This window comes from Argiope bruennichi, chromosome X1 (genome assembly GCF_947563725.1).
Source record: "Argiope bruennichi chromosome X1, qqArgBrue1.1, whole genome shotgun sequence".
Classification (NCBI taxonomy): Eukaryota; Metazoa; Arthropoda; class Arachnida; order Araneae; family Araneidae; genus Argiope; species Argiope bruennichi.
This window is the reverse complement of record NC_079162.1, coordinates 89,152,743-89,296,921: the sequence shown is the minus strand read 5'-3', so window position 1 is coordinate 89,296,921 and position 144,179 is coordinate 89,152,743. Positions and strand designations below refer to the sequence as shown.

Sequence of the window (144,179 nt, the reverse complement as noted above, 5' to 3'; positions counted from 1 at the left end):
AGCTTAATTTAAATTCCCATTTCTGTGTCATTGTTAATTTTTTCTTCTTTTCTTTCTTTTCTAGGTGGCAGTTGGGATTTTATAATGTAAGTACTATTGTTTCATATAGACTTCAAACAACTTTATCTGCCATGAAAAGTGTTAAGTTTGCAAGACATAACAAATGTTTGGTTTTCCATAATGATGGCAGTCTCTAGTTAAAGTTTAAATATATGGGTTTTGCTATTGAACAAAATGTTAAATATGTCTAATTTCTGGAAATTCCAGTCACATTTCACTTTCCTGTATGTAAGTATTATTTAATTTGAGAAGAAATCCAACGGAGGCATGGTTTTTCAAGTGTATAAAAAATTGTGTAAAAGGCAAACTTAAATATATAGAATAGATGCAGTTGTTTAATAGATATATTAGAAATAAATCTTAATGAAGCAATTTTCTTGAATCGGGTATTTGAATTTTGAAATTGAAAATTTTGATAAATTTTCTAGGGTAGTTACTATAGAAGTATTAAGATAAATTAAGAAAATATGAGTTGTATAAGTGGGAAGTGCGAGTTATTTATCTTATAACTTAATTGTCATACATATGTTTAGTTACTGTACTAAACTTATCATTTTAAGCAAGTATTTTGAATAACAAACTAAATTATAAATGCTTGCAGTATTATTTAATGGTTTATATTATAACTTTCTCCCTCCTCATTATCCTTATAAAAATAATTATTCAAAAATTGGTCATTGTTCAATATTACGAAATGCTAATATTTGGGATATTGAATTGGAAATATTCAAATGGCTCTTACACATTTGTTTTGCATTCCATGCTTATTGCAAAGTGTTGATAGGAATGGAGTTTTGAATGTGAATGCATCAAACTTGAATATTGCTGATATCATGGTTTTTATTTCCTCTTATTTTGAATAAAAATGCTGAAAGTAGTTTATTTTAATTCAGATTTTATACCGTAAGCACTGCAATTATCACATGCAACTTAACAAATGAATTTTGTGTATTATTGTTTTAAATTTGTGGAGAGCAGTGGTTATTTGATTAGTAAACAATATTTAAGTATATTTTGTGTTCAGATTTTTGCAACTTCTCAAATATCTGGTAATGAGGTTTCAATAATATATAAAGGTTTTAGCCAATCACTTGTTGTTAAAAAAAAATTGTTCATTTAGATATGCTTCTATTATTTATCAGCAATATTTTTTGGCATGAGCTTTCTGCACTTATAAAAATATTTTTTTTAAAAAAAGCATACAATTTTGCAGAAACTGCATTTTTATAACTGTAGTGAGAGACATTCTTCAGTTCTATCAATGAACTTACACTATATCAAAAGCTTTTTTGGAATGAGATTCAAGTGATTCAACTTATTACAATTTTTGTTCTGTTTATCTTCATTATTCATCAAGTTCTAATAAGTATGATCAGTATAAAGAATTTCCTTAACTCTGTATATTGCAGAATTATTGTAGACTTTTAGTTTATATCACCATGAACTTAGTATATGTGATTTTTGTGCTACTCATTATTTTATCTGACAGTTACACAGGATCTGACCTCATGTCAGATTTTATAATATTCTTAAGTAAAACTTTTCTCTTTCTGTCAAAAACTGTGTTGATAGATCTATCACATGTTTAGATGAACTCCTACAGGGTTCATACTCCAAAGCAATTTAAACAGTACATACTTGCTTTCTTAGGTATAGTCAATAAAGAAGTTTGACTGTGATGGTGTCGATTTTTAATAGATATTTTAATTTTTGGAATTTATCTTGTTGAAAGGTAATTTATAATATATAGACAAAGTATATTTACATTGCAAATTGACCAGATTTTTACATTTTGCCGCTTCAGGGAAAGTTTGGAAATGTGCAAGAAATGAAATGCTGAATAAGTTTCTGCTTGCTAAATGTAATTTCATTTGGGTGTTGTAAAAAGTTCTGATTTTGAGCTTCTGTGCAGACAGTTTATTTAGAATTCTGAGAACCAAGTGAAAGTCTGAGCTGATAAAGAACATTCAATTTCTTTCAATTTTAAATATGTGTAACTATATTAAGTTAAAGATCCAGTTAAATAGTTTTGATTCAGATATAAACAAATATTGCTGAAAATATATATAATTTCTTCATTATAATATAAATTACATTATTACTTGCAATCCTATGATAAGAGATTTAATTCAAAATCTGAGATATTGAGTTGCTGCTTTCAACTTAATAAGAGCTGTTAACAACTTAACAAGAACTTGATTTCATATCGCCTATTTAAAAATATACATATATATTTATTCTTTATAGGACCAGGGACAAAGTTTCTGGGGATGGGAAGACGAAAGAATTGGATCCTCCTGATCAAGAAATGATTTTCATAGACCGTACTGAGACTATAGATGATTCTGAAAGTTCAGAAAAGGATGACGAAGATATTGGGCATAGCAGGGAGAAACGTGGCAGGGACAGAGAAAGGAAAAGGAGAGATTCCTCTGTTGAATATAGTTCAGAGTAGGCTTAATCATTTTTATTATATCTACTGTAAATTTAGTTAAGTATTTGCATATTTAATTAGGTAAATATTTATAAAAGGCTTATATTATTTTATTCATATCCTTAATAATTAACTATACTATTAAAAAACATTTATGGTTGTACTGGGATGAATTTGCGCATTTTGCTGATTAGACAGTGCATATTATAGGATTTATTTTTTAATGACTTGTCAATAAATAATTGGAAATGGAATTTATCTGGAAATGTTTTAGAAAATCATTAAAGTAATAAAATTCTTAAAAAAATATCCATGATTGTTTGTTAATGGTTTTCTTAACCAGATGTAAAGGCATTTTATTATTGTTATAATATGTAACAAAATAATAAATTTCAAACTATGTAACTTTCAAATTATTATTTTGCAGGAACTGTCAAGTTGAAAATAAGGTAGACAGTTAAACGAATAATTTAAATTCCAATATATTATAAATATGCCATTATTTTTGCTTTAATTTGTTTAATAAAGATTGTAATAATGTAATATAATTACAGTAATATTCTATAAATTATAGAATTTGTATACAAAGTTATTTGACAGAAAAATTAATAACAAATTTGTTAACTTGATGATCTATCTTAAATTATTTGTTTGTATACTGTGGGATGACATTGTATGGGCATCTCTAATCTACATCTTTGAAATGATGAGATTTCAAGTTGATGCTTATTTTGAATTCAAGCATCTGAATAAAAGTAAACAAAGACTGCTAGACCAAAAATAAAGTAACTGATAATAACTTCATTTTCAAATTATCAATTTTACTTTCAATGTTTGATTCCCCATTTCAGACACCATTACTAAATGATAGTTTAAATTAATTAAAAATGTAATCTTTTTCAAATTTTCATGTCCATGCTCAGCCTAATTAATCATGTTAAAAAGCTTAATATTCCCCAAAACAAGATTCTGGCTCTAATCGCATATGCTTGAGATTCATTCTCAACAAATGCAAAACTGCGATTTTTCCTTTTTTTTTTAGATCAATTTTCGTGACAAACTTTTATTCATTTTTCAGCTCCATTCTATGGCCTTTTGCCAGCACAGTCATGCTCTTAAACAGATTATTTCATTTTCTGATCTTGTGCGAATTTTCTAAAAGTTTGCGAGGTAGAAAGAATTTGTAAAGAAGTTTGTCTTTTACATCTGTTCTTCATAACAAAACATAGGAAGCTCAAATGTGAATAAATAATTAGAAGAAATTGATTGAATCAATATATCATGCAAATTGCATCATACCCTTATCAAATTTCTTAATGTGTTTTTATCCCTCCTCTGTCTCCCCACCACCACCTGCTTGGGGGAAAGTGTACTTAATGATTCATATACATCTCACTGGTGAATTTTTTTTTCTTATTTAATTATTTTTCCTATTTTGAGCATTAAACTGCAAACATATGTTTTACTAGTGAAAATCATATATTGAAAAGCACAGATCTCATTATTTGTGATATTTTTGTTTATCAGAAGGTTGAATCTTTTTCATTGACAGAGCTGAAAAGTTTTATCTTGTGTAGCTCCAGTGGTGTTTTCAATTGGTTGAGATTATTTACATCTAAAAAAAAAACCAGGGATGAAAAACTTTGAATTGAATTGAAAGAAAAAAAACTTTGTATTGTGTATGTCTATGCTCTCGTTGCTCTAAGGACCAAAGTCTCGGATTAGTTGAAGTGCTTGGTCTGTCCACTCACTTCTCTAGTTTCAATGTCTTCCTCAATCCTTAGTAGAAATTTTAAAACATTTTTCGCCTTAATATTAACAGAAAATATTTATAAAACAAGAAATCTTCAAGACAGCAGACTCGAAAAAAATCGCATAGAAACGTGTAATTTGAATGTGTGTTACTGATTATTATTACAAACAACAAAAGTGTTTCATTACAAAGACACTTTTGTTGTTCTGAGGTGTTCGTTATAGAATTCTTCTGCCTTTGGGTGGAATTTCAAAAACTGCAGCTTTATTTTACACAAGAATTACTTTTATTATTTTGCATTATATAAACTTGCTGTCTTAATCTACCATGGGCTTTTATAAGGTGGAGGACATAACTTTGAACTGCATTCAGATATACATGCAATCGCTTTCCAAATTATGAGGTCATTTGCGGATTTAGGCATTTTAGCTTATACTAAGAAAACCTCATGTATGATTACTTATGAATTTCTGTTGCTGTGAAGAAGATAACTCGAGGTTTCTTCCCAAGCTAATTAAACATCGCGACTTCCTCTGCAGATGTACAAATGAGTCACTTTCTAGCATTTGAGGTACTATTAAATCAGTTAAACTAAATAGAAAATTGTTTGCCATGTATCTTTATGTATTATAAGTTTTCTGTTATTGTTGTGTATTAATTTGTTTCCAAAATTTTATTCACTCATCCTATTGTTTACTTATTGTGATATCTAGTGGGTGTTTTGAAATCCCCCCCCCTTTTTCATCTAACTGATTTGTATCTAGTTTATGCATGCACTTGGGCAATAGGTATTCAAACTTTCTTTTAAAAATTTTTAAAAATGGCAAATTATAAAAAAATGACTTATCCCATCTTGTGGCCATTAAGTAATAGTTTAGTATTTTTCTTGAGTTAATGTAAGCTTGTGTTCTGAAAGATTGTAAGCCTTGCTGAAATTTCTGTCTAACATGGTTTGGGTTTCAAAGAAAACTTTCTAATAATCATGTTGGAGTCTGGTATTTTAGTTTTGATAGTTACTAATATGTATCTTCATTATTCAAAATTGGCAATTGTATTTGTATTTTTTCCCCTTTAAAAGAAGTCATGTTGGTTCCAGTATAAGTAATTTAATTGCCTTTAAAATGAACTATTAATTGCATTAAGTTTATTTTCTGTGAAATATTTTCAGTCTTGAAATGATATGAAAAATCCATCAAAAATAGGTGATCTGTGTAAAACTCTGTTCCTCACTGTTTTTTTTCTGGTTATTTTTCTTTTATAGAAGTGGATCAACACCTAGAAGATCTAGAAATTCAGCTGTCTGGAAAGAAGAAAGATCCAGAAAGATAGAGACTTACAGGAAAAATGATCGTGAATCTAAATATGAAAGCCACAGAAGGCGTGGTCGCAACAAAAATAGAAGGTTGCAGGTTTCATCTCGGAGCTCATCGAGTTCATGGTAAATGATTCATATTGCTTTTTGAATTATTTTTCATATATGGAGGTTTTGCACTTATTCAGATAATGCATTAATATTTTAGTCTTTGGATTGCTTATACTTTTTTGTGCTTTTATTTCCTGCATTTAATTTGGCTTTTCCCCATTAAAACATATTTTCTTCAAACCAGAATTATTATGTTAACATAAAGAACATATTGCGCTTTCCAATAAGGTTTAAAAATATAGACCTCTATATAAACTAGTTTGCATTTTTTTTTTTTTTAATCATGCCGCTTCTCTATTTTATTTCTTCATGCATATTTCATATCCTTAGAGTGTCACTAATACTTTAAAAATTAATGTTTTTAACTTATTTTGTCTTACAGTATGGTTTTTTTAGGTATGGCCATGATTTTTTTACTATTAATTTATATATCATTGAAAATTCTTAATGAATATATATGTTTAAGATGATGAAATAAAATTAGAGAATGGATTAAAAATATGCTCTTTTTTCAAAAATGGATGAAAACATAAGTGTTTCTTGACAGGGAGAGAGAGAGGAAGCATAGTTACGTCCTGAAATGAAGTTCTTGCTCTGATATTGATTTTCAATTATGAAAAATAATGCACAATATAGTTTTACTATATTAGCTTTATTTGGATATGTTTCTTAATTTCAGTCTTTTGGTCACAATAGGTTTAAATGAGTGTAAAAATTTTAAATTATAAAACCATGAAATGCATGCACTAATTTTTCTTAATCTTCCTTATATTTCTTATCCTAGTACCTCATGGTTATTCCATTTCTTTTTCTTCTTTTTAGTTGTACTGGGTATTTTAGACTGAAAATTTTTACTTATGAATTTTAAAAAAATGCAATGTGTAACCATTATAAACCTGATATTTTTGTGAGGCATGAAAGTAATATACTTTGAGCATGAGAAGAGTGATTGTTTTTAACATTTTTAGTGGAAATGTAAATTTAAGGTTCCTCGTCTACTTCTCTAAGAATGCAAATTTAAGCTAGATCATATAATTCGTTATTGAATTTTCTGTTAAAATTGATTTACATTTGAAAGTGATGATACTTTTTGAAATTTATGAACTCCATCTCTACTTAGGTCTAGTGAAAAGGAGTCTCCTAGTACCTACTGGGATGATAAGAAATACAAATCGAGAATGGAAGAAACAACTACTGTTAAAGGTTGGCCGTCTAGATCTAAAAGTGCCATAAGATCTAGATCTCAGAGAAATTATCGAAATAAACGCAGTAAAAAACGTTTCAGGGGTTCTTCTGATAACAGCTCTAGTTCTGAGTAAGTATGATTAAAGCAAAGTTCTGTGTATGTGTCCTATCTCAGTTTATTTCTGTCTTGAAGTGGTTATGATTCCACTTTGCTTATTTCAATTAATCAAGATTTTAATGCATCACTGCAAATATAAAAGAATTAGAAATGAGTAAATAAATACTATTGTGGCCGTTGCAGTGTCTAAATCTAAATCAAACAAAATCTAAAATTTGTCTTCAAAGCTAGATGATTCGGATTGGTTAGAACTCCAGTGTCTCCTAGTTTCTACTTTTATTACATAGTTAATAAATCACGTTTTCATCTGCATGAAAAGTCATAGAAATTATTTCTGTGATGGGTATAAGAAATTTTGTTTCTAAACTTTCAGTTGCTAAATTTGATTTTAAATCATTATTGAACAGGGTGGTTATAATTAAACTCCTCCTATAAACAGCACCCTACAACGCAAACGGGTGAACGGATTGCAACGAAATTTGGTATATAGACTATACACGAAATGCGCTCTCGAAGTTTCGAAAAAAAAAGTTCCAAAATGTCCACCAGAGGGCGCCTTTTCAGGAAAAAAGTAAGTTTATACAGTAAACGACCAAAACGAAATACAGAAACAATATTAGCAATCCAGAACAAGAATTATGAGTAATAAAACGTAAAACCGGAAAAGCTGTCAGTTTAGGAAAAGAATATCGAGATTTGCATGCTTGTGTAGAAGAGGAAGCTTTATGTAAAACCGGTTAGTGTATGAAACGTTTGCAGATGTTATCATGTTTTATGTCGATGTTTAAGGTTGTAATGATGACGGTATCATTAGTTGGACGTGCGATATTGGTGAAGTTTTTTTACGAAAGCAAGAAGAATGCTTCTGCTGTAGTTCGTGAATTTCGTTGTGTGAAAAACCTACGGTGTGGACCAGTGTGCTAAAGGAATCCGGGCCATGATTAAGAGATTTGAAGCGACGGAGACATTAAGACTTCAACCTGGAAGAGACCGTAAACCTGTCACACCGGTACTTTTTGATGCCGTCAAGACAGTTGTTGCCTCACAGACAGAGACATCGGAGTTGGGGGCAGTAGCGCACGTGCAGTTTCTCGACAGGCAGGCTATTCTTACAGAACCGTCCGAAAAATGATTAGAAACATAATACACCACTTCCCATACAAGATCCACTATATCCAAGAGCTGCTTGATAGGGACAAGCCACAACGTCTCTCATTCGCAGTTTTCTCAACAGAATGACTGTTGATCTGCCATGGCCTTGGAATATTATGTGGAGCGACGAGGCTCATTTCTACCTCAATGGGATAGTCAGAACACAGAATTGCCGCATTTGGACTATGGAAAGTCCACTGATGCACACTGATTTTCCCCTACATTCTCCAAAGGTGACTGACTGTCTGTTGTGGATTCACGGTGACATTCATCTTTGGGCCATTCTTTTTTGAGGAAAAAGCTGCACGCGGTCCTGTCACATGTTACGTTCCGGGCCGTCGGTACCATGGTATGCTGCAGACGTTTGTTGTGCCGCAACTACAGCAAAGGCAGGTCCTTACATCGACCATTTTCATGCAGGATGGTGCGCCCCTTCATATCCATGAGTCTGTTGAAGGGGCTATTTCTCCAACACTTCACAGACGAACGTGTTATTAGTCACTTCTTTCGTAATCCATGGTGACCACGTTCGTCGGATCTAAATCCGTGTGATTTCTTATGGGGTCACTTAAAAGGTGGTGTGTCGTGGAGGTGTTAAGATGTTGAATGACTTAAAGAACTCCATAAATCTCCATGTGCCAAGCGTCACAACTGATCAGTTACGAGCTGCTGTTGAACACACTATCTATCGACTTGAAATTCTGCAGGTGAATGAGAGTTGCAGGTTTCGCATGAAGCTTCTTTCCTTACATCGTTCTGGACTGGATGAACAACTGCTCCTCTTGAGCAATTTCGTCCTAATCTGTTCTTATTTCTGCAAACTGAACTCCCTCCCCCCCCCCAAACAGCGTACTGTTATTTTTTCTTACCTTTACTTAATGTAGTAACAAGGGTATCAAAAACTAGTCAATAATTGTTAATATTGTTTCTGTATTCCGTTTTGGTCGTTTATTGCGTTAAATTTAATGTTTTCCGGAAAAGGCGCCCTCTGGAAGGCATTTTGAAACTTTTTTGAAATTTCATCGGCGCATCTCGTTTATAGTGTAAGTACCAAATTTCATTGCAATCCGTTCACCCATTTAAGTTGTAGGAGGCTGTTTATAGGGGAATTGTAATGATAACCACCCTGTATTTTAAAATAGTGTCCTTTAAGCTAAAACGGAGCATTTTAGCCTAAAGGATGCTTGATTTATCCTTTATAGTTGTTTACTCTGCGTGTTTCCATAGTGAAAAAGTTTATGAAAATAAAGGTTTGCATCAAAATTAAATCAGAGTACTATTTAAAGTTATTACTTGATATGTTAGAATATTAGACTGAAATGTGATTTTATATAAATGCTTATGATTTACAAAAAAAATATTGTTTTTGTGCACAATTTCTTCCAAGTCCAACATTGTGATTTCACTCAAATTATCAGCATGATTTTCAAGCCTATTCTCTATATGTATGTTTATAAAATAATTTTAACATTATTTCTTGATACCTATGTTTATTATTTTCATGTCATGACTTATCTTTGAGTCTCCTATACTTATTTCTGCTGAGTATAATTTTACTAGGAATAAAATACAAAAACTATCGACTATTTAGCTCGCCTGCCTGTGACGTTAATAAAAGTATTCACCAAACAGTGAGTTTATTCACTTGTCAATTGTTATTTAAATGCTATTCTACCATGCAAATTCTGCATCCCAGTCTTGAATCAAGTATTTCTGCACCATCGATTGCGATTTTATTTGGTCCAAATATATCGTATGATTTGCTGTATACATGATTACATCCATTTATGTCACATTTTGAGCCTCATTGTTCTATATTTGTTGCTTTTACTTTTGTCTTGTTTGGTTATTTTTTCCTCAATATAGAGTGCTTGAAGTCAAATTTCATAGTAAAATAACTCTGATTTTTGATATTAATTTGACTGTAACTCAAAACACCACAAGTCATGGGGGCGGGGCATTTTTTACTTAGAAATTTTTTGATCAATGTTTATGCTTTGAATAATTTTTCAAATACAAGTTTTAGCAAAGATCACATGGCAGTTTATTTCTGAAAGAAATTCAGAGTAGCAAACTTAGTTCATTATCTTATGACAAATGAAAATTAAGTCCATTAATTATCAAAGTAATTAACTCGTTTATATGTTATTATTAGGATATATAGATTTAAAATAATGCCATTAAGAAGCCGCAATTTGTTAAAAATATAATAAAAACAAGGCAAAACTAATTCTAAAAAATAACAGAAGTTTTATGTAAGTTAATACTTATTTACAAAAAGACATGTCGTCCATTTGTAATTCATATAATATTATTGAATTTTATTGTACAGAAGAGAAAGAATGTTTTGACAATACTTCTTTCTTTATAATTTTATCAGCTTTATACTATTAGTTAATTTGCAACACATATTTAGAATTTCCGATGTGAATGAGTTAGCAGTCGTTAACTTTTGACTTGAGGACATATACATCATTATTCCAACAATCTGAATAAGAATAATATGATTAATTATTGGTGTTATTTTTGGATGTTTTTAAATTAATAATATCTTTACTTGTAGTGCATGTTCGATTCATTAATTTTAAGCTTTAAAAATTATACCAAAGATATAGTATATGGTCCAAGACTAGATTACATGATTTAAAATTTAATTTATTTTACTTCATGAAATTTATCTCTTCATATACCTATATATGCAAAGTGTCCCAAGAAGATTGAAACATGGTTTAATTCTTTATCTAACATGGTTTAATTCTTTATCCATTAGAGATATGTGGTCAATGTAAATATTGAAAAGTACTTCAAAGTAAAGTATGAAATAAGACCATGTAAACAAAACCCATTAATTTTTAAAATGTTACAATTTTTAAATTTTTATTCGACCACTTTAGAGAAATTTAGTCAGTTAGAAAGCTTTCATTTTTTATACAACAACGTCATTACAAAAAAACTGCATGCCCATATCTTTAAAACTGATTGAATTATACTTAACTGAAAATTGAATGTGCTGCATAGGGACCATACATCAATATAGGAATAATACATGTTATAAAAAGATGTAACATATGATAATATTTACATTAAAGTAACTTTTTGTCTGTTTAGAACAGATTCGTGACATGTTTATGTAGTCTTAAGGTTTTATTTATATGTATATATAATATATTCAAGATGCCTTCTTTATTATTTGTAAAAATTAAGATACGAAATAAATACATGGAAATAATTTATTGTCAAATTTTTCGTAATTTTTCAAAATGACATTATAACCAATTAACTCGCAGATTTATTTTCTTTCATTCAACTGTAATTTGGCTGTTTCATATATTATTAAATATAAATAAATAAATAATAATAAAGAACTGGACAGTGAAATGCAGAGATTTCTTTTTCAATTTGCTTATTTGTTCTCATAATTATTTCTTTTCAGGGAAACTCAAATTTTTCTTGTGCATAACCAACATATCAAAATAAAGATTGGAAATCATTCAGCAATGTTTTGTTTTATTTTGTTAAATTAAGAACATAACAAAATTAGTTCTGTATTATGGAATTTATAAAAAATGACGAGCTATTTGAATTTGCAACAATCTATTCTGTATAAAATAAAAATAATGCAGAATTTTCTGAACAATTTAGTTTATGAAATCTGAATTTGCCTGAAATTTCGCGCACATTTGTTTATCGGATGTTGAGATGATTAAGAACTACCTTTTATTTCATCCGAAACCTGACCCTGCGAGAAATCGATTGTACACTGAAGACGAAGAAATTAACATTGATACATATTTTTCTGCCAACCCACAGACGAACGTTCGGAAAGTAATCGAAATTACAGGACTATCTAGAATCTCAATTGATAGAATACTTGAAAAACATAATTAGCATCCATTTTACATTTATAGATTTCAAGCACTCCATCCATCAGATTTTTTTTTCATCCAAAATGACATAAACTTTCTTAAGAACTTTATGTGGACTTATGAATGTTTGTTGACGGAAAATGGGGAAATAAATACACGCAACGATCATCATAGGGATAATACTAAATCATTTTTTGTCCAATAAAAACTTCAGAAAATTTTTTGTGTTCAAGTGGGGTGGAATTTGGGATGAAAAACTGATCGTTCCTTTGTTTTATAAAGGTGCGCTTACAGTTCCAAAATATGTGCAGCTTATTTTAAATGTTATAGTGGCAATTTTTGAAGAGTATACCATTATCATTAATAAAAAGCATTTATTTTCAACAAGATGGAGCGCCTGCACACTAGGCTATGTGACAAACTGGCTCAATAAAAACTTTGATAAACGATGGATTGGTTTGAAAAGAACTGCAGAATAAACCCCCAAATCTCTTCATCTAAAGCCACTTGGTTTTTTTTTTTTTTTTTTTTTTTTTTCCCGAGGTTGGTTTTGAATCCTTGTTTATAATACCCGCTCCCTAAACGCATCTTACCTTAAACGAAAGATAATTGATGCTTTCATCAATATTACTGGAGAGCTCAAAAATATTTACAGAAGGAAACATTATTTTTACATCATTAAAAGAGTTCAAATATGTATTGGAGCTGAATGGGAAAAATTTTGAGAATGTTTTGTAAACTGCATTTTTCATTTATTTTTTTAATATTTTGAAGAAAAAAAAATGCCCAGTTATATCAATGTTACTCTTACTAAAAGTTCTTTAAGTTCCAAATCTCAGTATAGAAGTTATAATCCACCTCACGATTGTTGGCGTTCGTCTTCGGACGAGTCCACTTCAAAACCTGTTGGAAACAAGAGGAGACAAGGTTGCTATAATCATGCGTTGGCAAAAGAAGTTTCCTTCGTGAAGCGTCATTATTTGTTAACGACTTTGCGAGTGGCTTGCGTTTATTGTTGCTTTTCCGACTTCTTATATTTCTAATCTAAATTCATTTAAATATCAGTGCCATAATGCCCGGGAATCACATCGCTTCCAAAGAAAGGAAAACAGTTATGAATGTTTTGAGGTTTTTTGAAAATGAATGTTCTCAAAACCAATTAAGTATCCCACTTTCCCAACCGATCAAAAGAGCTGCGAAAGCGACCGTATAAAGCGGGAAGTAAAAATTACTGGCAATGTAAAGTCTCCCTCAAAACGAAGACGCATCGGAAAATTAATTTGCTCTTCTACCAGTTTGGATGATTTTGACTTTTGTGTTATAAGACAAACTGTCAGGGAATTTTATGCCAGAAATGAAGTGCCTTCTCTACGAACTCTTCTGCCAACTGTCAAGGAAAAGATCAATTTTCCCTTGAAAATGGAAACACTAAGACGTGTTCTACAGAAAATTGGATTTAAATGGAAATGATCTGTAGATAAAAGTAAAATTGTCATGGAAAGGTCTTACTTCGTACAATGGAGGTACAGGTATTTAAGAGATATTAAAAAATACAAGGATAGTAAACGAGTTATCTATTTAGATGAAACTTGGATAGATAGCAACTTGTCATGTGGGAAGTGTTGGAAGCTCGAAAAGATTGGAGCTGTCACCAAACAAACTGCTGGGAAACGCTTGATTGCTATTCATGCAGGAAACTAGGAGGGTTTTATAGAAGGAGCAAGCTTAGTTTTTCTGTCCAGAACAGCCAAAGGAGATTATCCTGGCCAAATGAACTATGATAACTTTTCCAAGTGGCTGCAAGAAAAACTTCTTCCTAATATTCCTCCACATTGTGTGATTTGCATGGACAAAGTTTCTTATCACACAAAAGTGTTAAATCCTGTACCTTCAAAATATTCCACAAAGAAAAAGTTATCAGAATGGTTAGAAGAACATTTGATGTTAATATGCGTAACCCTGACTTATATGATTTAGTTGTATCCCACGCCCCTCTATCCAAGAGGTTTTGTGTGGATGAAATTTTAAAAGCAAATGGTCATGATGTCTTAAGAATTCCGCCATATCATTGTGATTTAAATGCTATCGAAATGGCATGGGCATCCACAAAAAGGTATGTGCGGGGTAGAAATGTTAATGGCGAACTCAATATAACAACGCTAAGAGATCTGACCATAAATGGACTTTTAAATGTGACAAAAAATTAACGGAAGAGTTTTTGTGACCATGTTAAAAAGGTTGAAAAGAAATATTGGGAGATTGACAATCTAGTTGAACAAACTATCGACGAGATTAATTTCGTTGTAGAGGACGATTCAGAAGCAACTGTCTCTGCCGTATCTGATTTCGAATATGACAGCGAGTCCACCTTAAGCGACACTGAAATAATATTCTAGACGCAATTTCTTTTAGCGCTTCGGTAATCTTGTCGGTAAAAAATCCGACAAGTCATGAATTCCATAAATTCTTCAGAGATTTTCATTTTATGTTCAATTCATAACTCCTGCATTAATGTTAATTTTTTATATTAGCATTAAATTCACATGTTTTTAATACTTTTTGTAATAAAATTGGACATTCATCAGCTTTGTGGCTTTTTTTTTCTACATGATTTGTATCCTGGTTTTTCAGAATATATAACTTTCTCTATTAATGGTTCTTATGATGCTTAAAATATTTTTGATGCTTCAATATTATAGATTGTTAATATTCAAGTTAGAAATTCTTTATTTTTGATAGAATTAAGACAAAAATATCTCTGAAAAAATTATTTGATTTTGAAAGCCAATGAGTAATAACATGAAATTTCACCTGGCTAATACAAAAATTTGGTTAAATAATATTGAATTTTATTATATAAGGAAATAAAAAATTGTCTTATAACTTTTGCTCTATGAATCTGAATGTGTGAATTTTAGTATGTGGTCTTAATATTAAATTTGCAGATTTATAACAACTCTGAATTAATTCCCATTCCCAGGAAGTCCAAAAATTGAAGGTGTAGAGAAAAAAAAGTTTTGGAATTTTGCATTGCTGAAGATTTGTTCTCGCTAACCGCTTGTAAAGCGTTCTTCGAACTTTTGAATGAAATTAGCACTTTTTTAAGTTATTGTGTTAAAATCATTAAGGACTCAGAGATTGGATATATTTAAATAATAAAAACAATTCAGAAGTGAATACAAGTTTTAATCTATACATCGAAAACCCAAAATATATTCGAACTATAGGCGATATATTGACATTATTTTAAAAGGATAAAGAGAAAAAAAAATTGAATTACCAATTAATTTAATTAGCTAAATGTCACTGTAAATTAAATGCTTGGAAAATTTAAGAAAACTGAAAAATACACGAGTAATTTTTACAATCTAAGGGATATGATATAGTATTGAATTTTTTTTAATGGCATGACAATAAATAATAAGTAAGCATTTCCCATTCCATAACAGGTTTCAGGAACACGATCTTCCCTCTTAATTTCAGAATTAACATTTCATTTCACTCGTAACTTGCATTGAATCAGCGCAGATAATATTTGTATTATTATCTAGCCGACATTTAGTAATCGAAAATTTGTCCAATTTCTCTTATTTTGATGCATCAATTAACCTTATACAAATCGAACATTTGTATAGTTTAAAGACAATAGAAACGACATTTATGTACTAAAAATTAGGGAAACAATAGCTTTTTCTTTCGATTAAATTATTTCAATAAAGTTGCAACACATATTTAAAAAAAAAAAAAAAAAAAAAACACCTTGAATTACTTTTCGGAAGGAAGTACTTGAGTATTTTATTGTTTTCTCTTAACAATGTAATCGTATTTATCCAAATGTCATCGATATGCAGAATAAAATATAACGTTCGAGTTCCTTTCAAATATTACCAATTTGAAAACAAATTTAAGGGGAGCGGTGTCACCCTTACATCCCCTCCTCTCACTAAGTTCCTGGGGATATATATAAAGTCTGAAACTGTATATGCAAATACCAGCTATCTTGATTCATTATAGTAATGTTAAATTAATTTAATCACATGATAAATAATTCATTGAATCATAAAATAAATGATTGATTCAGCCAATTAACTGTAGTATTATTACATTCGCCACGGCTTTTTATTTTCTTAAATATCGTATCATACATGCTGCAAAAAGAATTTAACTGAATGCTCGAGACAAATTCCCCCGCTAATGCGCCAACTATGGAAAACTTGATTTGCCGCTTTCTTTTATGGCCCTCCCCATTTCCTGCTAATTCGATGTTTTCGACTCTATCGTCGAGCGCCAACAATAGTTTTTTTATAACTCGAGAATCACTCTGAAATGTTTGCAGACATATGTCAAAATATTATTATAAACTATAGCTACGTAAAATGTATAATAAATGTTGAAACATTATTATTAATTTTTAAACGATGTTATTGTTTTAGTCTTACATGAATTTACTGATAATTTACTAATTGTAATTTTAATTAACAGTGAATTCTTTAATAAATGTAAACACTGGTAATATGATAAGGCATAATTATGAGAAAATAAAACTTACATAACATTATTAACGAGATCTGCAGATTTCCATTTGTCCTGTTATTATTTAACATAAACTTGTTGGACTAGAAAGTTTCAAATTGCTTTTCACACAGATGCTGAATTCGAAACATATTCTAAGTTCTAAATATATATTCTGTATTACTTTCCGTTAACATTTTTATGTGTACCAGGTTTTAAAAAACAATCACAAGATCTTTCTAAAATATACTTTTTATAAAATGTCATATCTATTTGTATGCACGATTTTTTTTTTTTTTTATTTATTATGTGCGTCATCTGCGAGACTGTATATAATGAAATTGAGGATCGCATGAGTCCCGTTGCTCGCATAGGCAGACCACTATTTATTTCTATGTATTAAAGCTTTATTTAATTAGCTTTATTGCATTCGGGATTTTTTTGATTCATGCAATCGCATTTTTGATCTAAAAAATTCCTAACATCAATTTGTATATGGCCCCTATTTTTACCTGACAGCGTTTTAAGTTATACAAAAAAAGGGCATAGGTCTTCCCCCCCCGTATCATAATTCATTTGGCTTTAACGATACAGTTATAAAAATATGCGATTTTCCTAATGATCTTCTTGCATGGGGGGGAGGACCTACCAATTGACCAAATCTATAAGAGGGTCGCATAAAAATTTAAAAGGTGTAACTTTTTATAAATTAACAGGAAAATATTTTTATTCAAGCATCTTATTTTGAACTACTTTGTAATTTACATTCCCACTTTTCTCTAACAAATAAAGAATTAAATCTCGTTTCTTTCTCTGGGACACCATGTATCGTTTTATATTATAGCAATTTTGTAAGCCTTCCTGTTGGAGGCACTAACCGATTTATATTGAATCAAAAACAAAATCTTCCATTTTTTCATTTATTAATCGGGAACTATTTGTGATAATTAAGATTGTCGAGAAAATGAGATATATTTAATTGTTTTAACCTGTTTATTTATCTGAAAAGTAGGGTTTTTTCCCCCCAACCTTTGATATTTCAAAACAAAATAATTTTTTAAAAATAATCCTTAGCATTAAAATTTTATTAGTACTTGTACAATAATTGCTGCTGCTTCATACCATTATCAAACAATGTTTATATTTGTTCATATTCGAAAATTCTTTATACAGTTTATTTTATTAATACTTAAATTAATAAATATTATAATCTCTGAATTAATAAAATAAAGCATTTTTTTTTTTTTTGCTCAACACATATTTAAAATAATAATTAAATTAAAATTCGTGAATAAAATATAACTTGCCTGTTTTAGTGAGTGAGTAAACGAACCAATCTTGCAAAATTCTACTCACAGTTGTTTCAGTATTGAGAATAAGTGGATGGGTTACTCGTGTTGGTGAATACTGCCGTTTTTGCCTACTAAGTGAGGTTTGGTAATTTTTTTCCTCATTTTATTTTTAATTCCTGCATCTTGAAAATATTGTGATGTTACAAAGTACTATTTAGAAGTTAGAAGCTGAGGAATGCTTAATAAGCAAGTAAATAACCATTACTTTTTTAATATTTTATTTAACTTTTCAAACAAAATCGCCTTGTGAGTTAAATTTGTGATCATCATAGCTTTTATTCGTTTTTCTTAATTTAAATAACACATTTGTATTAAAAAGAAAAAAAAATTGAAATTTTTGTTTTGTTAATGTTTTACTTTTGTTTTAAGGAAGCCCTAACAATTTATTATACATCTGAAAGTGAAACACATTTCACATGTGTTACCAGATTTCTGAAAGTAAATTGGCATAGCATTGAAATATTTCAAAATGTGTGTAATGATATTTTTAAGTCTAAATTACATCTTAATTAATTTTCTGATTCAGCCCACTATTTATTTTTAACACACACTCTAGAAAACTGATAAATACTGATGACTTCAGCATTGTTTTGATTTCCAAGCAAAGGGATAAAAATTCCTAATGAATAAAACATTCATTTAAAGATACCTTTCTTAAGTCTACAAATGTGAAAGAAATCCCTATCAAGATCACATGGTAAAATCACGAAAGGAAAAAAATTCTGTCACTTTGCTCTTGTATCACGATGCAAGCAGACGTCAATTTATCATCGCTTCTCTCTTGTGCATAATATGCCTCCTGTGGGGAAATAAATCTAAGTTACAATTTCAAAAGTTTCTTCTTTTCGGTCACGCAGCAGGAAAATTATATATTCGCGCTTTTCGATAAAATCTGAGTATGTCGCTAAGACCTAGTGAATGTGTCTTTGGCTACGGATTATATCAGGTCATCAGTTCGAGCCCTAGCGGAGGCTTTTGCTTTTTTGTACTATTTATATTTACTTTCCAATATATGTAAATTTATGGAATTGCAGATTAACATAATTTGAATATTTCATTCTTAAGTTGTATATAAGGAACTGTTAATCAAGTTGATGACAGTTCAATTATCTGAATACTTACTGCTCGCATCTTGTGAATAAAGATTTCTTCCTTCACCACTCTGACTGTGCATTTATGCGGCAATTATTATCTCCCACCCACTGCATCCAATGAAATTTCATCAACAGTTTGAAAAATTAAAAATATTTTAAGCTTGGATTTATGCTCTAGAGTAAAAAGGTTTTGTTAAAAAAAAATACAGAAATAGAATTAAAATACAAAAAAAGCTATAAATTTAACATATTTCTATAACTGACATCCTCACGTTTATATTACTTTATTTTACAGATCCGAATTTAGGTATCATAGTAACTGGCAGTCAAAGAAAGCTGATCAGAATGCGGAATCAAGAACAATTTATGAAAGAAGGCAGTATGCAAGAGATATGGAAATGTCTCCATTACGATTTCCACGGCGAAGATCAAGAACGCCTGAAAGGAGGCATAGACACAGCTCCTCACCTTCGAACAGCAGTTACTATTCAGAGTATGTAACAGAGATTAACATTTCTTTAAGTATTATATTTTGCAAAAAAAAAAAAAAAATGCAATATTTTGTTACGCTGAATAAGTATGATGCATAAGGGACAGTCCAAGTAGCAGTTTTATCGTTCAAAATAATTATTTCATTCAGTTACTACGTATGATTATATGTACCATATATTTCCGAATATGCCCGAAGAGAGCGATTTTTCTTTAAAAATTTACTCAAAATTCGAAATCAGTATATAAACCGAAATAAATTAAAAGAAAAAATTCTGTGATGTAGAAATATGTCACCATAAGGTTGAAAATATTGCAAAGTAGGTAAAATAAGTAAAATATTTTTCAGTTAAGTCTCTGTAAAATAAAATGTCAGATGCCAAAGACGATAATATTAACTTTGATAACCCTATTTTCCCAATCAAGTCTCAGTAAAGTAAGATATCAGATGCCAACTGTGATGTTTTGAGTTTGATAACCCTATTGAAGCTTGCACATTTTTTCCATTAATTTGCTGTTTTGTGTATGATGTGATTATCTAGTCATTTTATTTGGTTATAATTATTACACCGCTTTAAAGCAATACTATGGCTATTTCGAGGTAAACCTCGTAATTTTGAACTGCGATCAGATGACGAGACGAAACTTGAGCTGACAACCCATTCTCCAAACTTCTCCACCATAGCTGAGGAAGGACATTTTACCTCAACGGTTTTATCGTGCACTGGAACCGTTTACTCTTCAGTGAAGTAAGATATCAGACTTGGAATCCTCTGGTCTTGAAGCTGAGACCTTGCCTCCGGCCAGAGCGTCTTATTTGAAAGATGAGCAGGAAGTGACATTCCAATGCAGTAAATTTCAAGCTACAGGTCTTTCAAAAATAAAATAGATCTTATTCACGAACAGACTAACTGCAGCAAAACAAATAACTGATTTCTTTTAAAATGACTTTTTCCTTAAAATTAATTAAAATAAACTGTGGAAATAAAAAGTCCTATGTTTGATGATACTTAATGATTTATTATTTGCACTCATCTACCTACTAGGAAAACTACCTACGTTTTTTGGAAGATTAGTGGATCCGTACATAAGCCAACCTCCGTAGTTTAGCTTTAGAAAAAGTTTTTAAAAAATTTCATCTTCTAATGTGAAATATCTGGTATATACCATGGAAGGCAATGCTGAAAAGGTTAAAATAAATGCAATTATAGTCATATACGGTGAGATTTTAACTTGTTCCGATTCAAATCAATGCAATTTTAAAACAAAATTTTTCTCTCCATCTCAGGTTTTCACAGGATTTGGCCTAGGTGTGCTGTTTATGTAGATTTGGCAAAATATCAAATTTTTTCAATATGTGTGTGTTTACTCGGTTTTGAAATGCAGCTCTGGTAAATTGTAAATTTGTCTGGAGACTATTTGCCGAAATTTTTCAGATCGCTCAAGAAGCTCTTACTGAGCTGGGAGATGTGTCAATTCGTAGCATTTTTATTCTCCGTCTTGTGCTGTCTTTTCCAAAAGATCGCATATTTCTTTGAAAATTCTTCTCTGGCCATAATTATGAAATTTTTTTCCTTCCGTTTCTACCAAACTGTGATTTAAGTATAGAAAAGCAGGAAACATTATCTGAATAGAGGGGATTGGGATCATTTTAATGCTAGTTTTAAACTAGCCATTATTTTTCCCCCTTAATTTTAATAATTTAAAATATATATAAGATTATTGTCTGCATTTTCAATTTTGTGTTTAGATTCAAACCATATCATTGTTTTTCATCCATTATTGAAAACTGTGGTATTGAAATGTTTGTTTTTGTATAATGTTATTTGCTTGTATAGTGCCTTAAGATGAAATCTTATTGAGAAATATATATTCTGCTCTATTTAATTTATCTTCTTTAGGAGCAAATGAATGTTCTTGAAACAATTATTTATGCTTTCTTTTATTTAAAACGCATGCAAGTATTTAAAAGGGGGAAAGAAAATAAGAAAAGCGGTTATTTTGAATGTGCCTGAAAATTAAGTTGAGAAAAAAAGAAGCAAACTCAAATAAAATATTTAATTTTACAGGCATAAAAGTGAATATCAATTTTAATCTTATCAAATTCTTGAAAAAGTTAAAATTGTGCTGTTGTGCCGATAGAGAAAAGTGGGTAGGGCACCCACCATGCAGGCTAGGATCAAATATACAATCTTCAGGTCCGAAAATGCGTTCTTTGACACCCTTGGCATTGATAGGAAATTGTACATGGCTATTGAGTTCCTTCTTTGTTCTCTCACATTTGTTAGAGTTATTAAAGATTTTCAATTCTTCTGTGAAAATATTACATTTTGTCGATGAACCTGTAAGCAAATTTAAGCTATTGACATCAGATTTCTGACAGGTGCACAGAGTTGTTTAAAATATTACTATACAGCTTTTGGATTTATGAAACTTACCAGGTTAAGAAATGTGATTTTTATGAATAACCTACTGAGACATGTCATCTTATCCTTGAGATATTCAATTGATATCTTTGTCAAATTAAATGATTTGGAAGCCAGTAATCACTATTATAGCAAAATAGAAACTAAAGCTTTGCATACCTCCTTAGGAACCCTGAAGATTCTTGCTAGAAATATTGTAATTTCTTTTCTTAATCTGATAAGCTTTTCTCTTTTGCACAAAGCACATCAACGTTACTGCAGAAACAGTATTAATTTGATAAATATTTGCAACTAACATTTTGATCCATGCATACAGTACCTCCAAATTTTATTCATAGGTACAGTATGTGTTAATAATTACTTCCATTTTTTGTGTATGAGAGTCTTGGTAAAGGATTAAACCTTTAATATTTTAACCTTATTTCATCTGCCAACTATTACTACATCTCATTAACCATAATGCTAAAACACTTGTTTACAAGAATGTTACACTGTTGATATTTGTTTTAACGACTATGGTTTGTTCTTCGTATCAGTATATTTACAGTATTTAAATTTTACTGAACTCAAAAAAAAATTTTAGCATGTATTGTTTCTAAGTTTGATATACTTTACTACTATGTAATAATTCAGAAAATTTAATATTTTTTTAGTGGAGGAAGTGATAGTGCTGACAAAGAAGAAAAAAGCTATAGAAATGTAGAAAGAGACGAGAGAAGAGATTGGAAATTGGAAAAGGAAGAGCGAAGAAGAGGTAGAGAAGTGGGAAAAGAAGAGAGAAGAGGTAGAGAGATGGAAAAAGAAGAGATAAGAAGAGGTAGAGAGATAGAAAGGGATACAGAGGTAGAAAGGGAGGAGAGAAGAAGGGATGCAGAGGCAGAAAAAGAGAGAAGGGATAGAGAGTTAGAAAAGGAAAGAAGGGATAGAGAAGTAGAAAAGGAAAGAAGGGATAGAGAGGTAGAAAAGGAGAGAAGGGATAGAGAGGTAGAAAAGGAGAGAAGGGATAGGGATTCAGAAAAGGAGAGAAGGGATAGGGATTCAGAAAAGGAGAGAAGGGATAGGGATTCAGAAAAGGAGAGAAGGGATAGGGAGGCAGAAAAGGAGAGAAGGGATAGGGAGGCAGAAAAAGTGAGGAGAGATAGAAAGGCAGATAAAGAGAGGAGAGATAGAGAGTTTGAAAAAGAGAGGAGAGAAAGGGAGTTAGAAAAGGAGAGAAGAGAAAGGGAGTTAGAAAGGGAGAGGAGACAAAGGGAGTTAGAAAAGGAAAGGAGACAGAGGGAGTTAGAAAAGGAAAGGAGACAGAGGGAGTTAGAAAAGGAGAGGAGACATAGGGAGTTAGAAAAGGACAGGAGACAGAGGGAGTTAGAAAAAGAGAGGAGACAGAGGGAATTAGAAAAGGAGAGGAGAGAGAGGGAGTTAGAAAAGGAGAGGAGAGAAAGAGAATTAGAAAAAGAGAGGAGGGAGAGGGAGTTAGAAAAAGATAGGAGGGAGAGGGAGTTAGAAAAAGAGAGGGAGTTAGAAAAAGTGAGGAGAGAGAGAGAAGTAGAAACCAAAGATTATCAGAATGAAATGTATGAAAGAACACTGGAAGAAACAAGTATAATTTCATTTAATAACACAAGAATTCTTGACGATAGATATTATCAGCAGGCAGAAGAAGCAAGGCAAAGTTCATCTGAAAGTAGCTCAGAGTATGTCTATTTTATTTATCTTTAATGCTGAATTAATTTTGATGAATGTCTACTCATTATCTGTTTCATTTTTTCTATGAAATCAGAAATTTTTTATAGCTTTTTTCTGTAATGAATTTTTTTATCCCTTTTTTTTAAATTGGGATTTTTTTTTTTTTTGACATCTGGTTTTACAACTTCTCACAAAAAATTCAATAATAGAAAATAAAACATTGTTTTTTGAAATTTGATTGGCAAACTCATGCTTTCCAAAACATTTAAGATAAGAAATTTACTTGTTCCATTATCTAAATGAATAATGCTACTGCCCTCCCTGCTCTGTGATATTTATATTGTATAGTGGGATATAATACTGTACCACTTTCACTGAATATTTGATTGAAATGAACTGAATGAAGTTAGTTTTTCGGTCATCTGGAGTAATATTGCATTTTTTCTCTCACAGTAATCAAGATTGATATTTGAATGTTATATAAAGCAGTTATAAAAGATTGCAGGCCATCAGTTTACACAGAAACTGACTTTCACACATATCTAAATGGCAGACAAATGTGTTTATATATATATATATATATATATATATATATATATATATATATATATATATATATATATATATATATATATATATATATATATATATATATATATAATATAAATCTCGCATGAAAACGTGTCTATCACCTTATATTATTATTTATATTTCCTTTCATTAACTCTTTGGAGAGACTGCAATGAATGGCTGATATTATTCTTACTATTAAGATTAGCAACTTTTAATGAATTATTTTGAGAATGTCTACTGCAATTAATCATTTCCAGTGATTTTTAATTTTTTTTTTTTTTTTTTTTTTTTTTTTTTGCTATTAACTGGTATCTTAGTTTCAGATCAATTTCTTAATTCAGATCAATTAATTGATAGTCTCACCTATAAATTATCTTTATAGAGGGTGTTTATAATTAAAGCTGCCCTTTCGAAAGGCTGAAAAAAAATTAACCACTGGCCAGAATGACCTGCTGTTTCATCTGAGTACACATGAAGCTGTGGGAATTTGTTTTGGAAAAAAAAAGGTTTAAAAGTTGACCGATAGATGGTGCTGTATTCGTCATAAAATGCTAATTAAAAGGCCGGATATGTTGTGCTCTTTGTTCAAAGCCCATTCACCATGACAAGCTGGTGTTACCATAGTGGACAGGTAAAAAACAGGTTTTTAACGGTCCGTAGACCGAAAACCGTACTAAAAGCAAAAGCTGATGAAAAACCATCAAGAAAGGAAGTCATCGCTGACTTGCTTTAGAAATGCTGATTATGCTGTCCACCATTTACTCCTACGAGCTGAAAGCCCAAAACAGTATGTTCTATTCTATTCTATATCAAGGAATGTTTGAGTGGGGATATTGTGAATGCATTGCGTAATGCCTGTTTTTAGTTCGCAGTTGGACCCCTGTGCGCAACATCTTTTAGTAACCCCACAACCAGAAGTCGCAAGGGTTCCAGTCAGTTGATCGTTGTGGCCAGGCTATTGGGAAATGGTGACTGATAATTCTGTCATTTCCAAAATATGGTTTCAGTTGTAATGTACTGAAGAGTGCCATCTTGCGTAAGAACTCTTCTATACACACATCTACAGTGCTGGGATGAGCAGGTTGAACAAAAGATATTCATAGCGTGTCCCATTGACTGTACAGATAATAGGACCCGATGGATCAATCTCCTCGAAAAAGAAAGGGCCAGTGATAAATGGTGCCGTAAACCCGCACTCAATGCAGTGAACTTTTGAGAATGAAGAGGCAATAGTTGCTGTATTCCATATTCTGCAATTTGGAACGAATTCTTTCTTGCCTGCCCATATTCTGCAATTTTGAGTATTGACGGAGCCTTGAAGATGGAAATATGCTTCATCTGTCCGCAAAAAGTTTGGGAAATTCTCCATGCACTGGAAGTTCCCGAAGCACTGCTTGATGCTTCCTGCAATGCTGTGGCCACATCCAACTCTGACGTTGAAACAATTGCTTTCTTCCTTTTTCCACATTTCACGTCAAATGAGTCCGTCGCTTCGAATTCATCAATCATCTTCTTCAGACCAAATGCAGACAGCGGACCAGAGCCGCTTCTTAAACCCTTTAATGGCAGAAATTTCTCCAATGCAGTTGCCATTCTTGTAAAAAATCAGCAGCAGGATGAGCAGAACCAGATCCTTTAATGATATAGTTAGGACTAACTTTTTAAACGCAGAATAACAGGAACTGCACTTTCTTCACCTTTTTATCACGTGTAATGTGCGGTGCGCATGTAAAATCTTTTAATTAGCATATTAAAATTAACATGTATTTTAAAGCAATCGTTTTTTATCATCTTATAACGAGTACATTGCCTTGTATCGATCAACCTTTGATTCTCCCATCCCCCCTCCCCCCCCCCCAAAAAAAAAAATTCCATTGCTTCATGTATACTCAGGTGAAATATCTGATCATTCTGACTAGTGGTTATTTTGTGCAGCCTTTTGAGAATGCAGTTAATTATAATCACCCTGTGCTTTGGAAACAACAAAACTAAATGTTGATTTGCAAATAGTAAGTCCATTCTAATTTAATGCATATGAGTTATGTTGCATTTTTTCATTCACAAAACAAAAAAAAACATGAATTTTACTTTGTTATGGCTTTGAATGCATAAATCTTTTAAAATATAAAAGGAGTAAAATTTTGAGTGGAAGTTCCATGAATTTTTAATTTTCAATATGTAATTGCTTCAAAAAAGATTGTAAATTTAATTTAGTAAAATATTTGTTCACAAATTTACTTGTATAATTTTTTTCGGTAATTTAGCTTATTGCCTTCCGTGTAGGATATTCTTTATAGTTACTTAATTCTTGTTACTTAAAATATATTGATTTCTAAATGTGGCTTTGATGGATTTTGATCTACTTATTTTGTTCAACAGAAAATTAATTTCACATTTCCAAGAACATATATTTTTTGTGCAGATATTATGTATTGAATTTTTTTTAAAAACTGTCATTTGCATAAATTGAAGCCTGGTATTGGAGGATGATTCTTTGCTTCATGCTGCTCTTTTTGGCTAGTGCGACAATTTTACCTAATTATTTTAAACCTACTATTTTTTCTCAGCAGTAAAGGGAAGTGCTATAAATAGACTGCGTATTCTGCTTTCCTGGAACAAAATCTTGTAAAGCGCTTCTTCCCTGGGTCATCTTCCTCTTATATGAAGGGGTTCAGAAGTGAAGTGCTGCAAATCTGTTACAGAAGGAGATAAAAATAATTTTGAATGCTGCTGAAGTTTTACATGATGAAAAGTCTTTGAAAAAGCTCAGCTAATAAATAAAAAGTCGTCTAGCACTACAAGTTTTTTTCTAAGACTACATACACTCCAACATCGAACCAAATTTCCACTCAAGCCCCAGACTTCATCCACTCCAGCGAATCTACCAACCCAGAACTTACCATCACTGAATCGTGGGTAACAGCGCATAGCGCTGTGGATACCACAGTATCTTTCGTTTACGTCTACAAGTTTTTAAATTAAAAAAAAATGTGATGGTAGTATGATTTAGCATGACATTTGAAAAATCATGTCTTTAACACTTTCATTGCCAAACTGAAAATTGGAATTCCGTATGGTGAGAACTCGCCATCACGCGATTTCGCGTAATTGGCAATTAATGTGTTAATGCATACTAAGTTACAAAGCAAACTTTTATATATGCAACTGGGCATTTTCTTTTTTATAAAGTTTTATGTTTAAAAATTTTGTTTTACAAATTATGAAAATTCAATAAATTTTAATTTCTGTTTTATTTTTGTTGTTGTTGTTTCTCTTTATTGTTTTCAGCTAACCTTCTGCTGTTCATGTTTTCTGGCCATATATTTCATAAGTTCTACTCCAATAAATTTCGACATTGCGTCGTTAAAATCCCCCCCCCCCAAGCATTTTTGCATCGTAGCATTTTTCGTCCCAAAATAAATTTAAGATACTACTTAACATGTTAATGCTTGAAGAAACTTAAAATAAGTAAATAAAAGAAAAACTGGAAATACGAAAAAACTATTCATTTTACGTTTTGTTTGTTTGTTAGAAGTATTCGAAAATCTAAAGTTTGGTTTTCCATTTCATTATGTAGTATGATTTTTACTTTTTTTTTCTGCTTTTATTTGAATTCTTTCTTTACTTATAGTTTTACATTTGAAGAATTTTTTAAAGTTTCATTTAAATATTTTATTCTAATAATAAAGCATACAATATGTTGTTTGAATTTGCATTATTATATCAACTGCACTTTTGAATAAGTATCCTACTCTATGTTTTTGGCTTGATTATTTTGTGTTCAATAATGTTTTAAAATTTGGTGGCGTATCTAATTTCTTATGGTTATAGTCATTTGAACCGGAGAGAAAACTTTTGCTTTATGGTGTTTTTTATTAATTTGAACTTTCATCTGGCAAATTATTGACGTACTGATATAGGCAGCATTTTCCTGCAGAGGCTGTTTACCAATGAAGTTTTGCGCCCCGACAAATAAAATTGAATTGTGTTGAAAATTGTAGTACAACTGATTGGTTGTTCGACGATTATGTGAAATACTGCAGCTTTTAAATTATCCGTTTTATAAACATATTTCTGAATGCAAATCTTCTCTTATGCATAATTGCTAAATATTTTCATTTTACTGAAGAATATTTGAGTAGAAAGTTAAAAATATGTTAATTTTCGAAAATGCCCTTATTGTAAAGCATCTTATTGATATTCTTATTTGTCTTATAAATTGAGGGATTTTTTCATAATAGAAAACTAAATATGAGAAACATAATTTTTAAAATGTTTCAATATTTCATCTTAGTATAACAAATTGTGTCAGGAAGAAAAATTATTTTATCAGAAAATGTAATGAATAAAGTCTAACAGTTCTTCTGAAATTATCATTTCTCTCTGCTCTTAGCTCATGATATTTTCTGTGTTTATGTGTTACTATGCAAGTAAAATTAACATGGAACTGTGAAAATATTAATATAGACATACACTTTAAACAATATCTCTGGTTGTCTTGTCTACTAGAATCACATTTCTCTTGAGTAGTTTCAAGCAGTGCTTTTTCCCTCGTGTATACATACTGTTATATCTGTCTTGCAAATTGATTGAAATTTCAATTCCTGAACTGTGAATGAATTTTGACTTTCATTTGAGAATAGAAACATGACAAATTTTATGGTAGTAGCTCAGTTATTTTAGGTTCTGAGCTATCCAGACTATTTTTATAAGGATCAAGAATTCTTGTTTAAATAAATTTGAATTTCAAAACGCTATTTAAAAATTGAGAGTTTGTTTTCACTAAGCAATTGAAATATTTTTTAGAACAAACTTTATTCTGAATGGCAATAAATTTTTCAATCAAAATAAAATGTTTTTTTACACATGTCTTTTACAATATTCTTTCCCATTTTTTATATTATAGTTTAGTTTTCCTTTGATACATATATTATGATTACCTAGTAGTTAAATATTTTTGAGAACTTGCCTTTCTTGATTGTTACAAATGTCACAATAATGAACTATAATGGCCACTCTCCTTTAAGTACTTCTTAAATTACAATTAGAATAGTTCTCAGTTCTAAGAGTACTGTTATTAGTGTTTAACATCATTATGTCAAAACATTCTAATTTGAAATAGAATCACAGTAAATTCATAAAGACATCAGTTGTAATACTATAAAATTTCATGATTTTAATATTGGTAGCATGTTAGCATGTTCTTGAATTTTATATGGATTCCTGGACTGTTATTGGAATGAAGTTTTTAAACTGTTTCCTACTTTTGTCTTATTTATTGTACTTAAGGCGAGAAAAAATACATTTGTACAAATTTTTCTAGTAATTTTATGACCCCTTGACAATTTGTCACATCACCATTTATCAAGCTTTCTTTGTATACACATCTTTATTATTAAGAACATTACTTATCAGCCTTAGTGAGAAGACAGTCTTTCAGCAAAAAATGAGCCTGAGTTTATGAACTTTTTCGTTCTATGCTTGCAAGAAAATTGTTTATTTCAATAAATCTTTTTATTTTTCACATTGATGGTTAAAACAAAATAGGCAAGTGACTGATAGAGGTTGTTATTTGAAGTGCATTTTTGTGTGAAGAGAGGCAAGGAGTGTCGCAAGCAGCATTTTCATTTTGTCTTAGAATAGTAAAATTAGGACATTTTTCACATATTTAATTCATAATAACATAGTAACATATATAACATTTATAATAATATATAATATAATAACATATAATAATAATATATAGTATAATAACATATAATAATAAATATATAAAAACATATATTAACATATATAATATAATGTAACATTCATAATAACATATTTAATTCATCATAACATTTTCACATATTTAATTCATATTAACATAGAAAATTCTTTATAATTTCTGCTGTATTTTATTAAAATGACGGTTTCGACAAATCACGACAGCAAAATTTTGAACATTGTCAAAATCAAACTTTTCAGATTTTAGTTGTGTCCTAAAGGGTGATGTGATCTTCTGTTTCGTAAATCAACTCAAACATTCATAGTTTGACTGGTAGAGGGCAACTTCTTATTGCATAACTTTGCATGATACAGAATATGTATTAATGTGGTAGGATTACATTCTTCAAGCTTTGTAATACCTTATAGAATTGGTTAAATATGGCTTTGTTTTACTAAGAAAAAGGTCCTATTTATTACGAAAGTGATCATAAAATAATTAGCTTGAGTGTATTCAATTTCTTTAACAAACATACTTTATGGGTACATGAGAAATCATTTCTTTAAATCAAATATTTCTAATGGTGGTAAGGTGGCTTTGGGACTGGGGGTTTCCAGGTTCCACACCTGTTTCCATCAAAAAAACGTTCTATGAGTGGTTTGGTGCACATTTAATTCGTTAGGACCAAATGCTTCTTCCGCTGTTTTAGCGCGGAAGTTTTGAGTAGAGGTTGACATCTCAGGTGTCCTTTCATCTGACCACGGTTAAAAATTACGACATTTGTCCCAAAATCGCCTTTGTGTTCTCTTAAAATATAACTTTAATAGTTTTAGGTCTAATAATTTTTTTCCCGTCATTCTAATTCATTTGTCCTGTTTCCACTGTTAATTTTGCTTTCCTGTAAGAATAATCCTTCTAATCGTATGTTTAAAAAAGTGACCAAACCACAAAAATGGTAATTTTCAGTTGTAAAAAGGTCTATTCAAAATTAAAAAAAAAAAAAAAAAAAGTTTTTTTTTTTTTTTTTTTTTTTTTTTTTTTAGTAGAGGAAGATTTCGGTTTAAGAAAGGTATCTACACAATTTCTTTTTGTTTTGTATGGAATAACACTTTAAAGTTCTGTAAAATTCTCAATTGTCTGCAATCTTAAACCCTACCTTTCTATTAAGTCACCAAGTATGACAATTCTGATATATGTTGAATTGTCTGCAAATAATTTGAACGGCTTATCTTACATAAATGGCTGCTGATATAAATGAATAAAGCAATATAGGAGCATTGGCTTTAAAACGCCTTTTTATTAAAAGCGTTTTGCTGCTCATTCTAAAATTACTTTTTTTTTTAATTTTGAAACAAACATTAATAAATGTGAAATGTTTCAAACTCATAGAATAATTTTTCATAAGAGACTGCAATAGTATTAAAGATTTTCTGAAGTTTTAACCAGTATCCTTATAATTCTGGAAGATTTTCTAAAAAAATAACTGATAATGTACCTTTAGAAAATTGTTTAAAAATTACTTAAATATTTTTTATCCCATTCATGGATTTTTTTTCTTTGTTTCTTGTCTATTTAATGAATCTAATCTTCGACCTTCCCCCAAATGTACAGTGATTTGGTATTAATTTTATAATAGAAAGTAGTGACTGCTTAGAAACATAAATAGTCGTCTCTTTATAATCTAAATGTATTTTGTTGTAATTTGTACAAATCTTCGAAATGGGATTTATCAAAATCATTAACATGGTACATGTTTGTTTTATGGATTTCATAAATAGTACATACTTTTAAAATTAATTAGTCGGTTTTAATTTTTCTTCATTTTATATTTACTAAAAAATAATTTGTTACTTGGAACATTTTAAAATGTACAAGTGGAAAAAAAAAAAAAAAAAAAACTCTAGTTTTCATAAGGGTCGTTATATGGAACATTAGTTTTCATTTTTATTATAGCAGCTTCGTGATTTATTTCGTGCCAAAATTTGGCCTTTGAGATATAAATTATCGAAAATACTTCGATGCAATTCTCAAACCAAAAACATATTAGAAGATGCAATCATTGAATTTTCTCACCAAGTAACCTTTATCCTGCAATATTTTTAATTAGTTCTCATTTCCAAACAGTATCATTTAATGCATTGTAGTATTTTAACTAAGCAGCCCGATTCTATTAAAAGTTTGTTTGAAACTTTTTATGTAGTATCTGTATATAGACACTTTTGCCTCTCTTCTGAGTTAAATCTTCCAGCTTAATTTATATGCCGCTACAGAACATTAAAACATCTGCTTTCTTTCAGCATTTTTAAAAAGTAACAATGCAAATGAAATGAAAATGAAGTTGAAACTGACATTAACTGCTGTGGATATGTTTGCATTTCCGTAAAACGCAGCATAATATGCTATTAATTCTTTCAGTTATATTTTTAATATCAATGGCAAAATTTATTAATCAAACTGGACTTTCAAAAGTCTAAACTACTATTTATATATATAAAAAAATGGAGCATTAATGGAAACGACTGGTGTTAATTATTAATTAGATTTGTATCTTAAGCTTGCATTCTGATCATAAAATTTTATTTAACATGGAATGACAATCGATATATTTCATTGTGAATTGAGTTGAATAAAACTTATTTATCCGGTTAACATAAATGTGATAAAATGATATTAGCTGAAATTGTCAAAAAAGTACTTTTTAAAACTGATAGTAGAATTCATCATATTCAAATAAAGCTAGTTTTGGATAATTATATTTTACTTGTATATCTGAAATGTTATTTAAGTTAATCATTTTTTTAATTAATCTAATGGAATATGATTCTTCCAATTATTGTATTTTAGTAAATTAGTATTTAATTGATTGCAATTTCTTTCATTTTCTTCAGAAAAAAGTTATTCCTTTCGAAAAGATTAAATTAATTCTTTTAAATTTTCTTTTCATATAACTTTGGAAGGAAGTTACTTTATATCCTTCTTTTACTGATGTAGTTGAGTAACATTATTAAGAAAATGCTGCTAAGAAATCTTTAAATAAATAGCAATGAAATTTGGTTAAAAATTCTACTGCTTGGCAGTCAATTTATTAACAAATTTGATTATCAAAATCTAATGGTAGAGTAGGAAAGTTTTGATATGAAAATTTAGTCTTTAATTTTATTACAAGCATGTTTTAATTGTGATGTTATTATATATGTGATTGGCGAGATGAAAATTTGGACTTTTTGTTTGTTTTAAATTGTGACTCTGTATTCTTTTCAATTATTAGAACTCATTTCTTTAATAATGGTAATTGTTTAAATAAGGAAAAAGTGCCTTTTAAGATTATATTTATATTGCTGTAAAAATATTCTTTGGATTATTACTAATTGTGTGTAATCATTTATTAATCACTTGTTTGCATAAATATAATGTTCTACAAAGATCCCCTATTATTACTAAAAACTCTTAAAGGTTTTTAGGTATTGTCAATCATTCATTAAAATTCTAGAGCATCATATGTTTTACTAAAAATGTATAAAATTCTTTTATAAATATTGAAGTCTCATTTTAAACTGCCATTTCTAAGAATTTTAATTAGATTACTCATGGTGCTTTGTAAATACATGGCATGATCTAACTGCTAAAACATTTTATTAATTTTGAAACATTTTCGAATATATTCATTTTTAATATTGCAAGGGCTCTTATAATACAACTTCAGAAAAAATGTTTCATGTCTTCTTAGATCATGAATTACTGAAAATAAAACCAGCTCCTAATTTTTTTTATAAATATGTATATAAAGCTCTGCTCAAATTATTTTGTATAGACAAAAATTAGAGTAATTTTCATTAGGTTTGAATCAGTGCATGATAATTCATTTGCAAGGAAGGTGAATCTATTGGTCAAGCTCTAAGCTGAGTGAAATTCCCACTCACTGTATGATAGCTAAATAACTTTGAAAGCTCATTTTGACCTTTAGAATTTTTACATGTGATTAATCAATAAAAGTTTGTGTAGAAAGATAAAAATATATTCAAATGTTATAATATATTCTTAATTAGTCATTTAAAATATTTTTGTTGTGTGATTAGTTTTATTTAAACATATTGTTTTGAAACAAAATAAACAATTTTTGTACCTTTTTTGGTAGATACATGATTGAAGAAGCATCCCATGATGAATTATCATACGAGGAAGATGAAGAAGAGCTATCTAAAGATCATCAGAATGCATCAAAAAAAGATGATGATTTATCTAAATCAGGTGATGATTATATTCGAAAAGACCTTGAAGCAAGTAGAAATAGGATGTATTCTCCTGACAGTGTCACTAGTGATAGGTAAAAAATTTAGATAAAGTTATATCATGGAGTATGAATTGGTGTGCTGTTTTAGAATGTAACTTTTTCTCCCCGATTTTTCTGAGTGGTGTAAATAGAAAGAGTTATTTTGCAGTTTGTTTCGGTCTAGAAGGATTGCAATATTGTATCAAGTTTTAATTTGTTTAAATCAATGCTGTTGCATATTTGTAGTAAATAATATGATAGAGTTGCATGTGAAATAATCTTTATCTGACAATGCCACAGATTTCAATACAATTCAAACATATTATTTGTTTATTAAAAAGCGCCCCATTTGTTTATATTAGAACCATTAATAGACTTATTAATGTCTAATCGATATAATTAATCATAATATTAATTAATTTGAATTTTTGTGAATTATTTTTAAAATATAGAATGCTGATTGGGTACAAAATAGATTTGCTATCAAAGAAACATCGGCTGTTGTTGCAGTTCATGTCTGCATTGATTTTTACTTCAGGATTTTATTTTTTATTTAGTACTTTTAAATTAGTATTTTTATTAAAATGGCTCTTTACAAAATTAACTTTAACAACAGTTTGGATATTAGAAAGGCATGAAAGTCAGATGTTAATCTCAATTATTTAACCATGGTTCTGTCTTATGAGATCTGCCTGGAGATGCCCGTTTATAGTTTTAGAATGAAACTATGATCTACCATCTTTATGCTTATTGCTTTTTGTTTTTAGACTTCAGCTATATAAATTGCTGCTATTATGATACAGTTATGATTTTGATATCTGTACTTTGCATTGAATTATTTATATTGCAGCATTTTATTGTTTGAATCATTTTATAGGTCTCCAAGTACTTATCAGCAGTCATATAAGAAAAATGATAATGCCAGTGATAAAAATGCTCTGGATTCTGCCAAAATTGAAACTGAATCTAAAGAGTTACAATCGGAATCCAAACCTGGAAACATTCCAGATGTACAAAAGGACGCTGCTGAAGAAGAGGAAAACGAAAAGAATGATCTTTCAAAGACTAGAAGTCCTAGGTAAAAAAACTTTCATTTTGTCTACGTTATGTTTGTTATAAGGCCATCCAAAATATTTGTTCTGAGAAATAAATAAATAAAAAAATGATTGTTGGAGATTCTTAAGAAATCTTGATCTCTCATCTTAAAACTTAAGGCATTTTGTAATAAAATTTTCACTTTCTGGTTGATTCAGAGTAGCATAATTTCTGAAATATGTCTTGGTTAATTGCTTAAATAGCGGATATTGCATCCCGCCTTGCTTTTTCAGATTTCAATATTCTACAGAGATTCATTCAGTGCAATATCCTAGTCAGTCAGCGTCTGCAGAGACTCGAATGTTGCCTGTTAGAAATAATACCGATGAGCAGGAAGAAAACACTAAATCAGAAATTCATATTAAACCTGACCGAGAAAGTGACAAAAAAGCTAATCGAGAAAGAAATCGAGATTCCTCTTCTTGCAGCAGCAGCAGCAGTTCGAGGTAAGTTTTGAAGTCAAGTAGATAAATTGTTTCTATGTGGATTAAGTTATAAAGTTAAATGGATATCATTCTGCAAGGATATTATCTAAAACTGAAATATTCAGTTTGGCAATTTTATCATGTGCTTTCAAGTACAGTAGTACCCAATGAAAATGCACTTTTATAGATTTTGTGAGGGCCTAGATTTTTATAATGGATATCTGTATTGGGACAGCTGAAATAAGGAAGTTATAATGACATATACAAAAATTCTCTTTTATGGTAGTTATTACTTATTTATGTAATCTTTAGCTTCAGTTACGAATTTGCGACTTCTTCCCATGGAGTTCACCAATGCTTTTTGTTTTTTAGCTGTTATAACGTGATATCATGATTGAGTTATGGCTCGCGGTGACCTGGTGGTAAGGTCGTGGCTTTGGAACTGGAGGGTTTCAGGTTCGAGACTTGATTCCACCGAAGAACCTTCGTGTAAGCGGGTCTGGTGCACTTTAAATCCGTCGGGGCCAAACGTTCTCCCGCTGGTGTGGTGTGGAAGTTTAGAGAGAGGGTGCCTGCTCAGGTGTCGTCCTCGTCATTTGACCGCGGTTCAGAATTACGAGGTCCGTCCCAAAATAGCCCTAGTATTGCTTTAAAGCGGAACGTTAATATAACTAGGCTAAGTTCTAGATTTCATGATATTCATGAGGTTTTAAAAAATATTTATTTTTTAATCTTAAATGTTTTTTATTCTTGAACATTATTTTAAAGTACTGCTTTACAACTTGTAAACATAAACTTCGGAATAAAGTAACAGAACAATGAATAAAAAATATACCAAAATAAACTTAATGCACTGACTTTATTCCTTCTAATATTGCGTAGGAAATAAGGCATTAAAAAATGACAATTTATTGCAATCACAAAGAAGGGGCATTCTCGATACTTCATAGCATCACCCTTTGTTTGAATTACTGTGATATATCCTCTGGGTATACTACCAATTAGTGATTTTGTAATATCAAAAGTGAGATTTTTTGATGCAACATATGAATTATGACCTCCTGCCATTCCTCTTTTACCTTTAATAGTTCCTTGTCTATTGTTCTCTAAATAGAAAAATCAGGAGTGATCCATAAAATTTTTTATCAAGTCTGTCATCGGGCCTTTAATAAAGGCATTTGATATTTCCCTTAGCATGTAACGTATGCATAATTTTAATCTGAGTATGTTTAAATGGAACATTTCAAAGATAAAACGAATTTTGTGAAATACATTTTACTATTTTAGCTTGGTGGCATTGTATGGAATTGTTCTAAAAGATACACTGTATCAAACTGATTGTGTATAGCACGAAGCTGATCCTTGAGAATCTCATTATGTCCCTTACTTTTCAGAGTATCAGTAAGATAGTGTAAATTGTCAATTTCTTGGCTGGAAATGCACTCCTGCAGCATTGGGAGTGTAACAGTTTTCTGTATTCAGATCACATGAAAAGCATCCGCCAATATGTACAGGGTGTCCTGAAATAGACTGACGATTTTTAAAAATGCATAACATGAAAACGGTTAAGGTTTAAAAAACAATTCTTGCAGCAAATTCATGTGACAGAGCTTAAATTTTTCCTCCGTTGTTTTTAGTTGTAGTTCAAAACGTTGTCGAAAGATGGCGCTGCAGGTAGTAAACAGATATTTGAAAATCACATAACAGTTTTCGAAATATTTTAATAAATGAAGATCGCGGTACAGTATTCATGATTTTCAAAATATTCCTCTAAAGAATGGAAAACATCAGCAGTACTGTGAGGCCTTGTGCCATCTTGTATAAAGCAGGATGTTGCGGATTATTCGATTACAACCTTTTCAATTGGCCACAAAATCATGCAAAATTTGAATATATCGCTTTCAAGTTAATTATATCATGTAAGAAATGTATTAAAAAAAAGGGTCCAATCTACCTCAACTGGAAACAGCGGCCCGTACTGTCGCTCTTTGAGAATAGTGATTTTGAAACACATACATGATAGTTCTCGGTTCCCCAATTCGCCAATTTTGCTTATTGATGATTTCATCGAGATGGAAGTGTATTTCGTCTGAAAACCATAGAGTTCACATCAATATTACCAACATCAATCAGGTTTAGCAATTCATTCGCAAACAGGCTCCGTTTCTCTACGGGTATGGTATGAAACCTGTATGAATTTTGTACAGGAACAAGGCTAAGCATTCAAGCATTATGTTATGCAGAATCGTTTTGCTCACGTGACATGTAGTTGCAGTTTTCCGGATTGATTTTTAGGGAAGCATGCAATTGTTTCCTTAACGGCCTGTACATTTACTTCTGTAATAACGTAGTCGTTCAACAGTTCCGCCTTTCTCATTCACAGTACTACCTGTTCGTCTGAATTTCTCGTACAATTGCTTTAATGTATTCAGATGCGAATCCTTAGCGACTTGGAAATTGCATTGAAAATTTCTTATTGGACTAATACGCAATCGATGAAATTCCAATACAAGAAATATCCTTTCTTCCAACAAATACGTCATTTTCAAAACTCCTAGAGAATCTGCTGTTCAGCCTTCTACTGCTCGTCCAGTCATAGAACAATCCATTTAAAAGTCGAAACAGTAACCCCTTCTGAGAGTGCGTATCGATGTTTTCCGTGTGTGGGTGTGTGTGGGGGGGGAATAAAGGGACTTGAAGTGCAATCTCAGGCTGGGCGATAACCAAACTTCATCATCGCGATACACACATAGCACATATCGATTAAAAACTCATTATATAAACAGTTAAAAGATTGAAAAATCACTATTAAAATATTTTTACATTAAAAACAGAAAAATAATAATTTCACAAAAAAATTCTTAAATTAGTTGAATGCAGGAATTTTTAAATTAATTTAAAATAATCTGTATTTGAAAATAAAAAAAGAACATAAAAAACTCTTTTAAACAGCTTGAAAATTTCAAGAAAGCACAGTAGATGATCCAATCACATAAAGTGAAATAAATTGGCGTAGTAAAATTTATCTATTAAAAATAATCTTAAATAAAAAAATATATATATTGTAATAAAAAATATGTAATGAAATTGAAAAAGAGCATTTTTAAAGATATGAAACAAGAAAAATTATACACTTTTCGAAATATTAAAGCGCATACTACAGAAAAGCATGCGGATTAAAAAGAAGAGAAGAACAAAACTTATTTTCCATCGATATGCAAAACAATGCCTTAAAATCCCCCCCCCCAAAAAAAAAATGTAAAACATTGCCTGGATTGATTCTCGATAGTCAGGCAAATTTGATCATTATCGAAATCTCGAAATTATTCAAAGTTCAATAAGTATCGGAAATCCGATATGTATTGAAAACTCGATAAATATCGGCAATTCGATATGCATTTAAAAATTCGATAAGTATCGGAAGTTCGATCAAGACAGATCGAGCACTCAAACTTGTTTTGAAATAGTTCAGCAAGCAATTCAGCCGCCAGGCGAAACGGGAGGTATAACGGAACATTTTTTTTATGCGAGTATACTGCAGTGTGAAAATGCGAGCTGCGAATAAAATTGTGTATTTAATCTGATTTGGTCCTTTTTGCTTTTATTTCCGAAGATGAATATTTAGCAATTAAACAAAGGACAGTTCAACAGCCTTCTGATAAGCAATTATTTTTCCATAATGGTATCATTCAGTTAGGGAACAGAAAAAAATTCATTCCCAAATGACATCCTTAAAACAAGTATTTTTATGGGTTAGAACATGACAGCATGAATAGAAATATTAACAAAAATTCTGTATGAAGGGGAAAAAGAATGAAGAACAAGAAAAATAAACAATAACCAAATCAAAATCGCAAATTGTTAATCTCTATTTATTGTATCGCGATTCGTCGTGAACTATTATTCATGAGCATAATTTCGATCGATCGATATTTTTCGAAAACTGGCATTAAAAAATCGGTTTTTCAAAAATATCGATTTTTTTCGATAAATCGAAAATCGGCGCAGCCTGGTATCATCCATCGACAACTTTTTGAAGTAAAATCAAAATCTGTGGGAGGAAAAATTTAGACCCTGTCACATGAATTTGCTGCAAGAATTGTTTTTTTAACCTTAACCGTTTTCTTTTTATCATTTTTGGAAAATCGTAAGTCTATTTCAGGACACCTTGTAAGTGGCATATTACATTCTTTCACATGTGTTGAAGCTATATGTAGTCTCATCTGAAATCAATTTGGTTCCATTTATCTGCTGTACAACGATGATCCATTTTGTTCTCTGAACTCGATGCTCATTCTTTTAGACAAGAGACGATTTTCTATGGGTAAGAAGAACGGGCCATATTTAGACAGCCAACCATCTTTTAATTGTTTATCTGCATCAGAGTCGATTTCTCAATTCCGTTTCAACTCATCAAAATTGCCTTACACCCTCTTTCTTGCTTTGAGAAACCTTCTTCAAATTCATGCCATGTCGTCTTATTGATGAGATTCATTTATTTCCACTCCTGAGTTTTTACTTCATATCTCTAGTTTCATGCTGTTTTTTTAGTTATCAAAAAGCGGTAATATGATAGTTATTTGAATCAGTTTCATGTGCCAAATATTCCACTTGATGTTGCATAACTACTACATTATTCTTACGTTACATTAAATTTGATTATATCACATTATTTTTTGTACACTAAGACTATGCAATAGAAAAATGTTGATACAAGCATGCATTACTATTACGAATCAATCGGCGGGCCGTGATAGCCTGATTGGTAGGGCATCGGATTCGCGTCCCTTGGGTTGTGAGTTCGAACCCCGCCGACCGAAGACTCCCCGTGGGTGTGTGTTGACTGGCGCACGTGTAAATTCATCGTGGTCACAAAGTCCTCCATGTCGAGAGTAATACCATTGGGGGTACTGGATCAGGGGTGATCGTTCTCTGATTCAGGTCTAAATTACGATCTGTGGATGAGTGAAGGAAATGCATGAATGAAGTCCGACTAGTAAAATGGGTTGTGACGTGTGTGTAGCTAAGTCGTACTCTTGGCCCTAGATGGTGCTACTAAAAAAAACAAGAGACACGCCCTTGGCTTAAAATCACTGACTTCTAAAATCAATGGGCTTGTGTATGACAGGTGCCATTAAAAATAACAACAACAACAAATCAATCGAAATTCAATCGAATCAACAGAATCAATTGCCCAAAATTAAATTTATAATACTATACTCATGAGAAATGAAATTGGTACATTTTCATTAGTCACTATTGTATATAATTATCTAGATTGAATTTTGAAAGCGTTTCATAGTAAGGACTAAATTATCTATCTTTACTAAATTACCCTAGCTTTAAATTTTTTAATTCACTTAGTGATTATCATTTTTTTTAAAAGTATTGCTTATACATTGAATTAAAAATTGGGATTGTTCGTGTTTCTTTTTCAAACTCCTAATCCCCCCCCCCAAAAAAAAAACAATATTAAAGAATTAAGTTACTGGTTTTAAGATAAAGTGCACGAATTTCTTTTTAAATTTAAACTTTGATGTTTTTTGAAAGATAACAATTTTGTTATAGGAAGAAGAATAAATTTGTAACATGAGTTTCAGAAATTATATAAATGAATCAGTTTTATATGCGAGTGACATTTTGGGATATTTATATGCATAAGAAAATGTTTCTACAATAGAAGTGTTGAAAAAGTGTCACAAAACATTGTAAATAAATATGTTATCTGTACAGACAAGTAGATTATGTATGTGTTTCAGTGTCCCTGAGAAACAGCAATTCAAATCAAGAAGTAATGCTAATGTCTCAAGATTGGCGAATTCTTTATCCAAGAGAAGATCAAAAGACAACGATTCTAAATCGAAAAGTACTCGCAAAAACATGGAAGTTCAAAGTAAAAAGGGAAATAAAGACAGCGTTTCATCCAGTAGCAGTGCCAGTAGCTCTGGGTAAGAGAACTCACCTTTTCAATCTTATTTATTAAATCATTTAAACCAAAACATTTAGCATAGAAAAATTGTATTAATTTTTTAAAGAATATTAGATTGATTTGGAGTATTGAACGATGCATCTAAATAATCGCTTTTCATTCAGAAATTGTATTCAAATATTAATTTAGTACTTGGTGATTATAATTAGAGCCCTCTTCACCAAGTTGAAAAAAGGTTTAAGAAATACAGGAGTAATTTGTTATATTTATTTGGCTCTAGCTTGCCCCTCTTTCTTGCATCCTCATCTTATATCTTGGAGTTATTTTTATTTGAACAAAAATATTTATTTGGTGTAATTTTTCAGCACATCAGTAAGTAAATCTGAATCCTCCAGCATTTCAACCTCTTCTGGTACTAGTTGTTCAAGCAAAAATTCTTCTAATACTTCACTCACGGGAGGTCGTTCCTCATCGGCCTCCTCATCCAGTTCTTCATCTTCTGCAAAAAAATCTAAACGTTCAGCTAAAGCCAAAGAACATGTTAGAAACCGATCAAGGCAAGTATTAAATTTAACAACAAAGTTTCAAAATATCGTTTGTTTGAAAATGATTTATTTTAATTTTATTATTTTTAATAAAATATGCATAAGCATTTTGTTATAATATTTTCAGATGAGTTCATGCATTTGTTATTTGTTCTGATTTTATATGTCTTATCTTATTTCAGATCATCTTTCACAAGACGAAAGAGGAGTAAATCTCCGCGTACAAGCAAAGTTCATGTTGCATCCTTGTCTAGAAATATTAACAGGGAACATTTGTTTGAAATATTTGGCTTCTATGGAATTGTTGTAAACGTAGAAATACCTGTTGATCGAATAAATGGCAATATGTCAAGAGGATTTGCATATGTTGAATATGCAACTGTCGAACAAGCTGATAAAGCTGTTACCCATATGAATGGAGGTAAATCATATCAGACGAATGTACATTATAAGTTTTATGACCACTTTTCTTTTTGTATTCTCAAATTTAGTTTGTTTCCATAATAGGATATTACATTATGCAGATCTGTAGTTGTATTTTTTAATTCTGTCATCTCTTTTTTATTGTATCTGCAACAGTTTTTCATTTTGTTCTTCTTTTTTTTTTTCACTACAATTTGAAGTTTGAAAAGAAATTTTACTAAGCATGTAATAGGACTAGATAATCTACACCACATCAATTAATGAGTCTCCAAATATATACAGTGTCAGCACTTCCATTTTGTGAGTTTTTCCCCCCTCAAATTTAGACATACCCTTTAGAAGAGATAACAGCCCATTATATTTTCTGTTATTATTAAATTACCTTGTAGGGATTATTGTGGAAAGTATTTACAGAGCATTCTATTATCAGTATTATCGCAGATCATAAATGTTGCTTATTTTTAATATCCATCTAATTTTTATATTTCAGTTTTAAAAATGCATCCTTATTAAGAGGAGAATGAATATTTTTTTTATCTAAGTTCATGCATGTATACTATAACTTAGTTATAAACTACAAAAAAATGAAAGAGGGTGACTTCTTGACTGCTAAGAGCAGAACAGCTGTACTAGAAAGATTTTAAATAATAACAAGGGTATGTTGAGGAGATTACTTCAAGGAATTATAATTTTAACTCCCTGACAATCTTTAGCATATCTTTTTTATATATTTATTCTCTTGAGGTCATGCATATATACCCATGAAAATTAGTTCGATCAAAAGGAAGTAAAAATGAGATTAGTCAAATATACCCATGAAAATTAACTCGATTAAAAGGAAGTAAAAATGAGATTAGTCGATGATTTTCATAATTGATTTACTTTTGATTATGTATTACGATTTTTCTTGTTAATACTTCAGAAGAAATGAGTTTCGCAGATTAAATCAACGGACTTCTCACTTATTTTCTTCCCTTAATTCTTATAAATATTGTAAACCTTGGAACTTATATCTTATTCATTTTTCTTCATTTCAATTGATGTAGCAATAAACATGCTATGAAATTTTGTGTCCAAGATTCCAGTTACTGTTAAGCAGCATCTACATAGATTCTGCTAGTATTAAAAAAAAGCCTTTCTTTATTTTAATGCCCTCTTATAGTCTGCTTGTGACATCAAAATAATACTCAAGAAATTCCATATCAGAAAAAAATGCTATAACACTTTTGCTGTTGATGCATCAGAGTGCTATCTATGTCATATCATTAATAGAATCATGCAGGTTCATTGTGTGTATGAAAGAGGAAGGTACTGTTTATGTGCATTTTGCTGTGGTATGAGAAGTGCCATTTGGAATACTATGGCAACAAAATTCTTCTGTAACTTCAAACATATTTGTGTAATTAAGTAACAAATGTTTTACAGACATGTTAACGACATGATTTGTATTTCATTTTTTTAAAAATCTTTAGTGCAAAAATGTAAGCTTATTTCTTACATTTGACATGAAACAGCCACACAGAGTTTTAGAAGAAATTTTCCCATTTAGTATTTAGTAGTAATATTTTTTCTTTTAGCTTATATAAACCCATTATGTCACATTTTTATGGACAATCTTCAAAACTGGGAAATGCATAAAAATTGAGAAATTATCAAGGCAACACTATCATAAATATGAGTTTATAACTTAACAGATCAATCTCAGCTTATTTAAATGAATTCAAGTATTGAAATTTTGAATATTATTAAAATTGTTCTTGGTGATTTTTATTTTTGGCTGATATTAGCTAAATTTTTTACCCAGTCTGATCCACATCAAAACTTTTTGACCTTCAAATTAATTTAGCCAAATTCATATAAAGCATTACAAAAAAGTACAAACATTGAAGCAAAATTTCGTATCAAAAGACCGTAATTATTTTCCCTTTCAATATTTTTAAATTACTGATCCTTTATTGATTGTATGCTTTTAAAGTTAGTTATGTATTTAGTTGGTGTATATTTCTTGCACCAGACTTTTATATTAATTTAAACTATTATGTATTATGTTTAAAGTAAAATTCTTGGATATGTATGAAAACTAACCTAGTATTTGCATGATATGATTCGTAAGCATTTAATTCATAAGTCATTAGCTACATGATTTGAAGCTCATTTCATTTCATTTGATGCAATATCCGATGTATTAGAAAAATCAAATACCTGCAATAATTAGATTTTTTATTTTATTTAGTTCTTATGTAAAACAAGAAATATTCTACTCATTTTTCAGATTAACAAGGTTAATAGAAATTTTCTTTAAAGTGTCGTATATTTTTGTATACAAATTTCATATTAAGAATCACCATTAACTATTACATAACAATAGTTATTTTTAGACTTAGTTGCTAACGCTTGCTTTAATTTGGTGTTAGTAATAAACAAACTGTCTTAATTCTTTTCTTTAACCCTCTAGGCATTGTTGATGGCCAGAAAATTATTGTTACCCCTGTATTAGCCCCCAAAGAAAGGAAAGTACCAGCAAGACGTTCTCCTGCTAGACGTCCTTACATGTCCAGACGTCCTTCTCCACCATATCGTAATAGAGGTGGTAGAGATCGTAAAGACCGTAGGAGACCTCCTCGGTATTTACTAGCTTTGTTACTTATTTTTACAGTTTAATTAATGATTATTTAATAAATGAAATTATATACTGAATATAATCGGTATTGAATCTTGTTTAATTTTATTGAAACAGGGTTTCCACGCCACCGGGAGAACTTGGAAAACACAGAGAATTTAAAAAAGTGGGAAAATGCAGGGAAATTTGAAAATTTTCATAGAAACCGGAAAAGTGCAGGGAATTTTTAAGTTCCTTAATTTTTTTTCCCATCTAAAAAATGCTGGTCTCTAAAGATTGCAAGAATAATAGATCGAAGTCATAGCTTCCAAAAACGGAACAATACCATTCGTGATTATGTAATGTGGAAACTCAAGCCTTTGCTACTCTTTCCCCTTTTTTTCTTTATAGTTCAGTCCAAATTCGATTTGCGAGACAGGTATTCTTTTGCCATGAGATTCCCGAATTTCATCTAATGAGCATGCGCGACACTTCTGTGACTGAATGAAAGAATAGAATACATTTCTCTTGTAGGAACATTCAATCTGCGGAAGCAGCGTGGTGATGTTTTGTCTACCATACTAGAGTTTATTGAACGGTTCGTTTATTCATAGTAGATAATGAGTTGCTTAAAATCCGTATAAAAGATGACATGTCAAATCCGAAAACCTCTGATTTAATGTCCGAAAATAAACCGCTTTCGATGATTTTTCTTTTCTTTCTTTCTTTTTTTTTTTTTTTTTTTTTTTTTTTTTAAAGCTTAGAAACAATCACTTAAAGCTGAATTTTTATGGGTATTAAAGTTTGCTGCGTCACAGTCGTCCTTTAATGCATTCAATGATGTATCGCAAATGTTTTCACATATGTTCACAGAAAGTGAAATAGCTAAAAAATGTACATTAGGTTGTCCAAATATGTCGTACCTTATTTGTTAAGGGCGTTTTTTTAAAAAAAATTAAATGATTTGTATCGTGATAGCAAAAATATTTTGTGATTTATTTCTCTTGGTTCCTTAATTTGTATGACTTACAGTTAAAGAGCATGAGTGGTAATATATCCCCTCTTAATATATAAATTTTGTCTTACTGAATACTAGATAGTATATAAAAAGAATCTTTTGTATGTAAATATAAATCTTTTAATATACTATTACTTCGAATATCGTTAAATTGTTGTTCCTTTTCCTTGCTTTATCCACGCCTTAAAATCATAATGCATTATAATAAGCACATGAGTGCTGTTCACGCATTTCCTTGTATCTTGAATATACGTAGAAGGAAAACACAAGAATTTTTTTTTTCCAAATTTGAGTGGTAACCGTGTTGAAATCTTTTCGTAATAAAACGTGAAAAGCTGAAGAGCTAAATGAAATGAGTAATGAAAAATTACTTCTGAGAAATTCTGCAAAAGGAGCAGAAGAATAATTTAGATGGCAACTTTATTTTTCGTCATGATTAAGAAAAAATCATTATTAGCTGCTTTTAAAATTTCTTTAAAAATCCAGTACTTGAGCACGACACTCAGGAGAGCAAGACAGGGGGGGGGAAGCTTATTTTGAGCTTATGTACCGTTATTTAGGATTTATTGAATTTTAACTGAGCAAGTATTTATTATAGTAGTATGAGTTTTATTTAATATTACTGCTTAAAAGTTACCGAATTTAGGTGGTGAAAAAACTAGAACTGTGTGCAGCTCAGAAGTGAAAGTGAAATTTGAATTTTAGCTGTTAGAAAATATTTAATTTTAAGAATGCATATATAAATAATTTCTGTTGAAGCATTTTTGTAAGTAGTATCCAAAAATATATTTAGGAACTTTAGTCTGCTTACTATAATTAGTTGATTTCTCAAAAATCAAATTCGTTTTTAGATCATAGGTTGTGTTTGAAAGCTCTATATTAAATCTATATGGTAGCTCCTAGATATTTTTATTATGATAAAAGGTTTTAGCTCAGCAGCAGAATTATTTTTCCATTTTGTTTTAGGGCACCTTACCGCCGTCGATCGCCGAGACGCCGCAGCCGGTCGAAATCGATTTCATGGTCAAGATCGTGGACGAGGTCGAGATCAAGGTCACCCCGTAGATGGCGTACACGTAGGGGATCGAGTGGATCTCGTTAATACTTCAGTACCACATAAAATCTGTATAAACTCCCAATCATGTTCATCACTTTTTTTACTTATTTTTATCGCAGCTGTCTGGTTAATTTGAAGGGAAGATAAAAATTTAAAATGCATCAATTTTCCATATGAGATATTCTTTTTTTAAAAAGCTTCCACTAAACTTTTTATAACTACTTGCAGTTTGTGTACTGAATTGGAAGGCGTCAAATTGTCATAAAAAGTACAATATATTTAACTACTGTTTCTATTTTAAATAGATACTAGTTTCAAAACGAGAAACTGTAAAATAGAAAGAGAAGATACGGTAACGTATTTCTAAAAATATACTTACTGCTTTTTTCCCTGGTAATTCCACAGTTTTTTGTTCATTACATATTTATTTAAAAGCATTATCTTCTTCGTTTGTGAACAATAGAATTTCTCTCCACATAACTACCATATTGTATTCCGAAAATTTATGCACAATATTATCACTGAACATCATAATTATATGTGCTTATTTGAAATATTCGACAATATCTTTTTTCCGTAACAAGTATGGAAACTGTCAGTTTACATTTTTAAACAGTAATGTTTTATTTAAAACTAGTCTTCAATATATTTGTGTTTTTATTTTTGGAAGAAATTTTATTTCTTCAATATTCCAATTTCTTGTTTTGTGCAAGGGAGTGATATATCGTGTTCCATCAAAAGAGATCTCATGTCTGTTTGTGAGTTTAGTAGTATTAGTAATTCATACCAAATGGTATTTCTTCATTCTGAAATATGTGTGCTGTATCAAGTTGTTATATGTAGTACATAAATAAAATGCATGTCAATGTGTCTCTGTTCGTCAAAGTAATTCTACTTTTTCTTATAATATGATGGAAATAAAAACATTAATACTTATTTGCCGTTTGCATGATGGATATAAATACTTCAAATGAAACAAATTAATATATATTAAACAATGTATATATGTTTGCAACTGCATTTGTACGATTATAAAACATAATTTTGTAAGTTATGCTAATATTTTAAGTTCTTTTAACAATTTAATTATTCACTTCGATGAAAGAAATTATGCTTGCTTTGATGTCAACTATAATCAATATACCAAGATATCTTTTTTTTTAATTTAAAATAGATATTACTTTTAAAATAAGCAACGATTTAATAGAATGAGAAGATATGTGGACATATCTTTAAAATACACTAGGTGCTTTGTTCCTCTGTTAAATTCCTTGACTTTTTGGTCATTACGAATTTACTTAATAGCGTACTTTTCTGTGTTTGTGAACACTGGAATTTCTTTCAGTATAGCTATCGTAAAGAAATACAAAAATAATAATTCATAATACTTAAATACATGTGAAGTCGCATATACATAATATTGTTGCCAAACATCGTAATTATATACATTTATGTAAGTATGCACTAGTATGGAAACTGCTTGTTTCCATTTTCAAACAATAATAAATGTTAAATGTATCCCAAAGTGAGCAAAAATACTCGATTTAAGACTAGTCAATTATTTTTGTGTTGATACTTCTGAAAGAAATTTCACGTGTAGAATATTCCAATTTCTTTTGGCGGGTGGGTTTGACATATCATGTATTTCATCGGAAAAGATCTCATAGCCATTTTCAGTTCATCATATCTGTGTACTTTCATCCAAGCATAAAAGAAAATGATGTCAAGAATATAGCATTTTCATTGTAAACTTTCTTATTAGTGGCATATGTAAAGATCTAAAATCATTGGAGAATTATGGCTAATAATTTATGTGTCTGTGAATTCATATTAATGTGTATATGTTTGTTATTGATAGTCATGATTAAAATAGTATATTCTTTCAATATATTTTAACATTTTTTATTAAAATTCAGAACAGTGTTTCAAATTTTCTTTAACCCTTTCAAGCTGGGGCTTCCTTTTGAATTTTGAATCATGGTTTCTTCAAAAAAATACTTAACAAAATCTGCATTTGAATCTTTTTTTAATTGATCATATCTTTTTTGACATTCTGTTGTATTTATCTAAAGGTGAATTTAATTACTCTTGAAAGATTACATAACATTAACGTTTTAAAAAATATCGTCATCGATTATGTTGCACTTTTTAAATTTTATAAATATGTAAGAAAAAACATCAACTTTTTAACTGTTTTCATAAAAAACAAGTGTTGAGTTAATATTTTATGTCTTATCACTAAATACTCATCTTTAAATTGAACATACTCATGTAATTTTGAAACTGCATGATAAATTTGTAAGTATGTGTATTTTGTCGTTAAATAAAGTTGTGAAATATATTTCGTAGCGAATTATTTCGTGGCTTTTTACTGTAGATTTTTGAATAAATAAAGTAGAATCTAGGAAATATCTCATATTTTGTACTGTATTGTGTAGTTATATTTTACTATTATCAGATTATTTTTTCTTCTACTAATATAATTAATTCTACACGCTGAGTACCAAAACAATGCTAATCGCTGACATTAGATTTTTTTGGTAATGCTGCAGTTTAAATGCCATCATTGATATTTTACTACTGGAGACATTTTGATATATAAGTAATGTCAATACCCTACACTTGTTCAAAAGATTTCTCTAAGTAAATGGTTCCCACTGGTGAATTTTGCATAGACCCTTTAGTGAAATACTTTAGCATCACTTTTCTGCAGTTTGAGGGACTTCGGTGAAATGAATCTTAAGGACATTTGCATGAATGAATTTTAGGGAAATGAATCTTATTGTGTAATATTTTGTACATTACTCCTAAAATAAACCATTCCATGAATGTGTCCACTTCTTTTACTCTGGAATACTTGGTCATTTGTTATACTGAAAAAAAAATGTATATTCTTGAGGATAATGTGTAAATTTAAAAGAAAACAGTTAAATGTTTGGAGTGATTGAGCAGTCTAACGTTTTTCTGAACTGTTATTTTTATTGATTATTTGTAAAATTTTTATAGCTATCTCTGTTCGAAATCTAAAAACTTTTATTATTTACTAGCTGGTACTCGGCGCGTTGCTGCTGCAGAAGAAATAATTTAGGAAATATCTTTTGAAAATTGAAATAGCAATCTTGTATTATTAGGAATGATAGAAAAAATGATTTTTATTTTCTCGTCAACAATGAATCCATTCAATGAAATTGAATAGCATGAAAAGGAGAAATATAAATAATATTTGTTTATTTATTTATTTTGCTTTATAATTCAAGCATAATTTAAGGTAGATAATATTTTTTTGTCTTTCCGTCTTCAGCAAAAACAAATAAATTTCGTAGCCGTCCAACATGTGAGCATCCAACTTAGAACTGGCCATGTGAAAAACATGGATTTTTCTAGGTTCAAAGCAATAAGTAGGCAAAGTTTTATCCCAATCGGATGAACAGTACGTCAGCGCACAGAATACGAACAAATAAAAATTCATTTTTATATATTAGATGATCTGTTAAAAATTCTTTCTTGTGCAGTAATTGAAGTATAAATCGGAAGTATATAAAAAGTACATTAATTATCCCAAATTCAATAAATCTGCATGTTTTAGGAATCGATCTAGAATTAATGAATTAACTTCTTTTTAATTATTTTAATCAAAGTGTTTACTGATATTCTGATTGTCAAATTCGTCAAAAAATATGTCAGTTTTGAAAAGAAAATAGGTGAATACCTGAAGAAATAGTTATGCGAGAGTGGTTTTGCTCCAGATCCCCCCCCCCGGAAATCCAGGTGTGTGTGTGTGTGTTTTTCGTTTATATTTATTATTTTTTCCCAACTATCTGATTCAGCTTATAATATGAACGTCAAAGTAGAATTTTTTTTAATTCCAAGCCATAACTTGCCAAATGTGACTATCCAGAACATTTCATTTACAAGTCAAAACTGAACGTTTCTCAAGCGAAAATTTCGTTTTTGCCTCTAAGATTAATTTTATTTTGCAATTGTTTCGTCAGTTCAAAGAGACATACATTAAATGTGCTGTTTGCAGGTGTAAAAATGTTACCTTGAATTTAACTTCAAATTTAAGGGTTTCGATCCTTCTCTAAATGCTGGAACAAATACTTTTTTTGTTGTTGAAATTTGGAGGTAAATTGTCAAACATAATTTTAAATTATGAAAAATTTGTTTAAACAACGAATTAGAAACTGTCAAATCCATTTTACTTTTCTTCATGTACCAGTTTTTGGAAAGTATTAATTTATATGGATAATACAACAGACAAACATCTGTGAGCATTCATAGCATGTATGCTTGCTGACTGTAAAATATTTATTTTTTAAACCAAAATGTATGTGAAGTTTTAGATAATCCATTAGTAAATATTTTTTGGTCAATTTATTGATTAGTTGGACAGATTACCAAATTTTTTTACTTTCCATAAAATTTTTCTGCCTGATTGCAATTCCTCTTCAACGCCCACCTCTGGGATTCCAGTTCTTTAGGTGGCGTGGATTTTCTGGGGGATATCAACTTTCTATAAATTTACCCTAACTAATGCCTTCTGCTTTCCGCATCCTCCTTCCTTCGACGACAAGCGAGGTAGCTTTTCATGAGAAGCTGTTGCTGCTCTATTTGCCTCATGTTTCTCATAGATAACATGATATACTAGCCGTGCTTGGCGCTCTATTAGTCCGGTGCCCCCCGATGTAACTATTTGGCCGATGTGTAGCCCCTGAATGGTTAGTTTATGAGCGATCAATCGAAGGGCTCATTTCTTGGACTTATAATCACTGCTAGGGGGAAGGGCTTTCCTGGGTATAGATTCTATATGGCACTAAGATGAATGCCAAAGCTAAAAATAAACAAAGTCAGTAATTACCTTCCTGTGATGGTCGGTGCCGTCAGGCCTATCTACTATTCGATATATATGTAAAACTAAATCGCTCTTCAATGAGCACCACAAACTTATCCTTAAACGAAATTTTTGAATCTTTTATATATATATATATATATATATATATATATATATATATATATATATATATATATATATATATATATATATAATGAAACACTTGCCAGTACAAAGAAAAAATTTCATACTGTTTCGCTATTTTCAGGTGAAAAGGACATCAATAGCAATAATGGGGACATAATGTCCTTCGAGGAACTTCTTTCCGGAGACTTGTTTAAAGATGGTTTTGTTTTTTTTCCTTCGTAAGCAATCCCAGTGAATTGAAAAATCTTTCAAATATACCACTTAATGTCGGTGCGCATTCTACACTGAACACCTGAAAAGGCGACGTTTCTTATAGTAAACTTCTTCTTACCTGAACAGAAAAAATAACTCTGGATTTAAATTACAAGAAGTATATGCCCGTCGTATTAACAGGGGAAGGGAGGGAAATACTTTGACACATGCATGCAGTCCTAGCATTCCATTCTTCAAAACTATTTCAGTCCATTAACGCAAGCTACAGATGATTATCAAAATAATGGAAAAACCTCAAACTAATATGAGAATCTTTATTAATAAGACATAGGGCCATCTGTGGCATATAATACAGCTTGAATTTGCCTGGGAATTCAATCATACTGAATAGTGTTTATAGGAATATTGTACCATTCTTCATGGAGATATTGTGAAAGTTCTGGAAGAGATACCAGTGCAGGATATCGATTCCGGAATGAGCACTAAAATAGATCATAGTGGTGCTATTAAGATTGGGGAACTGTGCGAACCAAAGTAAATGCTTCACTTCATGCTCGTGTTCATCAAACCACTATTGGACAAGTCCCGCTGCATGAATTGGAGCATTATCATCCTGGAAAATTTCATCTCCTTCTGGAAATAAAATTTGCTTCATAGGTTGAACTTGGTCAGTGCATGAATAGGAGCATTATCATCCTGGAAAATTTCATCTCCGTCTGGAAATAAAATTTGCTTCATAGGTTGAACTTGGTCAGCTAAAACTTCTCTATACTCCCTTATGATCTTTCCTTTCAGGGTTACGATTGGATCAGCAGAAAACTGCAACATGGTTGCCCATGTCATGACTGATCCACCTCCTATGCCTGACAGCTGGAAGGAGACAAGCACGATCATTTGCTTGTGTAGGTGTCTTCCAAACATGTACCCTCTTTGTTGTGAGGAAACGCATATAAGATAATTTTGTCTGACCATATAACTATCCTCCACTTATCTATCGGCCAGGTTTGGTGGCTAAGACACCACTGTAGACGACGTTTGGCATCAACATCTGTGACAGTTGGCTTGGGAATTTTTGCTCCACCGTCAATGTTCTGTTTATGAAGGTACTTCCTAACTGTAATTATTTACACTGGAGAATTCAGATGATTGGGCACTGTCGCCATTTTGACTGCTATTTTTAGACATTACAATCTACTTCAATACCCGTCGGTCTCTTTCACTAAGTTTCTCCTTTCATCCACTATTTTGTTTTATCGAGCTTGTCTTGTCGCGCTGTGTTTACGCTGTTATCATTTCAGACACCATCTAAATGCTGAGAAAAGCCTAAAAGCTGGGATGTTTCAGGTCACATTTTCTCCAGCTATTATTGCTTCTACAATTTGGTCTCTTTAAAAGTCTGTGTGATCTGACATCTTATGCGTTTAGCAAAAATCTGAGACGTATGTATACAATTTCACTAAAGCTACTTCATACTGTCGTGATATATTTGTATTTAAAAAAACATGGTAGCCAGGATTATATTTTAATGTTCACGAAGCGTATTCTTAAATGTCACTTTTATTCACAGGTGTTTCCATTATTTTGATAACAACCAGTATATGAAATTAACTGTAAAATATTACATTCCAAACCTACTTCGTTTTTTTTAATTACCAGCATTTTGAACATTCAAAAACTACTTGCCGCAGCGTCAGATTTTGTTTCAAAGCTTGTGACTGTTGTTGTGAAATAGTCCATGATGCATAACAGTGTAATGTACAGAAAAAGCGCGTTAACTATGAGAAAAAACATACCATCTTTTTCGGCTGTTGTTCATCCTGGCAATTTAAAAAGCAAGTTATAGCTGCCAAAACGAAACAACAGATTTCCTATCCTAAAAATAAAAAAGTATTCGCAGCTGAAACACATATATCTGGAAATAGCTATGCATTTTTACGACCATTCTTTAGCACAAAGCATATGAGATTCCTAATTCAAAAGAAAAAAAATCTTATTCTTAAAAATAATCATTCTGTTTGTGTTACTGCTCATTTAGATCACATACTATTTAAACTAAGCAATATTATTTTGTTCTAAACTCTGAATGAGCTTCAAGTTTATATTCTTTGTCTGATTTTCAAACAGTTGCAAAGACAAAGAAACCTAGGAACCAAACTAAATCCATATATGATATCCAAAGTCTTATAAATGCTTGAAAAACCTTCAAGTTTTGTACGACCTTGCCTTTAAGAGGCTTCAGCTTCTGTTACTATGCACATAAATTAAATATCTCTATTCAACAAATGTAGCAGATTCCGATATTAATATTCAGATCAAACCATTATCTGCTTACTGGCTTCGAGTCAGTGTCAGCCAATAATTTTTCCATTCACAAAACTAGCAGCGAAATCGAGGCCAATGATGAAACTCCACATCCATCTACAAATCCTGTCTCTTCTAATAAATCTATTTCGAAATAAAAATTAAAAAATAGCCCATTCCGATGAGTTGATTTTAAAACTTTTCATAACTCAACTTTAAGTATCCCTTTTGTACTTTGATCTGCGGATTCTGTTTCGTCATCTTTTATGTATATAAATTAAATAATTTAACTTGGTTTGTCCTAATGACGATTAAACGTATCCTAATAATGACGAATTTATTTTAAATAATTATAGTAATTAAAATGAAATTATAGTAAATTTTAAACGCCGTTCGGCTTCAGCCCTATCAGCCATTCAATAAACGGGTCCTGAGTTTGTATGTAGATGAGTACCTTATAAAAAATGCAGCAATTTAAAATTTTATAAAACATATTTAACACTGATATTATTTTAATTAGTCTTTTTTTAATTTTAATTTCACTTGTAGCATTTTTAATCACATACAAATATAGTATTAATATGAGATATTTTAAATATAACATTCTTATAAAACAAAAAAAATTGCTTCATTTTAGTAGAAAAAAGCGAAGCATTGATTTGTTTAATTCCATGCCTTCAAAAGTAGACATTTTAAAAAAATTAATTGAAAATTTGGCATACATTTTCTATCCGGAGTGTCAGAAGCCTTATGAGTATTCATGCACAAATGAATATCAAAGAAATATCTCTTTTAAACATGGTATAGGGAAAAAGTGAAAGGATATATTTCCTTAAATGTTGTACCTACTATTCATTCTCGGATTCGAAAACCCACCGCGCTTTTGCGCATGTGTCTGGATGCGTTTATTTAATCAAAATAGGGGTAAGAGGACAGATAAAAGAAGATGTTTACATTAAACAATAAGGGGAACACTCAGATTATAAGGAGACATAAGGGGCATAAAAACTGCGAATAACTCGTAATATAATCGGAAAAAAGACTCTAATTCACACACAAAAAAAAAGGTTTTGGAACACTTTTTATTTATTGTAAGGGCCCTCCTACACATCAAATTTTGATAAATAAAAATTTCAAAATTAACTTTTTTACAAAATAATAATTTTTATGTTAAATCATTTTCAATCAATTAAACATAATCAATTAATTCAATCAATAAAACATACAAATAATAATTTTTATGTTTTATGATATTGCATGTGTTGCACTGTGAATTTGTGATTCTCTCTTCCCCCAAAGGTTAACCTTGTGCTTGTGTGAATTCCCACTGACATGAAATGTTGGTTCGTCGATGAAAACTAAGTCATAGACAAAATCATCATTTTCAAAACGAAGTTACATATCGGCGCAAAATTCAAGGAGCTTTTGATTGTCAAAATCATTCAGATTTTGCAACACCTACATTTCGTATGGAATCATTTTCAACTTCTTTCTCAAAATTCTCCAGACGGTGGATGAGAAATCTGCACTTCACCCTCTGCGTTGGTTTTTCTGGGATTTGTTGAATGACAACATCTTGCGATACAGTCAGTCATCCAGGACTTATACCTTTTAGCAAACAGCCCGTTGTTTTAAATTTTTCATGCCATTGATAGATAGATTTTCTAATTGGAATTTCTTTCCTGAATTGTGATTGAAAATGCCATTGCGCAACGGTTGTGGATTCCGTTTTGCTAAATTGAAGAACACGCACACACACAAAAAAAAAGCCTTCTCCACTGCAGACGCCACCATTTCGACTGACTAGTCACATGTTACTACCTATGTGACTTTTGTCAAGAGCGAGACACAAACTTTAAGAGTACATCTGCTTTAAAATCCACTAAGGTAGTTCGTGTTTTTGACTATTACTATTTTACAGCATCTGGAATATGTATACTTCTTTATGAATCACCCGGTATATTGATAGCTATTTATTTTTACAGGTAGAAGTTGATGGGTTTCATTTGTAAAGATAATAAATATCTCCCCATTGGTTGATAAAAAAAAAACCCCGAAATTTGAATACATTTCAGCTATTTTGTTAATATTAAATGGATGCAAAAGTATGTAATGGTATTATATTCCTCACCTTGTAGAGTAAACAAAATAGTCCTAATAATTTTTTTCGGATTTCCAATTTTGGCGATCAGGTTGAATCTCAACTTAGTTGTTGGAGTGTCTAGTGTTCGAGCTCCGAAATCCACCATCTTTGCTGGCTTGGTGCCCATTAAATCAACCACGTGTCAAACGTCCTCGCATTGATGTGGAGTGAAAGCATCACGGGTAGGATATTTTTCTTTCATTCGATAATGACCTGAAATTACGAGTTCTATGAGTCATATTTAGTAATGTAATAGCAGTCAACGTATTCATTCTTCACGTAACTTCAACCAGCCATTTACAGAGAGACAAAAAAGTGTAAAAAATATAAGAAAATAAGAAAAAAATATATTCTTTTAACACAATAACGTAACATCAAAGATTAATACCAGGGGTGGTCAATATATAATCAGCTGAGCTATGTTTCAAGACCTTGATGCATCGGTCATGCAAAGAATGCAGTGAAAGTAATAATGATTCCAGAAAAATACTCAAACATGAACGTCAGATACCATGAGAATTCACGTATTCGACTAACTTAAGTAAAAGACGGTTATCAACACCTTCTAAGTTAATCATTATGCTTTGGTGAGTTTGGAATAACATGTTGCATTGCAGCAGAAAATCAAATGGAAACGACCTTGAAGTCTGCTTCATGACAATGTTCGTCTTCACAAGGACATTTCCAGTGAAATGTCCTCAGTTATTTCCTTACATTTCGAACCTTTAACCTTGTGATTTCAATGCATGGTTGAACTGAAGAAAGCTTTGAGAGAACAACTATTCTAATCGGATGATGATACGAAAGAGGTGGTCCACGAATGGTTCTTAGAACACCCCCTGGATTTTCAAGAGAAAAATCCGGTCGATTTCCTACAGGGATAAATATTTCAAAAATAACAATAAAAATCTTCGAGCTGCATTAGATCATCACTATGCGATGTCCATTGGCACATTATTTATTGAACCGGATTAATGGATATAGATGAATAATATGAAAGATGTTTTGAGATTAAATATTCAAAAAAATAAACATTCATTGAAAACGAGGCAAGATCAAACAAATATAGTAGGATGAAGATACAATTTAATATGATATGGAAAGTTGGGTTACAGATTTTGAAAGGTACTGTGAATTAATTTTGTTGTTACTTTTCAATAAATCTCAGCATGGTTCTTGAAGACAGCACATTTATTAGACATAGAAAACGAAAAGAAGCGAACACAGGTATTGACAATTACGCACACAGCATTATGTTAAAACAGTTCGTTTCTTTTCTTTTTCTATGTCTAATAAATGTGCTGTCTTCAAGAACCATGCTGAGATTTATTGAAAAGTAACAACAAATTGGTAGCAGAGCATGGTTCTGGTTCGCGGAAAACTAAGCATGGTTATGTTTCGTTAAAATTTCTAAGTGAACTGTGTGACTAAAAGGAAACTGTTGTGGTGAATAGCACATAAGCCAGTAACAGCTCTTCGACCCGAGCAGCTGTTTTAGTAAAATGGTTTAGTTACTGGACTGCTAACCACAACGTCCCAGGTTCTATCCTCCGCGCATCGCCGATCCTAACGCAACGCATAACGCCTCACTGTCAAAAACGAAACTGCCAGCATGGATAAATTAAATGTCCCTGAGATGAATGCAACTAATTATTTTATTTGGGCATTGAAAATTCAGGCAGCACTGAGTTTGAAAAGATTGGACTCTGTGATATCCGCGGTGAAACCAGTTAATCCAAGTGAAAAAGATGCAGCAGAATGGAACCAGAAAAATTCTGACGCCGTTGCTTATATTAAGTTATCATTGTCAGACGAACAGGCCCTACAGTTCGCAGCAGAGGAAAATGCAAAGATTCTTTGGGATAAAATAAAGTCAACATTCACGGGTCAAGCAGAAGACCGCAAAATAGATGCCGGCAATGAATTGAAAAATCTTCAAATGAAAAACATAATGAATCAGCAAACGATTATGTTGCAAGAGCAAGAGGAATTGCTACATTCTTTAGGGCTGGATGTCACACCTAGGGAGGTTGTTTACTATACAGTGCGCGGACTGAAAGGAAAATTCTCTAAAGTACTAGAAATTCTCAAAACCCAACGTGACAAGTCAATAGACGAAATATTAGAAATTTTACGTGAAGAAGAAAATACCTGTTAATCGTCGACGAGTACTCGTGCTGAAGGAATCAATGCGGAAGTGTTTTATTCTAGAAAAAACAAAAGTTCTGGTGTAAGGCTCTGTTACATCTGTAGATGTCCAAATCATATAGCCAAGGACTGTTTTTGCAGGAATACAAATACTAGTCGAAGTGCTCCACGTAATGAAAATAATCAAAGGCGAAATACGCAACATCGTGCCAACCAGTCAACAAAACGACGAAGTATTAATGATAATGTGTTCACTACTTCTCATCAAGAAGAAAGCCTAAGTGATAAAATATGGTTGCTGGACTGTGGAGCTTCTTGTCATATGGCCAAAGACAGTATGTGGTTTGAAGAAATAATCCCTGAAACAAGAGATGTTTATTTAGCAGGTAAAGACTAAAATTTTGTGTGAGGGAGTCGGAACAGTTAAAACAAAAACTGTAAGTAATAATCCTACAAATTTAACAATTACTAATGTTAGCTATGTTCCTGAACTAAGATATAATTTATTGTCAGTAACTTGTTTGATGGATAAGGGTTGTAAAATTAAATCGAATAATAATTGTATGTTGATTTTTGATAAAGATAATAATTTAGTTACTAAAGCATTTAAAAATAACAATATATTAGAATTATATTATGAACCATTGTATAATTCAGAGTGTTATTTTTCTAAGCAATCCGCTAGTAATTATGAGATTTGGCATTACAGATTGTGATTTAAATCCTAAGTATATGCTTAAAATGAAAGATTATATTGATATTAATGATATATATGATTTTAGATGTGAAACTTGTGATATAAGTAAGATAACCAGAAAAACTCGTACTAATATTGACGCAAATGAAAGTTCTGAAATTCTTGAGTTGATTCATGCTGATCTGTGTGGTCCTATTCAACCTGAATCATTTGGTGGCGCAAAATATTTCATGATATTGGTGGATGATTTTTCTGGCATGTATTTTACTTATTTCTTAAAAAATAAAAATGAAGTGTTTAATATATTTTCACAATTTAAAGCCAAATATGAAAATTTAACTGACAAAAGAATTAAAAAATTAAGAACTGACAATGGCTTGGAATTTGCAAACGAACAACTTGATACTTATCTTGCTAATTCAGGAATATTTCATGAAAAAACTATTCCATACAATAGTGAAAGCAACGGTAAATCTGAAAGAGCGAACCGCATTCTTTTAGAAAGGGCTAGAGCTTTGTTATATGAAAGTGAGCTTTCATTAAAATTTTGGGCCGAAGCCATTAATTGTAGCACTCAAGTGTCTAATGTAACCCCACGTAAAGGAAAAGAAAAAATACCCCTTGAAATTTGGACAGGTAGAAAACCGAAATTAAATTATCTTTAAAAATTCGGCTGTGTGGCCTATTTTCACGTTTCGAAAGTAATGAAAAATAAATTTGAAGTTCCAGGAAAACGTGGTATAATGCTAGGATACGCTAGAGAAAGAAAGGGTTATCGAATTTATGACATTAAAAGCCGAAAAATAATAGAAGATCAGAAGAAAAATAATAGAAGATAATAGAGATCAGTTAAATTCAATGAATCTTTAAAAGGTAGTACTTATTCGGGGAAAACGAAAGCTGAAACTTGAGATATTAATACACTGCTTGAAACTTCTCCAACGGCATGTAACATAAATCAAAAAACAAAAGTGAAATATCTAGTTTAGTAATTCCTGACGAATCGGCAGAGGATGAGAATAGTGATTCATCTATTCTATGCCATAGTAGAACTTCGCGTCAGACAGACGCCGCTATGGGGGATGAAAACGATACACCAGATGTTGAATCAAGTAGTAATAATATCGTAAATCAGATTCCAGTCAGACGTTCGGATAGTCTCAAATCTAAACAAACGTCAGCTAATGTAGTTTATAACATTCCGAATACATACTTAGAGGCAAAAAATAGTGCTGATTGGAAGAACTGGGAAAGAGCAATGAAAAATGAATTGGATTCGCTAAATAAACACGAAGTTTGGGAAATAGTAAATAAGCCTGCAAAAACAAAATTAATAAAAAGCAAATGGGTATATTCTTTAAAACAAGATAACTCCCGTGAAACAAAATATAAAGCGAGACTTGTAGCAGCAGGTTTTAATCAAATAAAAAATAAAGATTATTCCAAGTCTTATTCACCTGTTGTGAATATTGAATCTTTCAGAATATTAATAGCACTTGCATCTAAATTAAATTTATTTTTTAAGTTCTTTGATGTTAAAACTGCATATTTATATAGTAATATTGAAGAAACTGTTTAAATGTTACCTCCACCTGGTTATGAAAAATTAATTTGTGATGGTAAAGTTTGTAAGTTGTAAAAGAGTATCTATGGCTTACCACAATCTGGTAGAAACTGGTATATGACTATAAAAGGTGAATTAGAAAAATTAGGATTGATGCAACTGGCCTCTGACAATTGTGTGTTCATTAAAACTGTTGGTAAAAATATTTTTATATTATGTATGTATGTAGATGATTTAGCAATTTTTTCTAATAATCATGAAATGTATCAAGAGATTGTAAATAGCATCAAAAGCATATTTGAATTACATGAGAACAAAACCGGTAAATTTTTTGGCATAGAAATTGTAAAACATGAAAATGGTATTAGTCTGTGTCAATCTGAATATATTGAATCATTATTGGTTAAACATAATCTAGAAAAATGAGAAAGTGTTAAAACTCCAATTGTAAAAGGAGAAGATAAGAGTTTCCCTTCCACAAATGAACTGGTTGACATCACAATGTTTCAAGAATTAATTGGTGAACTTTTATATTTAGCTAATAGAGCGCGGCCTGATTTATCATTTGTAACAACAAATTTGTCTCAGAAAAACAGCTATTAAATACATACTGATAAGGAAACCTCCATTTCCCTTTACTTTTATATTCAAGTCTGTATTTTGAGAGCTTCTTAGGTAATTATTGCTCGACATTGTCACAAATACAATATTCTATTGTGTTTTTTTGTGGCTTCTTTCGAAATAAATAATAAAATTCTATCTATTTTAAGTCTAAAAGATAAGCCCAGAAAACAATGTATGATGAAATCCATTTCTTATTTCAATTAAAAAAAAGACGTGTTATTTCCATAGGAAAAGTTATGTGATATGGATGATATGCTTCGAACGCAGCAACAAAATTAATATTTTTGTTACCTGTTGCCTTTCAGACAAGTGTGAAATTTATCTAAATTCCGTTTTTGTTAGCTGATAAAAAGCTTTCTTCTCAAAACAGTGCGTTTTGTGATAGAAACTTTACCTCTGTATCGAACTGTTATCTTGTAGTCATACGAATTTCAATATCAACAATGGGATCTTCTATACATGTAACTACTGTGAATTGTGTCTATATATTTTTACAAATATGAATTCTTATTTTCGTCTTTATTTATCAATTTTAGGGATTTTAATATTTATTACAGGGAGAACGCAATGTGTATTTTGTAAGTACGTAGATATTTCTTATTATTTTTTTATATATATTTCTTATCATATTCTTATCGATTAGAGAATTAATATTTTATAATATTTATACCGTCTGTATATACAGTGACTGAATTTCGTCTTTTTCGCATTGAATTTCTATTATTTATAACTTTTGAACGTTCAAAATGTATTGGTAGTTTCAGAATACTGTATTTTTTTTATATATGAAGAGTAAAGTTCTTCATTTTAGATAAGTTGTTTTGTTGAAAGATTTAATTTTAGCTATGTTGTTTTGTTAAAAAGCTTAATTTCAGCTATGTTGCTTTGTTAAAAAGGTTTATTTAAGCTATGTTGCTTTGTTAAAAAGGTTAATTTTAGTTAATAAAAATAGTTAATTTTGACTAGATTATTTGCTATTTTTAAACGATTAATTTTTAGCTGAAAATCCCTAGTATTCGTTAAATATTCTCTTTGCTATAAGATTAAAGCTTCTTATTTTGAGATAATTTTTTTAATTTGTATGTAAATATATCTCGCTATTAACTTTACCTTTTTAAAATAAATAAATTTTCCATCTGAAATTAAAGCATTTATTGCTTTAAAAGTAATAATTTTGCTTCATAATATGTTTAATTGTCTTTTAATTTCGTTACGTGCAAGCTTTATAAGTTACCCACTTCTTAAGGAGCAGTTTTTACTAGAATTGGTACATTAAAAATTGTATGTATCTCTAAGCCATAAGGTTCTATAAGAAATTATTACGAATGTCATAGGCTATTAACCCTTTCTAGGCCGTGGGAAGTATGCTTCCCACCAAATTTATCAATCTTTGTATGAAATTATGTAGGTTGGCATAAGTTCTGACAAAATTTTTTAGTAAGACAGAAACTTAGATGCTTCAGTTCTTTATCTTACACAAAATGATGTGTCTTAATTTGTTACTTGATTATTAATTAACCAAATTAATTAATTAATCAAATTAAATTTATCTAATAAGCTAAATGAATCCCTTTTCTTATTCAAATTTCCAGCCTAAAAATATTTAAACATAATATGACTAGAAAAAAATGGCCCTTTAAAGGGTTAAATGACGCTATGGGTACTAAGTAGTAACATAAAACTGCCATCCTTCAAATAAACGTCTAATGCAAATAATTTTATTCATCTTAATGGAAATTGTTAATAAGATTGAAAATCATGAAATTAAGTTATAAACTTCTCACCCCCCCCCGCCATTTATTTATTAATAAAGAATTATGAGACGATAGTATTTCGTCTGTAGCTTTAGATGAAAATATTTTTGTTTTTGAATAAAAGAAAATCCTAATTTATAAGATTATTAAATTTATGTGAAGTTAAAAAGATTTTCTTTTTTATGTACAAATAAGTGACGATAATTTACAATGAAATAGTTTTAAAACCGCTGTGGTTATATTTTAAAAAAAAAAAGATACATTTAAATTTTTTTTCATTAAAGTGTGTGATAAATGTATTCTAGATTTGAAAATCATATTGAAATAATACATAAATAATCAAACTTTTATTTTGGAAAATGTCATTTACGATGGAGTAGATCCTTCTTGAATTCAACATATGAAAAGATTAGAAAATGGTTATTCAATGCAGTGCAAGCTAATACATAGCATATAACAAATATAATAAATTTAATTAGTAACATACTTTTATTAATGTCCTCATCAGGAAAATTTTTTTATTCAATTATTTTTACTTGAGACCCACTGTTTCTGAAACTCAATACTAGATGGCACCACTAATGCGCTATCTAAATTTTATTTATTTAATAACTTATGAAAAATATTAAATAAACAAAATATATAATAACATTGTTATCGATAATACTCAAAAGTAAAAGATTAAAAACCTTTAGCACATCAGGAAATGGGAGAAAAATTGATTATAAAAGGGAAATGCGCAGCTGAAATGAAAATGAATTTGAATAAAATTGTAAGTTGAATAAAAATGTTTAGTTAAAAACAACCAAGAGAGGCAGGTAGACTCTAAAATTGCAGTTTATTCCAGTGTTTTATTAAGCTTGTTGTATATATGCTTATTGAAGGTAAAGTTTGGAAAAAATTAAGGAATGAAATAATAAGGTGCATAACACCGTACCGAAAAAGTAAAGAAAATTTCTGAAATGATAAAAATTTTAAATACGAACTAGTAATTTACAGTCTGGAATGGATCCAGTAATTTATATGTTCTAAAACTGAAACAAGGAGCTGCCATATGATGTTGAAATGCAATGATTCAAAAAAGGATTTATCTTTAGATTATGCTATCACATCAATTTACTGGTGGAGACAAATAATCACTTTGTAGGGGAATAAACTGTAAAAAAGACTTATCAATTGGGGAATAAACTGTAAAAAAGACATCAATTGGGGAATAAACTGTAAAAAAGACTTATGAATTGAAACTGATTAACTTTTCTCAAATATTTTTTTACTGCATATTTCATAGTTTTCAGTCTTTCATCATGATTTTTGGTTATTTTTAATCCAGAAGGAAAAGTTTGCTGTTTTTAGAGTAGTTGTTAATTATAAATTTTTGATTTGTAACCATTCGTTTAGTTTTAGATATTTTAATTTTAAGACAGTTTCATGATTTTTTAATTCAGCTTTTATTACCATTAAATAGTAGCTATAGCTCTTTTTAACCCCAACAACAACAACAACAACAAAAAAAAAAAAAAAAAAAAGGGAATAATATTCTCGAAGAACTAAAGAGGGGAAAATGCTCAGTTTGATTTTTAACTGTATTTGAAATTATATAACATCTAGTTTTGTCATTTTTCAGTTAATTTCATCATCTATCAGAAATTAAATATTATTCATATCACCGACCTTCGTTCGGCAGTATTTTTTTAAAGAAAATATTTAGATACGAATCACATACTAATTACATATAAATATTTTTCAATCTTACCTACATATGAACTGGTCATTTAAATAAAAATAAATCATGAATGCACTTAATTTAACATGTTATTTCGAATTGGTTAACAAAATAATTGCTTTGTTGCAACTAGATGTGAGCCGAATGTATTCGTATAACGTCATATAGCGCCATCTCACAAAATTTTGAGGTACCAGCAGGTTCATCAACAACCTATGACAACAATGCAAGCAACACAAATTTTACGTGATGGCACTATATGACTTTGTCAGCTTGCTATAAAAAAATGCCTATTTTGCAATAAAATCGTGTTTTTTTCAAGAAGGACACCTATATAGATAAACTTAAGATAAGATTAAGATTATCGATAAACCTTATCTAAATATAAAATTTGATCCAAATCGTTAAAGCCGTTTCCGAGATGCAAGAAATAAATTTATATATATACAAGAATTGCTCGTTTAAAGTTATCCGATTCGTTTCCTTAGATTAGGGATTCATTAGCAAACTTATTTCTCAGCGTTGTAAAGTACGAAACAGTAATAAATGAGGGATAAACGAATCACTGTAAACCAATTTGGTTAAGTATTAGTATAATCAGGTTATTTCCTTTTGAACGGAAAGAACCATGTATCCATGACTCATGAAAATTCATTCAGTGTCTTTTAACTTCAAGGACTAGATTGGTGAAAAATTAATAAGGCGCCTAGAAGCGACATGGATAAATCATATACTGTTATCCAAAATTAAAGTCACAAACACATTTTTGACAAGGAATCTCTGACACTACAGGAATTCCTTGACAGTTATTTAAGTAAAAGAAAATGATAAAGCAGAAAAAAAATGGAGGACATATATTTAGTGGCAAATCTACAATCTATTTCTAGGCACAATAACCTATTTCCATGAATGACAACATGAAATGCAGTGGCGTCATAAATCACTTTTCATCTGCAAATAAAGACAAAGTGGCTAATGAATCCTAGATATTCGCCAAAACATAGGCAGGAATTTAAAAAAAAAAAAAAAAAAAAAAAAAAAAATCTGTGACTACTTTGCTCTCGAGGAACCAACCATATATTCCCCATATTCTCAGCTGGATATCTTTTCAACCTCGGTACCAGTTCATTTCGCACATCTATGAAAGGAGCGATCAATAAAAAGAATCGATTAAGATTTACGGCACGTGCGACAGCTGCCGGTGACAGATCGATTTTCCTCCTTTCTTTTCCGCCCTTTTAAAGAGGGATTGGGGGGAAAATGGAGGGTGTGCTATCGATCGATCTACTGAAGGTGGTGTGGCTACAGCGGACGTGGCTATAGCGAACATATAAGATTTCGTGGTTAGAGCGGACACTCCGAAACTCATCGTGGTTAGAGCGGATACATTTTTTCCCCATCTTAGAACAGATAAAGGGTGCAGATAAATAATTAAATAAATACTTTTAAAAATCACAAATATAATTTAAAACCGTATTTTAGGTGGCAAATCTCTTTCACGTGGGATAACGTTTTTTTTTTTATACCGAAGTTTTCTGTTTTTGCACTCGATTATCGAATTATAAGGATAAATACATTTTTGCCAATTAAATTTAATTATTTACATTATATTATAGTGCGAATGCATTTTAAACATAGCGAAATGTAATAAAAATAAAAACTTTTAAAAATTAATAGTAAGTAAAAGTATAATGAAGGGTATGAACGAATTTCAGGGATTTTGTGGAAAAATGTATTTTAGAGTCAAATATTAGAACAGGGGCAATTGCCATAAAATTAATTAGTTTCATTAATGTAAGTAAAAATAAATACTAGAAGTAAAATATATAAAACAGATATAAATAAATAAAAGAAAAATAAAAACAAGTAAATAAATATTAACTAACTTTTATTATAAAGGCATAAATATCATTTACCATAGAATTTAATCCAACCTAGTTACAAAACTTAAAGATTTTAGACATTTTTCTAAATTGTTTGATGTTTCGAATTCTTTTAAGATGTTTCCAATTCTTTCATCCAATTTTACATATGCTTTTCCTTTTTATTCCAGGGTCGCCTAACTCTCTGGATTTCAAATTAAAAGCCATTTTTGTGTTTCTTCTTTTAGTATTTTAACTAAAATGTAGACATTAGGCTGGTTTCTGCTAGTGATTGCATTTAATTTGGAATTCCGCCCTTCAACAGAATTATTTGTCCTATGACGCTGTCCATATACATTTCGCATTTTAATGGGCATTAATAATATGTTGGGCATATTTGGAGATAGGCCTTCTCTCTCAAAAATATCGGCTTATCTCTACAGCAGGTGCAAAGTTCGAAACTACACTATAGATGACATATGACTGATTAGGGATACAACACAATAGGTGCAAAAATGTCCGCTCTGCCCACCCAGCTCCTCTTACGTGTCCGCTGTAGCCACTGTCCGCTCTAGCCACGTGACCCTGCTGAAAATCCAAAGAGCTATTTTCTCGCACATTTATGATAAATGAAAGGGCTTAAGTAGTGTTCTGTACGAATATTGAATTTTTAGCAATAGATTTCATTCATTATTGAGCGAACAATTCAAAAAAACCCCTATTTTTAGTGGAGAGAGATGTTTTATCTTTGTAGACCTTGCAAATACAGGGTGCTCCTAAAATCGTGGAACAGATTTTAAAGGTATATTAAGCATACAGAAACAAGTCACTTTTCCAACCGAACATCAGGTAGGAAATGCAAAGGGCTGTTTGTCAGTAAGTAATAATAATCAGTAAGAATTAAGTAAAAGAAATACATGCACCAGATAAAATGTGCAAAATAAATTTAATGTAAAACAAATTTACCACAGTATAAAAACCAAATGCCTGAATAAAAATATACGATGCTTGTACCATTGCAGGGAGCAGGTCCTTTGAAATTTACTTTTAAATACTCCAAATATTTCTTGTTGGTACTGAGTCTTATTTACCATGATGGTATCCATCATGCTGCCATGATACTATTATACATGTAAATGGATTGTTGCGATGCTGTGAATTTGTTTCCAATAAATTTGCGTTATGGATTTTATCTGATGTATCCTTTTCTTTTCCTTAATTCTCTAACAAACAGACCAAGTAGAGCCCCTCCGCGCCTTTGCTTTTCAAATTCTATGTTCCATTGAGAAAAAAATGACTTGTTTTTATGCCCTTCATGTTTGTAAATGATCTTTCAGCATACTCTGTATATTATTTGATATAAAAGCTTATAAACTTCTTTACAGTGACAGTTTTTAGACAATCCTTGATGGCTTCATAATTTCTTGTGATTATTTCTTCAAGCTTTATTTAGAACGTAAAAAATCTTTCGTTATCATCTTGCTACTTTCTGTTCATTTCAGATGCAGAAGATTTTTGCACTCCTGACGATTCGAAATTCTTTGAAATCACAGTTGTTAAGCCTTATGAGAATGAAATTTCATTTACTGAGAACCTCAAAGCCACAAGAGCATACGCATATTCCACGGGTGTAAACTGTACATTACGTATAAATGGCATTCCTTCGTACGACATCATTCTAAGCGTTATGTACATTAGATTTCGACCTGGATGTGGAGATTATCTTCTAGTAAGTGAGCCCAGATTAGTAAAATTCTCTACTAAAATACATTTTCTTTCTTTCAGATTCTAATAATAATTACGATTAAAGGGTTTTCTCTTAAATTACTCATTTTTCTATTTCAGATTTCATTATTGAATATATTCATTATTAAGAAACAAGATAGACTTTCAAATGTTTTATTTGATAAAATTTGTTTTGTGATAATTTGCTTTGAACACTAAAAATATAGATTGACTGATAGACGACTGAAAAGGAAGGAGAAGGAGATAAATGGAATGATGTCAACTTGCTCAAGTGTTTATAACTGTTATTATAACGCAATTAAATGAATAATCGTACATTTAGATTAAATTAGAAATAAATATTAAGTTGAAATGCAAAAAATGAATTAAATGGAACAAAAAAGAAGGAAATGATGAATATGGCCTGAAGACTTTATTAAAGGTCACCCTCAGTCAGGGATTCAAACCAGGGATTTTTCTGTGAGAGGTCTGACTTTCGTCCAAATATTGACCCCTCATGACTCGAAAATCCCAAGAAAGTGAGATCTTATGAAGACAAAAATTAATATCAATAAAGCAATGACATTAAAATTAGACAATAACGATAAATAAAATATTATTTCCAAATTTAAATCTAAGTAAGACCACACCAAAATTGAATCAAACCAAACCACTATAAGACCATTATCAAACTATAAAAATCAATAAACATCAAAGAACATACCAGTTGAATGTAAATATACTCCAAAAATTAATTGGAGCATATTTGATAAAATTTGTTACTATTGTAATAATTTGCTTTGAACACGAAAAATATAGATTGATTGATGGACGACTTGAAAGGAAGTAGAAAAAAATAAACAGATGATGTTAACTTATTCAAGTGTTTATAACTGTCAATATAATAGAATGAAATGAATGCATTAAAATGTAATTACATTACATTTTAATGTAATGTAATTACATTAAAATGTAATGTGCATGTAATTAGATGCACATTAAAATGTAATAAATGTGAAATGTTAAAAATAAATCAGATTGTTAGCGCCGAGAATAAGGAGTTAATTCAGAATCACTTTTGATACGTATCAAATTTAGGAGCCAAAATTTTCCGCTAGACAATGGACTGTTACTAACATTTTCTAGCAAAAGCCATGAATGTTCTTACCGTTCGAATCAATAAAATGTGCCGTTGACTGATCTTCTATGAAACCAAAGACAATATCTCTAAATCGAGCCATTATTCAATACAAATATAATGGTTTCAATTGATAATCTAACTGGAAAAAATCAAGGTAACCAACCAAAATATTTATCATTTTTATATATTTTTTTAAAACTTGCTCTGCCTCATGTTTGTAAAAATTTAATTTTGTTATGGATCAAATTGATATCGATTTTTTTTTATTAAACTGTAATCCCTTTTTTTCTGATGTTCTAAAAAAATAAAATTTTGCAAACTTATATATTCTCGAAAAAATTATTCTGTTTTAATGGTTTCAAAACTTAATTATCTGTTACTTATTAATTAAATTTTCGGTACCTATGACACCACAAGTGAGAAATAATAAACCTCAAGATTAAAAAACATAAAACAATTAAAATGAAATAATACTTTGCTACTTATTGCACTAATAAACATGCATTTTTTAAAAAGATATTAAATAAATTTACTTATTTCTAACTTTGAAAACCTCTCATGGTTATTTGTTTCGTAATGTAACAAAGCTTTTGTTGTTTATTATTTATTTAAATTACCAAAGATTTTATAAATCATATATACCTTTGGGATTTCAGCATGTTAATAATTCAGTAAATTCACTTTAACTGTAATCTAGCAGTCTCTTAATTTCTCTTAGCTTTATTCAATGTTTCACCTTGATTATTGAATACACTGATGCGTTTTTACTGTATATTATCTAGGTATGTCAATAGTAAATTAAATTACGCTCTACGGCTAATAAATCTACTTAACGCTCATTCTGAATTAAGTTTGCTTTATCCTTTCAATCAATAAAGTTTCCTATATATTCTAACTTTCTTATTATCAATTTAATGTTTGAATAAAGAATGTTTATTTAATTTCATCCAAAATAAGTTTTTGATTTCATATTCCTAGATTTCTGATGGAAACAAGCAAGTTGGTTTGTGTGGTTCAAAGAACGAGCGGGATTCCAATATGCAGTTTTATGGGAAAGAAATTCAGATTCATTACTTCACCGAGCAAAAAGGTCGACAGCCATTAGATATGAATGGATTTACTCTTTCGATAACACTGAGTAAAAAAAGTAAAAATCTTTATTACTCACTTATTATTCTTATATTTCTTAAAAACGTTTTATGTTAATTAAAAAACATTGCTCTTCTATGATGAAAAACACCTGCGACGACATTTGAGAAAACATCTGTCTTAATTATTTAATAAAATAGTTTCGTAAAAAAATACTCTTTGTAAATTATATTATTTGAGCATTAAATGTATCGTTATATGCGCTACATAAAATTTCGTCTGCTTAATTTGGTAATATCAACCTCCAGTTTCAAAGCAACACAAAGGATATTTTTGACTCCATTTTGAATTAGATAATGACACTTAAACCAATATTTTCCCTTCAAATTTCAATGTCACATCAGCGGGAGTAGGTTTAACATTCAACATCAGATTTAACGTATCGTCGCTTGACCAGATTTAACATTAACACAGATCTGCATACAAAGTATATCTTTGATGGAATAGGGTTTCGAACCTGAAACTTTAAACCCCGGAGATGAGACTTTTCCCAATACCATCTTTACTATTGTACTATAGTCGCCCTTTACCCGCTTAAGTAACGAGTAAAGGCAAGCAATATAATGCTCATAACTGATGCTCTGTATTTTTTTTATCAATTATCAGTAAATAAAAATATATTTTCCTGGTAGGTTGAAAAAAGAACAAATTATTTTTTAAACATTGCGCGAACAAGGAAAGTAATAACTTTTCAGCTGGTTGGTGGTAAACGGCAACATCAGTGTCCCATTTCTTTTTAATGGGTTTGTGTATGGGCTGCTCATAATGGGAGCTATTTTCCATTGATCACGGCATCCGCACAATTACCTGGGGCTGTGTTGTCAATCAATAGGTATTGGATGACGTAATGCAAGGGTGGGGGATTCCCTCCTCATTATTTTCCCAGGATAAAGCCGGGGTATCCCCCTCCCTTCTCTATTATCTCAGGATATCGAACAATGTCATTATGATGTTGTGGGATATACTGAATGTCGCACAATATTTCTAGGATATGCGGGGTGTCATATAAAGTGAAAAAGCATTTATTTTCCTAAATAGTACACAAAGTTATATTAAACATGGTAGAAAATCGTATAAATACACATTGAAATCTGTCAAGGGTGATTATAAAAAGTCAAATAAAAAATGTTTATTCGAGTCCCATTAAGTAAAAATGCCAATTATTAAAATATTTCTTTAGTACTCTTCTATGCATACGCAAAGTTTAACACTTCTATCTATAGTATTTCCAGAGGTATACTTAATTTTAAATTTATAGGGACCTGTTACAAAATTGGATGGAAACATTTATTTTAGAAATGCAAATTTATTTCGATATATAAAAACTGTCATAAACAAATATTTGTCAAATAGTACATTATTCAATCATCATGACTTGAAAGAAATTTAATAAGAGATAATAAATTCATTATTAATTGTTACGTCATGGCATGCAAGAGCGCCACCTATAACAATTATGATCTTATACATTTGAATGCTGTAACCCGTTGGGAGCAGTTGCACAAAATAAAGCCTTAATAACTATAACGTCATCCGTATTTTCTTCTATTATACATCCATTTATAATCGACGATAACATTGGTCAAAAGCGAGCCGGAGCAAATACCGTGGATAAAAAGGTTGAAAAAAGCGATGACCAAGATGCGATTTCAGAAAAGAAACTAAATAAACTGAAAGGCCCGATAAAAACTAGTCTCAAAAGAATCGAAACTTTTAGTGCCGAAAAGTCAGCTTCCAAGGACATTAACGCAATGGAATTAGAAGGGAAATTAAAGAAACTTGGGCAATTGCAAGCACAGTTGGACAAGAAATCCGAACAATATTGTGGTATTGAAACATCGGAAGATATAGAAAGCATCCTAGAAGGTATTGAACAAATAAATATACGGATTGAAGAAACAGAGGTAGATCTGAAAATACTATTCAATGAAAAATGAATTGAAAATAAACTCTATTTCAAAGGATAATGTAGTAACTAAAATCCGACTTCCGGAAATTCCATTACCAGAATTTTCTGGAAATATAGCTGATTTTGTTAATTTAATTAGCAACAATGAGAAATTAAATGATTCTCAAAGGCTGTATTATCTCCGTGCATGTTTAAGAGGAGAAGCTAAATTATTAGAATAATCTAGTGATTCCTTTCACTCACTCTTTAAAGCATTATCAGATCGTTATGAAAATCAACGTCAAATGATACTCTCATACACTAGAAATAATAAATTTTGAGAAAAATCGTAGCGAATCTGCTAAAGAACTATGCGCTTTAATGGACCGCATTAATAAAAACATCAGAGCTTTAAAGGTTCTTAAAATCGAACAAAATAAGCTATCTGATTTAATGCTAGTAAACATCATTCTACAGAAAATAGACAATGAAGCAATTCGAGCTTTTTCTAAATACGGCAGAAATTCCTACATTTGAAAATTTGATGAAATTTCTAGAAAAGCGAAGTTCTTTGTCAGAAAGTATTAATCGTATTCCGAGTAAATACGAACGTCCACAAAATACGAGCATATTTAAAAGAGCGAAAACACTTATAGTTAATAATAAAAATTCCAATGCTAAAGCTCGTATTTTATGCAAAAACTATCACGTACTATTTAGATGCGTTACTATTCAAAATATGTCTATCGAAGACAGAAAGAACTTTGTTAGGAATAACAAATTATACATTAACTGTCTTAAACCTCATCCGAGGATATGTAAATCAAAATATTCTTGCAACATTCTAAGTTGCGGTAAAAGGCATAACTCACTCATACATGATGAGTCAGCTGAAATTCACGCTATCACATCAGATTCAAGGGCACGGGCGAGCGAAAACAGATGCTGAAACGAAACCGAAACTAAACGTAGTAACCGAAGTATCTGCTTTGACATTGAATCCGAGAGAGACTAAACAGGCGATAGAAGGGAATAAATCGGTTATATTAAACACTCTTCTTATTTATGTGAAAACTGCAGATGGTCGCAGAATTCAATTAAGAGGGCTCTTAGACAATGCTTCGACTTTATGCATTTATTCTACGAGAAGATGTAGCTAGAAAATTAGGAATCAAACTAAAATCAATAAAACAAGGTGTAAATGGTATAAATGGAATTACGCAGTTTATTAAACACGCTGCTAACATTGAAGTATCAAATCGAGATTATTCATTTTCACACATGGTGAAATGTTCTATTCTTCCTAAAATAACCGATGAAATTCCTGTTTCGAAATTAAATATATCTGCATTAAATATTCCCTCTTCAATTGAACTAACTGATTTCAATTTCCACACACCAGGTTAAATTGATATACTAATAGGAAGTGAGCTATTTTTTGAGATTTTAAGACCTGAGCAACTTCGTCTGCAAAATGGGGAAGTAATATTACAAAATGCAAAGTTTGGTTATTTAGTTACAGGCATTCTTCCTCAGTTACCTCAACAAGCCAGTTGTTATCTCGTAAGTGAACCAAATTTAGATGCAGCAGTTAAACAATTTTTTGAATTAGAACCATTGCCTACTAATGCTAAAGAAGTAACAAAGAGTGAAGAAGAAATTTATGGTGAGGAACATTTTGTTAAAACTTATAAAAGAGATAAAACGGTAAGATTTATAGTTCAGCTACCCATAAAAGAAAATGCCGCATTATTGTCAGGAAATTCAAAAGAAAATGCAAGCAAGCGCCTAAATGGTATCTGGAATAAATTAAACAAAAATAATACTATGGATACCTTATATAAGGAATTTATGCGAGAATATGAGAGTTTAGAACACATGGAGGAGATTAAAATTGAAGCTGATAGCAATGTGAACTATTACATTCCCTACCATGCGATATATAAATCTGAGAAAACGTCAACTCTCTTAAGAATGGTTTTTGATGCTAATTGAAAAAGAACAAGCGGATATTCTCTGAATTCCATTTTACTAAATGGAGGTAATATTCAGCAAGATCTTTTTTTCATAGTAAGCAGATTCAGAAAGCACAGAGCCGCATTTAGTGCAGATATTAAAAAAATGTACAGACAAATACTTTTCGATCCCACTCAGAGACCTACAGCGTATTGTCTGAAAAACAAGTGTTGATGCTCCAGTGAAGATTTACAAACTGTCTACAGTAATCTATGGAACATTTTCTGCACTATTTTTGGCTACCAGGACCTTCAGGGCTTTGGCAGATGAGGAGAAAAAGGACTTTCCTAAGTCTGGAGATGTGATTTGTTCTGATTTCTACATGGATGACATTCTGTCAGGTGATGCAACGCTAGAAGGTACTAAAAATCTTCAAACAGAGGTTTCTGAACTCCTCAGAAGAGCTGGATTTGAGCTTCACAAATGGGTCGCTTATAACTCTAATTTACTACAATCCTGCTACCACATCCTATTCATTTCCGAAAGAACAAGGTGTTAGTTCTGTAAAGACATTAGGTACATTTTGGGATAGAAAAGATAATCGCTTTACATATAAAGTGAAGATGAAGCCTAAGGACTCTTTTTCAAAAAGGGAAGTGCTGTCAGAAATAGCGAGTCTTTATGGTGCACTTGAACTTTTAGGCCCTCTCATTACCAAGGCAAAAATATTTATCCAAGGAATTTTGAAGATAAAATTGGACTGGAATGAAAAATAACCATCTGATGCAATGACAGAAATGAAAAGGTTCTACATAAAACTCGCGGAAGTAAACAACTTCAGAATTCAAAGGTATATTCTACTTCCTAATGCAGTTCGCATTGAGAATCATGGATTTTCTGACCATCAGAACGTGCTTATGCTGCTGTTGTCTATTTAAAGTGTTTCACCCAATCTGGACAGTTTAAAATTAGTCTAGTGTGCAGCAAATCCAGAGTGACTTCATTAAAGTTACTTACCATTCCCCGAATTGAACTGTGTGCAGCGTTGCTGTTTTCCAGATTAATAAAAAAGATAGTTCCAATTCTGCAATTACCCGTTGATGTGATCTCATTGTGGACGGAATCCACTATTGTTTTGGTGTGGATCAAGACAGAGCCCTATAAGCTAAAAACAATTGTCAGCAATAGGGTTGCGGAGATCCAAACACTCACATCAGATAACCATTGGAAACATGTAAGTAGCAAAAACAATTCTACTGACATTATTTCTAAAGCATGCAGTGCAGATGAACTCATAAAGAATAAAATGTGGTTTTCTGTTCCAGATGAACTTGCTGATGAACCAGTAGGCAATCCATGCAGGATTTTGCCTTTGCTGTTGAACTAAAATGTGTTGTGACTCTGAACATTAATGACTTTCATTCAATTTTTTTATGATGAACTCTTTAATCTTACAAATAATTTCATAAAATTAATTAGAATAGTTAGCTTTTTTTTCAGGTTTTTTAATAACACTAAAGCTAAAGAGTGTCTTAATAAGGTAAATAAATAAATATTTAACTACTGAGGATCTGCAAAGAAGTACTGAATATTTAGCTAGTGTAACTCGGTCGAGGGAATTTAAATCAGAAATAGATGCACTAAATAAAGGTAAAAATATTTCAAAAACCAGTAAGTTAAGATCTTTAGATCCATTCTTAGATGAAAAAGGATTACTTAGAATTGGCGGTAGACTTAAAATTTCTGACTTGCCATTTGAATCTAAACATCAAATAGTTTTACCCAGTAAGAATACATTCACTAAGTTACTTTTTGAGCATGTACATAAAAAATGTCTACATATTGGTGCAGAAGGTTTGTTACATCAAATTACATTACAGTACTGGCCCTTAAATGGTAAAGGTATTTCTAGGAAAATTGTCCATGATTGTATATTAGATATTTTAGGCAAAGGCCTAGGGTGTTAGAACAGTTAATGGGAAATTTACTTTCATAGAGAGTAACTTCAAGTTCTTCATTTTTAAATTCTGGGGTAGATTTTTGTGGCCCTTTTCAAATAAAGTTTAAAAACCAAAGAAAGGAATATATTCAAAGGTTTATGTAGTGATTTTTGTATATTTGTCAACTAAAGCTATTCACCTAGAAACGGTAACAGATTTGACCACTGAAGCTTTCATTGCATCTTTAAAGAGACTCAGCGCCCGTAGAGGCCGCATTGCAACGTTGATGTCAGATAATGCATCTAATTTCAAGGGTGCAGCTTCAGAATTCAATCGCTTAAAAAAACTAATTTGGCAGACTGAGACTTTAGCCAATTACCTATCTGCAGAAACAATCCAATGGATTATTATCCCCCCTCGTTCCCCCAATTTCGGAGGTTTATGGGTGGCAGGAATAAAATCATTTAAACACCATCTTTACAGAACTTTAGCTAATAGTAGTAAAATAACTGTTGAAGAATTTGAAACAATAGTAATTCAGATTGAAGGTATACTTAATTCATGTCCCTTAATTCCATTATCAGATAATATTAATGAATATGAAGTTTTAACTCCTGGACACTTTATCATTGGACGCCCAATTACTTCAATACCTGAACCGGAAATTGTAGATATTTCTGATAACATGTTGCCGCGCTGGCAATATACTACCAAATGTGTTCAAACAATTCGGAAACGCTGGAAAATTGACTATTTGAACCACTTACAGCAAAGAAATAAGTGGTAATTAAAAAAAAATAACGTTAAGGTCGGATGTTTAGTATTGTTAAAGGAAAATGATTCGTCTCCTTGCAAATGGGCAGCTAGATTTTAGAGATAATTTATGGAAATGAGGGCAGAGTAAGAGTTGCTAAATTAAAAACTAACACAGGTATTTTTACACGCCCTATTTCAAAAATGTCTCTTACCAATAAAGAATAACTTTGAAAATTAAATTAGTTTGGAAAGATAGTTGTATATATTGTATATACTAACCTATTGTATTTATATGATATTTAGTATACAATTTGTATATATTTTACAATTTCGATGTTCATTTGTAAATATTTCGTCTGAATAGTTTTATTTATTTGGTTTAAGTAAATGTAAGCTAAATGTATAATTAAATGTGTTTTGAAATCTTGCATATTTCAACGCCGGGCGGAATGTTACGTCATGGTATACAAAAGCGCCACCTATAATAATTATGATCTTGCACATTCGAATCTGTAACCCGTTGGGAGCAGTTGCTCAAAATAAAGCCTTAATAACTATAATGTAATCAGTATTTTCTACTACTATACATCCATTTATAATCGACGATAACATTAATTTTTTTTATTTCATCCTTTTAATAATGTATTGTGATATGCATATAATCTCTAAAATGTTCGTTCATTCGTTCATTCATCATGACTTGAAAGAAATTTGTTACTCACGCAAATTGTTGTTCATTTTTGCTGACTGACAGTTATAATTTTGACTTAGTGAAGAACAGAAAATTGAATTGAACATTTCAGGTGTTTTAGCGAGGTAATACAATTCCGAACAAAAAAAAAATCTATGCTCTAAAATCTAAAAATCTATGCTAAAAAAATCTAAAAAAATATGCGGGATATTAAATTTTTTAAAAAATAACGTCTTTCCGAAACGAATAACAGTTTGAAATTCTGATTATTTAACTTCTTGCCATCGTAATGCAGATGTACGTGTATGCAAATGTTGTTAAAAGAATGCAACTTTCCATGGATATCTAAAATGAACAAGTTTTGTAAGCTGTTTAATTGATATATTATTTAACTATTTCTTGAAATTTAATAAGTGATAATAAATACATTATTTTTTATTTCATCCTTTTAACAACGTATTGTGATATTTATATTATCCCTGAAATATCCCCCCCCCCCAAAAAAAAACTAGTTCAGATATCACAGATTTTTGAAAACTGATCTAAATCAATACATTTGCCTTTTTCTTTGCAAAAATTTTGTAAATAGAAGCGTAAAACTTTGTATGGGCATAAATGAATGTAAAAAAAAAAAAAAAAGTGTCTTACGAATTGACAATTTTACACTCCATGGGTTACATAAAAAAGTTTTTATTTTTTTATAATCAATCACCAGAGATTTCTAAGTATCTTCATATAATTCCCTATCTCATTTAATAATACTTTGTAATTGGAAATGCAATATTTAAAGAAATAAATGCTTTTTCTTTTTTGGGGTGGGGGACATCCTGTATATCTATCCGGCATCTAGTATTAGATGTAATGATCTTGTGCGCTAATAGGGTTGCGATTGTATTTATTTGAAAAACTTTTTAAGCATTATAAGAATTTTTTTATTACAACTTTTTTAATCTGCTCTCATGAGGAAAATAATAACACTCTTTTTGCATAGTTTTGGTGCTAATTTATTACCTCAAGATATTTATTACATTTTCTTTTAACTTCAGGTAATCAATGCTACGATTTTCGATGTGAAAATAATTATTGTATCAATGCTCGCTATGTCTGCGATGGAATTAACAACTGTGGTGATTTTAGTGACGAAATCGATTGTCAGCAGATAGGTAATTACAATAGTAAATTTTATTTTAGAAGCTAAAAATGAGATTATTTTTTAGCATCCATAGTATATTTAGAAACTGTATTTTAAATCCTATTATTTATCATAATGACGCTAAAAAATTTATTTAACTGCATCAGTATCTTCCGTCAGTATTTACTTTTATTAAATAAACAAGGATGTGTAAAAAAAATTAGTGGATCAATATAACCTAATTAGAAATAAACATTTATCTTCAGCTTAAATTAAAAAAAAACAAACAGTAAAAAAGGAAATGATGATTTCACCCTGAAGACTTTACCAAGGGTCACCTTCAAACAGGGATTCAAAAAAGAGATTTTTTCTGTAAGGGGTTGATTTTCATCTAATTATTGACACCTCGTAAAACTAAAATTCCAAGAAATTGAGGTAATAGTATATATAAAACAATGACATTAAAATCGGACATTAAGAAACAAGAAAACTAATTTAGTAAATGAATTATTTCAAAAAAATCAAATCCAAATCTAAACATACAAAACTGTACACAACCACAGCAAAATACTATAAGACTATATTGATACTTTATTCTTGTTTATTTATCTTACAAACTAGAGACTATATTGATGCTATTTATTGTCTCTTTGTCTTGTAGTATTTTGCTATGGTTATATTCAATTTTGTATGTTTAGATTCGAGTTTAATATTTTGAAATAATTTATTTACTAAGTTAGTATTTTTGTTTTTCAATGTCTGATTTTAATGCCATTGTTTTATATTACTAATTCTTGTCTTCTAAATACCTCACTTTCTTGGGATTTTCAAATCACAACGGGTCAATAATTGGACTAAAGACTAAAAACAGACCTCCCACAGAAAAAAAAAATCCGTGGTTTGAATCCTGCTTGAAGGTGGCCCTTGGTAAAGTCTTCAGGCTGGATTCATCATTTTTTTTTCTTGTTTTTTTTCATTTTATGTAACTTTAGCTTAATGTTTATTTCTGATTAGGCTAATTTTATTTGTTTTAGATGTAGCAGTCTTTTCGCGCTCTAAATGCAATTACTATTAACGCTTCTGCTTCAAAAAATATTTTCTTTATAAGTTAATTTCATAAGAAAAAAATTTTTAACTTTATAATTTGTATTTTCTTGTGTTAACCCTTTAAAGGGCCATTTTTTTCTAGTCATATTATGTTAAAATATTTTTAGGCTTGAAATTAGAATGAGAAAAGATTCATTTAGCTTATTAGATAAATTTAATTTGACTAATTAATTAATTTGGTTAATTAATAATTAAGTAACAAATCAAGACACATCATTTTGTGTGAGATAAAAAAACGGAAGCATCTTAGTTTCTGTTTTACTAAAAAAATTTGTCAGAACTTCTACCAACCTACATAATTTCATACAAAGATTGATAAATTTGGTGGGAAGCATACTTCCCACGGCCCTAGAAAGGGTTAATATAATTTATTATAAAAATAAATGAAAATTTAGAAAAAATGCTATTAAAAAATCCCTTATACTCATACTTATTTTTCCGAGTGCAAAGAGTTAATATTTGCGATGGGTCGGTTAAAAGGACTTCTTCGGCTTCTAATTTGGCGACCACTACTATGCAACTACTAATATGAATGTTTATTTATAATTTCATCATGATTCCTATAATGTCAATGTGTGTCAGATTTTGTAAAATAGTGTGTGCTCTTCTGTATTTCGTTCTTCTGTCTATACCTTTTAGTATTAATAGTCTTATTAATACGCGTACGCGTACGTATTAATAGTCTTATTAAATACGCAATTTGCATTGCTTAAGAAAGAAAGTAGACACACAAACATATGCAAATCAAGTGAGGTAACATGACTACTTTCTCTTATAATTGACCTTTGTCTTTGTTCAAAGAGCACAATCCAATGGCAAAGGTTTCTTTTATCAAAATTACCATTCTATCAATGGTTACCATTGGTAGAATGGTAATCTTTCTTTGAACAATTAGAATTTCACATTACTGGAATGGTAACCTTTCTTTCTCCAATTATGAACCCACAATGATTGAACAAATATCTTTCTTTGAGCATGAAAACCTTTACCAGGCATTGTACTTATTATTGACATGTTTCTTGTTAGCGTAAGGGAACTTGTATGTGAGAATTTCACATTGATGGAATGGCAATCATTTATTAATCAATTATGAACCCACATTGATTCAGCGAATATCTTTTTTCAGCACGAAAACCTTTTCCGGGCACTGTAGTAGTTATTGCCATGTTTCTTGTGAGTGTCATGGGACTTGTATGTGGTTTTTGCATTTCTATCTGTATGAGAGCAGTATGGAGAGATCTTGTCAGAATATATCTTCTTAGAGATAATCGTACGTCTTTGTTCTGTTGTAGTCGTAAGTATCAGTTATTTCTTTATACTTCACTAGAAAAAAAATGGAAATTTAATTTTTTAGACTAGAACATTAAAAAAAATAAAACGCAGAAAATTCGCCTTTTAAGACTGATCTCTACCAATAATAATAATAAAAAAAAAAATGTGAATTTCTCTTTCTGTCTATGTGTTGTCGCTTTATAAGTCAGACCATTTGACTTATAGCTACCAAATTAGGCACAAATAAACTTCAAAAGGTAAGAAAGTGTACTTCTGAGTGAGTTCATCGAAATTTTAAAATAAAATATTAACGTTTTTGCTTGATAATTCCCATGAATCTTATTGCAGACGAAATAATACCGTTTTAAAATTCCAAAAATTGTCCTTTTAATGACACAAATTTATTGATAATACAATTTTTTTCTGAATCTTACAATTTTTTCATAAATATATCTTTTATATGGTCTTCAACAATACATTTCATTGTTGCAAATCAAATTGTTTCCATTGTTCCATAAAATATTTAAAGCCCTGATAATCTTCCATTGCTGAAAGCTGAGGGTTAACAATTCAGTACATACAAAGTAAAATGGAAAGACAACATGAAATTAGAAAATGATTATCCGGGGAAATACCCGTTTAATGACCTTATGACTTTATTGTACTCGACACTATTAGGAATGTTAATGTACACAATAGACAAAGTAAGTATAAGGCTATTAAAGTAATACGGCTTTAATGTCTATCACAATTTGATGCTTAAAATATTCTGTTGAGGGAATCGTGAACATCAAGTTATGAATTAGAAATTTGTTTGAAATTAAACACAATTAACATTCTCATTTGAAGCGTTTGAAATTAAACACATCCTCCTTACTACAGGCTCGGCTGCGGTGACCTGATGGTAAGGTCTCGACTTCGAAACTGGTTGGTTACAGGTTCGAGACCCGATGCCACCAAAGAACCGTCATGTAAGAGGATTGTGTGTACGTTACATCCGTCGGAGCAAAACGTCCTCTCGCTGTTGTGGTGCGAACGTTAGAAGAAGGGTTCCCAGCTCAGGTGTCGTTCTAGCCATCTGACCGCGGCTCAGAATTAGAATTACGAAGTCCGTCCCAAAATAGCCCTAGTATTGCTTTAAAACGGGACGTTAATGTAAGTGAACTGAACAGAACATGGATTGATTTTCAAAGAAATGTCATTTGTAAATTTCTAATTGGTAATAATGCTTCAATTAAAAGCGAAACGTTTTTCCGTAGTAGGAACAAAAACTTGTCTCTCTTTGTTAACAATCCTACTTGCTTTTATCCGTTGAAACAAAGCACACAAATATCTTTATAATCTGTATAGTTTATGACGCATAATAATCTCAGTAACTGAAACATAAACAGTTGAAAATATTATCCAATTAAAAATGGAAATTAGCTTGACGAGGCGTATTCTGTTTGAAAATTATTTAATACAATTCGAAAACGGAGATAGTTAGGAAAGATTCAAATAATGGGGATTTTATTTTATATTTATTTAAAGTAAGAATGTACTAATTACTGAATCATTATTTTCTACATAATGATTTAGTAATTAGTATTTAATTCTACATAATGATTAATTGTGAATCTTTATGCGCCTTGCCTCAAATAACAAATAGTAGAAAAAGAAATATTTACGATAATAATATGATTATTGCGATTTTATTTTTCTGATATTTTATACTTGATTATTTATTGAGATGTTTTGTTTATTTTTTGCAGGTTTTCGCTCTCGTTTGTGTTCATCTTGTAATTAAATTTAGAAATTCCGCCAAGCTGTTGAATTTTACTGATGCGTTGTAACATTGCCATTTTGAAGATTGATATTTATTGAACAAATTGTAAATTGAGTTTTCCATGTATTTAAATCTATTAAAACTGAAAAAAACTATGAGTTACTTATGAACTATTAGTAACTATGAGCTACTTTTCGCCAAAGATGGGAACTAAATGGTGGTAAATTTATGTATCAGAAACCAATATCATTGATTAGACATTATTATATAACTATTAAATGACTTTTGTTGATGTGAATAAATTTTTTTTTCACACTGGTGATATAAAACTTAAGTAGCTGCTGAAATTTTCTCTAAAAGCTTTTGAAGAAACTTTTATACCATAGCTTGAAATCTAAAAAGAATGAGATAAGTCTATGTAAACTCTTACATGAGGTTTCTACAAATATATTTTCCGTTTTGGTATTGGGGGAAAAACTTTCCTATTTGTTTTGCTAAATCTAATCTCTCGGCCCTTTTATAATTTACAGTATCAATTGGAGTTTCTGTTGATTTTGAAGCAGTATTGCCAGATTTACATTGCAGAACCAGAAAAACTGGTACATCTACCAAATATTGCTTACAGCCCCCACGAGCAAGTACAAGTGCATGGACTCGATGAGCGTCTGAAAGTATACTGGAAGCAATTCACATCATGAGTTCTACAGGACAATCCACAATTCTACAAAAGTACCATGTGGCAGAATTTCTTCAATAATGTTCTAATCTTGGGATTTAGTTGATTCATTGAAGTGACTTAAGTCGAAAGGGAGTTCTTGGAGCCACTCGGTGACGTGGGGTGTCTCATTGTTCAGCTGGAATTGTCGAAATTTGTCGGAATGCACAATGGACACGAATAGGTGTAAGTGAATGGACTGGGTGTTTATGCATTTATCACTTGTCAGATTAATCTCTTGACATATCTAGGATTCCATATCATGCTTACTGCACACACCTCATATCATCTCAGAGGGTATACCAGATTGAACAGCCCTCAATTGACATGTAAAGTCCATAAATTCATGAGATTGTCTCTATACCCATACAAGTTCATAGGCCCGATACAAATGGAAATCACATTCCTCAGACAAGACAGTGTGTTTCTAGTCATCAGCACTCTAATAGCGGTGTGAAATCCATGGCAGAAAAAGCATAGTTTTATGCGGGGCAATCAAAATGGTACACAAATGGGCTTTCGGCTACAGAAATGTAGGTCAATGATGGTCCGTCGAATAGTTCTCACACTGATACTTGTCGATGCCACAGCACTGAAATCCATGGCAATTTGAGGAAGTGCTGCACGTCTATATAGTGTAAAGATTCTGCTGTCGATGTTGATATTCTTTCAAAGTCTTTTCCTTCAGCACCGATGTCGGATGTTTGATGTTCCGCCAGATATTTAATATTCACAGTACACTCTTGAAATTGTCGTACTCGAAATTCAAATTTTCCCATTATCTCCAATATGCTTTGTTCTATTTCTAGTGTGTCGACTTTAAGGCCTCGTCCAAAATCACTTAAATCTTTGTAACCCGCCACTGTAGCAACAAAAACCGATCTAACAGCCTTGCCAGACACCTATTGTCTTTTTCTAGGCCACATGATATTATGCTGATTGGTTGCATAGCTCCTTTATTCGGACATACATGTCTGTACCAATTTTTCTGGCTCTTCATGGTATTGTGTGGTGTTTTTTTTTAAATAGAGAACATTGTTAAATAAAATCTGTAACATAAATCAGACCCAATATGGAGCAAAATAATTCTATTTTGACAACAAAATATGTTTTGTAGTGAGAGAAGTTTTAAACAATTGCACCATGAAATACAAACATAAATCTTTGTTACAGTCAAAGTATTCAGGAAATAAGATGGAATTTTTGTTACCTTTCACTTGGATTTTCATCATAAAAATAAAAAATTTTTTTGTATCAATTGGATTATTGACGTTATCTTAAAACTATATAATGTTTTAATTTGGGATTAAGGAAAATCAGTGTTCTTAACAATATATTCTCTAGTTACTCGAGTGTTTTCTATGGCTATAACGCTATATAGGCGGATTGAAAGCTTCATAAACATTTATAGTAGTATTCTTTTATTTCCGAAATCATAATCAGAAACATGGTAGGCATATTATTTAATTTTTACAAGAGCAATAAAAACTGTTAGAAAAAGATAACAATAGAGAGTACTAGCTGACAGTCGTAGGAAAATAAGATTTTTTGTTAATAGTTCTGACATTTTAATACTGAGTACTACAATATGAGTATAATGTTTCATAAAATTAAAATTAACAAATTACTTTCATGAACGGTAACATTTTGAAATAATTAAAACACATATACGAATTTTGTACAGTTAAAATTAAAAACAACTATAAACTAAGCATAAAAAGTAATAATTGATATAAATTACCAAAACTAAAGCTGACAAAATACCAACAGAAATATATAAATTCGATATCACGCTTTTGTGTTATTGATGAAAGTTGATTTACTCTCGGTAAAGAACAGTATACAATAGGAAAAAAACCTCTAAATATTTTAAAGCTTCAGTTGTACGTCAGATACATGTACTTAATTATTATACTTTTGGGTCCTCAAGATAAAATTGTGTATAAGATCTGTTAATTTAGAACATAAAAGTTAACTTATAGAAGTTTTTTAACTGCTGGCGGTTTTTAATCAGAACAAAACAAACATATCATCAAATCAATACAGAAAATTCATATTATAAGGAGTCTGATATTTTACAATTTGAATCATTACTAAATATTTTCATTATTTTTTCTTAGAAAAATAATATGAATAAAGCATTTTGTATATTCTGTCACAAACGTTCTCTAATTAAACTCCTTCACATGGTTTAAATGAAACGGGAGGAAACATACTTTCTGTATCTGTAATATATTGGTACTATTTACTATTGTTTTAAAGTTTTTCAATATTATTTATTATATTTTCATTATATGTCTTATAATGAAGCAACCGAAATGGACTAGAAAATTTATAATTTCTAGAGAATAATCTAAGATAAAGTGTCATTTGGTATGTAGGCATATCAAAAAGCCAAACTATTTAGAAAGACATCGAAAAACATGGGAAGGGTAATGAGAATGTGCATTTATTTACAGTGAATTATTGATTGAATATGCTTTGAAGTTGAGGTAGAATCCAAAAGTACTTCCTGTTGTAAAATATTTCATCATGAAATTTTCTCGAAATAATAAATACACATTTACTAATCTTCTGTTTAAAAAAAAAATCATTATATATTTTAAAACACTCCTTTAATGCATTTTTATCCTTCACAAATGCAATTTTGATTCCATTTTTCTTCATTTGAAGAGAATTAGAAACGACTAGATTATCCGATTAATGCACTTTACAGACATTGCAAAATAATCTGGAAGTTTGAAAAGGAATTATGCGGGGTTTTTTTATGAAATATTGAAGTCACATTTATAAACAGATCAATTTAGAAATTGTGAATGCGGAAACGACACACACATAAAGAAACAAACATGAATATGCATAATTTCACAAACATACAAAAAAGCTACGATCGTTGAACATAAAATAATGTTTTTAAATGCCACTGACAAACAACGTTAACACTAATTCAGAGATATTTTACGACAATTGTAATTCTTAAAAGACTTCATCGCATTCAGATATTTCAAGCTCTGTATGGAGGAGGTCTGTCGTATCTAATTTCAACTTTTTGTTGAACATACGGAATCCCAGGATGCATTGTATAGCTGGGGCAGATGTTTTGGTTCTCTGGAGCAGATGCTTGTGCATTCGGAGAATGAACTGGTTGTAGTGGTGCAGACATTGGACTCATCGAGCCGTATGTGTAGCCTGGAAGAGGGGTATATCCTGGAAGTGGGGTATATGGGGCATTGGGTCTGTATGGGAAATCTTCGACTAAAGGAAGTTTCGCTACTTTGTCCGATTCCGAACGACAGCAGCAAATACACATGACGACAAGAATAGCAATAAAGCTTGTGATCCCAAGAACAACTGCAGTGATAGCAACAGGTGTTACATCAGCTATAAAAAAAAGTAAAAAAGTTTTATTTACGATATATATCTGAGATCAATTAGCTTACTAAAGAACCATCACATTCTCATAATTTGAAAGCAATGATTTCTTCTACTCATTTACTGTTCTTTGACGAGTCTGATTTATAATCAGAATTTCAAACCCAACTTGAATATTACGAGTCTGACTCCTCAATAGCTCTCAACGGATTCATTAGCTTTGTTTTGTAAGATTTTCATTGAGTCACTTGGGCTCTGATTATTTGATCCTAAATAATATGATGAGATATTTATTACTAGTGTTAATTTAACAATAAATGTATTGATTATACAAAATCTTAAAATCTACAATCAGAGTTTTTAAAAGAAAATGATACCATTATTTTTAAATGGTACCTGGTGTCTGTTGTTAAACAATTTTTTAAATCATGTTCATGGTAAAAAAAATTTAAGAGACAAGAAATTTGTTTAATAGATTATTGTGAGAATTAACTAATTTGCAGCCTTCCATACTTATTGGCAAAAGCAACAAAGGAAGACAAAAAGAAATTCGAGATTTTCTTAATCCGCTATCATACGTTTACATGATTGATTCCCATTAATAAATACCTCGTATTTGTATATACGTTTAGGAAAAATCAAATTATTTTTTTATAAGCAATATTCAAAAGAAACTTAAAATATTTTTGATATACAACCAAGAAATCCAATAATACCTTTCGCATACTATGCATAGCTGGAATATTTTAGTTTTTCAATTTAAATGCAGTTTAAATTGCGAGTTTATTTGTATTTTAAACTGAGAGTTTATTTGTATTTTAAATTGCGAATTTATGTGTATGTTACTTCTTGAGTCTACGTTTGTTGTCGGTAGATGAATGTTTGTTCTGATGATTTACCTAATCTAAATAAGAAGTTCTTGTAAATCTGTTGGTACGTACGACAGTGAGGGTGCTCAGCCGAAGTCTCATCACTGCCATCTCCACAATTATTAATTCCGTCACATGTCACTCCAGACCAGATGCAGCGAGTATTGTCACACTTGAATTGCTCAGGTGCTGTACATGCATTTGGCTCTGTATCTGCAAAAAGAAGACAAAAGCACAACTTCAGTTATTATGTCGGTGGTTCAAAAAGTAAAGCAACAAAAGCTTTCATGTATGCGGAAATTCTTTTTGAGAATTAAATTCTATGACTTGAGAGAACAGTACTCAAAAACCTCTGGCAGATAAAACTTGTGGCTTGACGCTCGGAAATTTCTGTTCGCAGATGGTGCCATTGACGGGTTGCATGATTAATGATTGAAGTGCGAAGTGTAATAAGGTAGTTAACAGGAAACAAGGACTGCTCTCAAAAGACGTCCTGTTATTGTACGACAATGCATGACCACACAAAGTATCAATTGCACGTAATTTGGAACAATGCTTCCAGTGGAATGTATCGGAACATTCTCCCTGCATCTCGCAAGCAGAGAGTTTTCCTGTTCGGACCATTGGAGACGCACCTGGCGGATGACTATTTTAGAAACAATTGCCTGCGTTCAGGAAACCGTCGTTATGTGGCTCAGCTACCAGAACCCTGCTTTCTCCTTTGCTGGTTTCGATAGATTGGTTTACCGATTGCACAAATGCTTAACAACTATGGTGACTATGGGAAAAAGTAATATGTACTAATATCTTTCTAAATGCGTAAGTCTCTGGGTTTCTTGAATAAACCCTTTTTTCTCTAAGGACTTGTAACCTTCCTTTTTGAACCAGTTACGTGCTATTATTATCTGTGTCAGATTTATATTCACAATCATTATTCAACACAACATAAATTCGTTAATGTTTGAAACTAATTATCGCTTTTTTTGTCGTTTTCAAATACAGCACATCTGATTAAATTCTAGACCTTGGTTGTACAAGGGTCTTTCTTTTACAATAAATTGTGTTTAAAAAGAGATGTTAAAAGTGCGTGATAGATATAGTGCAAAAAATATATCACCGAAAAAGCAATAGAGGGACGGCACATGATCCATTAAATTTGAAAGAAGTAAATTGATTAGAGTATACTACTAAATCTTTTCTCGCGATCCTTGTTGTTACAATAGCGGTGTGAGGTCGAGTTACTTTCCAATACTCCTACACGAGAGGTTGTACCAACGCCGGTGATGCCTTTAGAACTCAAACATTATTGCCATCTGTTGATGTCCTGGAGTAATGAACATTCAGTTTAACCATAAGTCTTCGAGTGGGTCGGTGTAGCTTAACTACGCTTACTATCAAATCTTTTAAATTTAATTCATATATTGTTTATTATGAATTTAAAATATCCACACGTTGTAGCTTAATTAATATACATTTACATTTCATTTTGAAGCAACACAAAGGCTGTACATAGTTTAACATCTCAATTTTGAACCATGAGGAAATAACGAAGGAAACACATGGCGCCAACACTTCCTCCTCATCCAAACTTCTTTTTTACATCAGCAGAAGTACATTCGAGCTCCTGATATACACCTTGTCGACATAAATGATGAGTTTTCGCTGGAATTGGGTTTCGAATTAAGAATTCCCAAAGATTGCCGATTAATGTCCTTAATTGTCGTTGCATTTGTGCTCGGATCATTTTCATCAACAAGAATGGCAATACCTCAACTTGAAAACGTCTTATACATGACAACGGATTTAAGATACACCAAGTTCACATAGATGGCATATTTTAAAGGACAAAGGATCTTGAACACTCCATCCTTCCGCCCGGAAGCCGAAATTTGCTTCCACGATTGCTTGTTTAGCCGCGATTTGCCAAAACAATTTTCATAAGCATTACAACACTGAAAACTTATTATACACTTATGATTTGTTTAACTGGATAAAAGTTCATTTAAATTGAAGGCATAGATTCTCTCGAAATGACTTTTTAATTCTTTGTTGTATATATGAAATGCATTTTCTGAAATTGAAGCAGACGAGGAGTTAATTGGAAATCAGATCTTTATTCAATTTCATGCTCATTAAGGAAATAGTCCATTTTTTATGAGATATTAATATATCTTCGTTAATCCATGCCCAATTAGAATACATTCCGAATAGGGAGGCAGGAATTCAGAACTTATACAGAATCAGCTGGAAACGAATTCAAAGCTTACATAGAATCAAAAGCGGATTAATTAGAATTTAGCTGAGTAAGAATTTTTATTTTAGTGAATGTAGTCTCTGGAAACGAAAACGCGCCCAACTCTCAAGTTAAAGTGAAGTTTGAATTCAAGTGATTAGAAAATAACTGATTTTAAGAACGCGAATAAATTGAAGTTATTTCATATGTCAAAAATAATTCTAATTATCTTACCCAGCTTTGTGACCGTGAATATGAGCCTGAATCCATTGCTGAAACCCATTCCTCCTTCCGAAGTGTGATACAGAAGTCTGAGTTCACCATCTGAGAAATACGTCTTGCCGTTGAGTCCAAGTTCCTGTAAACCACAGAGTCTATCTCCTCCTTTTTCATCATCTTCACTTTGATTGAATATCTAATGGATATGTCATGGATGAAATGGGAGTGACCTATTTTTAGAGGATAGCAGGCACGTTTTTGCATCTTTATAGTTATAAGCCAGGAATAAAGATTGCAAGAATAAGTGCATTTTAGGTGACGCCACGCAATAAAATTAAACCATTATATACAGAACATCCAAAAAAGTAAACAAGAAATTATTCCCTAAATATTGCAATAGACATATACTTCCAATTAAAGAGTTTTTATTAAATACGGTAGACAAATGTAGAAAACAATTTTGCTTCTATGGAGATTAAGAATTTAAAAAAATATATAGGGCCCCATAAGGTAAAAGTATCATTTATTTATATTTTTCTCGTACATTTATCCATTCAAGATCTGTGTTCCGTGCTTTTATTTACAAAATTTACAGAGATATGAATAATTCTAAATTTAGATTCATCTTTTAAAATTCATTCACATTTTCAAGCTAGCTTCAAGTAGATATATTATCTACTTCCTTTCCCATTTTATATCAATGTAGCCTTTTTTCGGGCTTTTCACTTCACAAACAAAGCCAATGCAAAACGTTATACAGATTCAAATTTTTAATTCTCGCTGGCGAGCAGTGTCTCTACAACAATTTTCAGTGTTTCACTTTAGGTAGATAATAAGTTCAATATCAAACCTCGTTTAACGAGCAACTCCTATAACATGTAAAACAAAATTTTTAAAAAATTTATTGCTGACAGAGCGATATTTCGTAGAACGAGTGGCGAGGAAACACCGAGATGTCACATGCTGGATTGTCATGTATCAGTCTGTGTTGAGGGCTTTTTTTGAAGAGTATATCTACATGGCTAGGTAAAGTTGCCAAACGTGATTCCGAGGGATTTGAGTTACTGCCTATGGAGCCTTAATCGACAAGATTTTGCCTCTGGCTAACATTATGGGACTAGAGGTGGGTAGTAACAATATCTATGAGCTTATAGAAGAATATAGCCAGAACTACCGAAGAGTTTATTGAGGTACTTTCTGTGTCACAGCAAAATGATTCGGAGGAGATTTGGTCCGGAAAGAAGGAAATAATAGCCTCAACAGAACAACAACCTTCCAGGGAAATAAGAAGGATGTTGAAAACATGATAAATTATTGCATCGTATGTTGAAAACCATCGCAATAATAAGACAGTAGCTATGTTCACTACAAATTCATTAAATGATGATGCTTGTCTCGTTTTCGTTAGATTTTGAAAAATAGCTTACGACAAATAACTTTATACAAATTTCTTGCAACAAAAGCATGCATTATAAATAATAAATTACATTATTATAAATTTGTTTGAGTATTTTCTTTCAGAACTGAAAATATTGTCCTGTTTTACATGGATTTCAGGGGAAAAAATTCTTCTTTCGCATTACAAGAGAGATTCGGGAACACATTAATGCTCGTTAAGTAAGGTCCCCCTGTATATAAAAGATTAAGGGATTTTTTTTCAAAATATAAGCATCTTTTAAACTTTGTTACATTAATTATGTAGAGTTATTAATCCTCTCTAGCCCTAATTATTATTTATAAGTAAAAAGAAAACAATATAGAAATATTTCATATTTAAAAACGTCATTTCATCCTCATTAATTAGAATGATTCATTCATTATTCTTATGTATAAAGATCAGGGTGCCATCTAGGAACTCGTAAGTGTATTATGAGTGTGACTAATGGCATCTACTGATTACTAAAAGCAGACTTACTATAATGATATCAATGGGTCTATCGGGCGGAAAGGGTTAAAATGAAAGAACTTTCAATAGGATTAAAAAGAAAAATTCTACAATAGCTCATTGAAAAACAGAAAAAGGAAATAACATGGATTATGTATTTTTATACATTTGTACATTTATGTATTTTTACGCATTTGTACATTTATGTATTTTTATGCATTTGTACATTTATGTATTTTTATGCATTTGTACATTTATGTATTTTTATGCATTTGTACATTCATGTATTTTTATGCATTTGTACATTCATGTATTTTTATGCATTTGTACATTCATGTATTTTTATGCATTTGTACATTCATGTATTTTTATCATTGTACATTCATGTATTTTTATGTATTTGAAGACAGGGAAGTTAAAAAATGCATTTAATTTACAAAGTGTAATAATAGAATTTCAGATTTTATTTTACTTTATACATGTACGATATTTCTTACGTTTAGAAATATTTTAGAATATTGTGGTATTAATCTTAATTTGTTACAAAATGGGCGCTTTAAATTTTTCAACCAGCTATAATTTTTTTCGTGAGTAAAAAATTTTCAAATAATATTTTCGCTTTGAAAATCTTACAATTATTCGATTTCGCCAGTAATATACAGGGAGTCCAATAACATAGAGTAATGAAGCTTTGAATATTAGTATCCTAGAAAATTGTAGACAATTTCAATGGCCATCTCGAGGAAGATCTCTAATCCAAATCAATACTCTGCGGTTTCTTCAGGCGGTCATTGATTGGCCTAAAATAATGTTATTCAGAGCTTTAATTCTGTGAATTTTGGTTGCAGACGAATTGAACCTTTTAATTTTGTTTAAATTGTTAATGTGCCAAGAACATGTTACTAAATCAGATAATAGGACGGGCAAATGTATAAAAATTTAAACTTCCTTTCAAAATAACATTTACTGACTCAGAATTCCTTTCAAAAATAATTTTACTGACTCAGAATTTCTTTCAAAAATACATTTACTGACTCAGAATTCCCTTCGAAAATACATTTACTGACTCAATGAACATAAAATATAATTACTTACGCCTATTAGACTACTTCTTATTGGAAATACATATCCATCATTAACGGTTTAAAAATTACCTATTGTACCACGATTAGAGTGGAAGGCCTGCATACTACAAGTAACTGAAAAAAATTCAGCTAAACAATAAAGGTCGGCAAATTGTATTGAAATATTTTTATCAACTTAACTTTTTTTTTTCACTATTCTTCTCACGTCAATAAGTGAAAATCTGAAAATGGTACAGTGAAAATTTTTTCAGCTCCGAAATATTAGCTGGATGCTGCTCTCTTTTTAAGAAACTCATATGTTGCATACTAACGAATATTTTAATACAGGAAAGAAGTTTGATTATATCATTTATACCTTACTTACTTTAATATAATCTTTGCAGCCTTCGTGATTCCTGAAATCGACTCTAAGCACTGTTATGATGACTCCATAACCTTCTGGAGGTACTAGCTTGAGGAGGCAATTTCTCCCCATCCGTGAATAAGTTCCAAACCTGTTGGAACGTAATTCTCCGACAGAATCAGGCCCAGAAGATGGAAGTCTGAAGTAAACTTTTTGGAATTTGTTTGGAGATGTACATTCATCTTCCACATAATCTAAAAGAGCGATTTCGTAACAATCAGAACTTATATCTTAATTTATTAAAAATATTAAATTTTCGACGTATACAAGAGAAAAAGAGGTGTAATTTACATCCTTTTGTAACATTTTAACATCACGGTTATGTCCTGGTGTAATTATGTCCCGGTTTAAAGCTATCAAACATCTTACTAGGTATTTATAGGTATAATATCTTAACATACCTGTTACGTCCTGGTGTAATTATGATCCGGTTTTAATTTACATCCCGGTGTAAAGCATCTTATTGAAGTTGCCATCGTTGTATTGATAGTCATTTTAACTATATTCGCTCACAATTACTCTATCACTATAGAAAAGAACATTGGCAGATTTATACATTTTGCGACCTGTTTTTCTAAAAAAGCTGGTGAATTTAGTCTCCCATTTTTTCAATACATTTTAACGTAGTTAATATGTTAAAGAATTTATTTTATATCAATTCTTTTATTTCAATAACTTTGCAAAATGTATGTTTTTAATTGTTTATTAGTCATTCTTCATGTATATAAATCAGTCTGACTAGCATTGTTACACGGTTTTATAAGTGGCTAAATTATTAAACATTTTTGGGATTTACTAGCTGTTCTGAATGATTAATCATAATAACCATAATCAAAAATCACAAGGAGTAAGGCCAGGTTAGAATAATAATTTTTCAATAATCCGCTTTCACAGAACTGTTTCCAAATGGTATACGGTAAATGTAAAAAAGAGCATTTAAAATGTCAATTAATACCTAGACAAGCATTTAAAACTTTCCTCTTCCTAGTTTTCATGCTTATTTCACTTTTCAATACCAGCCCACGATACCACTTTTGCTTCTAATGTCAGAAGGTTTAATTATTTTTTCTTTATAAATCCTTTTCTCTTGGGTTATATAATATATATTAGAAGTGGTTTTAAGTTTGCTCCAATACATTCATTAAATGGGCTTTAAGAATTTATACTTAAATTATGACCACTAAGTAGTTATAAGGACCTTTAAACATTTCAGTTCCCAAGAATAAAAATTTTGCTGTTCTAAGCAGAGATTTGCCTATTAGAATTTTATAATGTCATTTTTTCAGATGTCATATTTTAAACCACATCATTATACTGCAGTAAGATTTTTAGATTTTATATTCTTTGTAAATGAGCTTTAAGCTTTTACAACTGCTCCAGAAATTGAGTATACACCATTCATATTCTTCCTAATGATCCCCATAAAAAAGCATCTAAAATATCCCCAGAAAATGCTCCTTTTAAATTATTCTTGTAGAAATGTCAAAATTTTCAATAAATTTTGTATTAAGCAAGGAAAGTTCAAGATAATAAACGAAATAGTTAAGTTTTTATGATGAAGTTTCAAGTTTGAAAGTCACAAAAATTGAGTATCACTTCATAAAAATTTCAATTTTTCCACCAGTATATTTCATGAAATGAACTAGTATAACAAATTTGACTCTGTAATTTAGCATTATTTAATATAAAGATAAATTAGACTTTTTTTTAAGTTCTCAGAAGCTCTACAACTTAAGTGTTAATATTTAGAAATTTGTAGTTCAAATGTCTGAAGAAGGCAAATTTTTATGAGAAATTGTAAAGAATGCTCAGTGTAGACATGGATACATACGAAAAAAATCTTTCAAGTATGTAAAAATCTTGGATTAATAAAAAGAAAATGACAGTGGTAAAAAAAGAAATTCTCAGTTCGACTGAAAGGAATTTTATTAAACAAATACTCCCCTCCCCTCCCCCCCCAAAAAACTAAAATGAATGTTCATCGACGTTAATTGCAATTAGGAAGACCATTTCAAACAAAACAAGGAGAAGGATGCTCAGGAAAGCTAATTATAATGTTGCAGTAATCAGAAAAAAATGCCCAGGAAAGCTAATTATAATGGTGCAGTAATCAGAAAAAAATGCTCAGGAAAGCTAATTATAATGGTGCAGTAATCAGAAAAAAAATGCTCAAGAAAGCTCATTATAATGGTACAGTAATCAGAAAAAAATGCTCAGGAAAGCTAATTATAATGGTGCAGTAATCATAAAAAAATGCTCAGGAAAGCTAATTATAATGGTGCAGTAATCAAAAAAAAAAAAAATGCTCAGGAAAGCTAATTATAATGGTGCAATAATCAGAAAAAAAAAACTTTTTTGCTAAAAAGCATATTTTAGAATCTAGAGATTTCTGCAATAACGTCATATCAGTGATGAAAGTAAAGTTAATGTTTTTAGAAGTGATGGTAGAAGCCACTATTCATTTTGGGATTCCAAAACCCTCCACGCTTTTACGCATGAGTCAGGATTCGTTTATATCGTCAAAAAAGCGTGAGAGGAAAGATAAAATGAGATGTTTACATCTAGCAATGAGATGAACTCGAATTATTCGCTCAATCAGGAGGCGTAACAACTGTTTATATTTCTGTGTACTACCCCTTAGCGAAGTGTCAAAAAGTGGTAGTCTCAGGATCCTGAATCGAAAAGTATATATGGCAGAAGCATATTCTGAAATAATTTCTGAAATCACTATTCAAACAGTCAAATATGGGTGAGGTTCAGTCCTCGTATAGGGTTGTAAATGGAAAAGGGGGGGGGTAGTTTTTACCGATGGCATGAGGGATAAAATGAAACATTAGGCTACATTTAAAGAAAAATTTTGAACAAAATTGTGGTATTTAGGATCAATTTTTTTTTCTGCTAGACAACGACACCAAACATTCAGCCGAAACTGCGAAGATATTATTATACAATTGCAAAATGCAATTGCATACTCCCTCTCAATTCAATGTTATTGAAGGTTTTTACTCAATGTTATTGTACATTATTACAATGTTATGTACAATGTACATATGTACAATGTTATTGTACTTTATTACAATGTTATGTACAATGTACATATGTACAATGTTATTGTACGTTATGTACAATGTACATATGTACAATGTTATTGTACATTATTACAATGTTATGTACAATGTACATATGTACAATGTTATTGTACATTATTACAATGTTATGTACAATGTTATTGTACAATGTACATGTACAATGTACATTGTACATTGTACAATGTACATATGTACAATGTTATTGTACAATGTACATATGTACAATGTTATTGTACATTATTACAATGTTATGTACAATGTTATTGCACAATGTACCTCAACGTTATTGAACATTTGGTACTGAAATTTTAAGAAATCTTTTCAGAACACAACATTAGAAAAAAAAGAATACTTAAAAACTAGCTGCTCGATAACTGGACAAAAGTAGGCCTTGAAGTAAGATAAAATCAAGTCAATGCCACTCTGTTTAGAAGCTGTCTAGAAAGCAAAAGGATATAAAATAAAATATTTGTTTATGTTATTTTTCTTTTTGTTAAAGATACCGTATACTCAATTTTGTAACTAAAAAATTTATTTTGACATAAATTTTATGTTAATGAAAGTATAATCAATCCTATGTTCATGCTTTTAAATTTTATAAGTTTCCTAACATGTTTTTTATTATTTTTTTTCAACTTTTCAGATTAAACGTGAATTTAAAATGACATTCTTACACTTTCAATGAAGAGAGAATGAAATATATCCAATTTTGAGAACCATTATATATTTTAATAATGGGCACTCGGGATTATTTAAAAATCTTTGAGTCTTTCAATTCCCAAGGATAAAAATATTGCTGTTCTAAGCAGTGGTTTCCTCGTGATAATTTCCTCCTTCCTTAAGATATCACACTTTAAACCATACCCTACGTTGACGTAAGATTTTTTTAGATTAGTCAATTTTCTATAATATTCTATACTACTTTCCACAACAACAGTAAAAAGATATAGAAGCTGAGGCTCTTCATATTTCTTAAAAGATAAGATATTTCATCCTCATTCATTTGTAAGAACCAGATAAGTTCCTACATTTACTTTGAACTATACCTCAAAGCGGTTAATAACAAAACACGAAAAACGCGTCTTTTTCTATTTTCTTCTGCAATTATCTGATTGCTTGGTTACCACAAGAGTGAAGCACTCAGTAGTGAACCCGTGAAAACCCTCTCCCTCCCAGCATCCCCTTTTTTTTATCATTCCTGATTTTAGTAAGATTAGAGTAAAAAGATTTTGATTTCCTTGTGACATCTTTTGAAGAGCTTTGTTGGCGTGAACTTTTTATGTCCATACCAATGTAAAGGTCTTGCACTAGCACGGTTTTTAAATTATGAATCATATTAAGACCCTAGAAATACTAAAAATAATTTATAAATTGATCCGAAAAAACGTTCACCGAGTCGTTTTCTGTTAAGTCTCCGAATATTTATGAGAAAAACCGTTTAATAAAATCAATAAAACCGTAAACATTTTAGTGAAAATCGTTGATAAACTGTCTTTAGTTGAATTACTTTAATTTACGATAAATTAAGTAAACCTTTTTTCGAAAGAAGAAACGTAAAGTTTTATCACCAGAAAAAGAGTCACTGAATTAAGTTTAAGGCCTTTTAAACGGAAATAAAATTTCTTTTGAGAAAAAGCAGTTTGCTAAGGATCTTAACTGTTACTTTGGCGCAGCTTAACCAAACATGACTCTTGCGCCATTAAACTTCAACAAACCAAACTACTACTCACATGTTCAAACAAGAAATTTTCATTTGAGAATTGGTGAAATAAAAGATCACAAAACGCGACACGGAATAAAGAACGACTCTTGATAAAAGGAATTATGAGTACATCAGAAATAGAAAGCTGTAAAGGAAAACTAAGCGAATTAAACTCATAAAAGCTTAAAATGGACACTTAAAACATAGAAGTTGTTTTCCAGCATTGGTTCAAACCTTTTAAACGACGATTTATTGGATATTTTACCTATTTTACAAATACTTACTCAAATGAGATTCAGCTTATTAAAGCGGGGGATTTCACTCAGAATCATGATAGATGGCTGTATAGTTAAAATAGCCAAAAAGTCATAAAGTTGCAATTAAATACATAATGAAAAAGCTGTAGAACAATTAAGAAAAAAAAAATCAAGAAATAATAATTCTTTTGCTTAAATGTTACTTTTTCTGCATCCTTACTACGAATCAAAATCATCAATGCATTCTTACACTAAATAGAAAAGATAGAGAGTAAAGGGCGAATAAAAAGACATATGACGTTCAAAAAAACCAAGTATGGTAATCATGAAACATATTCACAGCCTAACACTCCCAAGACACTTACATAAAGAAGTAATTTCATCTTCTTCTGAACAAAAAGGCGTGCTAATTCTTTGCATTTGTTGAAAGTTTAATCTTAAGAATAAATCTTTTTAGAAGTTTTAATTCTAACTTATTTTTCAGGGTAAAACTTTCTAAACATTTTTTGTTTGCTTATATTTGTATGTGTGTATTTGAAAGTCACTGTGATTCAAGCTATTGTTTATTTCTATGCTATTACCACATCCTGAGTCATATCTTCCATTTAGTTACTACGGAAAAACGTTCTGCTATGTAATCGACGCAAAATCCGTTAAGATAAATATTTAAATCCAATTATGCCATCAGGAATATACTATTTTAGGAACTTTGGATTCGTCATTATGAACTGCATCTAAATAAATCCAGGTATGCATTCATAACTATTTTATAATTTTCGGTTTCATCATTGCAAACCATAAGTCCATGAAGCATCTCAATCCGTTGACTACAGTTTGCCTACTTGCAATGTAATAATTATTTCTTGACAGAATGAAGAATTAGAATTCTTCATGCACTGATTTTCAAAACCAGTGTACATCAGATTTACTCTGTTGATTATAATTCTTTTAATACCCTACTTCATAGCTGCACTCAATTATTCTTAAGAGTTGCCAAAATATTTTGCATTAAAAGCAATTAAATGAGAATGCATTTATTATGCACCTAGAAAATACTCGCAAGATTTTTAAATTTCTGAAAATAGACATTAATTCCATGGTAGTGCTGAACGATTAACACCAACAAAAAAACTTGATAGCATTTGGCGTGGATTGTCATTGTTCTGTAATTGCTTTAGAAAGTACTACTAAGGTTCAAGGTCAGTTGGGAAAAAATGATCCAAAAATAATGCAAATAAGAAGTTGATTGTTATTAACAGTTACATCAAAGGGTAACATCAACTGATGATACCATAGTAAATAATAAATTATATGTCGTATAAATGATGATCCAATGTATGGTACGAACTAGAACAGATGATGAAAAAGAAAAACAATCATAGAATATGAGGTTGTTTGATGACAACAATACAACTAAAAATTCATAATCATATTTACTATAAAATACGTCGCAATATACTGAAATTACATATTGAATAATGATTTTTAACCTCTTGATCTACTAGTTCTTTTAACTTCCTAACTGTATGTCCTATTTGAGTCAGTGTAATTTCCATCCGTGAAAGAATGAAAAGGTCACCTAGGATACTTAAATTAATCCCATTATTTTTTGTCTTTTAAATTAATAGCTATTTTGAATTAATAATTTAAATATCAATTATTTTAGTTTGTAATTCAATGCACGAATTTGGGGGTTATTGAACACAAAGAAATTAATATAACATAATACAAACAATTTAAATGAACTCAAAAATGTAACAACATCTGTTAAAATTAATAGTTAATGCTTACATTTACGATAGGCAACGGCGAATTGCACTCCGAAAATTCCCAGGAAAACAATAGGTAACACCAGTTGCGATGACTTGATTATCATCTTAATAACAGTCTATAAAGTATTTCCTTAACTTGAACGCAAGTCGAGACGTTACAAATCAATCTTAAGAAAGAGATATCAGTGTTGGTTGGTCAAAAAGAATAGATGCTCTAAAAGAGCGTGAAACATCTCGCCACTGTTTCGACCTCTGGACCTCTATAGGTGATAAGATCCAGTTTGCTGTACCTCTGGCGTAAACTTTTGTTGACTTTTCGCTTGTGATTAAAGAGGGATCAGTCTCTTCAGAGATAGACACGAGGCGAAACTGATGTCAAGGGTGCCAAAAACACAATACGTCTTCAACAACAGAGCCTCTCATAAAGTCAACAAATTCGAGTTGTCATTAAATTGTTTCACCATCGAACAGATTAGAGAACTTGTACATTTCTGTTTCTTCAGATGATTATATCGAAGATTAAAATATCGAGTTGTGGGGGAGTATTTTCGGCTCGGCTTTGAAAAGGGAATCAACCAAGATAACGAAATTTCGTATTATATATATTTTTTCACATCATCATCATCATTATCTCATCGTAATTTCTCATCATCTATTATTACTTCACCATCTCTATCATCAGTGGTGTTGGAATTCTTGAACTTCAGCTGCATAACCAAATATAATCGTGACGTACGTATGGTATTGCATATGACTACAAATTCTGGCCTATATTAATTTCAGAATACCTCTAACAACTTAAAAGTTAAATTAAAAATGGAACTTACATTTTTGATTTTGATTAAATCCAATTAAAAGGCTAAATTATCATTGACATTATTTAATTCATTTTTGATATATTTTTTAAACAATCCAGCTATGACCCACTTCTAATTAGCAACATTTAATAAAATGCATAAAATTCCTTCTGATAAATTAAAAGAAATCTTTTCGTTGAGATGACCAAATACTTAAGGAGGTTACATTATTTAAATTAATACACTTCATATCATCAATATAATACTTCACATCAGTCATAATTCATGCATGAAAAATACAGCTATTGCACATCCGAAATATTAGTCAAATTTTAATAAAATATGTTTCGTGAAATTTTTTCTAGGGAATTTTCGAATTTCAGATTCGAGGGATCTTTGCATACTCTAGTTAATTAACTTTATTGATAAGTGACCTTGTGAAGAATTTTCAAAGTATTGTGAGCATCAAATTCACCACATCCTCAGCTGAAGTCTTGATTCTTTGTTTATGAATATTTGTTTTGAAAATAACAATTTGTTTTTAAATTAATTTTAGAAACCCGGTAAAATAAAATGTCAATGAGGAGCAGTTATTTGTATTATTTTTAATATTGTTTTTTCAACTGAAAGAAAACCAAATAAACTTATTGAATTCACTGATTGGAATATCAGTCTTACGACCGCTTAAGTACATGTTGACACATTGTGGATAGACTGTCAATTGGATGCAACCTCAAAAATAGAAAAGTAATCTATATATTTTAAAGCATAAGAATATATGGAAAATTCGGAATAGATGAAATATTAAGGGCTGGTGACTAGTTAACGTGCTTTGCGCGCTATCCATTAGGGAAAACATGTTTTCTAGAATATATATATATTAAACTTAACACGAATAAGCTGGTGATCCGTTCGCAATGTGTTAAATAACTTGGTGTTAAAAGGTTATTTCGATTGGAGGGTAAAAAAAGAGTCAAGCTTTCCTTAAACTTTGAAATAATTTATCGGATTCCCATGAATATATTATAACTAAATAAATAATTTCCTTAATTCTTAAATTTAAAGCATGCAACATTTTAGACATTTTTGTATATTCTTCGTAGAGTAATGTTTTTTTATTTTTCATTTCCTCAGAAAAATTATTTTGCTGTAACAATTTTTTCCCTCGTTGAATCTACTGAAGTGTAAATATGCGTATCATTGTTCTAGAGTGCAAATCAATCAATGATGCAAAAGCTGTTGAAATCAATTTAAACAACATGGCAGTTTTGCACGAACTGGAAGATTCAGATGGAAAGTGATAGAGCATGTAGTATACAACCCGGACGTGGCACTCTCAGATTTTCATCTGTTTGGACCCATGAAGGAGTTCTTTAGTGGTCAGAATTCTGAATCTGACGCCGACTTCAAACCTCCCGATGACGTTCTTTGAGAACGGATTTTAAAACTAATTCAGCACTAGGACAAATGCCTCAATATAAATGGAAGTAATGTCAAAAAATAATAAAATGGTAATATTCACATTTCTGTTTCACATTCTTATTCATGGCGCTTTTTTAATTATTGTATTCAAAATTATGTATGTTACTTATTGATATCCCTTGGTAAAAATGTTTTTTTTTTCTTTTCTATATTACCCTCCCAAATTATTGAGAAAAAACGTTAACATCTCAATAAGTTTTTAATTAACTGAAAATCTTATTAAATTTTTTCAAAGGTCTTTATTAGTGAATATCCAAGAATTCCATTCTCAATTTTGTCGCTCTTAAATAGAATGTTCCATTCTATGCTTGGCGATAAACTAGCTCTCTCAAAGTTTTTGCGACCTCAAAATTCATTTTACAACCCTCATCTGATAACCAAAATCGTACCTAACCATCTAACAGAAATATAAATGCTAAATCAGAAATGCATCGTCAGATGGTAAAAAAAAAATTTGGCCCTTATAATACATATTTCTATCTTTAATGTAAACGATTAAATGAATTTTATTCAACTCATTTTTTGAATTTCCCAATTCCGTGAACTGAACAGTACAATTTCTCAAGCAATGAAAAAAAAACTGTTTATCGGAATAATCGTTATTATGATGAATGTTCCTGCTATCCAGAGATGTTATGGATAGAGGGTTAAAAAGCTATGAATTAATTCACTAATAGCAATAACAATACAACAATTCCAAGTCCTACGGAAGTTAGAAGCATGGTAGACTGGAATGCTCTATGTATATGAGAAACTTGAATAAAATACTTGAACCTCAAAGCAATTGCTCACATCTGCACACAATTAACTTTTTAAAATAATTTTTTGACAACGGAAAATATGAATGTCATTTTTTGTTTTATTTTTATTATAAATTATTTATTGTTTTTTCCTTATTATTGTAATTTAATTTTCATTTAGAATGAATATTTAATAAGCCACATATTATTTTAAATTTACAATTCTGGGAAATTTCCAAATGCAATGTTCAGTTTCAGATATTTTATTTGAACATAACTGGGCTCCGTGACTCATAATTATCCGTACTCATAATTATCCTTAAAATTATTCGTGACTCACAATTATCCGTAAAATTATTCATTTCTATCTAAATGCCATAATATATTTTTATGTTGCGATATTGATTGTATTTCGATTCCATGAAACCAGAAGAAAGAGGAAATATGATTTTGAATTAATGTCATGCATTGCACTTGATTCAGATAATTTAAATTCCCTATAAAAAATTATAGGATCTATGCTGTTGCAGAAATTAAATGAGTAGGTCTTGTTTCCCTAATATTTCCTAAGAAATAAATTCCTCGAATAAAAAAATTCTGGAATAAAAAAAACCAAACTAATTAATTAACACTAAATTTATGGAGGAGTCAATTCGACTCATTCAAAATTTTATTGTTGTGCATACAAAAAATTTAAAAAATATTTTTTTAAAAAAAAAAGTACATTGGTTTTTAGTTACATAATGAAATATACATGTAACGATATTTTAAAATCTAATTTAAAACTTAATTAATTTCCTAATCTTTATCTTAATTTAGATCAATCTTACTAACTTCATTCTAAAATGTTTTTTTTTATTTTTTTATCCAATTCCCACTTTTTATTTAATTGTTTTTAACACGCACTTTACAAAGCTGATGACTTTAGCCTTTTCTCAGGCTCCGAGAGAAGGGATAAAAGTACCTAATGGTTACGAGATTCTCTTAAAGATATTTAAGATCTCTTTCGTAAGTCTACAAGTGTCAAAGAAATCCTTATCGAAATCTCGGAAAAATATCACTGAAGGGTATGTTATTTATTTTTATATTCTATATTATATTTTATATTAATTATATATTATATTATATAATTTCTGTCACTTATATCGCGATGTAAACAGACGTCAATTTGATCTTGTACAAATTATGACTCCCTTGGCAAAATAAATCGAAATTAAAATTTCAAAGTATCTTATTTTCGGCCACGCATCTGCTAAAATATATTTACATACATATATAATCCCATCCCATTGCCCACTCTTTAATTTCGAGTTCTAGAATATGTTATATCAAATTTATGATCAAATTTACTTATTAAAGGATTTTATAATTAGTTGTTTCAAATGCATGAAATTTGTGTTTTGTATAAAGAAAATTCGTTTAAGAGTCTTATAAACAACTGATGCAAAGCTTTTACGGTTATCTTGCTCATTTATTTAATTAGTTGCATGACAAATTTGTCATTTCGATTATGTAGTTGAATATTGCTAGAATAAAATATTTTCAATTAAAGCTTTTCATGATAAATGATTTACTGAAATTGGAAAAAAGAATTTTTAAATAAAATTTCCATTTAATTTGTGAATTAAACTGACTCATTTTGTTAAAAATGGGCAGATAATCAACAATTGTAAATTTAGTGTTAATTGTAAAATTTTATTTTTTAATATACTGCAACTTTAGTCTTCCTGACTAATAAACTGGCACTACATGATCGAATTGTCTCATTATCATCAACAGTTCTGAGTATGTGTGTGTGTGTGTGTGTGTGTGTGTGTGTGTGTGTGTGTGTGTGTGTGTGTGTGTGTGTGTGTGTGTGTGTGTGTGTGATTATTAGTTATTATGGATATTGTTAGTTGAATTAGAAATCGTGAAACCGCATGTGTGAGTTTCTATATTCAAGAGCAATTCCTTAAAGTAGTACAGGACTGAGAGAATAGCTTTCAACCTTTATAGTAGAATCTCACTGCTTATATTTGAATATTTGCCAAGGTTTTAAATTCTCGAAGAGCAATCCCTCAAAGTAGTGCAAGATTGGAGAAAATTCCAGTCAAATCTCATTATACAGATTTCAATATTCGCCATGGTTTTGAGTGCTCCTAAAAGGCTTCCAAGTACAGTAATGATTTAGGAAACTGTAAAACGCATTTTATAAATATAACAGTGAAAAAAAATTTTGAACAGTTATACTCGCCAATCACAAACTAAATAATTTTTTTAACTACACTGCGATATCTATCATGCGATAATAGAGTTGATGAAACCAGATTGTGGGAATAAAAATATCACTTTTTAAATACAGGGTAAACCAAAATGAATGCCCAATTTCTTAGGTACACTATGTAAAAAGAAATAAATTTATTCATTAAAAATATGCATACAGAGGTAATATAAGCAATTTTGAATTTACTCCTCACAAATGTTCGATATGTGCTCCTTTTATTATACGACATACATTGTCTGAAATGTAATTCTTGCCAAATTTTGCGCAGCATGTCCGTATCGATGGTGACAATAACAGCTGTGATACGGGCTTTCAAATCAGCCATGGTTGTTAGATCATAAAGCCATGGTTGTTGGATCACATGTGCTCCTTTTATTATACGACATACATTGTCTGAAATGTAATTCTTGCCAAATTTTGCGCAGCATGTCCGTATCGATGGTGACAATAGTAGCTGTGATACGGGCTTTCAAATCAGCCATGGTTGTTAGATCATAAAAGAAGCGGCTATCGAACATTTGTGAGGAGTACATTAAAAAATTGCTTATATTACCTCTATATGTATATTTTTAATGAATACATTCATTTCATTTTACATAGTGTACCTCAGAAATTGGAGCATTCATTTTGACTTACTCTAGCTAGATACATAAATCTAAATTCACAAGGAAAAAATCCAAAAACTGGTTAATTCCCTCCTTTCCATAAGCTATTACCTTGACATATAACACGCACCAGCAAGATTGAAAGGAATAAAAAGAGCGATGTAAAAGTAAAATAATTTGATGTTCCGAAAGGTCGTTTACTAACTTAAATGTAGGTCAGTAAGCAAAAACAAGTCATTTTTTTGCAATAGAACAAGGATTCAGAAACGAAAAGGAATATTGGTTTTTCGATAATGAATTAACTAAAAGAAAATGATATACCAGATAAAATGTAAACCACAAATTTAAGGAATATAAATTTACAACAAACCAGTTGCATGAGCGTTACAACTCATAAGAAGCATGATAAATACAATAATGGAAAATAGGAGACAGTATAAATAACAAATCATTGGGGCATTTAAAATGAGTGTTCAAAGAAATTGCCTTCTGAAGCGATACTCGTTTCACTTGTTATTATTCATGCACCTGATTGTTGCATACAAGGGTGTTCAAATTAAAAGGTACGAAACGTCGTAACAACGTAACCGTTGGTGTGGTTCTGCTCCATGATAACGCGCGTCCACACGTCTCCAGGGTCACACACGCTGAACTGGCCAAGTTCAAGTGGGAGCAGCTCGACCGTCCGCCTTACAGCCCGGATATGTCGCCCTGCGATTTTTATGTATTTGAAAGAACATCTAAAGGGAATGTGTGTTTTGTGTTTGAAGAAACATCTAAAAGGGAAACGCTTCAACTCGAATGGGACGCTCAAGGACGCTGTGAAGAATTGGGTCTCATCACGGCCACAGGAATTCTGGGAACAAGAAATCCTTCGGCTCGTTAATCAATGGGATTGTTGTGTTCAGGTCTATGGTATACACTTTGAATAAAGTCTTCATTTATACCCACAGTGTCGTTTCCTACCTTTTCATTTGAACACCTCTTGTATTTTATCTGATGTATCTTTTCCTTTAATTTAATTCTTTAACAAAGAGCCCCTATAAAGCTCATCGTTTGCATTTTTTAAATATTGTATTTAAAAAATGGCTTGTTTCTGTATGCCTGATGTGCACATAAAGTTCGTAAAAGATATTTCAAGATACTCTGTATAGGCATTTTAGTATGGTGTAAATATTAAAATCTTAGTCAGGAGAATGATAAGAAAATAAAAGTAGCAACAGAAATTGGACACGATACTGCTACTCTATTTTTTGTTGGATAACTAAAATTTGTGTTCATGCATTTTATTCCGAGTAATAAATAAGAAAATAAAAATGTCTAAAACGAAGTAATCTCAAACGATTCCGCCAGCAATATGTCTGCATCCAGGTTGTCATTTATTAGTCAAATGTCAATAAATTTTTATAAACAATGATTATTTTTTAAATCCTTTAACCTTCTAACAAGAAAAATGATACTGAAAGTAACTTGAATAATTTTGAGAAGGAAAAAATATGTAGATGCTCCTTTTAAATTCGTGTAGATTTTATGTTAATTTTCTAAACATTTTACAAAAATCAAATCTTCCAAATGTATTGATTTATAAAATGGTGCACGTTTTTTTCTCACCAAATTTCAATATTGTTTATATGTATTAATACCGATCAGAATGTTTTCTTACCATTTTATTACACTAGGTAGTTATTTGTTCAATATAACTTTATGATCAAGGCTTTGAAATAGCAAAAAATTAACTTTTTGTCGTTCGAATTTCTTTAGCTTCCTAATTAATTTCATATTGTGTTTGAAACTATTGAAGATTAAAAGTGGTATATGATGTAAACGCCAAAATAAATATGTAAATAAAAACTTAAACTCCTTTTTTCACGTTAAAGTGACAAAAAACAATGTTTTATAATGTCATAAAGGTTATTTCTAGTCCTCTAAATAGTTAAAAAAAGGAGTGTAAAGAGTTCGCTGCGAGCTAAAACCACTTTTTTTTTTTTTCAATTTCCCAACATTTTCACTTTTGATACAACGCACACCATATTTAATTTTCAGTTATTGTTACTTCTATCTATATAAGAACTTACAGGATATTGATGTGCTTAAATATATTCATATATTTTTCGAATTTTAAATTACTTTCAATTCAGAACCTACAGCTTCCAGAGTCAAAAATTTTGAGCTCTTTATGCATCCATTGTAGGAGAACGAATTATTTTTTCCGAAATTTGATGATTATAATATGTTGGTTTTTAGCATCAGAATGCGAACCTATTTGACCAGTGTCAGTTATTTACTTCTTTGTGAGAATTCTCTAAATCTTAATGTAAACAAAATCATTGTGAGTAAATTCTAATTAATGTATGTATGTATGTTCAGCATCTCATAGTTTTTGATGAAGAGGATTTTATATCTTAAATTATATATTTATATATGATTTTAATTAAAATTTCCATCTTCCGTTTTCTTACGATTTATAACTTATATAAAATAATAAACGACGAATATATAGATTGAAAAATAGTTTATTTAAAAGAAATTGTAGAATAAGATAATGTTGAGAACCTGTTTAGTTTATTATTTACTATTTAAAGAATCTACATTCCTCCTAGCTTCTGGCAACAGTTATAATAAAATGATAAATTTCACCAAAGAAGCGGATGATACAATTCTAATCAGTATTATTCAGCATAATCAGTAATGTTCACCAAGCAAAGAAATGAACAATGAATAAAGATATCTCTTTTATAATTTGTTCTACTATAATTTCTGATGGATCAATTTTTCACTATAGGTCAATTTTTTAATTTTCCTTCAAGGTGGCAATTTGAAATACCTTTTAAAATACCAATTTGAAATACCTTTTAAAGTGGCAATTTGAAATACCTTTTAAAGTGGCAATTTGAAATACCTTTTAAAGTGGCAATTTGAAATATCTTTTAAAGTGGCAATTTGAAATACCTTTTAAAGTGGCAATTTGAAATACCTTTTAAAGTGGCAATTTGAAATACCTTTTAAAGCGGCAATTTGAAATACCTTTTAAAGCGGCAATTTGAAATACCTTTTAAAGCGGCAATTTGAAATACCTTTTAAAGCGGCAATTTGAAATACCTTTTAAAGCGAAAAATAAAAGAATCGCTTAACCCTATTGATGCCGCATAACAAATATTTAATAATTTTCTTACCTGAGCCCGACGTTACAAATATGTGATGGGTATTCATTATCAGTTTATGATAATTTTTTGTATAAAATCGTGTCACATATAAATGGGCTATGAAAATTATAGAGTTTTTAATTTTCATATAACCGGGACAACTTTTGTTTCGAAAAAATACTTGTGAGAAAAGAATACGATGCAATTTTTTTTAAAAGTTCTAAAATGTGAAAGAAAACATTCGAGTGTTTTTTTATGTAACTCTTCAAAATTTCTAGAAAATATTTACTTTTTTTTCTTTTAAATTTAATTCATTTCATTGATAATCGGTATCATATTTAAATAATAAAACGTCTATTGTGACAAATATATATGACTTCTGAGACCCTAATCGCGAATGGATTAAGATAATATGCTCATTTGCTGTCTTCTTTTCAAATCATCATATTAGTACTTTGCTGTCAGGAAACAAAAATTGATCAAAATTGAAAAAATGATTCATTTTGAGTAGAAAAGACCATAATCTCAAGTATGTGATTTATTACGTACAATGGAGTTGCTGCGATAACTGTATTTGCACCTCTACACGTTCCAAAATGTAAAAAATCGCTATTACCTGTAAATATTGAAGCATAATTTCCGACTTAATTGTGAATATGATATAGTGATATCAATACATGAAAATTATGAAATATGTTTAAAAGTATTGCTAATGAATATTTCTTCACTGCTTGTGTGAGAAAAAATTGACTAAATAAATACCATTTTACAAACAATTTCTTAGACCATCAGATGTTTTAATCATTATTAAACCTTATCTAACTAGTTTGGATGTTAAATATTCCTATTCTTTTCAACCCATTTTAGAAGCATCCACTGTGTATCGAAATTTATACAAATTAATTTCTTTACTTAAACAAAAACAAAGCTTTCCCATTACAGTAACGGAAACGAAGTATTTTTTGAATATACACTAAGTAGAAAATTCCTGAATTTCATTAAAAAAAGACTTAATACTAACAATCAGTTTCTTTTCCATTTCTTGACCTTCTTCAATTTCTCAATGAATGGACATATTTTTTTACATTGTAAAGAAAACGCACATTTCAATGTTTTCTTTCTCTCTTTCTTTCACTGACTATAAGGTGGTGGAGGTTGAGGTACTCCATGTGGATAACATGGATTTGTAAATCCTCCTTCCAACTGCACAACTTTGGAATGCTGAGGATAAAGAGAATTTGGACCTGCAGGATTCTGGCTTATGAAGTATCCGGCGGGATGCACAGCTTGGAAAGGTGCTAATCTAGAGGTTGGTTCGTCTTGATCACTCACAGAATCTGTATCTACAAGCCTTCTTCCTCTTCTTCGAGACACCAAAACAGCACTACTAACGATAATGCATACAACGAGGACACTCAAGATTACTATGTAGACAGTATCCATTTTCTGTAAATATCCCAATGGATTTGAATCTAAAGAAAACAATAGTTTATTAGAGAAAATATTATATAATTTAATTCTAATAAGAAAAGAAATATCTTCTCGAAATTTGTTACAATACTGAGGGTTCGGACCCTTTAATAAGTAAAATGTTAACTTTAATTTTCTCTGTGATACGTAGCTAAAATACTCACTAATACTAATACTAATGTAAAATATAATGTAATAATAATACTAATGTAAAAATAGAAAACAATAAGAAAAAAACCATACTCTTTCTAATGGCAATCTCAAATAATCAGGCAAAAAAAGGTTTTATGATTATTCGTTCAATTTTTTTTAACTAATCTACCTGAATTTTTTAACTAATTCTCAGATTGATCTGAAAATAAAGTTCCTTTACCTACTGTATTCTTGCATTTTTATTTTTAATTTAGAATAGACAAAAATTTACAGATGCGAAATTAGAAACCAATTTCATGAAACATGCAACAGTAGTTTTGGCCTTGAGTTTAGAGAGGAAGACTTTGGCCAATTTATCATAATAGATGTCTGATCATTGCTTAGAATTTCGAGGTCTGTCTCCAGTATTTTTTGACTTTCTTCAAAATCAGAACTCAATCTAAAAAATACAGTAATCACTTAGAATCAAGCATAACTTGTCTTGAAAATAGAATTAGAAACTTCAAAATTTGCTTTTTTGTGAATTATTGAATTATTATTATTTTAGTGAACAGTCTCATGACTCAAAGAATCCCGATGATGAACGAGCGGTTGAGATTTTTCCACCTTTCGATAGACAGACGATTTCATTAGGTCTATCAAAAGCTCGTTTCAATATTACATGATAATTATTAACAAAGGAGTTCGTAATTATGAAAAGTGGATTAAGAAAAAGAGCGTCATCAAGGTCCAATTTCCAAACTTAGTGACATCCTCCATTTGAGCCAATCTCGGATGATATTGTGAAAAAGAATAAAGATAAGCAAGTATTTTAAACAAAATATTTAGAATAAATATTTTTAAAAAATCTCGTTGCTGTGTACTTAAGTAAAAAAGGTACACGAGTGAATAGGTTAAGTTACCGAGATTTAAGATTAAAACACATACAAGGAAATATTTCATAAGAATTAATTTTCCATACCGCAGACTATATGAGATTCATCACTTCTATCGCCGCAGTTGTTTCTACCATCACAAGTCAGATCATTAGGAATGCATCTACCATTCGCACATCTAAATGTATCCTTTTTCACACAATCTTGTAAATCTAAATTTAAAATAATGGGAAATGAATCGTTGGAAAAAATATCATGATACATGTTAAAAAAAACAATGCAAATCGTTTAGAAGTAAAACAATTTGTGTTAAGTTAATGAAATATCTGAATGCTACTTAATTATCACTTCGAGTTGCATGATATCACCAATAACAGAAAAATAAATTTGTTAGAATTTTTGTTTTATTAAAATTGGAAATTTTCTTTCATAATTTCAAATCCATAATTCTACAGGTCTATCTCAACAGGATTTCTAACTTGAATAAGTGTTAACGTTTGATTTACGTAATTCATCCATCAGTAGTAGGCGTTTTCTGCAGGAATATGTCAGCTGATACAATTCTGCTTCTTAATAATTTCTACGCAAGATTTTTAAGTTTTAATAAGACAAAAACTACACTTCTGAAAACAACAAAGAATATGCATTAGTTTGAGCAGATGACACACAAATGGGGAACAAAAATTGAAGCTGGTAACATCTGCTCTTCTGTACGACCTTTATTTATACAAACAATATCCGTACATAATCAATTTAAAATAAGCCTCAAATGATATTTTGAGCTATTTCAATCCGAAATCATCAATCGTAACAGTGCTAGATGAAACTGGGTCCTTTAGTTCTTTTTTAATCTCAACTTAATTTGAAAAAAAGTTAGATCTTATTTTTGATACCAAAACCAATAATTCAAAAGCATTATTTGAATAATTATTGTCTTTCTAATCTGTTAAACATATGAAAGCACAGAAAATATCGTTTAATTAAATATTAGCGAACTCAAAGGCCAAAATCACAGAAAAAATTATTTTATTCATTTATTCATGATAATATTCACGTTAAGAGCACAAAGCCAAAAGATACTATTATTTAGCCATTGCTTTTAAATCACAAATGAAAGAAATCTTAACAAAATGGAGAAAAAATATTCAATTTATTCATTATTACATTTTTAGATATAATTTTATCAATTATGTCAGAACATTATGAGTTATGGTCTGAATAACTATTAAATTTATTTTCTTTTAAATTATCTTTAATTGAGGTTCAATAATCTTATTAATTTCGAACAGGAACAAGGTTGCAAAAGAACCAAAAGTTGTTGTAAAAGAATAAGAAACTCGGATTTCAATCATTTTAAAATATAGGTCTAAAAATAATTGCCTACCCTTGATCAGTAAGCCCTATATTATTTAATGACTCATATTTGCATCATTTACATTTTGGAATTAGTTTTGAATGCTTTATAATTAATTAATAAAATGATTCATTCAATTCCTTATTGCTTGAAGTGGGTAAGTTTATTGAAAAATTCAATTAAAATATTAAAACCTTTACTTGTTTTTATAGAAAGTTTAATATAATGATTTTTCCTTATTATACTCAGTTGTATAGATTTATACAGTTGCAGTTGAAAAGTAAAAATATTTGGCTGTGTAAAGTAAAAAGAATCCCGCATAAATTGAAAGTCAACGAGTTTTGATTCATCAATCTTGACTTATCAAATAGAGAAATTTCTGATCATGTAATAACCAAATGCACTACACCAGTTTAAATTTGAAATCCACTACTAATCTTTCATTTAAACTTATTGCTTGTCGTACATAGAGCAGCGCAGCACAGTGTAAGATCAGGTTAGATGGTGAATGAATTTATTTATCTCATACGATGCTGAGTTGATGCCATTATGCATGTATGATGCGTCTTTAATTCACAATTTCGGATGATTTTATTATTTGTGATTTTAATACGATTTAAAAATATCTTAAAACTGTTTCTGCTTCAAAATCTCTATCTTGGTTTATTTTAGTCATTAATGAGACATATAAAATTCAAACTTGCGAGTTATTTTCAATCTGACAGTGACTAAAAGCAGAATTAAAAAAAACTAAAGGTAATGGTTGAAAGTAAGGCTTTAGTTCTGAAGAATGAGATACTGTAAAAACAAAACGTATTCTTACCTTCTGAAACGACTGTGTAAGTCAAAGTAAATCCTCCTTCGAAAGTGAAAGCAGGAAATAAAGCAGGGCCTACGTGATAAATAATTGTCATGGGTCCTTTGGTATAAAAACTATCCTTCTCCTTTAAATCAAACTGAAAACGACAGACTACTTTTGGAGAAGTGTAACGGTCTGAATGATATATCTGTTAAAAATAAAATAAGGAGAGTTAAATTTTTAAATATCATTATATTCAAAGTCTTATTGTATTCATTAAAAATAAATTATCATCATTAATATTTGTTAAATGTATTTGGTTTGTATTTAATAAGCACTAATATTGAACATTTCAAGCTATTACCTCGTCTACTTAGTCACAGGCCATCCACTAGATTTTATCTTTTACCACTAGGTTTTGTCAGGAATATTTTTAACTAAATAGTAAATAATAAAATACTTAGGAGTTTAACATCTTTTTAGATTTTTTTAAAATATTTTTAAAGCGAAAGATTGCGCTCTTTTGCAATCTTTCAATTGCCTAGCTCATGGGGAAACCTACATAAAGTACGTATATTAATTGTCCTAACCATCTCAGATTCAGCTCTCAACTGTTTTTCTCTGTTATCATCTGTACATGAAAAGGATAGAAAAGTCATGGCAGGTGCAAATACGCTTGCTTTTATTTGCACTGAGAAAAACTACGCGACGCGATAATGTTTAGTCTTTCAAAATGTTTGTTTCGTAACTTTGTCGAAACTCCAAAACATCCATTGTAAGTGGCGAAAAATGGTCCATACGTTTATAAGCAGGCAGAAAAAGAAAAAAAAATGCATTAATATTTTATTGAAAAAAATAAGGTAATCAGATTTTCTGAACTTCAATCTGAGACATTCTAGAATCAAATGCTGAAGCTAAGAGGCTGATTAATAGGAAGGAAAGAGAGTATTATTCAATATTAAAAAAATATCCGAATGAATAAAATCAGAAGAAATAAAATAATTAATTATTATAAAATTAAAAAAACTCGCATGCAGAGATGGAAAATAATGACGATATATATTTAACTATTTTTCTTTCCAACTGATTAATTAGCCAAGTATGTCATATTAAATGACCTTATTATATGTATAGTAAAAATTGAGAATAATTCTTCAGAACCTAAATTTAGCAAATTAGAATTTCGCTAAATATTCTTTTTTAATATGAACTATTTACTGAAAAATAAAAACAGAATAATCTAATACAACTAATTCAAATTCAGGACTTTTTTTTTTTTTTCAATCTGAGCCAAATTAAAATCGGCTGATCTTGGACGTCTGATATCTTTAAATGTATAGCAAAAGTTTAAATGGAAAATTCGCGTTTAATTTAAGTTCATGTGTATTAACTTTTCTAAATTTAACTTTTAAAAAGTAAATATGGTTAATCTTTCTTTAATTAGAAATTTAATTTTAAAAATGAAATTCTAGACGATTGTGGCACAATTTTCAGTCTCGAACAAAGAGTCGAAATTCAGGATTGTCCTGGCTAATCCAGGGTGTCTGGTATCTTTATCAAGATAAAATATAACGAATGTTTTAGATATGAAATCGGTACTATACGATCACACTGCGTGGGGTACTAATGTTTAACAACAAATTCAACATTCTAAAAGACTCACAAAAAATTAATTCAGCAATAATAGCTGGATTTATTCGCTACATGTTCAATAATGTAAAAACTCTCACATATACAAAGAGTCCGATGGCACAGAAAAAGATTTTAAAATACTCAAAAAGAGACTTACTTTTATATAATCGTGACAGAAATACCTCCATTCTCTCATATCTATTTTACGTATACTGAGAACAATACCACGGTCCGCTGGTGGTTTAATTATAATTGTGCAGTTCTTATTAGGTTTGTAGGGAGGCTGGGAAGTAGCTTTCAAGGTGCCAGCTCCTTCTTTGGGTGTTTCATAAATTATTGTCTCATTTCCATATTTACAAAGATCTTCAACTATATCTGTAAAAAGAATTTATGCAAAACTGTTATTAAAAATAGAAAATATTATATACTATGCCCCCTCCTTTAGAACTCAATTTTAAATGTTCGTGCAGTTTTCTCACTCCCTTCACGGTTTTTCCCCACTATTAAGACAATATCCAAATTCTCGTAAATACTATTTAAAAATGAATAGATTTAATGAAATAGTTTTAGCAATACACTTTTATTAACACTTTTTTTTTTTGTTTTGGTTACAGATTGGTTTTTAATTTACAGATTAGATTTAGTCTTTAATGATATTATAATAATGAATTAAAATTAAACTTAAAAACAGCTTTTTCTAAAATTCCTTACTAGATGGCGTCAGTCGTATGAAATCAAAATTTAATTATATTAATCAATTAAATGATAATTAAGTTTTAAAAAGTTTAAAATAGTTTATTATCTTCAATAATACACAAATGTATAAACTTTCACAATTCTAGCAGATAAAAGAAGCGAGTAAAAATTCGATTCCAAAATTCCATCTTTATAAACATGAAACAAGTGAAGTTAAATAAAAACGATTGATTAAAAACACACAAAGCTGAATGATTAATTATAAAATGCAACTCTGAGAGAAGTGGTTCTCGAAATATTTTAGTCAAGGAAATAATTTTTCAAATGCTTTATGATAGCCTTTATATCAAAATCCATATCCTGTGAATATTTTCTGATATTTTGTCATTCATTTAATGCATTAATCCTCAATATATTTATCCATCCTTCATTTTAAACAAATGTGTACATTGCATATTTTGCTGGAATTAAATTTGGGATATTTTCTCATATCGCGTCAAATATCGTTTTTGCCTTATGCTCAAAATAATTTTACATCAAATATCAAGTAGTTCAAGGTAACAAATTCAGAGATACGAGTTCGGATAATTTGAAACAGTACAGAACTTTGTGATTGAGATATATAAAAACCTTAAAATTAAAAAAAAAATCAGAAGAATAAACCGAAACACATTTTTAACCTAAAAAGACAGAAAATAAATGTCGAATTAAAATAGTACGAAAAATTGATAATATATTTCTATTAATCCCTTGTCCTACGAATTTACTTAATTGCCAAATTAGATGCCACATCTTATTTGGGGCATTTATTATTTTAATTCCTATAATAATATAAGGGCTTTTGAGATATTGAAACGTTTTTAAGTGATTTTTGCATTTTAAATTACTTTATATTTTCTCTTTATTGTAGTTTAAAAATTAAAAATTCAGTAATTCGATACGCCTGTGAGATCCGTCAATGTATGCAAAGGTTTTAGTTAGAAAAATCTTTTTGAAAATTAAATTTCAAAGCTTATCAAATCGATAACATTTTAATTATATTCTAAAAGAAGAAAAAAAGACGCTCGGAGCTATCATCTACAGTTTTTCATATGCAAAGATAAAAAGATTTTGTTACAACATTCGCTAAATGTCCATAAATGATGGTTGAGTTAAAAATACAATTCAAAAAACAGTTTATTCAAACTTTTCACCTCACGAAGATTTCAAATAAGAAAATGGGGTTTTCATCAAGTTTCTTTGAATTAAGTTAGATTAGCATTACGTTTTAAGATGTATAAAGTTGGACCTCTTAATTTTAAATCATGATCAGTTGACAAAAACTACACTCGGAGCCGCAGTTAAGTTAATTAGCATTACCCCAGTTAAGTTAATTAGCAGAATTAAGTTACATTAGCATTACGTTTTAAGATGTATAAAGTTGGACCTCTTAATTTTAAATTATGATCAGTTGACAAAAACTACACTCGGAGCCGCAGTTAAGTTAATTAGCATTACCCCAGTTAAGTTAATTAGCAGAATTAAGTTAGATTAGCATTACGTTTTAAGATGTATAAAGTTGGACCTCTTAATTTTGAATCATGATCAGTTGACAAAAACTACACTCGGAGCCGCAGTTATTCATATCACTAAACCCCCAAGCCATACCAGTTGGAGGGATTTGACAACGACGGATTGAACAGACATGAGCCAACATATACGACGAGTATTCTCAGAAATAGAGTCTTGAACCTTAGACTAAACAGTTTCTTTGATGAAACTCAGCAAGCAGCCTTATTATCCAGTATTCTTAAATAGATATTAAATAAATCAAGTACAATGCATTTAAATACTACAGTGGTGGCATTTCTATCAACAAAAAGAAATTTAATACATTTTCTGATAACAGTAAACAAATAACTTGTGCAATATTTGATCATTTCGAAGGAAATTAGTTTTTCCCTGATTGGTCAATTTTCTCAATTCTGTTACTGGTTTCTCTGCCATTGTTGATTGGATTGAACACCAATTCAAATCAAGTCCAAGAGATCAAGGAAGAGGGGCGCAGTAGCGTCTGAGGGTAAAGTCCCCTGAGCACCCAAGGGCAGAAGTCTGACTTTAGCTCATATGAAGCTAACACTCGCACACTCGCTTGCACAACCCCTTTTTACAGGAGACTCTTTCACACACGCTACAGAGATAGAACACTGGGTAAAGAAGAACCAGAACTCGAAGCCGGGAAGCACCAGATAACCGGGAAGACGCATTACCCTAAGGCCAAGACGCCGACTCTTTGCCATGGTAATACTTAAATGCGTTGTGTTTTGGAGCTACAAGATCTGTGGTAGGCTTAATAAATTTAAATGAAGATTGATAACAGCCTTTTAAACTATTCGTATAGCCCTCAGAAAGCATTGCGAATTGGAATTTTAAAGTCGCAAAAATTGTGGATATGCGCACACATCTTTTAGATGATGTAGTACTAGCTCTAAAAAATAATTCACAGAACTATGTTGATTTGAAATATTTCATTAAAATTCTCTATATGCAAGTTAAAACAAGCTTATTTACTTTATCACTAACTATGGCCTCACTGGCATATTTTATTTGTTCTCATGGATTTTGAATAACTTTTTAAATATTGATTGCTACAGAGTTATTACAGAAAGTTTATGAAGCCTCTATGGTGACTCAAGGGGTTTGCCTTTTCAAATGCTTTAACCTAATCAGTGGCTAGACAAGCGTGGAAAAGTTAATTCTGAGATTTCATAGGTATATTAATGAGCAAAATAAAATTAATTCCAAGTAAAATTAATTCAAAGCCAACATGTTCCTAAATTATAAAATGATGATACCATCTTAATTCTTTTTAAGTTTTAAAAATTACTATTTTATTATTTCAAAAAAAAAACACGGCTTCACAGAAACAATTCTAAACTTTCTGAAATTCGAAAAGTCACCACAATTTCTCTAACGAATGATTTATTTTGGCTCACTTTTTCTATCTGATAAATTTTCTTTTCTTAGATTGAAACTCAAACTAAATTAATCGCTTTATCTATTAGCTCAGTGTTTACATATATGGTGTGCGCATCTGTTAAAAACTACCCAGACAGTCATGGCAGAAAGATTTACAAGCGTATCATGTTGTTATTTTTTAACATGTTGACGAAACTCTTTTTTAGAGCAAATTTCAAGTTTCTTAAAACGAAAAACTGCACGTGAACAAAACTCTTTGAATTTTTTTTCTTTCTCTCTCTCTCACTAAATGACCTCTAATTTCATCTATAGGAATAACTGAGTACCTGGATTTAAATTTATAGCGGCGCAGGATGTTTCACAATCATTGTCAATACATGTCTGCATTTTTAACTGTACCGTATTTTATCCAGATATTTAAACTGATTAAAAACCGGCTCTATCTAGCAACGTGTTTGAATTTGAACAATGCATATTCCTTTTAACTGCATGGATTATCAAGACAATCCATGCAACTTAGAACTCACGTGGATAAAACGAAAATAAAAAGAAAGGATGCACCGCTAAGCAATTTTTTTCTACCACTTTCCATTGTAGCGTTAGTTTGCGTCACATAATAAACAGATCGTAAATCTTTGAAGCACGTGAATGTCGTTTTATAATGCCTTGAAAATGTAAAGGATTTTTCCAGTTCTACACGGACACATTATCAAGACAAGATCGTATCTAATATTCTACAGCTGAGGAGCAGGTGATAAGCAGCAGGATATGGAAGCAGGTGTCAACTCTGTAAATGAAGTGTCTTGTCTATAGCCTTGATATACTTACATGTAGATACATAAATACGTTTTAAAGGCATTTTAAGATTAAATTAATGGATAAACATAAAAATTCGTTGCTTAAACAATTTTTTATTATCTCATGACACTGTAGATACAAAATTTGCATCATATTTTTTGAATTATCCAATGAATGAATACAGAAATGTATGCAAGTGAATTGAATTCTGTGTGTGGCGGCTCTTCACTGCGGAACGGTTTTTGTGTAAACATTTATAAGCGAGCAGAAATGGAGTCTTGATTACTCTCGCTTTCACCAGCACTGCAGCTGTGTCGTGTAGAAATATCCATTTTACTCATTATTTTAATGTTCCTTTAAAGTTTTAATTAAATGCTAATAATTTAATTATTTCATATATATTTAATTTGTTAAATAATCGTTTGGTATTTTATTGTAAATAATGTGTTTGTTTAATTAATATTTTAAAATTGGTGGCAACATCAACTTTTGTTATTGTATATTTTAAAAAGTGTTGGCAACATCAATTTTTGTTTTTATATTTTTGCTTTCGAATTCCGCAAATAAAAGAGAAGTTATTTTTGGTTACGAAAATCAACGCTTATTTCTTCCCCACCTTCTTCAAGTAACTCTCTTATTTATTTTACCGTCGTGTAACTGGCCAGTTCCCATGTGAGATGAAGCTTAAAGTAATTGTAGTAAAGTCTAGGACAGATTAGCCCGCACGACATGTGGAATTATTTAATTTAGAAGAAATGTAGCGACTCATTTTTAATTTGTTTTATAACATGTTATTAGACATGACTTTTAACATACAGCTAACCTTCATTTTTATTTGGTTAACATATTCACCATAGCATCACTCATACATTAGATTATTATACTCTAATTTATAAATTTAAAATTAAAACATTCGTAGATTCTATGTGAATATTATTCATTACAATAATTAATCAGAATCTTTCACCTTCTGAAACGCTCTACGACTTTTTTGTTGAATCAAAACGGTTACATATTTCTAGAAACAGAATATTTTTACTCAATAGAGAGAACTGAACTGTCAACCGAATATACCTTTAAACATCTGTTTTGAGAAGAAAAGTGGTAATTCAAATGTCTTTAAATATAGTATACAAAGACTCATCTTACCCCGATGTTTTGCTTTTAGAGCTTCCCCAGAAGTTCAGATAGGATTTACTGCTCTGTGACTCCTTGCGAGATTATATATAATTTTGACGTGATTTTAACTATATAAATATTTAATCAATCAAAACATTTCGATAGAAAATATGAATCGAATAATTGAAAGTGCATAAAGTTTGTTCAAACATATCGGAACTTTATTCATAAAAACTGCTCATTTCGAAATATAAAAGTCTCGCGCAAATTTCCTTCAAAATTGTTCAAAGTAGACCAGCACTGAGCACACATCTTTTGGAATGGGGGGGGGGCAACTAATCCATCGGATTCTGTAAGATATCTTTTCTAAATTCAAATCTGTTCCTTTCATAAATATTTTCGGCTTGGAGAAAAGCCAGAAGTCGCACGAAACCATACCGAAAGAGTAGAAAGTCCGAAGGAGCATTGTTTTGCTTGGTCAAGAAAATTTGGAATTTTGGTAATTGCGTTGTCATGAGGGAACTGCCAGTTGCCAGCTGCCCAAAAGTCAGGTCATTTGAGTCGTGAGGAATCATGGCTGTGCAGTCAAAAAAAGACAGTCAACTTAGTTTTGACAATGCAACTGATCTGCTTTGTTTTTAGCCTCTGAGATGTTGGATACTTCCAGTTTGAAACTTAATTTTTGGTTCATACCCATGAAACCAAGGTTAATCCCCATTCATCAGAGCGTTGAGGAAATGGTGATTATTGTTGATTGTCTCCATGTACTGTGGAACGGAGTTGCTTCAAACGGAATTGCTTCTGTTTAACTGTTAGTACTTTGGCTAGATCTTCCCTGAAATTCATTTATAAAATTGGGCTGAACGGATGCAGTGCTGATATTCAGCTCATCTGCAAGTTCTATAATCATGATTCCACGATTCTATACCATCAATTTCAATTATGATCTCATATCTGGATATCGAGGGCCTACCAGAACGTGCTTCACTCTCCAATGATGCGCAGTCATCTTTGAGGTAATTGTACTCTCTTTATCTGCATGGTACCCATTGATTCTTTCCAAAAGGCCTGTTGAACTTTGCAGATCTTTTCCACTTGAGAATAATCAGGCTTTACACAAAATTTAATGCTGTAACATTGTACAAATTTTTCAATCAAGTTTTTGAAAACGAAAATACCATGTAACTCATTTATATTCCCTTATTTACCAACGGCGGCTGCTGCTGCAAGATGAAAGAATTCAAGAATACACATAATAGCTGCTTTTATACCTACTTAACACAGTTTACTAGCTTCAATTTTTATGCACAAAATACTATGGTCGAATAATTTTTTAATAAACTCATATTTTTAATAAATCCTGTTCAGTGTTCTTGTATACCTGTTGAATGTCTTCGGTGAGGACTTATGCATGATCTCGATGAAAAAGTGAATAGAGTGAAACCATAGTCAAAACTTAAATTATTTTCAATTATTGAAATTAGAGATTTTTTTTTATAAAGTCTAATCGTTTTGATTTCAGTTCAGAAAATTCTATCGAGAAAAATCTGATTAATTCCACCATTTCTTTCTCGATCTCTTAGAGTTGTGTTTTTTTTTTTTTTTTTTTTTTTTTTGTATAAAAAGGAAATTAATAAATCACCACCAAATTATTTTATAATTGGAATGAAAAATACACTTACAACAATACAAACGTGTTACGCACATTGAATTGACAAGAATTAAAAAAAAGGTAATCAGAAGCGACGCTACAGAGAAAGATAGGGTTTGGTTTGGGTTTATTGGAGCAAGAGTTAACCTGGCTAAACTGCGCCAACACAGAAAGATATGAGCTATGTAATCTGTATTATTTTGCAATAACAACTTCAAACATTTAAACAAGATAGCCCACGTTACCAGCTGTTATAAACAAAGTAGCTTTGTTCTTCCTGAAATACTGCTGATCAAGCAAATATTGCATTTCTCATTTGATTGTAATTAAATATGAATTTTGACGCTGACATTCCAAAATTATGTAATGCATCCCTTAGTATTATCTCTTGATAACGCAACAGGTCATCAGTTTTTCAATAAAAACGGCAATTTTCTATGTTCGTTAAAGGAAGATATTGGATAATAACTAAAGAAAGAAAGGGAATTTCTTATGGAAAATACACGGAATGAAATAACATTTACACGATATAGTGTATTTCTTAATGAAAAGAGATGATAAATAAAAACACATTATTTTAAATTAATCTGATGTTGTAAGATACTTCTAGGCTTGTTTAATGTGAAAAACGTAAAGCAGAACTAAAGCAACCCATAAAACCAAAAATAGAAGGCTTTTTTTTTTTTTTTTTTGCAAAAGAAATCTTGAAATAAGAATCCTTCTAGGCGGTTTGGAACCAAATATGTAAAGTTTCATCAGTGATTATGGAACAAACATTGTAATCACCCGCATCTTTTTTCAGATTTTTACCATCAATAATATCTTGATTGCATTTGATCTGAGCTCCATTCAGACTGACTCTTTTCTTTTTATTACCATAATAAAATTGTAGTATAGAAAAACACAAAAGAATCTCAAAGAAATAAAAAAAACTGATCAAAACACAAAAACCATGCACAAAAAAAAATTACGTAAGATTAAAAGCGACATTCATTTGCAAAACGATCTAATCTATTTGGAGTAGCCAGCAACATTCATGATCTGGCAGTTCGGAAGCTTGACTTTGATATCTTTCAGATAATGAAACAAAAATTCACTTAATAAGAGCAAACTTCTGGATTTAAATTCATGATTTTTTATTCCTAGCTCATATCGAATAAAAAAGAATATTAGATAACAAGCTGTGTTGTTTATGGGAATTTTAAGTTTTCCTAAACCATCGGTATATCTAATGAAAACTCAAATGTCAATGGGAGAGAGAATCTGAAATTCTGCAAGGATAATAAGATTTATTTCTAACGCTTAATAATTCGACAAAGAAATTATAATTCATTTTTTAATGTTCAAACAATATCTGAATCTAGAAGTGTTTATTAGACTTATTTTGTGATTTAAAGCATTCAGAACTTTTCAGAATATATTGAAGGTTCTTCCATATTCTTTTATGTTACATAAAGGCTTATTTTTTATACTTGAAAAAAAAATGTGTTGCTGTTTACATCTAAGGGCGTAATATTGTACGTGTATTTTTACTGATAACGTTTAGATTAACTGCTTTGATTTTAATCAGTGTCAAACTGTTTCAAAGAGTGCGTAGGTTAAGTATGTTCACGCCAGGTGCAACATTATCTACCCTCTTATCTTTTTACATCACAAATCGCGGAATTTCAAAATTGGATAGAAATTACCTCTTTTGTCAACATTTACTGTGTTTATATTGTATCTAGAACACTTGATAATTAGATCTTTATTTGGTAATTACCCATAAATCAGAAAAACTTCACAATAATTCGCAATGCATCAGACAATATTTTATAATTATTTTTTAGTTTTAAAAATTGGTAGAAGTTAAAAATATATGGATTTAAGTTAAATATAGTTATTATTTAATACTTATGATATTAAATCATCGTCTGAATTATGATTGTTGAAATAAGTCATAAGACCTTTGGAGCTAAGAAAGGCAGGAAAGGAAATTTGAATGGTGACCATTTAATAAGTGGTCATTGCCGCTTTCATTCGTTTATAGAGAAAATCCTTTCCTATAGGACATTTTAAGATAACTGAGAAATGATTTGCTTTACACATGATAGTCAATAGACTTTAGAAACAACTGACAGACAATATATAATTATTTAATCAGAAGTTTTAAAACAATAATGCCAATTGTTCTGGTTAAAAATCACGGAAATAGACTTATCTAGTAACTCTGCATGGATTGAGTGACTTAGCTGGAATGTGCGACATTAAGGACATATTGTGTATTTATTCGCCTCTTTCCATCTTCTGCTCCGCCTTCCATAATTAAAAATATGAAATACATACAAAAAAATCTATTTGCCTTTCACCTCTAATTAGAACTTACACAAGCAGCGGGATTAGTTCCGCCAAATCAAAAGATATTTGGCAGATTTGGCATGAATCTAGCATTTTTATTGAACCTATCATGCGAGTATGTATTTTGGACGGCTTCTTTCCCCGACCAAATGGAACCAAAATTTAACACGAACTAGAGTTGTAGTCATAATATTACATACCAAATTTCATTGATATAAGTCACTATATTTAGATGCCCGCGAATGTACATACCAATATACGGTCAACCCTTTCACAGATTTGGTTCATAATTTGATAAGAATCGATATTTTATTTACTAAACCTGCATGCCAAATTTGAACTCTAGTTATTTACGTTTAATAGTTATCGAGTTCATTTGTACTCAAACAGCCAGCCAGACTTATACTGGTTCGATTTCGTTCAAAATTTGAAATATATATATAAATTTGATCAAAATTCCATTTACCAAATTTCATCCGTATAGCTCAAAGCGTGTGTGAATTATTGTGTTTACTGACAAGCAAACATAAAGCCACTTTTTTAAATAACTCAAGGAGGACTGTAGATTTGTCAACATCGGCGATAATTTGGCGGTTGCAATACTTTCTCTATAATCCGTATACGAGCATGTGATAAGTGGCGTAACAAGTAATTGAGTATATATTTATTCTATTCATTGGTATATATACTCAATTACTTTTGCGTCAATGTAGAGAATCGTGTAAATTTCAAATACTAATACATAGAATGTGATAAATGTGAAAAGTGTATGGTAGTCTTTTAAGTTGTTCACTAAAAGATCCTCTAAAGAGATAACTAGAATGAACATCAGTATTTTCACTTTTGACACTTTTATTCCCAGTTTTTAACTTTTATTTTTTAAATGGCAAATAATCAAAATAACGATAATAATGATGGTAATTCCTCCCCCCCCCCAAGACTTTGAAACACATTCGACGCCCAGCTCCATTTCGTTTTTCTTTTTCTCCTCCATCATTTCTTTTTCCACTTCTAGTTTCTCACTGAAATAAATGTTTCATGCATTGGTTGCATATGTCACTTTGAAGGACAAAAGATTGCAAAACGAAACGCCTATTTGTAAGATGAAAAGGAAACGGGGTTGCGTTCTTCTATGAAAAGGAAAATTTCATTTCGTAAAAAAATATTTGGAAATGTTCAACACGGAATCGTGCAACTGTGATTTGTTTCTTTGCACTCACGATGAAATTGAACTAACTGTTAGCTGTATTATTAAAATGTTCTTGTAAAGATTTCTTTATAAAAATTTTCTGTATCTGCTACTAGTACGTAATATACCCCTGAAATTTGTTTTTTAGTACGAGGATGTGTTTTTAGAAATCAATGTCATCTTTGTGAAAAAGAATTGTGAAATTTCAAATAACGACTCTTCTATAAAAATTCGTAATAATGAGTCATAGTAAAACAACTACAACATAGAATCATGCTTATTTTCTATTGTGTTTTATACTTACACTTACATTTTCTAAAAAAAAAAAAAAAACAGTTACTTGTTCGTGATAATATCTCAAATAACTTTAAAGAAAGACAAAGCAATTTTAGAAAATTTGTTTTAAAAAAAGAAATCACATTGTTCCCTAAAGGATGTTCATATTTCTACTGTTAAATAGAAGAATAAAAAGTTATTTCACAAATTTTTATTTGTTTTCATTCATAATAAAGTTTTATACACGACTTTTGATTCATATTTTACGCGCTGAGTTCTCAAATTTTATAGAATTATTTGCTATTTATGGCAGTATAATATTTTCAGAACTCAATCACCGATTAATCTACTTTAAATCCATATGAAGAGAGCTCCAAATGAAAAGTCCATATGAAATTTCAGCCCTCGTAGCAAATATGAGAAAAACTGATTATACGATTCTATAAAAATTTATGCTTTAGAATATGAAATAGATAAATTATTAAAGACTAAAAAGTAGAAAATGGCGAAAAAAAGGTATAAAGTAAACACTTTTACAAGCGTACTTTTTTTTTTTTTTTTTTTTTGAAAAACTGAAGGTTAAAACAAAATCGTAAAAGTGCGAGGCTCTGAACGCAATATGAAAAGAAATTAAGTCACAACAAAAGTTTAAGAATATTCCTAAACATTCATTAAAAATAAAACTATATTATAAATGTATTTAACTTCTCAATTTTTGAGAAGTATTCCTATCATTGCCTCAGGCCTTTGCTATTTTGTTTCGATCTCTAAATTTTTGATTAAAAAAATCATTTTAGCATATCAATCAAAGCGTGTTAATAATTGTTAAAACTTTTTCGTATACAAAGAGAAATTGCCATAATCAAAAAAATTCGACCTCCAAATTTTCACGAATAATGATGTTTTAGATCTTTTGGATCCAAAAAACGCACTTTTGGAATTGTGTCTGTCTGTGAATACAAAAATTCAAAAACGCTTTGGGCTAGGCAGTTGAAATTTGGTATTTAGCCATAATACCGAATATTTAGATTTCTATCCCATTTTGGGTGAAATCCGTTGGAGGGAAGTCTGTCTATCTGACCATGTGCATGTGAATACAATAATTCAAAAACACTTAAGAGCTAGAGGGAGGAAATTCTGCACATAATTTTAACAGAAATATAGATGTATATTTTTGGACAAAATTCATCAAAGGTTGACCATCTGTCTGCTTATTTATTCATATATAAATATGAACTCAAATCTCTTAAAAGTGCAACGAATCAAATAAATGGAATTTGGTTTATAGTATTGTGACCAAAATTATATGTTTGCATTAAAATTTGGATCAACACAAGCGCCCAAAATTCATACTTTGTTATCTTCATTAAACTGAGGAGACAAGAGTCTCTCTTGTAGACTTGCTGTGACCTTAGAAGTTTGGCTGCCTGGTTTACGTTCAGAAGGTGCAGGTTTTTATAAGAATCGTATAGAAATTATTACAGGATATTGTTTAACCCTTTCTAGGGCCGTGGGAAGTATGCTTCCCACCAAATTTACCAATCTTTGTATGAAATTATGTAGGTTGGCATAAGTTCTGACAAATTTTTTTAGTAAAACAGAAACTAAGATGCCTCAGTTTTTTATCTCACACAAAATGATGCGTCTTGATTTGTTACTTAATAATGAATTAACCAAATTAATTAATTAATCAAATTAAATTTATCTAATAAGCTAAATGAATTCCTTTTCTTATTCTAATTTCACGCCTAAAAATATTTTAACATAATATGACTAGAAAAAAAATGGCCCTTTAAAGGGTTAAGTATACATGAAGAGAATATTTTCCTTGGTTTATTTAGGAATATATCATATATCTATTAAAAACAGGCATACATCGACGGTTTAAACGCCACATTTTACTTTTCACTTTTAAAAGGGTATACTGTAGCTGGAAGCTAGCTCTATTATAAATACATCTACAATACAATTATTACAACCTTGTAATGAATCTCTGAAGAAACTTTGAAAAGATATGTAGGTTTTTTTAGAGAAATTCAACATTCTGGAGAAAAAAAAAATAGATCAGAAAAAGATATAGGGTTTTCTTTTTTTCAGAGTAATTCGACATTCTGGAAAAAAGAACAGAATATTTTTAAAGAGTTTAAACACGTGGACTTTGTGTCAGAATAAGTAGTTTTAGTTGATGAATCTAGAAGGTAAATACTCTGAGATAATTTTTATGCTCGTCAAAATCTGATTGCCCGGTCATAAAGATAAATGTTGTTTAAGCTTGTTTTTATTATCTTAAAAGTGATTTTTATTACAAATCTAAGTAACAGACTTGATAGTTACAGGCTTATGAAATTATTGCTATTTGTAGTAGAGGAATACATTTCTGATGTAAAGATTTGAGTTTAAATATTATTTCTATGTAGAAGCGAATATTTTACACTCCTCTTTATTATTTTTTGAAGACCTTAAGACCAAAATCATCAAATCAAATGATTCAGTTGTATTGCTTTTCAATCAGCACAATCTTCATAATCAACAAGTAGAATCTTAGATTCTTATACAATGTGCATCGTTGAAATTCTTATCCGATTTCAAAGAAGATTTTAAAAATCTGATATTTTATCTATTCTTTTTCTTTATTTCTGCATATTATTAAATTTTACTAAAAATTAATATAATTAAATTTTAAGGTTAATATGACACTTCTAGAATTATTTGCAATATCATTTTTTCCCGAACAATAGAAAGATTTAGAGGCAGAAAAACCTGGAGTTCAACCCAATGCAAATCGGTAAAAATTTTATTGCAAGCAGCGGGAGGATCTCCGCAAACCTCTCTCGCATACTCTTCAATAATGGGCTCCCCCCCCGACCAAAAAATGTGGACCTTGGGTATGGCGGAGAACGCCTTGCCAAGCATCAACAACAATTACGAACAACAGTTACGAAATATAGATCTTTTGCGTGAATCTAGCATTTTTATTGAATCTATCATACAAATATGTATTTTGCAGTCTTTCTTTCCGACTTTTCGCGCATATTTTCTTATAAAGGTGTTATCTTCCACCTCCCTCGCATAAAACTGTAAATCTTGGGTAAGATTCGTCTTTCAGCTGGTGTGGTGTGGAAGGGGGGGGGTGTCAGCTCAGGTGTCGTCCTCGTCATCTGACCACGGTTCAAAATTACGAGGTCCGTCCCAAGATAACCCTAATGTTGCTTTAAAACGGGACGTTAATATAACTGAACTAAACTAAACTTAGGTAAGGTTACAAATGCCTTACATGGCATTTTGGAATAATAGTTACAAAATATTGTTCTTTGGCGCGACTTCAGCATTTTTAATGATTTAACGTGTAATCCTTGGCGATTTTTTCGCCTGGATTTTAACAATAGGTGCCCGATAATCGAATTTCTGTTTTAGGCATGTTGTTTTAAACCAATTGAAACCAAAATTTGACAAATAACTATAATTGCAGTCATAACATTATATACCAAATTTCATTTATTTAGGTCACTGCGTTCATAGAGTTTTTGCGTTTACATGCGCGCGAAAGTACAGTCCGATAGACTGCCAACTCTTTGACAGATTTGGGTTCGAAGTCTGATAAGAATTTATATTCTAGATGCTAAACATGTATGCCAAGTTTTATTTATCTAGCTTTTTGTATTTTGTAGTTATCGGGTTCACCTATACTCGACCAGCAAGTCAGAACAGAGATTTGCTCAAAATTTGATAGAAATCTCCAAATTTGAACATTCACAGACAGAGAGACAATGTCGAAAATGTGTTTTTCGAACACGGGGAAGTCTGAAACGTGGTAAGTCGTCAAAATTTCGAATTCGAATTTTTTTGTTTGTTTGTTTGTTATTATTTTTATGATTACAATGATGATTGTTACAGTTTGATGACTCTGTACTTCAGATACGAGAAAGTAAAAGTCTTGGACTAAATATTTAATTTCTGTTATTCTAAAAATCTTTCACTCCGCGAAAATGTTATATCATTTTCTGATTGAATCCATTACCAGGCATTTCGTTATTTGGCAGTATTTTTCGACATATGAAACTAGATATTTGAAAGATTTGAAAAATGCATCGTTTACAATATAGAAATACAATAAATATACACAGAAAAAAAAACGGGTTTTAAGAGTGTGATATTGTAAGTTAAAATTAACAAGTCCTTTTTCACTTTTTTTTTTTTTTAATACTCATCTACTTAGCGTATACGTTAGAGGTTATAATAATTTCGGTTAGAGAATTATAACTAAATATAAATAATGTTTTCATCAATGCATCAAAAAAAGAAAAAAAAAAGAGGGAAAGAAAAAAAAAGTAATGAAATAAATGGAATCACAATCATAAGTTATTTGAAATTTAATATAATGAACATTCGGTAATTTTTGTTTATGATATTTTTTGTGGTTTTATAGTCTTTGCTTATTGTTTTTTTTTATGCCCCATGTTTTTATAATTTTTGTTTTCGCCTTCAGACTTTTGAATAAAAAATATTTTTCCATTTTAATACATTGATAAAAGAGGTATTTAAATTTATTATTTCCAAGTTTTTAGCCTTTATTTTTTATGATAATCATCGCAGTTTTTTTTAAAAAAAGACAAAAAACGCCTAAGTTTTATCCGTGAACCAACATGATCATGCAGACACTACAATGCCGTACATAAAACCCTATACCAAATCGGCTGAATTTTTTTAGTTTATATTCATATTTTAAACATAAAATTCATATAAAAGTTCATTATGAAAAAAATATATTTATACTGATATTCTAGATTGTTAAGAATATTTATTCTCATTTGTGCCGAATTTAAGCATTTCATATTTTGTTAAAACTGCAAATATTTTAGTTCTCATTAATATTATTCCTATTTGAAGAATATTTTTTTAATTTAATTTTTTACAATAATTTCAATTTCTTAATTTAATTGATTTTTTTTTATTAAAAGCATGGATGTCAAAACAAAACTAGAATATATTTCACTTTTCAACAAATATTTAAGAATTTCTTTCTTGTGATTTCGATACTTGATTTTCCATTTGCTTGATTTTCGTTAAAAAGATATTATTTTCTACTTTATGCTACATTAATAAAATAGAGCTTAAGACATTTTTAATTTCATTATTTTCAATTTTTTAATCTTTTTTTTCAACTTTTTACTCTTTATTCTCTTTATTTTCCACTTTTTAATTCATATTTCATGATTAGAAATATTATAGTATCTAAAAATCAATAATTCCCAAATTAATTTCTAGCTATCTCTGTCAAACCATTTAGTAATTATTTTGTAATTAAGAACTCTAAAATTATTAAAATATCCTATGCCATAAGGGATTAAAAACTATAAAATTTCAAATACCGTCCATACAAACGTGAAACTTGCTAAGTTTAGAAAAAGCACTTAATAAAGAAATGATTATCTACAGTTAAACACAGTTAAATCTAAAATTTTTAAACTGTTTTGATCTTTGAAGATATAAAGGGTGTTCCAAAATCAACGCAAGTATTGAGTTGGCGACCTAGTGAGTAAAGTGTTGGCAATCCTATTAAAAAAACCATTTGACAGCAGACAGTTTAAGGTTAGTGAAAAGGGAGCGTTACATGATAGGACAACTTGTTTTCATTGCTGAACAATATTTCAAAATTAATGAAAGTCTGGCGGCTACAGTTCGAAAATTTGAGAATCGGCCCCCTAGATAGAGTGATTTAATACCATTGGACTTCTTTTTATGGGGTAATTTGCAATCAAAGGGCCACAATTTAGTTTCGTTTAGTTATATTAACGTCCCGTTGTAAAGCAACACTAGAGCTATTTTGGGACGGACCTCGTAATTTTGAACCGCGGTCAGATGACGTGGAAAACACCTGAGCTGGCACCTCCCTCTCTACACCACACCAGGGAAAGGACGTTTGGCATGACAGATTTAACGTGCAACAGACCCCCTTACACGACGGTTCTTCGGTAGAATCGGGTCTCGAACCTGAAACCCTACGGCTCACAAGCCAAGACCTTACCACCAGGCCACCGCGGCCCCAAAAGCTAACAAGCACGCGTGTATTGAAGGAGGACAATCAAAGCTGTATCAACGAAATTCAGCCACATTTATGGAAAATGGTCATAGAAAATTTCGACAAAAAAGTGCGTATGTGCCAGCAAAGCCGTGGAGGCCATTTGCCCTATGTGTTATAGCATACATAACCCTATCCTTTGTGTTTTACAATTCAACAAAAAAATAATTTAGAGGAAAAAAAACTGTGTTTTTTATTTAATCCAAATCTTGAATTAACACGATGTTCTATCGTGAAACGCTCCATTTTTACTAACCCTAAACTATCAGCTGTCAAATGTTTTTTAATAGGGTTGCCAACACTTTACTGCTCGAACGGTGGCAAATTCAAATTTTGCGTTCATTTCGGGTCACCCTTTATAAAGAATTAGAAAAATACATCTATCTTTTTAATTTTGAAAGCTTCTTAGTATCTGCTTCTTTCTTCAGTTAAAAGAAGAAATATTGGTTGATTTAGTTTGTTTTTATTTTTTTTAATTCCCCGTTTTGAAGCTGGGGAAGATCAACTTAGGGACGGGTCTAGTAATATCGAACCTGGTCATATTGGAAAACATTCCATATCTCTCTCCCAAATTCTCTACTGGGGGGGGGGAAGAGGACGGATTTCATGTCATCTTATTCCCGTTAAATTTCCGGTCGCCTAGCAGTACCAAATTACTATCTGTGATAACATAAAACGTATAGATTCCCTATTGGAAGGAACTCTAAGAAATACCCAATTAACTATAGTTTAAGATTAAACAAAAAAGACTACATCCTAAGTGAACTGTTACTGATTTTGAAATCTTTTTTTTAGATTATTATACATACTGTGAAGGAAATTTTCTATGATGTTATTGAAAAGAATATCTTTCACGGCAATTTTAAAAATCGATACATTTATGCGATATTTTCGGACAGTAGAAATAAAAAAGACAAAACAGAATGAAAATGCTTAAAGAACAAATTGGCTATTATTTATAATAATTTCAGAAAATTAAGGCTATGTAGAAATGAATGTGTAATAATGTGATTTCGAAATTTAAGTACAATGAAAATGAATGCCGTAATATTCATGTTTACGAGCATATCAAAGAGTTATGTGATTTAGGCTAGAAGATTCAGTAAATCATTCACATGACCTTAGTCGCATAACAAATGCTTGTTCGGTTGAACTATCGTTCATTCTAATAACACTGGTTCCATTGCTCCTTTTATAACATTTGATTAGATTTACAGATGACACTAATAGATATTGAAATCACGTCTATTTTTTCTGGCAATGGTAAATTATGGATATAATGTCGAACCGTAATCTGATATGGCGAAAATACATAACAGCATTTTTATTTCTTTAAGTTGATGAGTCGATCATCCAAAACACCCTGCTGTATCACTCAGACGCATTTCTTCACAGGGAAATTTTTCTGATAAGAAAAATGCGTTTTGACATAATAATTGAGATAAAATATTAACTTCAAATTTCATTTTAATCACTTTTATTTGAATAAACACCTTACAGAAATCATTTGGAATTGCATGAAAACACTCGCTCAGCGGAAGTGAACATAAAAAAAAAATACAAATAGACATTTTTTATCAATTATCTTTATTTTTTCAAAAAAGTTTAATTTTTTTTTTTTTTTCTTTTTACAAATAATTCTCGGTTTCTGGTAATATCGATTTGCTTTCTTTTATAAACAAAATATTCCCACAGCATCTTTTAGTAGGTATTTGATTTTATGTAGGAGCTCAAAGAAAACTACAGGATCTTTTCACAGAAGTATGGGGATTGACACATGAGCAAACGTGGGGTTTACACATAGGTTAACTTTGAACGAATATATTATGTATAATACGGCCAAATAAACCTCCAGATCTAAACCATTCCTGAGACAATTTTAACAAAGCTCTCTTTTTCTTTTATGCAAGATAAGAAAACTGCTTTGAAAGGGGGTAGGGTGGAGATCAAAATATTCTATTGGTATATTAAAAAATATGTCAAACAATAACTCATATGCAGACATATCTAAAGAAGTTATCTTTCTTAGATATTTTTAAATTCATCCCAATAACAGGGTATGCGGTATTTTCTATGTTTGACTCTTAAACTGGCATTTTCAAAAATCATTTTAAAATTAAATTGGCATCTTTCCCTATATCGTATATGTATAATCGAGGTCATTGCACGTGTATATGAAAAATTTTACTGCATTTTAATTTTTGTAATTCTATTTCCAATGTAATGTATCCATTTGTAAACAATATTATTCAGTTTAATTCAAAGAATTTATGTATCATTACGAAATTGATAAGCAACTCTTATCAAAAACTGAATTATCAGGTTTCATTCTCGTCAATTGAGTGATTTGCCGAATTAAAATGTCTTCCTATAAGCGTAATCGTTTAAATTTCTCAAAAAATTATAATTCATTCTCACTAAATAAGAAAAGTTTTTTTTTTTTTTTCAATTAAGAATGAAATATTTTAACATATTCTATTGGGTATTCCATAATAAGGCAACTTATGTTTGAGAAAAAAGTAATCCAAACAAACCAATAATTTTTAATTATAAAAATAATCCCTATTTCTGTATAGCATATGAAGAACTAACTTTGAATACTTCTGAACTTAAGAAATTACATTCTTTAAAATATTTTTAAATGTCAGGTTTTTTTATTCAATGACTGAATCTTATAAAACAAATATTTCTTATTATTGCAATTATGAACTAGTTATGAAATTAATTTTAGAACCATACATATCGAAAAATCTATCCTCAGTTTGCAATTAAAATAAAAATCTGATGATTATTTGAAACCACATACTTTTTGCTTTTTGATGCAGGTGTTATTTTGTTCGTTATTGTTTTTGCAGCTGTCGTTTGCTGCATTGGTGTTATTCTAACTTATTACTCATTTTTATTTATAGCAATTAAAATAAAAATCTGATGATTATTTGAAACCACTCACTACTTGCGTTTCATGTCGGCACTATTTTGCCTGTTATTGTTTATGCCGTTATCGTCTATTGCATTGGGTTATTCTAACTTACTCGTTTTTATCTGAAATGACTCATACTCTCTCGTCAAATTTCATGAAAATTCTTCGTTTATTTTCAAACTTACAGAATTTCAAGATATTTTTAACATTTCCATTTAAAAATTGCTGAAAGGCTTTTTTTTTTAAAATATTTATTCACGCATTTGTAAATATAAGCTGTTTCGTAATTCATGCCGAACTTTACTGTTTACTGAAGCGTTTGCAAATGAGCCTCTCCCATCCGCATATTTTCGTGCATTCGAAACACCCTGCCCTCGACTATTTAAACAACGCATAATCATTCAGATAGCTCCAAAGTACAATGCTCCTGTGGCGCAGTGTTTCATAATCAGAACTCCCTTTTTGAGCAGATAAGGCCTATGTTTCAATTTTGAGATCAATAGATACAAATAGGTAATTCAACATTATCTATTTAAGACTGCATTTTGGGAAGTTTTGTTGCACAAGAAAAAAAAAATTGTCACATAAAGAAACTTTCTAACCGTGTTCTTCATACTTAACAAATCAATTCCCTCTCACACTGTAATTTAACTTCACAGATATCGCATCACTCTTGAGTTATAACTTATCTGTTATATCAGAATTTTGGTCGAGTTTCTTTTCTTTCTCTTTACTCAACTTCGCCCAAATTCTTTTTATTTCATCAAGATTCATCTATTTTGCCCTGGATAAATGCTTTATATTAAATATAAATGGTTATTTCGAGAAATTTTTAATTGAAATCAGAAACTTGATGACGATATGCATTTTTTTCAATACTTGTTTTAGCATATCTTAGACAAATCTTTTTATGAGTTAATATGCCAGCGAAGAGTTTTTCTAAAAATTAATCCTAAATTAATCATGCATGAAAAAATTTTGAATTGAACCAATATTTTTTAAGACCATTTTCTAATATTTGGCAAATAAAAAAAAAAGAAATCTTCTATAATTACTAATAAACCCATTTACACTTTAAATTATGAACTTCGGGAAAGTTCTTAAGCAAAAATAAATGCCGATATTTATGAAGAAAATTTGCCGATGGGAATGCTTAAATTTAACCCTTTGCCTTTGGGTGTCTTCACTCAGGTACCATTCAAGAGGGTAGACTATTTTGACTTTTTATTTATTTATTTATTTTCATTTTGATTGTTAAAAACGCCTACAGAGTGGGAAGAAAATATATATTTATTTTTCAAGGAAATTCAACTTAAAACAATTATATATATTTATTTTTCTGAGCGATAAACAAATCCTTGGATATGTGAATAATTATGCATCGAATTACTTTTCCGAGTGCCAAGGGTTAATCTTGTCAAAAATTATAGGCTTTCGACAATTTTTCATAAAAGGTAACACAACCCGCGCAACAGTTTTAAAATAATAAGACACTTAGTCTTAAATAAAAGAATTAGTTGTCGAAAGTTTTTTTTTTCTTTTTTAGGAAAGGAATAAAATCTAAAATAGGAGTGCTTTATATCTAAGAAACCTGCTAAGATCAAAAAAGCAAGTTTAGAATGAAATTGCAGATCTCTCTGCAACGAAGTCTTTTTTAAACTAGAAAAGAAAAAAAACTCGCTTCTATTCGAACAATAGTACTGCTATGAAATTATCATGGGATTTGAACTTAAAATATCATATCTATTTTATAATTCAATTATGTGATTTGAAATAAAAAATAACATAAGCAATATTTAATATTGAAAGAAAAGAAAACTTTAAATGAATTTTTTTTAGAAATACCGATAATATACATTTCAAACTACAATGAAACCTGTTTCTGGCGGTCCTAATTTATGCGATTTTATTTTTGTGCGATTTTTTTATGTGGTACTTGAATTCCAACGGTGTTGATATTATAACACGGCTGTAAATGTTTTCTGACAGAGTATATACATACACTAATACAATGTGTATGGTATGCAATGTATATACATATTACGTCAACTAATTCCAATATTACAAAATAAAATAAATATATTTAAAAAAATAAATAAATCCTAATATATTCAGGTAATGAAAATGATTTTATGCCAGTTCATTACAAGAAGATATGCGTTTTGGATTAGGATTAGTAGTATTGAATTATGCGAAATTGAAAATTTTCCTATGTTTAAAATGAGAAAAATTTTTTTAAATGTTCCAATGTGTATTTTAATTATTTATTTTATTTTGAAAGTATTTTCTCATTATTTCGTAAATCTTCGATACATTTTTTAAATGAGATTCTTTTTTATTCGGTCCTCTTTTTCCGCATAAAATTTTTTTCTTTAATATGTTGTAAAAAATTATTTGTTATAGCTATTTATAAAGTTCCGGAATATTTTTTTTGTGCTATTTCTTTTATGCAATCCCTACCTACCCCACAAAAACCGGTTTGACTGTATAATAACAAGAAATGTGCGATTAAACAGGAAATGAAATAACGAATTATGTATTATTCAAAATAACAAGTCAAAGATAAGCTGTTAAAATACTCATTTTATTACCCTTATCGATTGATTTGAATGTTATGGAAACCGACATTAAAATCGAAACAAAAACAAATGGTAAAATCTAAATTTTCATTAGTTGGTAAGAATAATTGCCACGTCGATTTAAAAGAATGCATCTGTTGTCCTAAAAACTATTTATTAACATTTAAAGAATTTTATTAACATAAATTCATATTTTTAAAAGATTTAAGAATATTGATTCTTGATTTGAAGCTATCAAAACAAATTTTTACTCCGACAAAAGTTTAAACTAAACTGCTTTATTGAAATAAAAAGATTATTCAAGAAATTCTCTAATGTATTAGTAAAAAAAAAAAAAAAAAAAATGCTTAAATCATTATTGGAGTGAGTTAGCATAAATTACTTTTATGATTTGTGCCGTACACATCAAGTAGAATATTCATAATTCTAAATTTTTGTTTTATTTCTTTACCTATTTAGCATCAGTTTTCTATCACATGAAGCTTAAATGTTCATTACTTAAATAAAGAAATACAAACGACAATTTTTGAATATCAAAATACATAATCCATGCCACAACTTACGAACAAATTTAAATTCATAAACAAAACAAAACATATCTAAAAAAATTAGTATTAAAAATTAAGTACCTTTTAAATTACATATTAATTATAAATACAAATGTAAATATCAGAAAAAATCTGAGTATATGAACTATACAAGATTAGAAATTACAAAAAGACGAAAAATTAAAAGTCATTATTTCAAAAACCGAATCAAAGAATAAAAGAACTTACATTCATTGTAATAAGCTGCGCAGAGAGAAATTTCGAAACACAAAATTCCGATCGCTATCCATTTTACACTAATTTCCATTGTCTACTTTCATCAAAATATAGCTTTTTTTTAGCCAATTTCTCAAAAAATAAATTCAAAATACGATTTCGCGAGTAGCTCTTTAATAAAAATAATCCGTTCAATGTTTTCGTTGCGTTTGACGCAACCGCAGAATCTTTTTGGAAAGAGTTGCCAGAACTTAAAACCAATTCGATAAAACGCACGATTAAAGGTGAGCGCCGCGTTCTATCTTATCCGAGCAATACAGAGGAAGCATGGCGGAAATATTCCTTCTTTCTCTCATCTATTATTTCACCTTTCGCTTTTATCATGCATGTGGTGACAAGGTCATTGTTGAAAATGAGAGAAAAAAAAATATTTTTCTGACGATTTCTTTTGTGTTTAGCGTTCATTTAGAATATGGTTATGCCAATACAAGTCATATAAAAAAGTACCTATAAAAATGGCCTTCGCATTGAAAAGCTAATATGTATTATTTTACTTGCCTCGAGTTTATATTTTATATGCCTTTTTAAATGGAATTTTATTCGGATACATTAGGAAATTTTTATTATCGTCTGCGTTTTCTTTTAGTATTTAACATTATTTTCTTTCATAAGTATTGCAATGTTAAAGACAAAAAGTTTCGTTAATTCTTCGTTGACCAAAAAACAGACAAGGTTTCATAATTTATTTCCATAACCTGGATTTAATAAGAGCGAAAAAAATGATCATATTATCATCTGTTAATAACAACAATAAAAATTAATACATTGATATCTAATTAAAGTAAACGATAGCAAAATATTAGCATAGTAATACTTGATTATAATGCAATGAGTTTAGAAAAACTAATCCATTTTTCCTTTATAAAATATTTTCTTTCATAATTTTGACTTATTCATAATATTATTGATAATTCATATTTTTGACTTATGACATGAATAAATATATTGATGAATTAAGCGCTGAATTAAGAACTTATTTGAAGATAATTTAAACACTTAAAATCATTCATTTAAAACAAAATACAACAAGAAATAGTTCAATTTAAAGAAAAATGCATTTAATTTTAAGTGTAAAAGAAAGTAATTGGGAAAAACTGATGACAAGAATAAATTTGCACCAATTAATATTTTGTCTGCTTTCCTTTTGTATTTTATCTCCGCCTTTAAACTTCTAAATATAGATTTCGTCATTTTTCCTTCTAGTCAATTTAGTTTAAACTTCTTGCCATTCTTCAATGATAAGTTTTTCAACTTTTTCTTATTCGAAATGTTTCTTGACGTACTTAGTTATTGAAAAATGCTGATAAATTCTTAATGGGGTTAAAGTCTGGGACTGCTGAAGATGGTCAATTGGCTTAAAAGTCCGATATCGTAACCATTCCTTCATAATTTTTAAACCTTGAAATCTTTAAGTGGGAAAAGCAAACTTTGTTACATTTCCAATTTCTCAATCCTAAACGCATTAAAAAAAAAAAAAAAAAAAAGATAGTTAAGTAACCCATTTTGGACTCAATAAGTGCTACAATAATTTCTTGCCTATAATTCGAAGATTATCTGTTAAAAAACATGAACACTGTAATCGTTACTAATAATCTGTAGCAGCGGATAATTCGCCGTATAATCCGTAGATTACAAGGAGGTGCGTATTATCTGCTGAAATTTGTTTTGTCAGGACTAAAAGTAGAACCTGCGGATTATACGCAGGAAATTATGGTATATCTCCAATTCTTACTACTACCATACACCCCCAATCGATAAAAAAAATCTACCCCATGTTTAATTATTTTTACTGCATAATTATCGCTTAATTCATTCTTTGTGCCAAACATTTCATTTTTTTAAAATAATGAAACAAAATGTTAATCCAAAATTATAAGTCCTTGTTATAGCTATCTCTGGAAAATTGCTGACATTTCTGGTTTACTTTAGATGAGAATGGTTTTTTACCTTGAAACCCATTACTTAACCCATGTTCATTAAAAGTCATTTTTATAGATGACCAGGAATCCTTGTAATGAGTGAAAAAAAAAGTTGTCCAGAAAACTATAAATTTAAGACGCATAACTTTCAAGAAAATTGCAAAGGAGTAGTACAGCATCACATCTGATGTAAGAAAAATTTCAGAACCTTTACTGAATTTTACGAACCTCCAAAACGGAAGCAAAAAATATAATATTTAAAAAATAATAATAATAAAAATATTCCTAAAGTTTTACGAAAGGGAAGGAATGTAAGAGAGATGAACAATAGGCGCGTGTCTGTTACATAAATGAAGGCCGTCCTTCGGCTCATTTTAAAATAATGAAATACCCTGGTTATTGGAATGGACGTGGATGTCCAGTTATATGACCCAGTGTAGAGATGCCCCTAGTTCTGACTTCTGTGGATTTGAGAACGTCTAATGCAATTGGATTTCCGAACCTTACTTATTTTAGAAAACGTTAGTTTCTTATTTACATCCTGTCTTCACTTTAGTCGAGACAATGACGACGGATTTTGTGGTGTTAAACAATGTATATGCGCATGCGTATCCTCGAAAGCAGCTATTTATGCGGCTACTGTGTCTTTCTAGTACCATGGTTTATGTTTATATCAAAGCTTATTTTTTGTGCTTCTAGATATGATATGATTTTCTTTTTTACTGTGCATCGTAGAGGCATGGTTTCTTGAGCAACTTTTATGTCCTCAAAATGAGTATTCTTATTCTGCATAATTTATCCGGTGGTATCCAAACGTTCTATACTATGTACACTCCTTTAAACAGTATTATACATGCATAAAATTTCCCGTATGCATCTAATAATTTGGCCAGGGGATGTAGATCACTTCCAAAAATCTGCAGTACTTCAGGTCATATAACTGATTAGGATAGTATCACTGGATTGGATAGACTGGTTATACAGTAGAAGACGAGAGCTCAGTTATCGTATATGTGATCCAACCGCGCTTCAAAATAACAAAAGCCTCTTTTAAAATCCAAATTTAACTTCGGATTGTTAGTTTGTTCCAGTATTTTATTTTTTATGGATTCAAAGTGTGGAAAGCAGTTATGCTTTTTAAGCATATTAATTCACAGACGGATAAAGAAAATTCTGACATTCTACAGGGATTTGATAATCAAGTGACTGTTCGTTTCAGAATTCCCAGATTAGCTCTTTTCGACGATTGTACTTCACTAAGTGGTGGTACACAGAAAGATGGGCAGTTATTACACCTTCTAATTTTGTGAGTAATCTAAATTCACCCTACTTCTAAATGTAAATATTTCCTTTTATTTTTCATTTCACCCCTCTTTTGACGAAATAAACGTATCCTGAAGCATGCGCAAAGGCGTGAAGGTTTTCGAATCCGGAAATGAACATTAGTTACATTGGCGAGTTGAAATAAGGAGTTCTTTATTAGAAGAGAATATTTTTGTCATATGAAGAAAAGCAGAATTATTTATATTGTAAAACTAAGCAAACAGAAATATGGAAATTAAAAAAAGTATGCATCAAACATATTGAATTTAAATTTTAGAATTAAAATTATGTATTGTAGTTGATAGCATTCGATAACTGATTCATACATGGTTTTGAAAGGGTCATAATCATCAAAACTATTTTGAGCTTCGTACATGCATTGATAAGAATTAATTTTGTTAGATTATAATGATCTTGAGAGACCTTTCTCTTAGAAGAAATAAATTAACCTTCATTTATTCAATTAATATTTTCTTTCTTATAAGTTAACTAAAAAATGCTTTTTTTAGGATGTCCATATGTAGCTTTTTCATGTAACCTGACCTATGTTAACAATTGTGAGTTCCTTTCCAAAAACAGCTTCAAAACGAAGTATTGAGCTAACTAGCTTTTTCCCTTTTCCGAAATGCATAGTTTGTGGAGTTCTTATCTTATTAAAGAAAGTAAAATAATGGAATTTCACATTTTTCTTGCTTACCTTTTACATGCTTTATTTTATAATTCTCTAAAATATTTCAAGTCATTTCAGTTGTTCGTTGTCATTAAGAATAAGAATTGACTGAATGAGATATTACATTTGGAATTCTTACTAGAAAATATTTGTCTCGTCAGAATTGCATTAATATATTTATTGAAAATTTATAAATTAAATGCAGTTTCA

The 144,179-nt window shown here is 30.4% G+C and overlaps 4 protein-coding genes across 7 annotated transcripts in view; 2 read left to right on the top strand and 2 right to left on the bottom strand.

Moving 5' to 3' along the window:
* The window catches only part of LOC129958555 (trichohyalin-like), a 60,506-nt gene extending 11,173 nt beyond the window's left edge, over positions 1-49,333 (top strand). Inside the window, exons 3-16 of one of the 2 annotated variants that reach the window (XM_056071100.1) lie at positions 65-86; positions 2,308-2,511; positions 5,509-5,685; positions 6,791-6,985; positions 19,245-19,442; positions 22,518-23,555; positions 33,963-34,151; positions 34,975-35,175; positions 35,426-35,638; positions 41,377-41,565; positions 41,912-42,103; positions 42,274-42,512; positions 44,970-45,138; positions 47,098-49,333. In XM_056071100.1, coding sequence (XP_055927075.1) covers positions 65-86; positions 2,308-2,511; positions 5,509-5,685; positions 6,791-6,985; positions 19,245-19,442; positions 22,518-23,555; positions 33,963-34,151; positions 34,975-35,175; positions 35,426-35,638; positions 41,377-41,565; positions 41,912-42,103; positions 42,274-42,512; positions 44,970-45,138; positions 47,098-47,233 — 3,362 coding nt within the window. In that variant the 3' untranslated portion in view covers positions 47,234-49,333. The remainder of the gene's footprint in view (positions 1-64; positions 87-2,307; positions 2,512-5,508; positions 5,686-6,790; positions 6,986-19,244; positions 19,443-22,517; positions 23,556-33,962; positions 34,152-34,974; positions 35,176-35,425; positions 35,639-41,376; positions 41,566-41,911; positions 42,104-42,273; positions 42,513-44,969; positions 45,139-47,097) is intronic. The other variant, XM_056071101.1, reaches the window with a different exon arrangement.
* Positions 49,334-62,228: 12,895 nt separating this feature from the next.
* Positions 62,229-85,711, top strand: LOC129958183 (low-density lipoprotein receptor-related protein 10-like). Of its 2 annotated transcripts, none has more exons than XM_056070450.1 (6): positions 62,229-62,434; positions 68,698-68,924; positions 71,040-71,208; positions 79,488-79,604; positions 81,807-81,974; positions 83,704-85,706. In XM_056070450.1, the coding sequence occupies exons 1-6, from the start codon at positions 62,356-62,358 to the stop codon at positions 83,736-83,738; spliced, it is 795 nt and encodes a 264-aa protein (XP_055926425.1). In that variant the 5' UTR covers positions 62,229-62,355; the 3' UTR covers positions 83,739-85,706. The 2 variants fall into 2 exon arrangements, with proteins under 2 accessions (XP_055926425.1, XP_055926426.1); XM_056070451.1 differs by having other exon boundaries at positions 62,234-62,438; positions 83,704-85,711.
* Positions 85,712-85,815: 104 nt separating this feature from the next.
* LOC129958182 (abnormal cell migration protein 13-like) lies at positions 85,816-101,876 on the bottom strand. Of its 2 annotated transcripts, none has more exons than XM_056070448.1 (5): positions 101,338-101,876; positions 94,460-94,692; positions 91,141-91,321; positions 88,704-88,886; positions 85,816-87,813 (listed from the first exon to the last, which is right to left on the bottom strand). In XM_056070448.1, the coding sequence occupies exons 1-5, from the start codon at positions 101,420-101,422 to the stop codon at positions 87,437-87,439; spliced, it is 1,059 nt and encodes a 352-aa protein (XP_055926423.1). In that variant the 5' UTR covers positions 101,423-101,876; the 3' UTR covers positions 85,816-87,436. The 2 variants fall into 2 exon arrangements, with proteins under 2 accessions (XP_055926423.1, XP_055926424.1); XM_056070449.1 differs by having other exon boundaries at positions 88,746-88,886; positions 101,338-101,874.
* Positions 101,877-109,700: 7,824 nt separating this feature from the next.
* LOC129958847 (uncharacterized) lies at positions 109,701-140,310 on the bottom strand. Its single transcript, XM_056071568.1, has 5 exons — positions 140,010-140,310; positions 116,789-117,006; positions 115,024-115,207; positions 112,933-113,058; positions 109,701-111,820 (listed from the first exon to the last, which is right to left on the bottom strand). The coding sequence occupies exons 1-5, from the start codon at positions 140,086-140,088 to the stop codon at positions 111,480-111,482; spliced, it is 948 nt and encodes a 315-aa protein (XP_055927543.1). The 5' UTR covers positions 140,089-140,310; the 3' UTR covers positions 109,701-111,479.
* Between the last annotated feature and the right edge of the window lie 3,869 nt (positions 140,311-144,179).

Bases quoted from the DNA above. Each gene is read 5' to 3' on its own strand.
- LOC129958183 (XM_056070450.1), top strand. From the start codon at position 62,356: ATGAATTCTTATTTTCGTCTTTATTTATCAATTTTAGGGATTTTAATA. The intron at 68,925-71,039 runs GTAAGTGAGCCC...TCATATTCCTAG, and splicing joins GATGTGGAGATTATCTTCTA to ATTTCTGATGGAAACAAGCA. The intron at 79,605-81,806 runs GTAATTACAATA...ATCTTTTTTCAG, and splicing joins AATCGATTGTCAGCAGATAG to CACGAAAACCTTTTCCGGGC.
- LOC129958182 (XM_056070448.1), bottom strand. From the start codon at position 101,422: ATGATAATCAAGTCATCGCAACTGGTGTTACCTATTGTTTTCCTGGGA. The intron at 94,693-101,337 runs GTAAGCATTAAC...TCGCTCTTTTAG, and splicing joins CGCCGTTGCCTATCGTAAAT to ATTATGTGGAAGATGAATGT. The intron at 88,887-91,140 runs GTAAGATAATTA...TTCTTTTTGCAG, and splicing joins ATTCACGGTCACAAAGCTGG to ATACAGAGCCAAATGCATGT.
- LOC129958847 (XM_056071568.1), bottom strand. From the start codon at position 140,088: ATGGAAATTAGTGTAAAATGGATAGCGATCGGAATTTTGTGTTTCGAA. The intron at 113,059-115,023 runs GTAAGAATACGT...TTTTAAATTTAG, and splicing joins TTACACAGTCGTTTCAGAAG to ATTTACAAGATTGTGTGAAA. The intron at 111,821-112,932 runs GTATGGAAAATT...TGTTTTCTTTAG, and splicing joins TGAATCTCATATAGTCTGCG to ATTCAAATCCATTGGGATAT.